This window comes from Anastrepha ludens, chromosome 2 (assembly GCF_028408465.1).
Source record: "Anastrepha ludens isolate Willacy chromosome 2, idAnaLude1.1, whole genome shotgun sequence".
In the NCBI taxonomy this organism is placed as follows: domain Eukaryota; kingdom Metazoa; phylum Arthropoda; class Insecta; order Diptera; family Tephritidae; genus Anastrepha; species Anastrepha ludens.
This window is the reverse complement of record NC_071498.1, coordinates 61,627,166-61,771,344: the sequence shown is the minus strand read 5'-3', so window position 1 is coordinate 61,771,344 and position 144,179 is coordinate 61,627,166. Positions and strand designations below refer to the sequence as shown.

General features: G+C 36.5%; 7 protein-coding genes across 22 annotated transcripts; 4 read left to right on the top strand and 3 right to left on the bottom strand.

Annotated features, from left to right (window-relative positions):
- Positions 1-64,453: 64,453 nt before the first annotated feature.
- On the top strand, positions 64,454-75,859 carry LOC128871617 (uncharacterized). Of its 4 annotated transcripts, none has more exons than XM_054113503.1 (4): positions 64,454-64,937; positions 65,129-65,338; positions 71,908-72,723; positions 73,898-75,859. In XM_054113503.1, exons 3-4 carry the CDS (start codon positions 71,958-71,960, stop codon positions 75,601-75,603), a joined length of 2,472 nt encoding a protein of 823 aa, XP_053969478.1. In that variant the 5' UTR covers positions 64,454-64,937; positions 65,129-65,338; positions 71,908-71,957; the 3' UTR covers positions 75,604-75,859. The 4 variants fall into 4 exon arrangements, with proteins under 4 accessions (XP_053969478.1, XP_053969477.1, XP_053969479.1 ...); XM_054113502.1 differs by having other exon boundaries at positions 64,454-65,022; XM_054113504.1 differs by lacking the exon at positions 65,129-65,338.
- Positions 75,860-84,810: 8,951 nt separating this feature from the next.
- On the bottom strand, positions 84,811-107,892 carry LOC128871616 (cysteine-rich hydrophobic domain-containing protein 2). 5 transcript variants are annotated; one of them, XM_054113498.1, is made up of 4 exons: positions 107,643-107,892; positions 105,490-106,318; positions 85,242-85,452; positions 84,811-85,065 (listed from the first exon to the last, which is right to left on the bottom strand). In XM_054113498.1, the coding sequence occupies exons 2-4, from the start codon at positions 105,603-105,605 to the stop codon at positions 84,898-84,900; spliced, it is 495 nt and encodes a 164-aa protein (XP_053969473.1). In that variant the 5' UTR covers positions 105,606-106,318; positions 107,643-107,892; the 3' UTR covers positions 84,811-84,897. The 5 variants fall into 5 exon arrangements, with proteins under 5 accessions (XP_053969473.1, XP_053969475.1, XP_053969472.1 ...); XM_054113500.1 differs by having other exon boundaries at positions 105,490-105,841; XM_054113497.1 differs by having other exon boundaries at positions 107,654-107,892.
- Positions 107,893-109,606: 1,714 nt separating this feature from the next.
- On the top strand, positions 109,607-112,573 carry LOC128871614 (5'-3' exoribonuclease 2 homolog). The gene has a single exon (XM_054113494.1). The coding sequence runs from the start codon at positions 109,709-109,711 to the stop codon at positions 112,367-112,369; it is 2,661 nt and encodes an 886-aa protein (XP_053969469.1). The 5' UTR covers positions 109,607-109,708; the 3' UTR covers positions 112,370-112,573.
- A 366-nt stretch (positions 112,574-112,939) lies between these two features.
- Positions 112,940-113,982, bottom strand: LOC128871615 (short coiled-coil protein A). The gene is made up of 2 exons (XM_054113495.1): positions 113,712-113,982; positions 112,940-113,645 (listed from the first exon to the last, which is right to left on the bottom strand). Exons 1-2 carry the CDS (start codon positions 113,776-113,778, stop codon positions 113,302-113,304), a joined length of 411 nt encoding a protein of 136 aa, XP_053969470.1. The 5' UTR covers positions 113,779-113,982; the 3' UTR covers positions 112,940-113,301.
- A 2,805-nt stretch (positions 113,983-116,787) lies between these two features.
- On the top strand, positions 116,788-127,405 carry LOC128871612 (lethal(3)malignant brain tumor-like protein 3). 2 transcript variants are annotated; one of them, XM_054113490.1, is made up of 6 exons: positions 116,788-116,903; positions 116,967-117,062; positions 118,975-120,486; positions 122,692-124,743; positions 124,808-125,352; positions 125,506-127,405. In XM_054113490.1, exons 3-6 carry the CDS (start codon positions 119,868-119,870, stop codon positions 126,907-126,909), a joined length of 4,620 nt encoding a protein of 1,539 aa, XP_053969465.1. In that variant the 5' UTR covers positions 116,788-116,903; positions 116,967-117,062; positions 118,975-119,867; the 3' UTR covers positions 126,910-127,405. The 2 variants fall into 2 exon arrangements, with proteins under 2 accessions (XP_053969465.1, XP_053969466.1); XM_054113491.1 differs by lacking the exons at positions 116,788-116,903; positions 116,967-117,062; positions 118,975-120,486 and adding an exon at positions 122,001-122,100.
- A 1,082-nt stretch (positions 127,406-128,487) lies between these two features.
- Positions 128,488-129,666, bottom strand: LOC128871613 (BTB/POZ domain-containing protein 6). Of its 2 annotated transcripts, XM_054113493.1 has the most exons (4): positions 129,496-129,666; positions 128,957-129,410; positions 128,799-128,876; positions 128,488-128,747 (listed from the first exon to the last, which is right to left on the bottom strand). In XM_054113493.1, the coding sequence occupies exons 1-4, from the start codon at positions 129,507-129,509 to the stop codon at positions 128,589-128,591; spliced, it is 705 nt and encodes a 234-aa protein (XP_053969468.1). In that variant the 5' UTR covers positions 129,510-129,666; the 3' UTR covers positions 128,488-128,588. The 2 variants fall into 2 exon arrangements, with proteins under 2 accessions (XP_053969468.1, XP_053969467.1); XM_054113492.1 differs by having other exon boundaries at positions 128,488-128,876; positions 129,496-129,664.
- A 2,876-nt stretch (positions 129,667-132,542) lies between these two features.
- On the top strand, positions 132,543-143,972 carry LOC128871611 (zinc finger MYM-type protein 4). 7 transcript variants are annotated; one of them, XM_054113484.1, is made up of 12 exons: positions 132,543-132,638; positions 133,663-134,688; positions 134,753-135,016; positions 135,310-135,372; positions 135,626-137,415; positions 138,400-139,439; positions 139,495-139,868; positions 141,317-141,442; positions 141,583-141,704; positions 141,782-141,911; positions 142,009-142,108; positions 142,185-143,972. In XM_054113484.1, the coding sequence occupies exons 2-12, from the start codon at positions 133,710-133,712 to the stop codon at positions 142,357-142,359; spliced, it is 5,163 nt and encodes a 1,720-aa protein (XP_053969459.1). In that variant the 5' UTR covers positions 132,543-132,638; positions 133,663-133,709; the 3' UTR covers positions 142,360-143,972. The 7 variants fall into 7 exon arrangements, with proteins under 7 accessions (XP_053969459.1, XP_053969457.1, XP_053969464.1 ...); XM_054113482.1 differs by lacking the exon at positions 132,543-132,638 and adding an exon at positions 132,645-132,819; XM_054113485.1 differs by lacking the exon at positions 132,543-132,638 and adding an exon at positions 132,847-132,949.
- Positions 143,973-144,179: the final 207 nt, after the last annotated feature.

Sequence of the window (144,179 nt, the reverse complement as noted above, 5' to 3'; positions counted from 1 at the left end):
TTTTTAATTTTATTTTAACTGAAACGATACCGGCGAAAAAATAGTAATTATTTATGACTCCTTTGAAAAAAAAGAGCAGCAATTGCAGCCCCTGATTTGCACTAAGAACCGACACAAATTCTCGCTCACAATACAAGCTCATCTCTTAGAGTCACAACGGCAAAAGCACTAAAAATCCTAAAATCCTTAAAGGTCATGAAAACGCTTTGAAAGTTTTCTATACACTAATTACAACTGAATGTATTATAAATCGTGGCCAAGTTACAAATGTAGGAATATTACGTGGCAACACTGCCACTATCACATAACTTAGAGAGTTATGGTACTTCTAGTACCTACATTGCTTGTATTAAATAAACCTCTGCTGGATGTACTGCTATCGAGTCTCGACAATGTTAGAGCAAACGCTGGAGCTTCCTTCTGAGATGACACGTGAAAGGACTCACATGTGTTCGCTCAAAAAAAGGCCATCGAAAAAGTCCTCAAATCAACCGGACACAACCGAAATTCAACTAGCATTTATTTTATTTATTTTGCTAAATTTTATTTCTTTATTGTTTTTTTAGAATCTCTTTTAATTTATTTAGAATTTACTTCTAGTGTAAGTTTGAACCAGTTTTATAATTTTTAACTCAATACTTACTATACCTGAAAAAAGTTTCATTGCTGTGTACATTTTTAATGAAATCGAGTATGTTAAAAAGTCTGTTTGGTTTTTTTTTTTGGTATTATTTTAGAAATTTGTTGGGCTAGAATTTGTTTTACTAATATGAACTGGTATTTTGCTGATGCAAGGCAAGACAAGCATGGCCGGACAATCGACATTTCGTAGGACTTTAGGAATTTGCCGTGTTGAAAATACTGCCTGCTAACATGGAAAAGAAATAGCACACGAATTGGTTGCGCCGAAAAGTGAACTGGTAGTATTCTAGTTCACAACTACTATTTTTTTCTGCAGGGTATATATTCACTTCCGCATACGTGCATGTATGAACTTATGTGTACAAGCTTACACCATACAAATAGCCTAGCTGGTCATGGCTCAACATCTATGCGTTGGCATATTAATTTTCATAAGCATTCATAAATATTTATAAGAACAATATTTTTCTTCATTTTGCTTCTGTATGAACAAATTTTCCATTTTAAATTAAAAAAAATTTGAATAATGTTGTTTTTAAATATACTATAACATATACTTTTAAATTGTGGACATATGTGCCCAGTTGAAGTATATGTATCATATATTGAAATGATGATTAAAGCAGTCTGGCATAATTGAGCAATCCTCCTCATGCCGGTACAATTCGATTGCAGGTGAAACAGTTTTGTGAATTAGCTTTTTGTCAGCAGCGCCATCGTGATTTCAGTTGCGGTGCTATTTACATAATATTGTATAAAGACCCAATAGAGCCTTAGATGCACAGCTGAGATAGACCCAAAACTAAAATAGAGACAAAGTAAGAGCGATCTAAACTGAAACGGCTTCTCCAAGGCCAAGGAGAAGATTGTATCAGAAAGATGAGGAACGTAGTCTCTTCGCTTGATCCCATAACCACAATTTACAAAGATTCCACTACCATGCAATAACGATGGCATAACATATGTTTTAATAATTAGGATGCGAATGCGTAGAGGATTAAATGCTGAGTAGTCCAGAGCGCGCGAAGCATTTGGTACAACTTACCTACAACTAAATTTACGTGACTATCCTAAGTTAATCTTTGGGTGAAAATGATTCCGAGACACTTCGCCGTATGCACAAAATTGATGGCAATGCCGTCAAGTAAGATTTTCGGAAAAGTTGAAGTGTCTATTAGCTTTCTGGAAATAACAAGCGCCTGAGACTTCTTGGGGTTAAGACTTAGTGCATCGTCTGATGCCCATCTGTTAATGCAATACAAATTTTGGTTGATTTTAAGGACACAGATAATTGTTTCATAGAGTTTGCAGGATCATGAAATCTGGATATCATTTGCACACAAGTGAGAATTCATTTTAGTAAAGCTTACTGGTAGATCGTTGATGCATAAAGAAAAGAGAAGAGGACCAAGAATAAATCTTTACAGAACTCAGCTGTTCAAATCTAAAACAGATGATGTCAGTGCCCTACTAGAGACAGCTGGTGACTTATTTTTCAGAAAAGAGGCAATTAACTGTATAGAAGTATGGGAAATTCCAAACAATGTGTCGATTTTTGCCAATAAGATGCTGTGGTTAACTGAGTCGAAAGCCTTTGTGTGGTCAAGAGGGGGAAGAAAAGTGGGGGGAAATAATTTGACAATATCTTTTTTTTTACATTCAATATATTTTTATCGGTTTTCTTTTTCCATAATCATAGGAATCACTTACCATACTCTATATAAACAAACAAAAAATTACGGATAAATTTTCTCACTTGGATGCCCTCAATATGCAAAAAATTCTTGCATTAATTAAAGAAGAAAATCAAGTTTTCGGGATTTTTTCGATAACTCATCTATGACTTCATCAGCTGAATAGCTAGAGCAGTCAATCCGTTCAAGCGATCCTACAATAAAAAAAGAGGCAAAAATAAATGCCTAATTTTGTAATAAAATTTATAGATCTTAGAGAAAAGATTAAGATCTTAAAGAAACTTACTTCTTTTGTCGTGTTTCTCAAAATCTTCTTTATCCGTTTCAAACTAGAGAAAGTGCGTTCCGCAGTAGATGTTGATACTAGTTGTAGCTAATATCCTTAGCAACACATTGATATTCGGAAAATTTTCTTCTGGACAATGATCAAGTGCATCCAATGAGTTTCCAGGTTTGATTTCGCCTTTACGAATTAAATATCTCTTCCACACTTTTAATTCGACAAGAACAGCATGTGGCCCCGCAGTGAGAAATTTCTGGATACTTTGTCGATTTCGTTCAAATCATGCTTGAATAGGGCCGAAAATTCTTCTAATATATTTTCATGTTTGGTAAATCTTTCTCCAAGATCCATGATGTAAAAATTTAGAAAAGGATTGAACGGTGTCACACGAAAATAATCTTCCGTGCTTTGAACTTCAGGATTTGCTCGATTTTTTTGTCAGCGCGCTATTCTTTTGTGTTTGATCTCAATGTCAAGATTTTCAGCAATTTTTTTCGAAGCTTCGTAAATTGAAGAAAAAGCGTCTTCTTTTGCGCGAATTTTTTTACTTCCTCGCGCAAGTCTTTGGCTAGATCCATGGCTTGGACCAAATCTAAATTAACCTTTTGCAATTCACGACTCAAAGGCAACGAAAGTTGAAAAATTACATTGATAATATGTAAACATATTAAAAACTCGAAATCCATGGCGTTTTTCAGATTTTTGGCGTCTTTTTCCGAGGTTCTCATTGCATCATCGTAAACAAACGGGAATAACTCAAAAAAGTCATTGACGGCCTCATATTTCGAAACCCATCGAGTCAGATTCAATCTTTTCAAAGATTTCGTTCGTGGAGTTTCATCAGATTCTTCAATCGTGTTTTCCAAAATGGATTTTCTTTTAGGGAGAGAATTTTTTTCGACTGTATTTTCACTGCCTGACGCTTCACAACGAAGTTTCTTCGCAGTCGTTTCAGCAGATAATTCTGCATTTTCGTCATTTTCGCTATTCTTAGCAAAGGGTGTTCTTCCCACTAAAAATCTTTTCATCATGAGATGATAAACAAATAACAATGCAAACGTGATTATGGAATGGGTTATAAATCCGCAATACTGACTCTATGTTCGATTATCGAACTTCAATACGTCCTTATCGATGACAGCGCCATTTCATGCCTTTCAATTGGTAAGCCCATTTAGGCGCGCGAATTCCATTGTGTTCAATTTCAAAACTATTATAAAAAGATTTTTTCTTTCTCATTTTAAAGTGGTTTAAAATTTAAATGATGTCATACTGCAAAAAGGTTGAAGGCATTTCGAGAAATGGACGCATACACATGTATAAGTACAATTTTTCAAAAAATTTAGTTTGAATTTCTCATGGGGGGGGATTGATCCCCTTGATCCCCTCCCCCCATATCTACGCCACTGCCTCAGGGAGAAGATTACAGACACAACGATTTCACCATCTCACCATGCCTACCTCAAAGGAAAATCCACAGAGACAGCTCTTCATTAGGTTGTAAGTGCGATTGAGAGGAGCATAGAATACAAACAATACTCACTAGTCGCTCTCAATATGTTAGGCATAGACATAGGTCTCAACGAATTGATAGAGAACATGCTTAAAACTAGAATAATCATCGGTGAGGTAGGCAGCAGCACGGTAAAACGCTCTGTCAACAGGGGAACCCCCCAGGGAGTAGTCTTATCCCCTCTACTAAATTCAACCGAAGGGGAATTAAAGTAGTGGCGTACGCGGATGACATAGTGCTTATGGTTTCAGTAATGTTTCCAACCACAATCAGTGAGATTATGGAAGGAGCTCTGGTATTACTCAGCAATTGGGCCACGGACTTTGGTTTAAGTGTAAGCCCGCGAAAAACTGAACTGATGCTATTCACCAGGAAAACCAAGGTACCAAACTTTAATCTCCCAAAACTAAATGGCGTCAGTCTCACGCTAACCCAACAGGCAAAATACTTAGATATTATTCTAGACCCCAAACTCAGCTGGAAGTCCAAAGTAGAGTACAGGTTAAAGAAAGCGAATATAGCACTTTACACGTGTAAGAGAATGTTGGGTAAAAAATGGGGTCTCCAACCAAAACTATCCAATTGTTCCTATACAGCCATTGTAAGGTCAATACTAATATATGCGGCACTAATTTGGGGGCCTACAACAGAAAAGAAATACAACAAAACTAAGCTGAACAAAATCCAAAGAACAGCGTCTGTCTTAACTACAGGAGCACTTAGAACCAGTCCTATGGAAGCGCTCAATGTACTAACTCATCTGCTACCATTAGATTTACACATTAAAACAATAGCTACTTGCAGCGCTGTGAGACTCAGAGACATAGGAAGCTGGACAACAGGGTCGTACGGTCACAGTAAGATCCTCCTACAGGGACCCTCGCTGCTCAAATACAGGTCAGACTACACAGTCCCTGACCTTAACTTCAAGAAAGGCTTTACGGCACGTTTTCCACCGAGAGCCGAATGGAGCAAAGGGAAGGTGATTGGAAGATACGATATCGAAATCTATACCGATGGTTCTAGGATGAACTGTGTGGTGGGAGCTGGCTTCCATTCGGAGCCGCTCAACCTATCTCAGTCAATCCACCTTCCTGACTATGCAGAACTGTTAGCGATCAGAGAAGCATGAAAATCACTAAAACTCTACAAGGAAGTTGGTGCAAGAGTAGCCATCTTCTCAGACAGTCAAGCAGCTATAAAGGCCTTGAACTCCAACTCCATTTCATCCAAACTAGTCTTACAATGGAGAAAGGAGTTGGAAATGATTAGTTATTGGCTTGAAATCACTCTGATATGGGTTCCCGGTCACAGGAATAGGGGTAATGAGATAGCAAGGAAAGGTTCGGCACTAGAAATAGCAGAGGCGGTGGCAGTCTCCACCCCACTCAACACATTAAAAGCATCCATTGCTTCACACTATCATGCTTTAGCCGAAAGAAGATGGAAGCAACTAACTACATGTATTACAACAAAAAACACATGGCCGTCATTCAAAATCCCAAGGACGAATGATCTGTTAAGATGTTCTCGGCCAAATATCTCACGCATCACCGCAACCCTTACAGGCCATTGGAAAGTAGGGGATCATGCAGCTAGACTCGATCTACCCTTCAATCCTATCTGCAGAAGCTGTTAAGCGGAAGGAGCGAAGGAAAGTCTTTTCCACTACTTATGTGAATGTACAGGGCCAGCTAGGGCACGACTCCGCTCCTTTGGAAAGCCTTTCTCGCAGCAAATTAATGAGATCTCAAACATCGAGACAAAAAATTTGCTGCTATACCTGGACCTCACTAAATGGATTTGACTTAGAACAAAAAAAAAGAACAAAACAAACATCATTCTACGAGGACGGTGGTAGTAAAACGGTGTTGGACACTAATTAGGATTATTTCAGTGGAAATACTCAACCACTTTAACAACAACAACAGCCTCAATAAGCACAGTTTACAATTATTTCCGTTTCAAAAACCAGATTGCCGTTTGTGTAAAAGGGAGTTCTTACAAAGAAAAGCGCGCAACTGTCTATAGATGACTAACAGCTGATATTTTTCATTAACTCATTTAACTGCCGCAATGTCACCTCTTTTGCGTAATAATGGTAGATAAACTCCACATACCAACATATATGAAAAAATATCTAGCTTTAGCAGATAAGTATGAAGCAGATATGTGGGTATGGCTTTAAATAATCTTAACAAATACCAAAAGATATATACATGCATATATAATATATTTATATGAAATGTACACATTACATGCCACTTTGTTCAAAAAGTTCCCAGACTATATTCAGAAAATTCAAAATACAAGTTTATTTCTCAAAAGTGCTATTATCGTCTTCAAAGTACTCCCCATCAACTGAAACGTACTCAAAAAATTTCTGGAACCCTATAATTAACTATACCCATCAGAGCCTTCTTCGTCTTTTCCATTATTTCTTTTAGTCATTCACAACGCTTTCCTCGCAGTGGCATTTTGACCCGACCAAACAGAATAAAATCGTAGGGCGTCATATCAGATGAAATTGCTGACTGTTGCATAGTATTCGTTTCATGCTTGATCAAAAATTCGCGGATAATGGGAGCCCCGTGCGACGGTGCGTAATAATGGTGCAAAATCTACGAATAGTTTTCCCACAAATCCTTTATGTTTTGGCAAATTACTTCACATAAAAATTTCATAACGCCTAAATAATATTTCTTATTAACTGTCTGACCTTCTGGCAAACATTCGTGGTGTACAATACCGTGGTAATCCATAAAAACCGTGAACATCACTTTCCTTTTTGACTGATAAGCGACGTGGTTTTTTTGCTCTTGGTTCATTTGGAGCTCTCCAAATTTTGATAGGGATGTTCGTCACAGATGTGGCAACCGAACAAAAAAACCCAGTACTCAAATCAGTTATCTTAGAACATCACCTGGCAGTTGTTCTAGGAACTTTTTGATCAAGGTGGTAGTTCATTTCCGTTTTGCATAGCTCACCTTTGCTTTGTTGCACTGATTGAGATATTTTCGTTTGTTGGCGCGTTTACCTGTCACATGTTGCAGTTGCTTGCACAACTCTGGCACGTGTGATTGAGATAGGCAAATGCCGCTTATAGGTAAATGCAAATGAACTTGAATATTATAATATATATGTAAACAGCAGGGCTGTAAAAGCAATAAACCGTAAATGCCTTTAAACAAATTTCTTAACACGAATTGAGTCATACCGCACGTGTTTCGAGATAAAAGGAGTTCTCTATTTAAAGTAATACGCAGGCTTACCTGTATTTTTCTTTTTGTTTTTTGCTTATGTCATATACTTTATGTGCACCAACCCCACCTTCTTGGCCAGCGCTTGGCCTATTCTTCCGGATTTCAGGAAGCTTTTGGTGGCAGTAATGCAATCAGATAATTTTCTTTACCTTCTAATTGGCTTGCCTTACTGCTTATTTAATATAAAATGTTTATAATTCAGATGTTTTTTTTCGGCAGTAGGCTTTGATCAAAAGAAATACTGCTATCTGTCCCGTCTAGCACACTCGGACCACTCTTAATTAGCACCCCTAAGATTTGTGCCCATATACACTCCGTTGCAAAATTATAAGCACACCACTATTTTTTTATAAAACTACAGTTCATACTACAACAAAAGTCATATAAGACAAAATTTCAAAGTTTGTAAAAAAAATTCAAAATTTCATTGAAACTTTCAACTTTTTATTTGGAATTTTTAGAAAAATTTAGAGAATGTAATTTCATAGCGCATTGAATTTTAGTCTAACAAAGTGCAAGTTTCAAGTGACTACAAAATACCGCTAATTTTTAACAATTTTTTTCGAGTCACGAGTGTCACGCCTTTTCTTCCATACAAAGTACTCGAAGTTTTTATATGGAAGGAAAAGTCTTACTAAATTTAAACAATAAATTTAGAGGTGTGGATTAATACTGGTAAAGGTAGGTATAGGGGTCGGGTGTTTTTAGCTGCATGAGAATAATCGATGTGTTGACATTTCTGTTCAGTAATGTTTGGCAAGTCATCATGAATCGTTTAATGCCCAAAAAAAGCTTCCAAATTGTGGAAATTTACTTTGAAAAAAGAAACAAATCTGTTCGCGAAATTCATACAGCGAAGTGTTGAAGAAGACTCCGAAATGTCGATGCGTCATCATTCTCAACTTGTTGGTCTTTGTCCTTAGAGTACGTGGAAAATTTTACGAAAGTATCTCAACTTACGTGCCTATAAAATACAGCTCACGATCAGCGTTTGTATCGCGCGTTTTTGCTTATTGGGCTCATTTAGATTTATTATTGAGATTCATGGAAAAAATTAGCTGACATATGCCGGATATTTTATTGAAAGAATAAATGCCATGAAATTATCTACCAGATTATAATAAAAAAAATTCATTGGAAATTGGATGGTGAGGAACCCTAGGAGTTCTGCGTCCATTGTAGTGGGTTGCCAAAGCGAAGTACATGAAGAAACGGTACTCCATCTGTTCTGCGCCTTTCTGGAAAATAAATTGTGCAATTCTCCTTCAACAACAGACAAGAGAATAGGAGACCCCTGAAACCAATTGAGTCGACCCCTGCGCCAGTGCCTTGATCGTGTTCTCTAATGATTCTGCATGCCTGCAGGACCACAAAGACGTCTGCTTGAAAAACAGTAGCAGTATTCGGTAGTTTTAAGGAAATAGATAAATTGGCTGATTTAGAACCATCTGGGAACCGTCAGTAAAGACAGAGGTACCAGCATCGCTACAGATTTTCTCTTCGTTCCAATCCTACCTAATTGAAAAGATTGCTCTGGGGCGACCCTTAAACTCTAATTTACGCATAGAGAGATCTGTACAAAGTTCAGTGAAATGCGGTGTTAACTGCTTGAAAATGCTTCCAGAGGCCAACCTCCTTGTACTCCTGATTGCACTTTGAGTAGCAATGAAAATAATAAGAGCATTCTACCGAACAAGACATCCATAAGTTAAAATTGGCAGAACCACTGCGTTGTACATCCAAAGCACAACCTGTGGCTTAAGTCCCCATTTTTTGCCGAACATGGAACTTTAGAATTAGAAAGCTAAGTTGGCCTACTTGATCCGATATTCAATGCGTAGCTTCCAATGGAGTTTGGAGTCAAGTATCGCTCCAAAATATTTAACTTCCGATGAAAGCGGGAGAACGTGGCTATTTAATCTGGGAAGTATGCCAGCTTGATGACTGAGTACTTGTTCAACTTGTGTGTGAAAGCTTTCATGCCCAGCGTGGCGTATGAGTAACAAAAAATTAGCACTGTGCAGCAGCCAAAAAGCGACAAAAACGCGTTATGCAATTATGAGAGAGGAAGAGCTTTGTCTTTAAATGTTTTTTTTTTCACAGTGCGTGGAAATTTTCCCAATCTAATCTCAATGTGACCAAATTAATTGAAAAAACTCGTATAAAACTGCATTTACCAATAAAATTGCCTTTAAGAGTACGTAATAAAATTTATTGGCGCATATTTTTGTCGAAAATTTCAACTCAATATTTCTTACCCATGTAGGTCATTTTGACCCTTAAACTTAGAAAATTTTTTTTTTCAAATATACTGACTTCTATTATGTTACTGGTCACGGGTCTTAAAGGGTTTAGTTGACTTCATTTCACCGTTATTTTCTGGCCAATACATTTCCAATCGAAAATAAAATTTCAAAACTTCAAAAATTTATTTATTTTTCGGCCAAATAAAAAAGTTATAATTTAGTTATATTTTTGCGGTCCAAGCTAGTAGTTAAAAATTTATTTTTATTTCTTCGATCAAAAATGTTTTGATTAAAAAAGCCGTTAAAAACTACTTTGAGCCAATTATGACCGATTTTACGCATTCTCGCTTTAACTTTTATTTTTAACTGAAGAAATACTAATGACATTTTAACTTTTTTAACATTTGGGTTTTAGAATTTATATTTCACCGAAAGTAACAACTTTCTTTTACTGAAAACATAACGGTAAAAACATAATAATTATTTATGGACTCTTTTGAAAAAATATGAACAGTTACGATCTGCAGTTTTTCACGTCTTTGAATTGTAGTCTCTAAATTTTTAAATAGGTTGGGGACCACTAATTAATATAATTTTTTTGAATTTTTTATAATTTCTTTGCTTTTATTAGCCAAAAATCGTCGAATAACTATGAAGGTTAGGTTAGGTAGTGCTGACTGATCTTTACAAATATATCACTTAGACCTCCGAATCACTATGAACTATTACCACCCTGTAAGACATAGTGGTTGAGTTGAATAGTGGGATTACATTTCTAAAGCAATTGATCAACAAAGTTACGGATAAGAGAGCTTTCCCGATAATTGATGACATGTCGCACAGAAGATATGATTTTCAAAAATATTTTAAATCAAAAACATATCACAGAGCTTCTGTGAGTAGTTAAAAAATAAAAACTACGGTAAAGATCAAAAAAATTAATGTAAAACTGAGATATGACTTCTTTGGATGTCCAAAAAAAGCTCTGATCTCAAGTCCATCGAAAATCTGCTATAAATTACGAAATGAAATATTCTTCCAATGGAGTCAGAAAATATATGCGAAATTAAAAAGAATGTAGAATACGTGAAATTGACGAGATTACCTCAAAACACCAATAAAGTTGACAAGTAGGGTACCACTGAAATGAAAGGCGGTAAGTCGTGCTAGCAGAAAAACTCTCTTCTTAATAATTCTTAGTGCTATTGATTGTTTCCATTTTCCAAATAAATATAGAGATTTTAATTCAAATTGCTTTTAATGTTAACTTACTTCACCTACTTCAACTAACATCTCACATTAAAACTCTCTGTGTTACGCCGATAAACACTTTCTCTTTCTCCCAACAACTGGTTCAGCTCTCAGGCCTATATGCATACATACTTATACGAGTATGTATTTAAAGGTTAGTGTGTGCGCCGTTTAGAGCTTATAGTTAGACTTAAAGTGAGGTGAAATTAATTGAGGTGATATAAACTAGAAAGAGCTGGTTTTGATCACCACCACTGCCAGTCTTGAAAGTAGTGGATTTTTACTTCAGTTTTGTCGTAGCATCTGCATGGGGAAATTTGTATTCGTTAAGTGGTTGAGAAAACGAAAGGAGTGTAAGGACGTTTTGGAGTTAAGAACAGCTTATCAGTGACTAGTGAAGCTCACGTTAAAGGTTAATCTTTAATCTGCAGAAGGCGCAAAGCTCGAATTGTTCGATATGAAATTTAACAATGCGAATTATTAACTACTTACCTATTTGCGGGTACACTGATAATCCAGCCAATCGAATTACTTTCTTTGGCCCATAATTATAGCGAAATATTACTATGTTTTGAGATTTTTGGTAAACATTTAGCGAGGAAAATCCATTAGATTCTATTTTACTTTTGTATTAGATATTTCTTGTATTTTTATTTTTTAGATTTTGAATTTATTTAAATCCTTCATTTAAAATTGACTTTTTCCTTATCCTTTGCGAATCACATTTTTTATTGAACTACTTTACACGAAGCAAGTAGGAAATCTATGCCCCACGCACATGCATATATGTACACTTTTTGCGCACATTTCACAAGTTTAAAAAAACTCCAAAAAAAATATTTCAATTGTGCGTCAATTCACGTATTTCAATTTTAATGAAATATTTTTTGTGCAAGCGACAACTTACAAATAGGTACATAGAATTATTTATTAATATATTTTATGCCTTTCCTTGTATGAGGATCAGTTAATCACACTGAGCTACCAGCACGCCAATGGAAAATTTATTTCAACAAAAATATGTAGTTTTCAAAAAAGTTTTTACCTCTATTTTTTCGCTTGTTTTAGTTGCTTGAACTACGCAATCAGCATTCAAATATCTTCAACAATCAAATAGCTAAATGAATAAAAATATATAGAAAAATTTTTGTTACTTTAAATTCCACAGCATTTTCTAAGTTGCTTTTAATTAATGAACAAACTGATAAAAATTATGTAATGGACTATGAATAAGTTCGTGCGGTTTTTTTTCGAAATTTGAAACTTTATTGACGTAAAATGGTTACAAATTTAATATTCAAAATATTGTCCATCGCTTACTACTACTTTTTCCCATCTTTCTGGCAATTCACGGATTCCCTTTGTGAAAAATTCGGTCGGTTTTGCCGCAATCCACGAATCGATCCATTTTTTGACTTCATCGTAATTACGGAAGTGCTGGTCAGCCAGGCCATGTTGCATCGATCGGAAGAGATAGTAATCGGATGGCGCAAGGTCTGGACTATACAGCGGGTGGGGTAGGACATCCCATTTGAGCGTTTCTAAGTATGTTTTGACCACTTGTGCAACATGTGGCCGAGCATTGTCATGTTGCAAAATAACTTTGTCGTGTCTATCGGCGTATTGCGGCCGTTTTTCTCGCAGTGCTCGGCTCAAACGCATCAATTGTCGTCGGTAGACATCCCCCGTAATCGTTTCATTCGGTTTCAGTAGCTCATAATACACAACACCCAGCTGGTCCCACCAGATACACAGCATAACCTTCAGGCCATGAATATTCTGCGCCGACGTCGATGTTGAAGCATGGCCAGGGTATCCATACGTTGCCCGACGTTTTGGATTGTCGTAATGGACCCACTTTTCATCGCCAGTCACAATTCGATGCAAAAAACCCTTTCTTTTGTGCCGTTGAAGCAGTTGTTCGCATGCCATAAAACGGCGTTCAACGTCTCTTGGCTTCAATTCATACGGCACCCAATGGCCTACCTTTCGGATCATTCCCATGGCTTTTAAACGTTTGGAAATGGTTGATTGATCAACTCCCAAAGTTTTTGCAACCTCTTCTTGCGTTTGAGCCGGATCTTGATCGAGCAATTCCTCCAATTCGGTATCCATGAACTTTGGCGGCGCACCCTCGCGTTCTTCGTCTTCCAAGCCAAAATCCCCACTTTTAAAGCGTGCAAACCACTTCTGGCACGTTCGCTCAGATAGAGCATGCTCACCATAAACTTCCACCAAGATACGATGACTTTCGGCTGCTTTTTTCTTCATATTAAAATAATGAAGAAGAATTCCCCGCAAAAACACATTATTTGGCACGAAATTCGACATTTTCAAGTGTGGTAAAAATATTGTTGTTTACGCTTCAAATAAAAAACTTATACTGACGTTTGTGCCTTACGACAGTAGCTCTCCAATGAATGTTTGGAAATGTGGATCGATGGAATAATAATCAAGTTACGCCATCTGTTGTAAAACCGCACGAACTTATAAATAGACCTATTAATTTAAAAAAATATTAACACAATATTTTTGGTAGTTTAAAAAATAAACTGTTTTTTCAGTTGCTTTTAATTAATAAAACAACTTATAAAAAGAATTGTATGTTTTTTTTTTAATTTAGCAAAATATATTTTGACCTTAGGCTCCGCAAAATTTTTTTAATGGCTTTTAAATAACTATTTTTTTATATTATATTATATATATATACATATTATATTTATATCAAAATTATTGAAAGAAAGTTAATAATTGATAATAGAAATTTAAATTTAAAAAAATAGTTATCAACTTCTAATCGACCTCACTTCCCAGATTGTAAAAGTCATGACCCATCAATCGACAATAGTCTAGACATGGTAACTCACCATCAACGGAGATCTACGGTCTCATTTGTCAATAAAATCATAAACTTCGAAAGGGTAGAGTGGGCAATTAACTCCTTTAAACCCTTTAAATCACCAGGGCCGGATGGAATATTCCCAGCACTTCTATCCAAAGGCACTGTGGAACTGATCCGAGTCATGGTGAAAATCTTCAGAGCTAGCCTAATATTGGAATACATTCCAAAGATATGGAGGAAAGTGAAGGTAATATTTATTCCTAAGGGAGGTAACAAACCCCCTGATTCTCCAAAATCTTACAGACCAATCAGTCTATCGTCGTTCATGCCAAAGACAATGGAAAAACTACTCGAATACCATCTAAGAGAAGAAGTAATCTTCAAAAAACCCCTTCATAAGCTGCAATTTGCTTACCAAAAAGGGAAATCCACAGTCACAGCACTGCACACACTCGTTGTCAACATAGAAAAGGCCCTAAATCAAAAAGAAATAGCCCTATGTTCCTTTATGGACATAGAGGGAGCCTTCGACAACGCAAATTACAAATCCATGGAAACAGCACTCGAAAAAAGAGGTGCAAACCCAATATTAACTCACTGGATAAGCCAAATGCTTAATCAGAGGATTATTAAAGCCTCGATAGGCCAAGCTGAACTTAATGTCACAACAGTTAAGGGATGTCCGCAAGGAGGAGTTCTTTCTCCACTGCTATGGTCCCTACTAGTTGATGACTTGGTGCAGCACCTAAACAACAAGGGATTCATAACCATTGGTTATGCAGATGACATATCTGTTATAATAAAAGGCAACCATGAAAGGACACTAACGGACTTAATGCAAAATGCCTTGAATGCAACATGGGAATGGGTAAAAAGGAGGGGCTGTCGATCAACCCTAACAAAACCACAATAATCCCCTTCACAAGAAAAAGAAAGCTAAAGTTTCCTACATTGAAACTAAATGAAACAGTGATAGAACTAAAGGAAGAGGTCAAATATCTAGGTTTAACCTTAGATAAAAAACTCACTTGGGAATCACATATAAATAATATAACAAAAAAAGCCACGAAATCCTTGTGGACAACCAAACAATTACTAGGGAGATCCTGGGGCCTCAGCCCTAGTATGGCCCTCTGGATATACACCCAAATGGTTAGACCAATCATACTGTATGGGGCACTAGTATGGTGGAGCAAATCTATCCAACAAACAGCGATAACCAAACTGGGAAAAGTACAAAGGCTTGCTTGCCTATGCATCACAGGGGCTATGAGAACTACCCCAACAGCTGGCATGGAAGCACTCCTTAATCTCCCACCACTTCATATAGCAATCCAAGAGGAAGCAGCTACGCAAGCACTCATGCTACACATGAAAGTAAATTTCAAAGTGGGCAACCTCACCGGTCACCTAAATATCCTAAACAAAATCAAAAACACCATAAGCAAGGCTCAAGTTTCAGACCACATTGACGCAACCCTCTGTTTCACAAAAGGACACTCAGTTACCTTTCCAGAGAGGATAGAGTGGAAAACAAACCCGAAATGGATGAATGATGATTCACAAAAATGGTACACTGATGGATCAAAAACACCTTACGGTGTAGGAGCAGGAGTAGTGGGGCCCAGAATCCACAAATCATACACTCTCACCAGGGACACCACTATCTTCCAAGCGGAACTATACGCAATAATGGAAGCAGTAAACATCATGCAACGCAGAAACCACAAGAGAGTAAGGATTAAAATACTCTCGGACAGCCAATCAGTCCTAAAAGTTTTAGATAGCTATACATACAACTCAAAAACCCTCTTAGAATGCCACAAGGCACTCAATAATCTGGCATCCAAAAACAATGTGTCATTAATTTGGGTACCGGGACATGAGGGATATGACGGCAACGAAAAGGCAGACGTTCAAGCCAAAAAAGGGGCAGATGAAAACTTCATCGGACCTAGTCCTATGTTCGGATTCAACAAAAACAACCTAAAACAAAAAATAAAATACTGGGCCAAAACTCTATTAAATCAGCATTGGAACAATGTAGAGGGTCTTAGACACTCCAAAAAGTTCCTAAGTTTCAACGCTAAAAGAGCCAACATGGCCCTCACGTTAAACAAAAAGAGCATTCGCACTCTCACAGGCGCCCTCACGGGTCACTTCACCTGCAACAAACACTTACATAAATTAGGCATAACTAACACCAGCACCTGCAGATTCTGCTGCGAAGATGAGGAGTCTATGGAACATCTCATTATCGAATGTCCGGGGTTGACGCATAGAAGGAAAAGGTTTTTAAACAAGTTCATGCTTACAGATGAAGACCTTCAATCACTCCCTCAGAAGGAGCGGGTACAATTCATAAGCATACTTAACAGTCAATAGACAGCATAGGGTGCATAATAGATCAATATGGTCGCAGTGCTAAAGGGCTACTCCTTAACCCTTTACAACCATTAACCATTAATCGACTAAAATCCACACTATTTTCTAAGTTGCTTCTAATTCATAAATAAGAATTCTATAATTTCTAAAAAAAAAATTTCACAATATTTTTTCTCAGTTAAAAACCTGACTGTTTTTGTAGTTGCTTTTAGTTAATGAAACATTTGAAAAAACAAACAATTTTTTTTTTTTTTTTTTTTTTAATTTAACACAATATTTTTCCACTTTGAAATCCGCACAATTCTTTTAGTTGGATTTAATTGGAAAACCAATTGATAAGAGTTTTGTAATTTTTTAATACATTTTTACACAATATTTTTACTAACTTAAAAACCACAATATTTCCTTAGATGCATTTAGTTGAAAAAAAAATGTATACAAAAATTTTAAAATAAAATTATCGCAACATTTATCCACTTTAAAACCCGCACAATTCTTTTACTTACTTTTAATTGATAAAACAATTGATAAGCATTTTTTATTTCCTTAAACAAATTTTACACATTATTTTTACTAACTTAAAAAACGCACAATTTTTTAGTTACTTTTAGTTAATGAAACATTTAACGAAAAACATTCAGTTTTTTTTTATTTAACACAATATTTTTCGACCTTAAACCGCGCACAATTTTTTGTTTTTTTTTTTTTTGTTGCTTTTAATTCATAAACCAATTAATAAAATATTTCAATGAAAAAAACAAAATTCACAAATCAACATTTATTTGTGTGCTTTTTAACACCACGCCACACATTTTCTAGCGCACGAGTAAGTGCAACAATTTGTTGCTCATTCACATTTCCACACACGTGAGTTGATGCCGCCGCACGTTATAGGACTCGCAATGCGTCCTCCGCTCGAGCAATGCGATGCGTTTATCGAGGTTGCTTCGCGTAAAGGAAAAGCACGCTAGCACTTGGGATGCATGCAAACGACTGCGGGCAACAAATATTGCCATGAAACCAAAAGCAAATTTTCCAAACATTTCATTTTTCCCGCAGCATCAACGGAACACTTTTCATCTTAGCATTTAAGTATTTTCCATCTTTGTTTTTGGTCAGCATTTTCATATGAATGAGAGCAATGATTTGACTTTTATACTTGTTGATGCGCGCGCATCCCCCGCACACACACGCGCATACACCAAACGAATGAGAAGTAAATATAAGAGGCAACAAAAACAAAAGATAATTTTCCAGAAACAGCGGATTTCCCGCAAATTTAGCGAAATATAACAAACAAAAAATATCATACACACACACATACGTGCACTTATGCATTCACCACAGACGGTGTGGGCGGATGTTTGAGCTGACGGTTTGATGGATTGCTGAATGAAATTTTGCGGGCAGAGCGCAATTGAGTTGACTGATGTGCTTTTAGAAGTCTGCAAGTCGGTCATGGACGAGGACGAATCTAAAGTGTCCGAGTTAGTCATATACGAGACGCTATTATGAGAGAAAATGCTTTTCAGTCACCAAGCATAAGATTTGCCCAACAATTAAAAGCCATTTATTTAAGACAATCAAAGCACTTGGCAACTTTATCCAGAGAAACCAATTGTTGCTTCGTTTCAAGGCCTTAGCTAGACATGTCAATACAACATCAGTTATGTTTGGAAGGAATTGTTAGCGTGCGACATTTAATTCAGGAAAATTTGCGTAAATACTTCTTTTAAGGACTTACATACGTCCAGAATTTTCAATAAATCTATTTTTTTTTTACATTTAGATTATTATTCTTTATAGCTTTAGGCGCATTTCTGTGGAAGTCGATTGTAAAAATTCACCACAGATACAAAGTTGTGGTAGAAATGTAACTGCCAGACGAGAGTTTCAGACAGCTGGCCGATATGAAATGCACTTAAAAGTTTAAACTCGTTTTTCTCGAAACTACTTTTTCCGGCACGGTTTGCATGATAACTCATACAGTTTTTAATATTTTTTGATGGGGTTTTTTTTTTTTTGAATATTTGAAAGTATTTTCTCTATAGTCTGTCAAGCCGGATTTTTGATATTTTTATTAAAAAAATTTATAAACGTAATTAAAATGTCACATTGACGTAATGACGTAAACCGCATACTTTTTTTAAATTGCAAAATTTTACGAAATTCAAAAATTCGGTTCGACAGACTACAACTTTATTTTAAAAGATTTTTTTTACTTTTTACAGATCCATCAACATTTCAAAGAGGGATGATGCAGACCGTGGAGCAACTTCTTTTTCATTGCACTTTGAGTCACGTGATTTTTATATACTAATTTTCGTAAAGAAAAATTAAAATATTGTACATTTTTTTATAAAGTTTAAGTACTAATAAACATTTATTTCTATTGTTATATTTATTTCTGTTGTTTTCTTTTATCGCATTTTTGGCGCTGCTGGACGTATGTAACCCCTTAAGGTTTCTACCAGGGTATTCTCTCACTGCTTCGATGCTCAGTTGCCTTCGCTTCACTGAATCATTTTACTGGCCCTGGAAGTCGTCAACTGGAGACTCTTTTATTAATATCGCCGAAACTGCTTTCACCGCCTCCAGCATCCTATTCTGAGTTCTTTACAGTGTTCTTTAGATCTAGATCGGGGTTGTACGGAGACTGGGACAGCATTGTCACACCCATTTCGTCCAGCCACTCAGAAATAATGAGTGCGGTGTGCAGCAGATACCTCTGTGGAGAGCATTTCCCTCTCCGTGATGACTGATACCGATCTCGTTTTAGAGCTTAAATCACCCATCAACTTCTTCGACTAACTTAAAAAAATCATTTCGCGAACTTTACTACAGGCCTCTTTTGGGGCAAATCTAAAAACCATTTGCTTCCTTAAGTACTCTTACAATTAGTAAGTCATTCAGGGATGGCTTAAAACTGTAGGTGGAATTACACACAGTTCCTTTATTGAGTTAAAATCCAGATTGTTCGGTGCCAGCCTTGATGCAGTTATGTTTCTTTGTGAATAAAACAGCTTTGTGGTGAAGTGAGGCGTAGTCTTGGTCAACGAAACAGAATCAACGCCCATTTTTGGGTTAATGCCTACGTTAATAAGAAAAACTGCCATATTTGGGCTGAAGAGCAACCCGAAGCTATTCAAGAACAGTCATTGTATCCATTAAAAACAACCGATTGGTGCGACCTATGGGCTGGAGGAATCATCGTCCCATATTTCTTAACAGGTGATATCTTGGAGTCAGGAGGCTATTGGGAAGTAGATCCCTCTCCCGAAAAAACAAAACAATACTGTACAAAAGCCTAATCTCAATGATTAGTATACGGCGCAGAAGCTTACATGATGTCGACAACTGATGAGAGAGCATTGGCCATGTCTCGAGAATGAACGAAAATGATCCAGCACGGTTATCCTTCGGGAACCCAGTGGTGGACCACGATGAAAAGGAAGGCCTAATCTACGTTGTAGAGACCAAGTGAGGCATAACCAGGCAGCACTCGGTGTCACTAACTGGCGTCTGCAAGCAATGAACCGAACTATATGACGCAATGGCTTAGATTCGGCCAAAACCGGCCTTGTACGGTTGCAGTTCCAGCTAAGTAAGTACAATAAGTAAGTAAATTATATATTAACTGAATATAATATTTTAATATTTTAATTTTAATTAAAAAAACGCAAGCAACTAACCTTTAACACGAAAGAGAATAAAGAAACTTCTAAGTTTATATGAAAAGAAAAAATAGTTTATTCCATAAAAACAAAGCAATTGCTCCATATTAGATTAAACTAAATTAACAAAAAGTAATCAATTACAATTCTCAAACATGGCAAGCACCTGGGAACATTCCAGATTTTCAATACAATCACCCGTGATGCACTAGCAGCCAACGTGTTAAAGCTGCCCAGCCGACTTTTTGAGGCGGTCTTTTGACAAATCATATCATTATCATAATATGATCTTAGATCGGGGTGGACCAATTCTTCCGTTACAATTTGATTCCACATCACTAGGTTATCAGCTTTTCGTTTGATATCCGATTTGCCCATAGCTGTAAAGTCGCCTTCAATGTGAACTCTCCATCGTTTTTTCGGCCGGATTCTTCTTCCGTCCCCTTGTGGATTTGTTTCGAAGATATTTTTTATAGCTCTATCATTGCGCATTCGTAGAATGTATCCCTACCATCGAATCCTTTGTACTTTGATGTACCTGATTATATTTCCACTCTTCGTGGCACCGAATGCGGTAAGTACCGTCTTCAAGTCGTTCACGTACACATATTTTTTTAGAATCTTTCTTTTAAAACAATTTAAGTAATCGGTTTCATTGGATTTCAGTGTGAGTGTAGGTCTCATGACAGTTTTGTTTATTCGTAGTTTCTGGTTTCTCGAAAGTAATCTCGACTTCATCAGTTTTGTTTGTGCGAAGTAAGACTCATTTTCAGCTTGCATCCTGTCTTGTACGGCCATAGATGTATCTTTCTGTGCGCTCAGCACAATTCCAAGGTACCTTAATTCATTAACTATTCCAAAGCTATAGCTGTCGAATTGTAAGTTATGTGTTGCGTTGCGCGCTGCTCCTTCCATATATTTGGTTTTTTCTTCGTTGGTGATACGTCCGACCATCCTAGCAGATGATTCTAGACGCATAATTGTTTCTTGCAGATGCTGTGAATTTCTGTGACTATAGTCACGATGTTATCCGCATAGGCACCGATTTGTGTAGATTTGCAAAAAATTGTGCCACCGGGATCTATATCAGATTAGGATCTATATCAGTGTGTAGTACCAGGTTCCGATGAAATCGCATCTCCCTGTTTTACACCAGACATCACTTCAAAACGATCGGTGACATTTTCTTGAATTCTCACTTCTCACCAGTCAGGCGTACTAGTTTACTTTTGTAGCTGTCCCTCTGACGCATGCATCTGTAAAGAGATAAGAAAAATAAGACATTTGCTTTCCATTTATTGGAAAAGTTTTTAAGCGCCGTCAAATATATTCATTTAGAAGACTTTATTGTATGGAACTTTGATTTCATTTTATTCTGTCTAATTTTTTATGAAAAACAACTACCTAAAAAATATTTATACATAAAACAAGGTTTCAGACTATGTACACAATTTGCAAGAATTCGGCAAATTTCCATCAAAATTTCAAACCTTTTAATCAAAATTTCTGAAGAAAAATTAAAAGTGTGCAATTGTATAGCTCTTACACTGCTTTTTGGAAATTTTTTTTTGCTCGCGCTCTTGTTAATTTTCTCCATTTAACGTCTACTCCACATTTTTTTTATATGGAAGAAAACACCCAATACCGTCATCAAAAAAATTGTTGAAAATTAACAAGATTTTTCAACTACTTGAAAACTTTAAACTTCCGCTTTATTATGCCGAAATTCAAGGACCTATAAAACTGCATACATAAAGAGGACCAAGTAGAGTATTGATAGGAAAGTCCGGTGGTATCACAAGGCGCCTCTAACTGGCCTAAGTACTTCGAAGAACAACCAGTTCACCTTACCTAACCTAAAACTGCATGCCCGAAATTTTGTTTAAAATTTTGAATAAAAGCTTTGAAATTTTAATGAAAATTTGCCGAATTTTTACAAATTTTTGAAAAAGTTTGAAACTTTGCTTTATATGGCTTTTGTTGTAATATGAACTATGTTCTTTTAAAGGAATAATTTAAATTGCAAAATAAATAATTAAATTGTCAAAACTTATCAATATTTGGTGTACACATTCATTTAACGCTGACAGTAAATGCAATCTTGAAAACCCCATAGACGACAAATGTAGTACCTTTCTTATGAGCTACGTACTTCTATTAGAAAACTTGATATAAGAAATTTTCGCAAGCGTTTCTTAAAGGCTTTTTCCGCTCTGGCTCTTTCGCGCAACTTTAGAGACAACCTTCTTCCAATTACGACAAGAATATCACAACGGGCCTAAACTTCAGCTATAGTTAAATTTGCAATTTTTATAGCAAATAACTAATGATTTTCAGTGTAAATGTGCTATTAGTCAACCCACCGTTGGACACTATTTTAAAACCTTTGGTTTTGACCCCACCCTGTCCTGTTCCTTTCTTTTAGGAACCTACCTGGACGCTCAAGTCGTTAGCTATAATAGAACTATGTTAAACTCACGTCCAAAATCGAAAAATCCAACCTGGCCAGACCCGGAGGGTCTAAGTAAAACAAAAAAAGGGTTCCGTATTTTCCAAAACCACAATTATATGCAAATATAAACTCAAAAATTCCTCAATTCATTTCAATCTAAAAATTTCCTACCCACCCTTTTAGTTCGATCAGCTGTTTGCAACATGTTTTGTTTACTTCGAGCACTCAGCTGTCCATGTCACACTAGTCGTCTCATTCGCACATACACAAGTGTTATTTTGCCGATTGCATAGAAGAGAAGAATCAAAACAAAAGGCCAAATAAGCACTGCAAGAAAGCGCAGACAGCATCAAATGTTCTCTGCGGCGTTAATTTTGATTGAGAAGCGAATAAGCTAAAGCAAGTGCGATAATAATTTATGAACCCGAATACATATATATATATATATATATGTGTGTGTGTACGTATAAACAATTCCATTGAAGACGGTTATTTTATCGTCTACATTACATTTCATGCCTTTAGGTGTGTTCAGACATTGGACCTGTTATTGTTATTATATTTATGACTCAAACAGCAAAGGCAAATGAAAATTTCCAAAACTGTTGCAAGTAAATGAAGAAAATCGATGTTGTTGTCCAACATTTCTATTCTTGTTAACCGCTGACTTTTTAACACCATTTGATTATTTCTCTAGCTTCAAAAAGAAGAGAATGCAATTGGAAGTATGTAGAGTCTGGCTCAAAATTAATTATAAAATTTTCTTTTTGAATAATTTTTTTACTAAATAAAAAATTATTTTAAGTATTGGAAACCTTAATTTTGATCTTTTTGCTTCATTTTAGCTGCCTAATTCACAAGTGCCAAATGACGAACGACGCTATTTGCAAAAATTATACATCATCCGATAGGGTGATTAATTTTGTGCCATCTTGTATATTTTGTATCTCTTACCACTCAATTTCAAACTTCAATTCAAATGCAAATTTATATTAAATCTTGTATATACAGTACAAATGCTCACATGCAACAAAACAAGATTAAAAAAAAGTAAATATGTATAAAAAAAATGTATTTATTTAGCGCGATTTATGAGCGACTTGAAACTTGAACTTTATTATATTAAAATTCAATGGGCCATAAGCGGCATACTCAGACCAAGAATCTGTTTAAAACGTTTACAATTTTTATGACAATTCTTTTTTAGTTTAGTAAATTTTTTTTGTAATTTTGCTAAATTTTTTTTAATGTTCATTTTAGTTAAATTTATTTTTTTTTTTAACTTTAATTTTTAAGATTTTTGTTATGTTTTTTATTAAAACTTAACGATCTTATGAGAAAATATGAAATGATTTATTTACAATAAAATTATTTTTTTTTGGAGATTTGCTCTATTCAATATAATTTCATTAAAAGTATATTTTTGAAAAAAATACAATTTTTGTTAAAACATACGAAAAAGTTTATTTAAGAAATCTTTTTCTGAAAATTTCTTCTATTAACACAATGTAAATATAATTCCATAAAAGATTATATTTGTGAGAAATAAAAATTTTTATAAAACATTTTTTTTTTTAATTTGCTCTATTAACGCAATTTAGATATAGTTTTATTAAAAAGTATATTTTTAAGAAAATAAATTCTTATGTAAAAATACGAAAATATTTGAAAAAATTACTTTTTTTGTTGAAAATTTGCTCTATTCTTCTTTTTCTTCGTCCTCGCAATGGTCCCTACTCATACGCAATCTCCAGGTTACGCGGTCCAGGGTTGTCCCTTTGTTGTTGTTGTTATGCCTTCGTTGACTTCGCTTCGCTGCATACCGTTTTTAATAGTAAATACTTAGCCATGACTTAAAGGGTCGGCCACGTCCCAGTGATGGTAACAGCTGTGCTACCAATTTCTTTGTTGCATGCTGTTCCGGTCTTCTCATAATGTCACCATACCAGCGCAAGCGATTTTCTCGCAATTTCTCAGTTATTGCAGGTACATGACAGCTACCTCTGATGTGTTTATTGCTTACCTTCCCCAGTTTTGTCACGCCCACACTAGACTCCTGACACTGCGCGGAAGAGAAAATAAAATTTGTGTAAAAAATACGAAAAAATGTTTATAAAAAGATTTTTTTTCGAAAATTTCCGCTATTAACACAATTTAAACATGGTTTCATTGAAAAGTCATATAATTAAAAAAAGGAAAAAAGAAGTTTTTTCGAAAAATTTTAATGTATCTTCTTCTTGATTGACGCAATAACCGCATACGCGGTCAACGAAGCCGCTGGATGTTCTCCCTAACATGATTTCCACTTTCTTAAGGGGTAACACCACTGTACACGCGTAAAATAAACACGATTTTTAAAGAATTTTTTTGTATAGAAGGAAAGGGAAAACAATCACTCTGATTTGGGAAGTTATTACTTATATACTAAAATACAAAACTACAAAGTTTGATCGAAAAATTTTACAAAATGGCGGCATTGGAGACATTTTTGTGATGTGGTTTCTCTTGAAGGAGCTCCGCGGCACGCAGCACAGAGGGTGCAAATTTTAATCTGGAACAAAGAAACATTTTTTTTCTTAATCTAGATAAGAATAGCTAGAGAAACACGTAGGGGATTTAAAAAATATTTATTTTTGTGGAATTGGCAAGCATTTGAAGGAAAAAACTCTATTTTGGACTAAAAAAACGGCACTTAAATAATTATAACAATCGTTTAAATTAATCTATCGAAAATCCCCTACGCTCTTCTCTTAAGAAGGTTATTATACAGACGTAGTGAAAAACCTGATTAAAAATATTTAAAATTGTTTGAGTTATGCTGCGTGCCAATTTCAGAAAACGTGTTTTGAGAAAAACGCGTTTAAAGTTTGGAAATTTGGAGAAGTCGTTAGGTAGCAGTCACTAACGCTTGGTTAAAAGCTTAAAATATTTATGAAATAAACTTCGGTAACGTATAAAACTTTTTGTTCTGTATTTTAAAAGGTTCAAAGAATTTTTTAAGCTTATAAAAAAAAAATCAATTTTTTGAAATTTCTACAGTGGTGTTACCCCTTAAGCCGAATAGTTAAAATTATAGGTAGTGTTGCCAACTACTGATTGCTTTTCAAAATAACTGCATTTCGAAAGTTTCCCACTTCACATTTCAACACAGTCATATTTATTTTTAGCATCTAATCAGTGCTTAAAATGGTCGCTTGATTTTCTAAATAACTATTTTTAGCAGCTGGTTTCGATATTTTTGGCCTATCATTGCATGGCGGCATACACACATACACATATGCACGTATTTACAAGTGTGCATGTGTACAGTGGTATTTATATGCGCATATTCGGCTTAAAGTTTATTCAACTGAAACATACTCACACATACTTACATACCAGTATTTAGTCATACTTACATCTTTACGTTAGTTGGCGCATATCTCCAGAGTTTTTATAGGAGCGCGTTATTCGAACAATGACTCGTTTACTATATACTGTATACATACATATGTACACACACACACACATGTATATATGAGCTCATTAAACTGTTTTTTTATTCTTAGCTTTTTTTTCTTTTTAATCTGCCGGTATCTTCAGCGAAGATGTGTTCTAAGCTCTTATTCTCTGCAGCGCTCTGTTCTTCTTCTTTGGCAGCTGTTGTTGTAGTGTCTGTTTGCTCTTTTCTCAGGGTTCAATACAATTCAACTTGGCTTGAAATCGCTTCGCCGAACCATTTGTTCGTTGTTTTCGTATTTTTCTTCCGTTTTAGGTTAGTTTGGTTACAGTTTTTAGCAGTTTTCGAACCGGTTTTTGGCAAGTCAGTACTATTTTTGAATTCTTGTTTCACCATTCTCTATGTACGAGCATAGGTACATATTAGTGGTGACTAGCTAGTTTTGAAGTATGTATTCACATACATGCCATACGACTATTCACTTGCCTATGTATGCATGCACATCTCCCCATTCGCTGTTCTCTGTTCTTATTCTGCAACTGCCGCAGCTCAAGTTGAGGCAACAACTGAAAATTTCTTTTTCTTTTGAATTTGTTTTCTTGGCTTTGATTTCATATCATTTATAGTTCCCATGATTTCTTGTTTTTACTGCGCTGTTTGTTTCCTTTTTTAATTTCTAAGTTAGTGCATTCTCTCACAAGCCGAACACCTTTCTGACCGACACATTTTTGTTTTGGCTGAACATTTTTTGCTGCAAAATAAGAGAGAAGAGTATGCATTTGAGAATTTTTTGTTGCAAAATGGAATGGATCACAATTTGATCCTTTACGTGACTTTTAATGAGGAGACTTTTTTCCAAAAATGTATAACTCCGATTCTATTGAAGCTAGAAAACTCATTTTTCCTTTAATTTTAAAGATTAAAGTATTAATTTAAAAACAGAATTATTTTAATAAAATTCTTGAAACACTTTAAATACTTCAATCATTTTTTAGCAATTTTCCTCACCTCCTAGAGAATTTTTAGTGATCAATGGGATCCCAAAACACTTGAAATTTAAAGCACTGATTTTTTTTACAGCTAAAATAACAGCTGGTGCGCTGGCTAGATAGGGAACCTTGGAGGCGGTTTCATTGCCACCCTCCTAAACTACGGACTTCTGAATCCAACCACTATCTATTGCAGATAAAGAGCTTCAGATACCCCGAGAGACCCGCGTAACTTTGGCCCAATTGCGTTCTGGATACTGTAGCAGACTAGCACTATACTAACCCCCTTTTCACATACCCCATCAAACCTACTCACCTAACACCCCTTTCCTCTAGGCCCAACCCGTCGAAACAGCACTCCTTGAAAGATGGATCTCGCGTCAATTCATCGAGCGATAGACTAGTGCAGAAACGAGCAAAGTCGCGAGATCCTTCTGACCACGAAAAGATCGGGGGCTCTCGAGAAAACTTCTAAGGCTAACAAAGCCGTAACTCTCGTATTTGGTAGGTATCCTTACCAAGCATTGTCCCTTAGATGTACATGCGGTGAGATTTGGGATTGCTTCAAGCACTTTCTGCAGAAGCTGTCTAAAGTATGAGGTCAAATCATCTCTGCACCTTCTTGTCAGCTGCCCTGCTCTCGTCATCTTAGACATCTGAGCTCTCACTTTTTTACTACACCTGCGGATATTGCGGATTTAAATATCACACACCAGGTCAAACTCATCAGTAGCTTCAAGCAGCTAATACGAACGTAGTTAGCCACTGTTGCTCGTCATCCTCAAAGTACCTTTTTCTTTTTTCCACCTGTTTGGTTCTTTTCACTCAAAATTCCATTAAAACTTCAAATTTTTTAGGAAGAAATGATTTTTTGCAAATTTTTTGTGTGGTGATTTTGGCTTTTTCTTCCATATAAAAAAATGTGGCTATGTAGTTCGATAGAAATGCGTGACACCTCAGCAAAAAAAATTGCCAAAAGTCAACGGTAGTTTGTAGTCACTTGCTAAAATTTGGTGGGTTCTAAAACTGCATACCCAAGATGTAAGACATTTCAACTAAAATTTTAATGTTTTTTTAATAACAATTTCTCAATAATTTTAAGAAAAAATTATTTTATTTTCGTTAATTATTTAACAGATTTGGGCGAGTCAAAGTGGCATTATAAAACACAGCGTTTGCAATTTTTCTTGGAAAAAAAAAGAGGTTGTCTGTAAAGTCGGTTTACTGACGATAGTTTAACGTGACAACGTCATAAGAAAATATTGATGGAATGGTTGCAATTTTCAAAACAAAATTTTAATTTTATTTGTTTGATAGATATTTTGTATGGATATAGAGGAGGAGGTAAATGGAATTGCAATGGAATAGGCCAAGTTACATTTACACAAGCTTGAAAAATTACGAAACATTTATCAAATTCATGAAAGATATGTTCAATTTCGATTGTGCATCAGACGTTAATAAGTCAACCACACTAAGAGGCAACATCATCGATTTGCCTTTTTCAAGACACATTACACTCGAAACAATCCCTTTCATTTCCTACTTTTCTATCATCGTCCTATTCTCAACAGAGAATTGGTTCATGACCATGCACACAGGAAGAAGGCATATGCAAATACAAATATGTGAATTTATATACCTACATATGCGCATATACATACTCACTCAAGTAGGACAGAGCCAGATGTCGAACGTTGCCGAACGCGGGGGCCGATTGTGCTCTTTGTCATTCGTTCCGCGCTCTCGCTTGCAGTTCAAGCACATTAGCTTACATTTGCTTGCGTACGGAATAGATTCGTATATTTGATATGTCCATATAACTTGTATGCATCTTTACATATAGATTTGTTCTTTTTGAAAATTGCGCGAAATTGTATATGTATAAGCATGTTTATATACATATATTAGTATACAACATATCTTATAAGGTATATGGTAAATATTACCATACATTTTTTCCTTCATATATAATAAAAAAATTAATAATAATAACATTAAAACAACAGGTATTATTAACAAACTTGGTTTTATTTTAAATTCTTCAAGTAAATCAAATTAATAATAATCAATAGGAAAGCATATGCAAATACAAATACGTGAATTTATATATGTATATACATACATATATACGCTCACTTAAGTAGGAGAGAGCAAGATGTCGAACGTTGCCGTTCGTTTGCTTTGTTTGCTTTGTCATTCGTTCCACGCTTTCGCTTGCAGTTCATTCAAGGTAACGGCAATGAGCAAGGTAACGACACATTTTTTCGTGCATGCAGCCGGCTAAATCGAATTATAAGACGTTATCACGTCAAAAGTAACTTGGCTCGGTTAATAGATTCTTTATGATGTTTGCACTTCGACCTCATGGACTTTTCGTCTACAAATAAATGAAAACTGAGAGTCTATTCTTTCGATTTGCTTGTAGAAATTCGCCGTCTGTCACAGATCGTTGAACAAACTCAAGAATGATCGTCACGTTTGCCAATTGGTGCAGTGTCACCAACTATTTGCTCTTTACAATAAATTTGGTGCTTTTTTATACCCAAAATGCGAAAATTTTTAAGTTTGGTGTTTGTTTCTTTTTGTTTTTAATTTAAAACTACCGAAACTGTAAGTTAAAAAATGCTGTATTATTAAACAAAAGAAGGTTAAAAAAGGTCACTCTAAGAAGATTTTAGTGCTAATGCAAAGAACGATGCTTGTAAAAGATCATCATTTTCTGACAGCTTTGACCTCGCTGAATCGAAAAATGGCACTTAGAATGTTGTAAACTCTGGGGAAAGTGTTGAAAAACCACCCTCATCCCTTAATCTCAAAATATGAATATAAACTGTAAAACATTTTAATACAAAAATAGCACGAGTTTTATTCTCATATATTATTTAATTTTATAAGCAATTATAAGTAAAAAGATGTAAAATCAGATACACCCTTATCAGTTTTAAAAAACCACCCCTTTGCACCCTTACATTAAGTGAAGTAATTATCTATTGTTTTAATCATTTTTTTCATCCCAAGATTATTGTCATTAATAATATTTTTTCTCTCAAGCGAGCTGATAATTACCCCATAGAATTTTAATACCCCCTGGTATTTTTGAAACCACCCCTATTATATCCTTCTTACAAAATACAATCAAAAGTGTTCAAAAAGCCGAAAGTTGTTTCTTTTTCTAATTCATATAATCTTTGTCCTATATGAATGTTAAAAAGACTCTAGTAAACTTCAAAATCCCCACACTAAAAAAACTCACCCCCTTTACACCCCTTATATAAAAATAAATCATTAAAATTCCCAAAAAAGCGTAAGAAATCTATTCTTTTTTGCTTTCGTTACTTGCTTCTTGACCTTATTTCAAAAACATTCTAATCAATTTAAGGAGCACCTGATGGCTTAAAAAACAACCTTTTTTACATCCCTTAAAAAATAAGTAATAGTCAAAACTTATATACTGATAAAAAAATAGTGTTAATATTGTCAATTTTTTTAGCAAAACCACTTGGTAAAAATAAACAAGAATCTGTTAGCCCCTTGTCATATTACAAAACTACCCCTATCATTTGCTTAAAAACAATAATAAGGTTCAATCCTTTTTCTATAGTACCCATCCCTTTTGCAATAAGAATAATAATTAAATTATTAAAGTTCACCAAAAGCAAGAGGATCCTATCACATCAGAGAACGAATTTTCTTTTCACCCCTTATAATAAAAAAATTAGTTTTTTACAAAAAATATATTTTCAAATAACTCGATGAATTTATCAAAAAACTATATTTGCCGGTAACTACCCTCGCAGAATAAATTAAATAAATGTTGCTTTATGTCCCTAAAAACCGAGTATTTAAAACCCTTTAACGCTTGACTTTTTTAAAATTAAATTAGGTTAATTAAATCATTCCTTGCAGTTGTTAAGGTTGATAATTATATATCCGACGTCAATTTTTCAAAATTCAAAATGTCGAACAGGAATTAAGAAACTTGAACTAATTTTACGAAAATAACTACTTAGGAGTTTTAGGAAAGTGGATTACGAATCTGACGTCAGATTTTCGAAATTCAAACTGATGCATCTTATCCCTTTCGTGCCTCTGGTACATACATATATGTTCAATAGGAAATTGTTTCAAGTATTACTAACAGCATTAGGCGTTTCTTTGTGAATTCAGTATTGCGATTTTGTCTTCGCAGGCTGGATATTCCTGGTTTAATATTCACTGAATAAAGAAAACCTTCTTGCCTTCGCTGGCTGGATATCCCTAGTTTAACCTTCACTGAATATACATCAGTTTCTTGCCTTGTCTGGCTGAATATCCCTGGTTTTATCACTGGTTTCACTGGCTGGATATCCCTAATCTAACGATAACCTGTTGGACACACTTATCTTGCCCTCATTTGCAATTTGAATCTTGATTGATTGGACATCATCATCTTTCCTTCATTGGCTAGTTATCTCTTAAATTATAGAGTATTTCTTTTCTTACCAGTTTATTTTTACTGTTTGGTCCTTAACTGGTTGGATATTTGCTGTCCAATATTCACTTATATAATAGGGGTTGTTTCGTAATATGACAAGGGGCTAACAGATTCTTGTTTATTTTTACCAAGTGGTTTTGCTAAAAAAATTGACAATATTAACACTATTTTTTTATCAGTATATAAGTTTTGACTATTACTTATTTTTTAAGGGATGTAAAAAAGGTTGTTTTTTAAGCCATCAGGTGCTCCTTAAATTGATTAGAATGTTTTTGAAATAAGGTCAAGAAGCAAGTAACGAAAGCAAAAAAGAATAGATTTCTTACGCTTTTTTGGGAATTTTAATGATTTATTTTTATATAAGGGGTGTAAAGGGGGTGAGTTTTTTTAGTGTGGGGATTTTGAAGTTTACTAGAGTCTTTTTAACATTCATATAGGACAAAGATTATATGAATTAGAAAAAGAAACAACTTTCGGCTTTTTGAAAACTTTTGATTGTATTTTGTAAGAAGGATATAATAGGGGTGGTTTCAAAAATACCAGGGGGTATTAAAATTCTATGGGGTAATTATCAGCTCGCTTGAGAGAAAAAATATTATTAATGACAATAATCTTGGGATGAAGAAAATGATTAAAACAATAGATAATTACTTCACTCAATGTAAGGGTGCAAAGGGGTGGTTTTTTAAAACTGATAAGGGTGTATCTGATTTTACATCTTTTTACTTATAATTGCTTATAAAATTAAATAATATATGAGAATAAAACTCGTGCTATTTTTGTATTAAAATGTTTTACAGTTTATATTCATATTTTGAGATTAAGGGATGAGGGTGGTTTTTCAACACTTTCCCCAGAGTTTACAACATTCTAAGTGTCATTTTTCGATTCAGCGAGGTCAAAGCTGTCAGAAAATGATGATCTTTTACAATCCCCAGTTAGGCCAATTTTGACCGATTTTGTGCATCGTTCTTTGTTGATTCTTATAAAATTTGATATTTTGAAGGCGTAAATTTAAGTTTTTGCTCCTTTTAAGTTAATGCAAGAATATTAAATGTCTCTCTCTCAACTCTTCTTAACATTAAAAACCTTTTTACACATTTTAAAAAGCTTTAGAATTTACTGAATGCGAATTAAAACCATAGAGGTGTAATCGTTTCATTCGGTCCTCAATACTTAGTGGGACATAGGGCATCAAGAGGTGTATTCATAGTTAAAATAAGCAACAAAATACCAGAAAATACTGAAGAAACCATAACAAAATTTTTACAAAAAGAGTACCTTATTTTGTTACATAACCTGAAATACAGCAAATAAGTCATTCCCTTAACAAAAGAGTTTCTTTTAACAAAAAAACTTATAAATTAATTTGTACATATCCATAACACATTTATTTTAAAAAAAAACGCACATTTTAAAGACAATTTGTCACGCATAAAAAGTTTTTTAAGTAGTTCAATTAAAATTTGATATTTTATTTTCTTTAAATCGGCATTTTAGTGCGATGGTATATCCAAAGCTAGGCAACACTGCAGTAGCGAGAGAGAAATTTGACTGCTGAAGGCAGAAGAACACCAACAACAACTGCAATCGCGGGCAATGTGAGAAGATGTTAAAAAAAAGTTAAGCTAAAAAAACTGAGTGAATTTTTTAACTAATTTTTAAAAAATTTATATTTTATAAAATTATAAACATGACTTTTAATTAGAACAGGCTAGAAAAATGTCATGAAAAAAGAACTAAAACTCCGAGACTAAATAACAAAAAAAAAATGATAAATCAAGTTATGATAAATCAAGTTACGAAAATGGTAATCTGGCCATACGACGCCACTCATTGTCAAATTTGCTAAGAGCAAAGTAACGGTACCACGATAGGCGCCATCTCATTTTTCTTTCCATCATGGAACAAAATTATACATTTTCTAAGAAGAAGAAGAAAATGTTAATGCAAATTTGTATTAAAATATGTTGCATACTTTGAGGCATACATTTTTTATTACAGATGATACGAGTAAACCAACAACAATTTATTAAAAATTTATTTACAGCAAGGTTTTCGATTAAGTGCAATAGAGCTTCAACAAATTCGAATGTATCAAATCATCTGCTCCCATCATCTCATCCTTTCATAAGAAGTAGAGAGTGGCGCAAAATTAATCATTCAATTTTGTTTCTGAATAACTTTTTTACTCAATAAAAAAATGTTATTGAGTTATGGAAATCTTTATTTTAACCCTTACGAACTCCATTGCTTAGTTTGCCTTTCTCATCTGTCAAACCATAGTTATCGACATCGATAGTTCCAATGCAGCTTAAAAAACACACGGCATATAAAGTAGAGTCAATTGTTTTTAATGAATACCTTAGATTAAATATTTAATAGCTTCGGCTAGAATAGGTTTCCATTTTTCTATTTTTCTTCAATAATATTTCGCATAAAAATCATCAATAAAATTTGAACCGAGCCCTGACAGTTAAAATATGGCAGCTTGATAAGATTTTGAATTAACGATTCGTCGCTAATTTTCCCCTACTTTACATCATTAAAACAAAAAAAGTTTGCATGGAGACTATTCAACAATTTTTTGTTTTCAAAAGCTGCTGCGTTTCTTTAGCTATTCAAAAAAGTATCATACTCGTATTTAAGAATAGTGTAATTGAATAGACTCAGCCTAAGTAAAAACGTGTTGCAGTATCTAAAACGGCATTCAGGGTTATCGGGTTTTTTGTGACAAGGAAATAAAATAACCCAGTAATTAAACACTCATATCTAACTACTAGGAATACCTCAATTAATTGCGACTTTGAAGCTTCCCAAACGTTCACCCTTTTTCGAACAATACTTATATTTATATATGCAGTACAAAATATTTTTGCGCAGCGCAATAATTTTCAATAACTTCCTTATTTACGATCCTCTATTCAGCGACTGATTTATATATGCATCAAATATGAAGCTTTTTCGAATTCTGCTTAGGTAACCAAGAGTGCAAAATCACATCTACCTTCATCATCTTTAGCAACCCTTATTTCAAGGGTGAATTGGAAATAGAAGTTCATGGCAGGGCAAGCCGATCTTCTTTCATTCATTTTTTTATAAACTGAAAGACTCTTGCCTACATTCAGAAAATGTTGTATACATACATATATGCGTAGCTATGTAAGTGCAATATATTTTTGAATCACAAGTTTATTGGCCTTATTTGACGCGTTCAAATTTCACCTTTGCCTTTATTATCTTCGGAAAGTTAATGCGTAAAACATAACTGGCAAAACATGAGTTGAATTTGTAAAACTTCTTCCTGTAGAATTTATGAAAGTATCATACATATATATGACCAATACTTACACATACATATATAGTAAATGTACACACATATGTTGCAATGTTCTTCAACGAAAAACAACAGGGGCGATTGCCGAAAAAAGCAGAGCGACAATATCTGAGGTGAAGAAATGACTGCAGAAAGTAGAGCTACAACTAGCAGAACACAAACCCGAGGTAGTGCAATTGAGTAGCAGGAACAAAATTGAGCGGGTTTCCATCAGTCGAAGTTCTAGCAGGAAGGCTCCCTATAGATCTTGAATCCGAAGCGTCCAAGAGCGAAGTAGAGAGTAGAGCAACAGTATCCCCATGGGAGTACGCAGGTTACAACGTAACGAAATCGCTGACGAGTACAACCAAGACTTGCAACAACGGGGGAGGCGTTAGGACAAAGCGTTAGATGGACAAAACATCTGATCTCTGACTTACACGACTGGATCAATAGGCCAACGATTAGCTTCAGTTTCTACCTGATTCAGTTTTTGACTGGTCACAACTCCTTTAGAGAATACTTTCATAAATAGATTCGAGCATGTAAATGAAACATTCTGTCACTGCTGTGAAGACAAAATAGAGAACCCTGAACATGTAATCTCAAAGTGTGTTAGATTTTCAGGCTTTAGAAATACAGTTCAGCAGCTTCTTAATTGCATAATGAGCACCAAAACGAAGCAGTTCGAAATTTGATTTTCTCGTATACTAAGTAATAACGACAATTTGGTGAAGCTGAGTAATAATAGTGAGACACCGACAAGATAAGCAACATCTAAGAAACAACTGAGGGGACGAAACGTCCAGATAGCCTGCCTTACGAAGGAGTATCTTAACTGACGGTCCCGGAAGAAACAGCAGGATTAAGGGGGTGATTTTAATCCGACTGAAATCGTGTTAATTCCATCTTTTGCATGTTTATAGTACGGACTATAAGTATCTTTAGAAGATTTTACTTCCTGAGCCGCTCACCACAACAAAAAATCACGCATGTGTTGTAAACAAAATATAATTTTCTAAACAATTTAAGGTACAAGTTCTATGATGTTATACTATAGAAAAAATAGCATGAAATATAAGGCTTTGGAAAAAAGAAAAAAATTCGAGCTATTTCTTATACTAATGAATTCCTTAGCAAAAGACAATCTTGGTTTTTACGTCCAGATTTCTGCACATCGATTTAAAAGAACAGCCCATAGCCATTTCTGGAGCAACCTTGGGCTAGAGTTAAGTGAGTGCTAGTAGTGTTCGCGTAAACGGATCACCAAAAATTCCAACTCGGTCAAAAAGGATATGCGTCTGCAAGCATGAATCAAGCAATTCTCTTCAGAGTAGGGTCTTTAGTGCAATGCCGGCATCATAAGCTTCAACTTCCGTGTTTCGGCACTCTTCGTGCCATCTATGTAAAAGGAAATCATTAGATTCCAAGGAATAATAAAACGACAAATCTTATAATAGGAAATGGCACGTGCTTACACTCAAGAATGATATAATAGAAGGTCTCGCAGATTGCAGAAATATTTGCAGAAGACAAAGTAAAAAGTTAGGTTAGGTTGACCTAAGCAATAAAGATGATAGAGGAGAGAGTAAAAAGAAGAAATAAGGTGTTTATAAACAAGAAAGTATGTAAACGAAACTTTGCAATAACGTCAACTAAACATCTGATTTTGTCAAACTCACTGAGCGCCGAGTAGTGATAGCACGCGATATGCGCAAGCATCTTTAATCTACAAAAGAGTTGTTTGTGAGTCGGCACATTTAACAAGATAGAAGTGGTATCCTCTTGCCAACTCGTCGGCGATCTTGTTTCCTGCAACCTTATAGGAAATCAATACTAAAAGATACACTGCTACTCTCTACTAATGAGTATTAGAAAAAAATTTGATACAAAAGGCCTTTATATTTTGCACCCAGTAGAATAATAATGAAATTCACTTGCACCAATTTCAAAGCACTTTTGGCACTCAACAAACCCACTTGGATACCTCCAAAAGTAGCTGTTGAAAAGCTTCAACAGCATCTTCAGTTGTTGAAAAACATTGCCCTCGCATTTTATTTTGGATATTCGGAAACAAAAAGGAATCATTGGTCGCCAAATCAGTACTGTATGGCGGATTACCCATTCATTCCCTCATTTGAGTGCTCATAAAGTCTCTTGTATGAGCCGACACGTGAGAGCTCGCATAGCTTGGTAAGGGATGAATCGATGGTTGGTTGTCCTTAGTTCTATCAAAACTTGTGGCGAACAAATGGTTGTATGCAACTCAAAACTGACTGTTTTAAGTGTCTCTGGTGGCAGATTTTCTGAAAAAACAGGCGACCATTTGTCAACGTTTTTGTATGGGCTAAATCATCGAAAATTCTCACGAGTTAATTCCATCTTTTGGACTAGGAAATATTTTTAAGATTTTCGAGAAAAAAACCGACAGTTAATTGTTTAAAAAAATCGAAATTAAAAAACAAAAATCCTTTGATCAGGCACGAGTTTTTTTTTTTTTTTTTTGTTTTTCAAAAGCAGTATAAATTTTATTGAAATCTACCAAACGGTTTTTAAGTTACAGTGATCACCAGTTCAAAAAACATAAAGTTTTGCTAGCGCTCCGGAGCGCCCGAGCGCCCTTTGTTATTTATTGAATAACTCGAAAAGTATTTGTCGGGTTCACTTCAAATTTTCACACATAATTTTTAAGATATTACTCTTTAAGAAAATGTAAATCCAATTTTTTGAAAATTCTGACTACCCCTAAGCCCTTAAACATTAGGGAAGTTCATAAGCTGCTTGCAGAAGTTCTAATTTCTACTTCCCGAATTTCTAGCAAGTAAAACGAAAAAAATTCAAAAAACCAGAAAACCAAAAATTAACAGAAGTTCTATTATATAATATGATATACAAATTTCTCCTAAAAATTATCTTCCATTCTTCTCTTCGTAGGAAGCATTTAAAAATTGTAATACGAGTAGCTGCCCTATCAGGGCACTGTATAATAGGAAGGCATGCCAGTAGATTAGGAACCAGCAGCCTTTATTCAAAGAGCTACGTTTCTATTATATTCCCAACATAAGAGAGAGTTATATCCAATAAATCTGTTGGCGTGGAACTCTACAAGTTGGGATATCTACATACCTGCTCTATTAATTATTTATTTGAAAAGGGGTTCATCTCTTTTGCTTCATTCGTCATATAGGAAGAGGCAAGGAACAAATCGGATTGTCGGTTCTACGAAAGCGGAACGATCCAGGTTTATGTGTATAAGTACAAATATCCGGTCAAACACTGTCCCCATATTTGTATGGGAAATATTTGCGCTGCTACAACAACAATAGCAGACCAGAACGAAGACTAGCAAGGCATTAATTTAAGCTCTTTAATCCCATGCGTTTTATAAAAAAATATTATTTTAAATTTATTTTACTTTTCCATAATCCTTTCAACTTCATAACTATAATCCATACTGATTCTTCTGTATAAATTACCGTAAAAAATATTGGAACATACACACGTACGTATACACAAGTACTTTTAAGTAAACAATGTAACAAAGTGTACGAATTTAAAATTTTAATTTACAACCACTCTTCCCATACTTACATATCCATACATACACACATACAAATGTTTTCAATAGCAGTTTTTTAGGAAATACTCAACTTTGTTTATTGCTTTTAATAAAATATTATACAATATGTGTATGTACTTGTATGTATTCAGGCAACTTATATACGTTTACTTTAATGTATCCACATGAGCACACTAACACTTGGATATAATGCACTTACATATATATTTAGATACTACCCAGTAGGGAAAAACTGGCACCCATATCTGCTGCGGAACTATCTCGATCTCGCCAATTGCGAAACAATTCGCTACTCATATTTCGATAGGCAACTCATAGCAGGATTGGGAAAGGAAATTCTGGAAATTGTATCTAGCCCCCCTAAGAATTGTACTTTATTTAATAAAACCGTGCTAAATTTTGTTTTTGTGAATATTTAATAATTTCATTTGAAGGCTATTTTTCTTTTTTATTTAACAGTAAACAATAATAATAAACAGTAAATAATAAAAAAATAACAAAGTTTGTTAATTGAAAACCTTTTCGTATTCGGTTGTGTACGGTACAGTGGTTGCCACTTTTCATGAGAATATAGTGAAATCGACCTAACCACTTGATTCGCTGACTTAGTATTGGGTATGGGATTAAGCTTCCGCCCTCGTAAAAGAGGTGTCGCTGCTGATACTATTTTTGTGTTCGCTCTAGTAATTTACTGGTGATTTGAAGTTGTACATATGACGTCTTGATAGGAGTTGTTGACATTCATTTGAAGAGTAAAGATCCTTTTTTATCTGGCATCAAAAATGTCTACTTGTAACGAAAAGTGCAGCTGAAACTTGTTGTATATTGATCAATATTTCCACCAAATACAACTTGTAAAGAGTGGTTTCGACGCTTCCAAAGAGGCAACTTCGAAGTGTGTGATAAAGATCGCGAAGGGGCACCGAAAAAATTCGAAGATACTTAACTACAACAATTATTGGATGAAGACGTATGTCGAACCCTTGATGATATATGTAAAAAGTTGGATGTTGACAGATTAATCGTTGGTAAACGTTTGCACGCGTTGGAAATGTCCCAGAAAGCAGGTAACTGGGTTCCACATCAATTAAAGAAGAGGGATATCGAGAGACGTTTGGTGACGCGTGAGATGCTTCTTGAACGGCAGAAAAGAAAAGATTTTCTGCATCGCATCGTCACTGGCGATGAAAAATGGATCTATTATGATAACCCTAAGTATCGAACATCCCATTGGAGCCTGCCAGGTGAACCAGGTCCATCGACAGCGAAAAAAAAATATTCATGCTTCACAGGTTATGTTGTGCCTCTGGTGGGATCAGAAGGGTGTCATCTATTATGAACTTCTAAAACCATCTGAAACCATCACTGGCGATCGTTACCGACTGCAGCTAATACGTTTTAATCGCGCTCTCAAAGAAAAGCGACCGGAATGGGACGTTAGACATGACCAACTGATTTGCTTAATCGGTCCAGAAATATTTAGACAGATTGAATTCGGAGATCTTTACCCAGCCGCCGCATTCCCCAGACATTGCACCTTCTGGTTACCATTTGTTCCGATCAATGCAGTCAGCCCTTATTGGAGAGCGTTTCACTTCTTACGAGAGCATCGCAAACAAATCGAATGAATCAAGTCAAAAGAGCTTGAATTTTTCGTCAGAGGAATCCGTATGCTGCCTGAAAGATGAAGTAAAGTTGTAGCTGTTGTATTATTTAATTGTTTAAATAATTCGTAACTTTGGTTAAGAAAGGACGGAAACTTATTCCCATACCCAAAAATATTTATATTGATTGTTGCATTATTTTTTATTGTTATTCGCGAGTGAATTCTCCCTACAATGCCATTCTCTTTCTAGTTTATTTATTTTTGCGTCACAGACAGAATTAGCCTTCAATTATTGCGATCTTGTAATCTATCATTCTTGCGCCCACTTAAGCATGGAAACCCATTTGAATACCATTTGTGTGGCCCAAATTTTCCCACTAACTCACAATGCAGTGAAATTACTTCATCTCTTTGATAAACCATGGAATATTGTGGATGGCTACAGATACTAAGTCCTGCGAAGAAGGAAGTGTATAAATTCTAAACGCGGTACCCAATGCCTTATATGAAGAAAAGATGACATCCGCGCTATTCATGGTTCTAAATTCACTAGAAATGCAGTAATTCGACATTAGCGGATTTTCCTGCAGGGTGCATTTATACTTCTACTTGCACATACGTACGTACATATGTACTCGTCTTACTTAAATATCCACAAAGTATTTGTATCGTATAATGAACATTATCGATTTTCGCGAAACTTTTGAGATAAGATCGTAGAATGGGTATATTTTTTTTAAGTAATAAAATACGTGCTAAAAATATTTCCAATAGATGCTTGCACACATAGCCTCATGTAGTGATGTATACCTGTGAATATTTAAGTCGATTATCAGTAATGGGGTGAAATTAAAGCAATCCTCGGAATGACAGTTTCTATGTTCTATGTAATAAATAACTGTGAGAATTGTGTCGAATACTTTCGAAAATAAGTGGCGCGCAGTTTTTTTTTTTTTTAATAAAGCGATCGGTGGTACTCTCGAAAGGAAAATAGGTGGTTAGGTTAGGTGAAGCGGCTGTCCTTCGACGCAACTAGGCCCGATAGAGATCACTTATGATACGGCCGGAACTCTGCTATCCTTACTCTACTTGGCCCTCTATTAGCAATTGTGTGGCCTTTAAAAAGTTGCCATTGGGTGTTAGATGAGTAGGTTTTAAAGGGCGTGTGAAAAGGTGGTTAGTGTCGTACGGAGGGCCCTCACATGCCGGGCATATGTATGTTTAGTATATCGGGATCAATTAGGATTTTAACCTGCTACAATATCCAGAACGTAATTGTGCCAAGGTTACGCGGGTCTCTCATAGTAGCTGGAGCTCTTCGTCTGCTATGGGTGGTGATTAGACTCCGATAACGGGATATTAAGAAGGTGGTAAGTATCTTCCGATAAATGACGTTAATAGTCAGTCTGAACAGTGTTCGCTCCAGTAATTGTCGATCTGTTTTGGAATGGATCTCGTCGGCATATTTAAAGAGGTGCCTCCTGACGTGCCTGGGAAGCGGCTGAGGCCCAAACAGGTGTCTGTATGGGTGGCAAACTGTCGAAGGTAACTCCCAAGATTTTGAGGTTTTATCAGTTGGTATTGATATGTCGTCTATTTTTAACTTAAGTTATGCTTCTTTGGCGGCCGCCGTAGCCGAATGGGTTGGTGCGTGATTACCATTCGGAATTCACAGAGAGAACGTCTGTTTAGAAAACCGTGCCTCAACCAAAATTCGTCGTTGTTGTTGTATCAGCATAAGCATTCTGTAAGTTATGCCGAACCTTACCCAATCAATAATAGAATCTGCAAGGCCTCGTTTGCTTCTAAAATACTGCCGCAAACTTCTCCGCCAATTTCTGATGTGCGTACTGATGCGACCTCCGAGCCGCAGATAATTTTAATGTGAACCTTTTTTCGTGGCAAAAATAACTCAGGTTTATCCTTGGCTGCTGAATGGCGATCACTCTTAGAAAAACATTTTTAATGTTTAATGTGCAAAGTGCTGACTGAACTCAAGATTTTTTTCGGATGTGTTACAAACCAGCAAATTCGGAATGGCGATCAACTGCTACGATAACCACGCACAAATCTATCAGGATGAAGAAAAAATTAATCAATCAACATCTTTGTAAAATACTTTTTCTGGATGGCGCATCTCACCGAGCCATGTAGTTGAGGAGCATAAAACTGCGTTTCGTGACGAAATAGGACACGGAAGGTACTTAATTTTTTAAGCACCCTGTATAGCAAATAGATGAAATCTCATTACTTATATTATATTTTAATTATTGCATAGTACAGAAATACATTTTTTATACATAGAAACAATTTTGTTTATATAGAAGCCAAGTACAAAAATGAAATATTTATCAGGTTTGATATCTGCCTTGGAAAGCTCTAAGGGACATAATTTGTTTAGCTGTTGTGAAGAAAATAATGCCACTCGTTTCCATGTTACAAATCTACTCTCTTTTTTTATTTTTTTATGGCAATTTTACTTTAAAGTAAGACTCAATTGTCTTGGCAAAGTTTAAACAAAACTCGTAGAGAAGAAAATAGAAAAAAATAAAAATTTACTTTTTAATTTAAATGATTAGGAATCGATATCCGAGTCTCCAAATTCATAGTAACGGATGCAAAACTAAATAATTTACCAACCAACTGAAATAAAAATAGATACCCATTTTGCTAAAATTAATAATTTTTTTCCAAATTTGTCAGCCGCATTCAATTCCCTCTTTTAAACTATCAAATATTAGAGCGAATCCGATAATCTTATTCCTTAAAATTCGACCGCAACATTGGATTTACCTCACTGGATTTTCGAAAGCAACCCCAAAAGCCCTTGAGTACCAAGTTTTGAGTAAATTCGATGCTTTTTTTATTTTACTACCATATTGAGCTCGCCATTTTGATTTTTCGAAAACTGATATCAGATTCGTAATCAGCGGAGAGCGAGTTTTGAGCAAATTCCCTTTGTTTCTTTGTTATTTCTATTGTAGCAGTACCTTTGCCCTGTCAGTGTAGCGTAATCACCGGTCGTCTTCGTCTAGCTCATCTAACGGCAGGCCCAGGAAACTAGCTGTTTCGACGGGTTGGGTTCAGAGGGAGAGGGGTGTTAGATGAGTGGATTTAATGAGGCATGTGAAAAGGTGTTTAGCGTCGTGCGGGGTCCCTTCACATGCCGGACATATGTTTGGGATGTCGGGGTCGATTCTGGATAAGTAGGAGTTTAACCTGCTACAATATCCAGAACATAATTGTGTCATTCCCATGGCAGCCGGTTCTACGTTACCGGAATGACTCGGGTTTTTCCCGACCAAGGGCTGCCGCCTCAGTAAACTAGTGTTTTTTCTTTGTAATTGCGGCCGCTTTATTTAAATTTTCAAAAACTAATATCAGATTCATAGTCAGAGACCCGAAAAACCCTTGAATACTGTGTTCCCCCGACAGTTCGGTTCTACGTTACCGGAATTATTCGGATTTATGTATATGCGGCTAAGGGACGTCACTCCAGCAGTATTATCCGTATACGTACAACAACAACCCCTGAATACTGAAGTTTTTAGAGAATCCCATATTTTTTTTAAACTCCGATCATCTCATTTTCAATTTTCGAAAACTAACATAAAATTTATAATCACCACAAAAACTTCTGAATACCGATTTTTGAGCAAATCCTACCATATTTTTTTGACCGCCATATTAACTTCCCGTTTTTGAATTTGAATTTCTGACGTTGTGCTTGCTAAATTTAGCACCCGTTTCTATGACATTTCATTTTCAGTCGATAGGTCCCTTTTTACTCTGAAAGGCTCATATAGATTTCTTACTGGGATATTCAAAGCCTTGCATACTTTCATACATATATTTGTTCATATATAAAGAAGCAAAAGCGTTTATTCAGTTTATTCTATTATTACGAATTTTTATTTTCTCTTATTTTCTACTTTTTCGAACATGTTTTCGAAAACTACCTCGTTTGTATGATACATTTAAGTGCAAGTTGAAGAGAGTCGGTGAGCTGCTTGTTGTGAACTAAAAAGTGGCTAAATGCTGAAAAAATAAAATGAGAACTTTTATGTTTATGCTACTGTTCATATGAATACTTCGCTATCCAATATTGAATTCATAAATTCAGTTTTATTTATTTCGTTTTTTTTTTTTTTGAATATCGCATTTCCTTTCATACGTAAACAGACAAGTAATATAATTCTCATAAGTATATTTTATTAAATACATGTATTTCATATGTAACACACAAAAAAATATTTATACATATCTACATCATTTTTACGGTTTTCGAAATTGGTCACTTTGTTATCGAGTTGACTTTGCAATTCGAAATCTAGAAATTAATTGAATTATATAGAATGTGATAACACAGAAAAATTTCGTGCACATTTACTTACATACATGCATACTTGATACACATACATAAACATATACATATACATACATATACGTAGTATCATAATTTGTTCGAAAAAGTAACAACTGTTTGCTAATTTCACACATTTCGTTTGAAAAACCTGATAAGTAAACAAACAGCTGTATTATGAAGTGAGCACTAAATAAAAAACTTAAGGAACACATCAACTTTATATTCGAACCAGCTTATTTTTATCCTAAAGTGATTAGATAACGAATATTGGAAGTAAAATATGAAAAGTTTCATCAAGATCAGAATGGAAATGTAAATATGAGTCGCTACTTTCACGTCCATTGGAGAAGGCAAGTCTTAAAAATTCTATTAATTTTATGATCGAAATAAACATTTTTCTTTGAAAACTACTTTCTCTTATCTTAGTCGCTTTGCTCATAGTCGATTTATTTAAATTTCAACCTTTCAGTTCATCGATACCCAGAATAACACAGTCGCACTCATCTCTTACCGCTATTCTGCTCTCAGTGAGTTTGACAAAATCGCTGTGTGCGTGACGTCACACTTGTGCTTGTGCAATTTATTACTATGTTGTTTGTGCAATTATTTTTCTTCTTGCATTCTTGTTCGCATTCCCACACTTCTCTCACGCAGCTGCACTCGTATTCTATTATTGTTGTTGCAGATCTTACGTTGCCTGTTACGTCCGCTCTGTAGCATGCCGTTTAATTCCCCAGATTCTTTACCAAAGGCTGAGAGAGCAAAATGGTTTTTACGTTTGAGGGGAAGATATATAAATATATTTTTATTCGAGTTATTTAGTTAGCCAAATTAATTTGTATTCATATACATACATGAGAGAGAAATAAGAGAGAATTCTCGGAAATTAAGTTACTGGCAAGTTACGGGATAATTTTTACATGAGCAAATCTAATTTCTCTTAGCAATTTTAGGTACTCTCTCTCTAAGAGAGAAAATTTTAAATTTTTACTTCGAAGCAAAATCTGCGAAACGCGCAAGTTTCTTGGCAATTTTAAATTTAAAAATTTACAGTTGAATTAAAAGTTTATTTTTAACTTGCGAGTAAAAATTTTTCAATAAAATTAACCTTTTCCCAACACCGTGTTTTCCTATTTCCACAGTGGGATCCATGAAACACTTAAAATTTAAAGGAGAAATTAAATTTGACCATGAAAAAATTATCCCGTAACTTGCCAGTAACTAAATTTCAAATTATTCGCCCTCAAAGAGAAGAATATCAAAAAGAGCACATCAACGTAAAACCAATAAAAATTTGCAGGTTTTATGAACAGCTGATTAAAAGTGTTGACGGGACACATCACAAAAAGTAAACATTTTTTCAGTTCAATACAAAAAAAAACCAAAAAAATGCAAAATAACGAGCTTAATAATAGTGGCTAGGGGTTGTGGTTCAGAAGTACATACCTCTTTATCATTGGCCGATTTCAATTTAATATATGACTTCAAATAAACTTTATAAATTTTATCTAAAATATATTTACTTATTAGGTGTGCAACTAAGTTCCCGCTGTTTGTCAAAAGATGCCGCCAGCAGTGTGTACTAGTCGATTCTAACATTACCTCAACGTCATTAACCAAGCTTAGACAAATGTTTGATTTTGTGCCGAATAATCGTCATTTGCGGGAAGTGTTGATTTTCCTCTTTCATTCGAAAAAAAACGGCGGCTGAAGCGCATGGAGAGCTACAAAAAGTTTATGGAGATGCTGCTTTGTGTGAAACAACGTGCCGAGATTGGTTCCGTCACTTGAAAGACAGTGATTTTAGTGTTGACGGCCGTCCGTGTGAAGGAAGGCCAAAAACCTTCGAAGACGCTGAATTGGAGGCATTGCTCAATAAAGATCCGTGTCAAACGCAAGAAGAGCTTGCTTCAGTATTGGGAATTACCCGCCAATCCATTTCCAAGCGATTGCATGCTTTGGGAATGATTCAGAAGCAGGGGACTTGGGTTCCTTATGAGTTAAAACCAAGGTGTGTTGAACGTCGTTTTTTGGCCTGTGAACAACAACTCCAGCGGCGAAAATCGGAAGGGTTTTCTTCATCGCATCGTGACGGATAGTGAAAAATCCAAAGAAAGTCATGTGGACTGCCCGGTCATGCTTCTACGTCGTCGACTCGGCCGAATATTCACGCTGCGAAAATTATGCTATGTATTTGGTGGACCAAGCGAAACCATCACTGGGGATCGGTATCGGCTTCAATTTATGCGATTGAGCCGAGCACTGCGCGAGAAGCGGCCGCAATACGCCGAGAGGCATGACAAAGTGATTCTGCAGCATGACAACGCTCGGCCTCACGTTGCCAAACCCGTTAAAAGCTACTTGGAAACACTGTAATGGGAAATCCTACCCCACCCGCTATATTCTACAGATATTGCGCAGTCCGATTATCACCTGTTCCCATCGATGGCACATGGTCTAGCTGACCAACAGTTCCATTCATATGAAGACATCAAAAAATGGCTTGATCCGTGGATAGCCTCAAAAGATGAACAGTTTTACCGCGACGGTATACGATATCTACCAGAAAGATGGGAAAAAATAGTAGCCATCGACGGGCAATACTTTCAATGATTCACTTGTAACCATTTTTTTAGAATAAAGTTGTATTTTCATCAAAAAAACAGCGAGAACTTAGTTGCGCACCTAATACATTCTCCTTTTTATTTTTATTTTCATTTTATACTATTTTTATTCAAATTTAGAGCTTTGACTCAATTCGCAAATTTTAATGCGTTGTTGTTGTTGGAGCAGCATAAACATTCTCAATACTTACATACGGGGAGTGCTGCTGTAGTGACAGTCCTTGGCCGGATATAAACCCGGGTCATTTCGGTATTGTAGAACCGACTGTCGTGGAAACGCAAATTTAAATAAATTTTTAATGCGTGTTTACTTTTACTTTGCGATCAGCTGTTTTTGTCACTTGCAAATTCTTACAAGTAAAACTGTATCCAGTAAAAACTTGCAACTTTCCCACAAAATTAAATGTAATTTTGCTCTCTCACTTTCCCCTACTTTGCAAGTTTTTTGGATACATGAACCCTGAGCTCGTTGAAATGATCGCTAAGTAAGTTGAAATGATCAATCTAATAAACGAACTTATAAAATAAGTTGAATTAATGAAAATTTGAAAACTTGCTTGAGACCTGGCTGCGTCCAGAATTGTAACTTTATACCTTTGCAAATATTTCTAGTACCAGGAGTATGAAGTCAACAATTTAAACGACAAAATCAGGGTTTAAAAGTCAAATAATCAAAACTTTTCCAAACTTAGATCAAATATTTACATGTCATGAGCTAAGAAACTTTGATGATATTGGAATTATAGTGTTCCAAGAAGCAAACGACAAAATACATTTATCTATTTAAAAGGCATCAACCCAAATTTTCTCAACACTTTTGCAAATGGTGATTACATTTTTTTGTTTACGACTTTTTTTTATATTACTAACGTACTGATATTTGAAAATTTAACTTTATCAGTAAATTTGATAAGGTTGTAAAGATATGCCCAGTTAATATGTTTCTAACACTTATAATAAATAATAATGATTTAACCCGTACCCAATAGTATTGTTTTCCCAAAATAAATGTTTTCGTAAAGTAGAATACTTTCGTAAAGAAAATACTACAGAAGTATAAGAAATTCCACAAGCTTTTTAAGTGCGGAAATTGTGTGATTTAAAGCAGCTATCGACCATTCATTGTACCATATCATTTGTAATGGCATCTATCTTCGAAGGGTGCCAGTGTCAAACGTGCGAATGCAAAAAATCTGACCATCTTGTAAATTAGACCACCCTATGGAGAATGCATTCCTTCCAAGGATTATATTATACATAGATTAGAATGTTTAGTCATCCGAAGGAAAATTTGGAGCACAACTTTGACTCTTACGTCATAGGTGATTTAACAGAGAGAGAAGGGGAACCAAATGTGAACAAAATATATAAAGTAAAGTTAGTTGAATACAATCAGCTTTCCAATCAGTTGTCTTTTAGATGGCAATGAAGCAAGATGAACACCAACACAATCTCAAGTTTTTTCCGATCTCCGTCGTAAATCAATCGCTGTCACATGCTCTGTTACGTCAGCAAATCGCCCTTCGGCAGGCATTGGCAAACCTCCGAGTATATTTCTGGCTTGTGGAAAACTTCCAGATGCACACCACAAATAGGAGGAGGAGCTCGACCAAACACCCAATAAATAGTGTTAGCGCCAATTATATGTTGGACACATTAAGAAACCTTAGAAACATGAAGCCGGATCAAAAAAATTCGGGACAGAATACCAGACGAATTTGTCTATGTCGCCTGTTCTGGGTAAAGAGTGAGAGGTCTGAACTCAATGGTAAATAATGTTAGAGAATTTTCTAAAACGCAAATAAATAAAGTTTTCAATCTAAACTACTTTGAAGTTTTTCTTTAATTCAAAGGGCATTCGCGGCAGTAACAGCCCAGGTGCTCTGCACCAAGATAGTACTTCGATATACTTATAAAACTTCAAACAGCTTAAAGCCTACTCATAAAATTTGGAATATTCACTATTTTCTTAATAAAATAAAACAATAAAATCACTGGATGAAAAATATTATGCCAAGGCCCAGTTTTTGATGGAATATGGCAATGTGCCAAAATTTTATCAGGAAAAGGCCAAGACCAATCATTCCCATGGCAGCCAGTTCTACGTAACGGAATGACTCGGGGTTTTCCCGATCAAGGGCTGCCGACCTAGTAAACTTGCCCTGTCTAGTGAACCGTTTATCACCAAGATCAATGCCAGTTGGAATGGTGAGGAAGTATCAATAATATTTCTTAAGTTAATTTATTTTAGCATCCGTAGAAGATGAACACGAGCACATATGCGTTCCCACGAAAGTCGGTTCTACGTTACCGGAACGACTTGGATTTACTATATATATATCCGGCAAAGAACTGTCACTCCAGCAGCACTCCCGGACACAACTTCATGAGACAGAACTACCCATTCGAGATTTTCCACCGGTTAAGAAGCATGCAATCATTGCTATCGGCAGGGAAATATTATGCGAATCGTATTTCCGGGAGGAGATTCCCAACTACTCTCCATCACTTGCTTAGCTATGCTAATATGGGAGAAAATTGCATACTAATTCGCTCTACCCAATCTACTTATAGGTAATCACAGTAGATTGGTAAGCAACCCACTGCGCGTAGTCATCGTCGTCGTCCACAGCAACTTCGAGCCATATACAATTTCCCAGCCGTTGCTTCGTATTTTCGTATCGTTTTCGTATCGGCCTTTGGTGCTTACTTACCACTTACGAGTATTCGTATGACATTTTCGACAACGACGAGGCCGCTAGCAACGTGTGGCAGCTCCATACAATACTAAAATAAAATTACAACAACAATGTATGTATGTAGATATATATATGGAATATAAAAAATTAATAAATAAAAAAAAGTTGCTATTCGAGGAGAAGCGATGTCGGCGTGGCGCGTATCAAGTATTGTCGGTCGCTAACGCTTCTTTTGAGCGAATTTTCGTAATTTCGCTGTGAGACTGGCAAGTTTTCCATTCCAAAATCAGTTTCGATTCGCGGTTCTATCTCGAAAGATGTGTTTCGTGTACAAATCTTGGTTTTCAATGTGTTGAAGGCGCCTTAACAGTTGGCTGATTCTCCATTGTTTCCCGGTATTTTCCCGCACTCACACACACAAATGAACATTTGAAGCATTTGGCATGAGTTGTTACATATTTTGTTTTTGTCCTGTGTAAGTTTGAGCGCCGACTGGTTTCATAAAATATGCATAGTTATGCTTAAATTGAATTATTTACGGTTCATGTGGATTTTATAAATGGCACGCGACCGGAATTCGATAGCTGAAAATAGCTATTGTTATATATGTACATATTTATGTGTGTATGTGAATCACTTTTTTCCGTTCCCATTATCAGCGTGTCCAATGTGATAAGAAAACTATTAAGCGCTACAAAAGATTATAAAAATAAAATAAAATATGGTTTGGTGGAAAAAAATCATTAACTTAAGGTAAATAAATGTGATAGTATCATATCAAATTTACACACACATACATATATACTTGCCTTTATAAAAAAGCAAAAGAAAAACAAGTAAAACAAATTCAGTAAATCGTCTAGGAAATTTATTTGTATTTTATTTGCATTGCATTCCATAAAAAAATATTTCCCAAGATTTAACAAATAAAAATTAACATTTTCGAAACAAATTCGAAGTAGCTGCTTCTTCGTACATTCAACATTTATGTGTGCGTGTGTGTGCAGCATCTTTGCCAGGCCAATTGCCAACGGATATTCCTAACCTACCTCACTCAACTCAGCTGCAGCGACAGTATCATCACCAACAACAATACCTAGAACAGCAACTGCAAGAGCAATAATAAAAAAAAATTGCGCTACGGAGTATTTCATCATTTTGGGAATTTATTCCTTTTTTTGTTACCTTCAAGCATCGACCGAGCGACCGGTAAGTTTACTTTTCCACTTCCACATTCTATATGCGCACAAGCACATATTTACATGCAAATATACGTACATTTGTATGCTCATATTCTTCTATTCTGTGTTATGTTCTTTCTAGTAACACAATTCTTTTTGTCTTTGCCCACACTTTGCACCATCTAATGTAATTCTACCTGTGTGCATATGTATTGTCAAAGTCTAGCGTAGCCACATGCTTTGCTTTTATTTATTTATTTATTTTTTTTTAATTTTCAATGTTTTTTCCGCCACCTTGCGCCTTTCTTCGCATCTAACAAATATTTACCTGAATTTCATCTTAGTTGAAATCTGATGCTCTCTCACGTGCATGGCTCTCTCTGGCCACCTTCTTGAAGTCGTGCGTCTACTACTTTGCAAGCAGGGATGCCAAATCTAGGAAATTAGGAAAAATCTGCAAAACTAATTATTTTAAATTTATTCCACATAGTTAAATAGTTAAATTTCATTAAAGTACCATTTCAAGCGGAAAATATTAATTCATTATTTGAATTAATAACACCGCACAGTGCGGCCGATTCCCATAAAGCTGGCCAAAAGTCGAAAAAAAAAGTTTCTAGATAGAGTTTTTTTTGTCTTTGGGTTGGCTACAGTAATGCCTTGAGTAGTGAAAACCGTTCATAGCAACGTCCTGTACCCTAAGTATCCTCTGTATTTTCAGTCGCAACGTGGCCTTCGTTTGAGCATCGTATTACTGTCGATGAATAGTGAAAGTTGTACACATTTGAAAGATTTTGTAATGGAGTAAATTGAACAAAACCAAATGGAATCATCTTCGGCGCGGATTTTCAAAATTGTAAGATCAAATTCGTAATCAGCGACCCCGAAAACATATAAATTAACATGCATCTTGATTATGTTCTAGAATATACGCTATTTCACGTGAGGGGGTGGCCAATAGGGGTGGAAGGGGGTGGATTTTCAAAATTTTAAGATCAAATTCATAATCAGCGACCCCGACAACCCCCGAGTAAGAAATTTTGAATCAATTACTTAATTTTTTGAGTTTTGGCCAGCTTTTCGGGAATCGGCCGCACTGTGCACCGTGGAGCAGTCAAAAAACGAGGAAGAGAAAAGAGAAAATGCTGTATTAAAATAAATATTCATTCCCATGGCAGCCAGTTCTACGTTACCGGAATGACTCGGGTTTTTCCCGACCAAGGGCTGCCGCTCCAGTAAACAAGCCCTATCTAGTGCACCGTATCTCAGGAATGTTGTAGAGTATTGGACTTCTTCTATTATTTGATGTTCATGCACGGAGTTTCGAACCCACGCACTCCCGAATGGTAGTCATACACCAACCTATTCAGCTACGGCGGCCGCTCATTTTCTTAAAAAATTTTCTTGCAATGCATTAAAGTTTCCCTAATTAGTTCTCAAGCTGATCTAAACTCATTGAAAAAACTCGTATAAAACTTCGCTTACCATTAATATTGCTTTTGAGGCTATATAATAGAATTTAATGACGCATGTGAAGCATTGTGAAGCATTTTAACTCAACATTTCGTATGGATCACTTATCCTTATGTTTAAAAAAAAATACTAAATTTATAAGATCGATAGCGGGCTAAAATGTTCCACAAGAATACTTCCTGGAAATTTTCAGTAGGTGTTTACTCAGACGAAAATAGTAGTGGGAATTAACAGTATACCTATAATAAATACTTTCAAATTCAAAATACTAAAAATATTTAATTTAAGTTAGAAGGCTTGTGATTAGCAGTTTGTGCCTCAAAAAAATCTACAAAGGTTTTTTTACAATAGTTTAGCTTTGAAAGTAGTTATTCGTATTGTAATTACAAAGTACCCAAGGTATATTTCTGAAAGGGGTCCCATGCTGGCCATTTTTGCTTATTAAATTTATAGTCCAGGACTGCAAAACTTCTTTTTATTTGCATTTAAAATTTGAAACGGTCTTAATGTGTTTTTGTACAGCAGGTACGAAATTTTGATATGTTGGAACTTTGGTGACTGCGGGGAACTTGTTTCTTATAAAAAGTGAACTACTTCGTGCCTCTGTTTTCACGATATTTTTCTCCAAAATCTTGGAACAGCTTTAAGGGGGAACGCCACTGTGAAAATTAAAAAAAAATCGATTTTTTTTTTGCATAAATTGTTAGTATAACTACTCAAGAAAATGTGGTAAATTTTAAAGCAAAATTCGCTTTTTTCCCGATTCTATGTGCACTTAAGTGAGCGCCCGTCGGTTCGGCCCCGTAGCGCTTATGATACGATGCTTTATTTCAAACGCGTTTTTCTCCAAAATACTTTTGATACGGTGGCAACGATTTCTCGAAGACTAATGAACCGATTTTAATTTTCTTTTTTCAAAATGTGTGTAGATTAATACAATGTTTGGTCTTTTGACTCAGATGATTATTCATTGCTGTATTGCTGCCACTCGATGACGTAATTTTTTTTAACTCGTTACGTTTATTTACATAAATTTATCAATTTTCAATATTTTTTAATAAAAATTTACATCAACATAGTTTAATACATATAATATATAATAAATTGCATTTTGTCCGATCCTCGAATAATCATTCCTACTTACAAAACAAAATTCCCAAAAATCGACTAGTTTTTGACCCCCCACAGTGGCGTTCCCCCTTAAGAAGCATTCAAAAAACAAAACTCTGAGGGTATCCAAATATCAAAACATGTGTAGAGGTGAAGTTTTGTCAAAAATTAAATAAAAAAGCACTAAAACCTAGAACTAAAGACATCTCAGACTAAGAATAAAAATGTTCGCTAGAAGATGTCCTCTTTCAGAAATTTGTAGTGACTATTCTGTTACAAAAATGCTTTGGGATAGTGTAATTACCCTATTCCTGGTATGTTGATCTTTCACTGAGGTAGTGCCAAAATCTAAAAGCCTATTTGCATAAAAGCCTAAAATGCACAAACTTCTTGTTAAATTAATTAAAATTCGATACATTTGCAAAAAGGCTAATTGTGCAATCACCTCCTTGTTCGAACTGTCGTGATTGTCAATAAAAATGCCTATATTGTTGAAAAAGCTCCTCATAAAAAATCATTTGCCGTGCGGAGTTGGCTTAACCCCCTGTTGAACACCTTTTTTAAAACCTTCAGTTGGGCGTCCGGGTCTGGCCTTTTTTCATCTTGTTCGAGGAGCTTTTTTAAAAGGTGTTATATCCATTAAATCAAAAGAAAATTAGATTTTAGGAAGCTCAAAGTCGAAAAAGCCTGGTGCCCAATGGAAGGTGAAAACTGTAGGTACGTCCATTTGTGGAAAAATTCATCAAAACGCATACCACAAATAGGAGAAGAAGGAACACGCAAAACAGGGTGTAAGTGGAAATTACAATAATTATTATTATATTGGTTTTGTTGTAATAGCGTAGAACTGGCTGTCGTGGTTATTGTTGTTGTAGCATCATACTTAACCCTGTCAGTGTAATGTAGATCACCGGTCATCTTCATTTAACTCATCTAACGCCCCTCTCCCTCTGGATCCAACCTATCGAAACATCAAGTTTATTTCAAGCTAGACGAAGATGACCGGTGCCTTTCGTGGTAAAATTCCTATGTTGCTGTTGTTGTTATAGCAGCACAAACATTTCTCATACATGTATGGGGAATACTACTGGAGTGACAGTCCTTGACCGATTATAAATCCGGTTCGTCTTGATAGGTAGGAAACGGTAAAAAAAATCGCAACAAAAATTTGTAAACAAAAAACGTTTTAAAAAAAATGTTTGTAAAAAACCTATAGTTTTATTTGGCTTTCAAGCAGCCTGTCCAGACAATTCCACCATTACCAAAAAAGAATTCCAAAAATGCATTGCTAAAATGCGAAATGGATGAATGCAATAACAAAAAACAAACACATTTTTCATTATTTTATTTTATCTGCATTTTTTTTTTAATTTTTTATCTAAAGTCAAATAAAATTTGTTGCAAGTCCGTTAAATTGGAAACCCTTTTACACTTGTGGAAAACTTCGTTTGTTTGCTCCTCCATAGACGTAGACATATCTATTCTCTTCAAATTTTCATCTTACTCGCTCTCTCTCTCTTTCGTTGAGAACGCGTAAAACATTTCTCAAGCGATTTTTATTGGTATGTTTAAATGTGTATATTAGCTTTTCTTGCAATTAAGTTAATGTCATCCGGTTTTACTTCATTACGTATTTACTAGGTATATTCGCAAAACAACTGCGAATATTCTGCGAGACTTTTTTCAACTTTTGCTTCTTTCGCAATTTCTTTCGCCTTTCCAACGCCATGTAACCAAGAGGTCAATTAAATAATTATGTTATACGTGAATGTCTTATTGCGCATATGTATGTGTGTATATTAAACAAAATTAGCTTTTAAATTTCCAAAAATATTATATAATATTTAAATACCAATACATCTTCGAAAACATGATTTTTATTTATTTTTTATTTAATTATTTTTATTTAATCCATTTATTTAATTATTTTTTTTTTTATTTATTTACTTTTTTTATTATCGTAATCTAAGCACAAATTATCTTAAAGACTAGACAAAAATTTAAAGAAAAACAAGCGAAATTTGGCAACTGAAATATTAGCAACCAATATAAATACAATACAATATTAAGCCACTAAATTTAAATTTTTCACAAAATTGAATTATAGTCTCGAAGTGCAAAAACATTTTTTTTTTTTTTCTAAATTTGTAAAACCCAAATTGGATTTTATTTTTTTTTTGTACAAAAAAATTTTATATAATATATTTTTCAAAAAAATTGTTTATATTTTTTCTAAAATAATAATAATTAATAAAATATCAAAAAAAAAATTATTAAAATGTTAAAAAGAACCTAAAGTAAAAGCACAACATTAAGAACCTCTACATACACCAGAATTTTCAACATTGAAGAAATAGCAAAATTATAAAATTTTTTTGAAAAACTTCTCAGTTCTCTTTTTTTATATTCAAACCTACAAATAAACCCATTTTTAGAAGAATTGACTGCAATTTCGAAAATAGTTGCATCACGTGACCCTCTTTACCACCTGGACGAAGAAGGTTAAATTAAGCAACATCAAAATTTCTCGGAATTACCTTCGACAGTTTGCCCCCCTTCTCACCGCATACAACCGCAATTGTTACTAAGGTCCAAAACCCCATCGAAGTCGTCAAATCGCTAGCAGGTAGCACTTGGGGTGAAGACAAGGAAACGTTGCTGGCGACATTTAAAGCAATTGGCAGGTCGGTTCGGAATTACACTGCACCGTCGGGTCATCTGACACTAATGATTCGCAGTGGACAAAGTTTCAGACCTGTCAGTATACTGACATCAGGACAGCCACGAGATGCCTCTTATTGTCTCCGCTATGACGTCTGCACAACAAGACGACTATGCTTCTGATGCTGAGCTATCTCCCAAGCGTTAGGAGACATCTCTTCGACTATCATGATGAGATCCAGGATCGAGCACAGCTACAACTACTGAATCAGACAGTTCACAGACAGACATTAATCGGGAATCTATTACCACCTTCCTATACTCACGAGCCCCGCATGTCGTCATCGGAGTCCAAACACCACCCATCGCAGACGAAGAGCTTCATTCCCATGGCAGCCGGTTCTACGTTACCGGAATGACTCGGGTTTTTCCCGACCAAGGGCTGCCGCCCCAGTACACTAGCCCTGTCTAGTGTATCGTATATCACCCCACCCCTTACGTCACAGGAGCAAACTCTCGCAGCAAACCTGCTCCAAATGCTTCTCCTCAGGGCTGGAGTCGAATCCAACCCTGGGCCAGAAGTATTCTACTGCTGCGTCTGCCATCAACGGCTCTACCCGAACTCCACCTCTGTTAGGTGCAATAAGTGCAACGGGTGGAGCCACCTTAAGACCTGCTCAGGCCTTAAGTCGCACAGGGAGTGGTCCACACGGTATGTGACCACGTGTTGCTCCCGCCAACAGGCGTCTGACGCCTCCACGGCTACCACACCCCCTGATAGGCCGGCACTACCAACCGCCACCACAACCCACACCTCCGATAGGCTCGGAGCAACACAACTCCCCTTTAACCCCTCCCATCCCTTCCTGCTCCAACCCCAGTGCGGGGACAAACCAGCAGCTCCTGGTCCCCCGTACAGTCTGTTCCGTGTGTCCCCTGCTGCAGAGCTCTGCACCCACTACCTCCCCCGGAGGCGCGGCCGCCCACCACCATCAGGCCGCAACAACCACAGTGGATTGCACAGCAGGTCCAACGTAGACAACCCCACGCGTCCCTCACCCCCCGGATTACACTGACCTCACCGAGAAGCTTCAAGCTTCTCCAGTTTAACTGCAACGGACTTACGAGTAAGGTCGACGAGATAGTCGACTTTATGAGCCGGCACAGTATCAAAATAGCTGCGGTCCAAGAAACAAAGTTGCACGCTAGCTCATCTCTGATCACCAGGGATGGCTATAACGTGCACAGACACGATCGCGAGCGAGACAATGGTGGTGGCCTAGCGTTTATAGTCCACCACACAGTGCAGTATCGTCTCATCGATGAAGGAATCGACCGCAGGGACAGCACCTTAGAATGTCAAGGCATAGCTGTCCGGTCAGGCGATTCCGAGCTCGAAATATTTAACGTATACATACCCCCTGTCACCTGCTGCCCGGCAGGATATCACCCTGATATAGGTGCGCTCATCAGAGGTGAAAACCGATTGGTTGTAGGTGACTTTAATGCGCATCACGATCTTTGGCATTCAAGCCTGCCAAATGATCGTAGGGGACAGCAATTGGCAAAGCAGATAGACGACTCGACATTCAGCACAGTGAACGACGACGCCCCCACCAGGGTAGTGGGCAATTGTAGCAGCTCGCCTGACCTAACAATAGCTAGCGCGGGTCTGATAAATAGCATAACGTGGCGACCTATGCTATCGCTTGCATCAGACCACTTGCCCATTATCGTCTCGATTGAGAGACCTGCCGACTTCGTTTCCGCGAACCACCGATCCTATTTTAACTTTAAAAAAGCTAATTGGGCCGGCTTCACGGAATTCACCGAGGACACCTTCGCCGCTCTTCCCATCCCCTCTGATGTGCGCGTTGGCGAACGCGCATTCCGCAAGGTGCTCACAGCTGCTGCGGCTCGCTTCATCCCAGCTGGATGCTATAAGGACATCCGTCCTCATTTCCCAGCAGAAGCAGCCAGTTTAGCAAACGAGCGTGACCACCTACGCCAGGCCGATCCCGGGGATCCCCGCATAAGGGATCTCAATTTGGAGATCCGGCAACTGGTAAACCAACACAAGCGGACTAAATGGGTCGAGCAACTGAAGACTTGTAACCTCACCTCCGGGGTGAGTAAGCTCTGGTCCACCGTTAGGTCCCTGTCGAACCCGACGAAGCACAACCACAAGGTGGCTATCACCTTCAACGGTTGTACTTCGTCGGACCCGAAGAGATGCGCGAGCTATTTTAGCCGGCTGTTCATACTGCATCCTCCGGGCGACAGAACCAAACGTCGTGTTACCAGAAGGCTGCACAAACTGACGAACGACAGTGCGCCACTTACTTTCTCCGGTGATGAGGTTCAGGGGGCCATCAACAAGTCGAAATCATCGAAAGCCATTGGCCCTGACGGATTAAACGCGCTGATGCTGAAGCATCTGGGACCCCTGGGAGTAGGATACCTCACAAGGGTCTTCAATTTGTCCCTGGCCACTCTCATCATCCCTGACAAGTGGAAAGCAGGGAGAGTGGTCCCACTACTGAAACCTGGGAAACCCGCCAACCAAGGGGAGTCTTATCGGCCGATAACTCTCCTTTCCCCAGTAGTGAAGACACTTGAAGCCCTCCTACTCCCACTCTACACGCCACACCTGGCCCCAGCCCCACATCAGCACGGATTCCGACGAGTGCACAGCACCACCACGGCACTCACCGCCATAAACGCCCAGATAAATCGCGGGCTTAACCAAAACCGCCCCTGCGAGAGGACTGTCCTAGTAGCGTTGGACCTAAAGAAGGCTTTCGATACAGTCAGCCATTCCACGCTACTAGATGATATTTATCAGTCGACACTCCCGCCAGGGCTGAAGAGGTGGTCCGCGAACTACCTGAGCGGTCGGCACTCGTCAGTGATTTTTCGAGATCAAATGTCAAAGCAGAGGAAGATTAAGCAAGGCGTACCACAGCGTGGTGTCCTTTCACCCTTGCTTTTTAACTTCTACATCTCGAAATTCCCCCAACCACCAGCGGGAGTTTCCCTGATCTCATACGCTGACGATTGCACGATAATGGCGTCGGGCAATGACATCGATGGCCTGTGTTCCAAAGTGAACAACTACCTCACCGACCTTTCTCGCTTTTTCACTGCGAGGAATCTCCAACTTTCCCCCACCAAGTCCACGGCGACCCTTTTCACCACCTGGACAAAGGAGGTCAAGCTGTCCCTTAAGGTAAAAGTCGACGACACACCAATTCCGACTGTGAACAACCCCAAAATTTTGGGTGTAACCTTTGACAGCTTCCTCTCCTTCTCTGCGCATACAACCGCAATTTCCACAAAAGTCCAAAATCGCAACAAGGTCCTCAAATCGCTGGCCGGCAGCACTTGGGACAAAGACAAAGAACTGTTGCTTTCGACATTTAAGGCAATTAGCCGGCCGGTTCTAAACTATGCTGCGCCTGTCTGGTCGACTGGCACTAGTGATTCGCAGTGGACAAAGCTTCAGACATGTCAGAATACCGGCATTCGGACAGCGACCGGGTGCCTCCTGATGTCACCCATACAACACCTGCACAACGAGGCACAAATGCTCCCAGTCGCGGAGCACAACAAATTGCTCAGCAAGCAGTTCCTGCTGGGGTGTTACCGCAGGTTTCACCCCTGCAGACACCTGCTTGAGCCTGAGCCGCCTCCCAGGCACGTCAGGAGACACCTCCTCGACTACGCTGACGAACTCCAGGACAAAACTGACCGAAACCTACTGGACCGGACAGTATTCAGACAGTCAATAAACGACATTCACCGGGAGACCGTCACCACCTTCATGAACTCCCGTACTGTGAATGCCGTAATCGGAGTCCAACCACCACCTATTGCAGCTGAAGAGCTCCAGCTTCCCCGTGAGACTCGTGTAACATTGGCACAATTACGTTCTGGATATTGTAGCAGGTTAAACTCCTACTTATCCAGAATTGACCCCGACATACCAAACACATGTCCGGCATGTGAAGGTACCCCGCACGACACTAACCACCTCTTCACATGCCCCCTTAATCAGACTCATCTAACCCCCCTCTCCCTCTGGACCCAACCTGTCGAAACAGCATGTTTCCTGGGCCTACCCCTAGATGAGCTAGACGAAGACGACCGATGATATACCTACACTGACAGGGCAAACTATGCTGTTAAAACAACAACAACAAGCTTCAGTTGCCAGGAGAGACCCGCGTAATTTTGGCTCAATCACGTTCTGCATATTGAAGCATATTAAACTAAACCGAATCGATCCCGATATACCCAATATTTGGCCGGCAAGTGAAGATACCCCGCTCGGTATTATCAACCTATTCGGCCCCCAGTAAACCCACTTAACCAACCCCCCTCTCCCTTTGGACGCAAGCCATCGAATCAGCATGCTTCCTGGACCTACCGTTAGGCGAGATTGGCGATGATGATCGGTGACGATATCGCACAGGCAGCATTTGATGAACTTTTTGAACAACAACAACAATGATGTTGATGTTTAATGACTTGGAACGCAATAAAGATTTTTACGTAAATTGATTTTTATGATAATTAGATGTTTAGTATGATAATTGGATGTTTCGCAGGTGCAAGTATTCTGGACTGAGAACTTTTCTGCCACCCCTAGTATGTAAATTTTTAGAATATGCATACCTAGAATTATTTACTAATAGTTTCTTTAGTGATCGTTATACTTTTCGCGGCCTTAAACCTAGCTTGCGTCACATCGTTACGGCCTATTAGTGTGGACTTTGCATAAAATGTACGAGTTTTTAATTGGAAAGTAATAGCAATTACATACTTATGCATACGCATACATGCATATATAGATGTGAATGTATATATATCTACTTCATTATTCAATTAAACATTTCTACAAATTTTCCACTGATGCTCACATTCCCTTTTTACTTCCATTCCAAATAATCGAATCACATCTCTCCCTTCCTTTCGAAGAGCCTCGTTTTTTGCAGCTTATCAACTTTGCTTTTGCTATTATGCATCCGAATTCAATACCGATATATACGCCACATACACGAGTACAAGTATCATATTTCGTCATATTCGAAATTAGAAAAACAGTTCGAAAATTCGAACTTCAATTGATTTTTATATAGGGGTTTTTATGTGTTTAATATTTATTGTTTTTTACTTGTGTACAAGTATATGTATGCATGTGTGTACACACCTTATATAAATTATGGTTGAGGGTTTATGTCGGTTGTTACAATATTTATTGTGAAAATTATTAATTTTTTATGGAAAAATTATTGCTTTATTCGATAAAGACATACGAGTATATACATATGTACATATACATGTGTATGTTAGCGGCTGCATGGAAAAAATTAAAGAATTGTCTACTACTTCAAACCTGCACTTTGTTATATTGAAATTTAATAGACTATAAGACTGTGAACCAAAATGTTTTTCCTAATTTTCATTAAAACGTTTGCAATATTGGTGAAAATTTGTTGATTTTTCTTAAATCTTGTACAAAATTCTAAGCTTTGATGAAATTTTCTCTAGAATAAACTATATTTTATAAAAATTTAATAAATTAAAAAAAAATTAAAAAAAATAAAAATAAAATGTAGTCAGAACTGGTCAAAATATTGTGGACAGTACAACCGGTGTTAAATGAATCTCGGCTTAACTGAGCTCCACGGTCGAATGAAAACAGATTCTCAATGTGGAGTGAACACATAATTTAGATTTTATTCATTTAGTATTAATAATAAAAGATGTTAGACCGCCGCGGCGTCAGAATCTATCACAGCCTTTGTCAAAACTATCACATGAGCCAAAGAAAACACGAATTCTCTTCATAAAATATTTGCCATTTGAAATTTTAGAGATAAAGCTGTAAAAGAGTATCTTAGATGAAAGAAGAAACAAACAAATATTAAAGATGTTTTTTACGTTCCCACGACAGCCAGTAACCGGATTTATATCAGTCATATATGGGGAGTATTTATGCTGCAACAACAACAAAAAGTTATTTTTATTTATAATTTTCCCCAATTCTTTATGCCAAGTTTGTTGATGTTTCCTCTGCTTCGTCGTCTCATCTTGAGCTCGGTCTTCCTCGTGCTTTAGCATTGAACGTTACAATTTCTTCTGCGCCCTCGTGCCGTCCTTTCTTGTTATATGACCCAGCCATCTTAGGCGCTGCTATTTTATGAAACGCATAACATTTTCGGCATTTATAAGCTGGGTTAGCTCGACGTTCCACTTTATACGCCACTAGCCGTGATCTTTGATTGCTTCAACATTTTTTTCCGAGTATTTTTCGTTCGAAGGCTTGCAGTTTTGCTTTATCTGTCATAATTCAGCTCCTTAACATAATACTGGTCTAATGATACTTTTGTGAATAGCCAATTTGCATTGCCTGTTTAATAGCTTCGATTTGAAAAGCTTCGTTAGTGACGCGTATGACCTGTTAGCTGCTTGAATTCTCTCATCGATGATGAGGCTTGGTTCGAAGCCGAAGTAGGTAACAGATTAAACGATTTCAAAAGAATATAGATCAATTTTCAGTTTATCTGATGTCGGCTTATTGGGGTATTTTAGAAACTCTGTAAATAACCTTAATTGAACCACCTCCTAGGGACGTGAGGAGGCATCTACATCGCATACAATGTACCCATGACTACATTCCGGTATATAGACTCACAGGGAGTCTGTTACTCTTTTTATGAACTCTCGCTCTCCGAACGTCGGGTGCCCCGTGAGACCATCGTTCCTCCGACAGTCGGTTATACGTAACCGGAACGACCCAAGGACTGTCACTTCAACAGCATTCACAGTATAGGCATGGGAAATGTTTATGCTCCACCAGCAACAACAACCAGCGTTATTTTGGCACAGTCATCTTCTTTATTTGCCAATCCGGTTTCGAATGTAGGCGATATCACAGTTGTACAGATACAAAAAATAAATAATAAAAATAAAATATTGCATTTATAACACAGTCAGTAATAACATTTAAAAAATTATAGCACTTGTAAATAATGACTAATATAAATAGTCATAACATTCAATTATATTTTTAACCACTTCATCATACTTATCCAGAATTGACCCAAGCTTACCCAATGGCCCGCATGTGAAAGTACCACACACGACACTAACCACCCTTCACATGCCCCCTCAAACCCACTCATCTAACACTCCTGCTCTCTTGCTCTCTGGGTTTCCCCCTCGAAACTGCATATTTCCTGGGCCTACCGTTAGGTGAGATAGACTAAGACGACCCATGAATTCAAGCTCAGTCAGAGTTTTGTGAACTGCTACAACAACAACAATAACAACAACATTCGAATCATGGATCTTTTGGACGTTATACATATATACATACATATATGGTAATCGTGCTATCAACTCTCTTGGCGATGTCAGTTGAGAAATAGTCCCATCATAATTGTTGGTTGCGTTCATACGATAGTAAATCTAGCAAAAAATGATTACTCAATTTTGATTTTTATAGGATTTTATAAAAGAAAGCAGCTGATGACCATCTCTTTGCTATGAATGATTTCGTCAGCTCATGACTTTGTGTAAAAAATTACCCTTCCTAAAAAAGCGCACTGTTCATTTAAAGCATATTATTGCTGCTTCCAACAAATAAATCGTTCACTGGGAAACATTTTGAACTGAAATCTATCACCATCACGTGGTAGCGATGAAATGGTTTGAGAATCAAATCAAAAGGTGGTTGGAATGAGTACTTCACTGTGTGTGCGCTTGTAATCAAACAAGGCTGAAGGTATGTGTGCGTGTTGAGATTCTCTGTGTGTCTGTGGCTGTGTGTGAGGTTATGTGAGAATGTGATAGCAACAAGCGTGACAGCCGAGTTTTCGAAATGTTTTTCTACAATGCTGGTACATTGTATGCTGAAATGTCAATGAAGAAACAAAAACACTTTGTTGGATATCTACTCGCCAAAGTGGCGATTATTCGTATCTACGCTCATTCGTTTCGAACGCGACGAGCACACACCCGAAAACCGAACTGAAAAACAAGCCAAGGCATAATGAGAAACGATAAAGAAAAAACATTAATAAAAAACAAAAAAATTCAAATAAAAAACTGAACTGAAAGCAAAACATAGCAAAGAAAAATAGTATCGAAATGCTGGGAACGGTATGTTAGGTACTCATATGTGCACATGTATATATGTATGTATGAACATGCATAAGCTAAGCTGTATGAGCAGACAAATGTAATGTTTTATTTATTCACACGCACAAGCATGGAAAAACGTTTCGAAAACATGTGGAAATTTAGCAAATTGGATGAACCAAAATACAGAGCCAATACAACAAAAAATTTAAATTAAAATAACGTTAACTTTCGAAAAGGTGTTAATGAGAAAAACGCACCATTTTTAGTGGAAATCAATAACTCAAACCCAATTTGAAAGCGAACTGGAAACGAAAGGAAAACGTGTTGAAAAAGCGCATTTTTTTTTTTTTGTTTTTTATAGAAATATGTACAAATATGAATACGAAAACGAATAGTGGCGAATCTCTGGCACTCGCTGACGCATTTTATGGCAGCCGTATTGAAATTTTGCCGTTGACGAGGTTCACAGACGAACAGCCCGCCACCGCCAGCATTCAGCGGCCAAAGCCAAAGTGGCGAGTTGATTATTCGAGTTCGTAAATTCAGTTTTTCAGTCAGTCTTGTCGGTTCGCTTGGTGCGGTTGGATTTCGAAAATTTTATTACGGCAGTAGCGACAGTGGCGCAGCAAAAACAAAAACAAAAAATATACGGACACACAAATACAAACAAATAAAAATATTGAAAAATACTTTGCATACTACCAACGTCAATGAAGTGAAATTTATTTGCATACAAATTAAGGAAAATCGATACCGAAAAAGAAAAGTTAAATTTAAATACGTACATACCTGTTAAAGCCACATAGTGATACGTTTGAAAAAAAACAAAAAAAATTTCGAAAACGCCCAAAAATGGAGTGACGCAGATTTAGCAAATCCGTTGCTGCAGAATTTACTTTTTGACATTTCAATAGTTGCTAACGTCGCCGTCGTCGTCGCCCCCCTTTTCGCTTTTGTCGCTGTTGCTAGTCATACAGCTGTAATTTGGAGTGTCCCTTAAATCGGTTCAGCGGTATGTCGGTATGTAGGTGCGCCGGACGTCAATAGTTTTATTTTCTGCTATTATAAAACTCGAGCACAGCGTTTTTCTAGTAACTACTTTGCTGTAAGAAATATTTGAGCTTGTTGTTGCTGCTACTTCCATTGTTGCCTTTGTCACAGTGTTATTTCAGTATTGGTGTCGGTTATTTCAGTATTGAAATTTTTTTTAGAAGCCGCAAAGTTAAATTGAGAGCGCGCGTTTACCGCTGCCCGCTGTCCGTGGACCCCGAACCCAACAGCGGCCAATACATTTATAATCGGTTTGCTCTCTCTCGCCAGCTGGATGTTTGTTCTCATTGCCCTATTTCGCAGTGGCAGCGCAGTCGAGACGTAAAAGCATAGGGAAGCAGACATTGGCAGATTTTGGGATGATGTTGCTGGTATGTTTGATTGCAAGCCGTTGACGTTGCTATATACTTTATTTTTTCTATGTATGAGTAGATGTGTGTTCTTCATTATCTTTTTAATGCCGTTCATTAAATTTTTATTGTACAAAACGATAGAGTAGTTGAAACGGTTTTGACTGTCAGATTTTTTTTTAATTGTTTTTTGTTTTCCGGCATCATAATATTTTTTATTCATTCATTGATTTCGGTTAATTCTTTTTGTTTAACTTTAAACAATTCTTGATGGATGAGTGGATGATGTACATTTCGTATGAAAGATGTATGGTATATACATATGTATTATATTTGTGGCATAAAAGGGATAATATACTTAAAGCAGCAGGTATGAGTGCCAGCCACGGGTAAAAAGGTATTTTCGACTCTAGAATTTGGCCAATAGCAAATTTTTAATGATAAACCTGACGAGTGTGACATATCAACTTACATTTTAAGGTTTACTTCTAAAATTTTAATTGGAAATGGTCTAAATAAAGAATACGCACGGTTTCGCTGGAAGAAAACTAAAAGTGAAGTTGGAAAGAATTTTGTATGCTGGTTACAGTGTTTAGCTTAGGAAGAGTGTGGCAACCGAGGACTAAGGGAATAGCTACCTGAGTTGCTGGGTGAACTCATTTGCGGGTTTATTTATTCGACCTTTTAATAGCCCGTAGTGGTGTGCAACTAGTTTGGTGCAACTAAACGCGTTTTGATAAATTTATTGAGCCTTGCAGTTCGGGCACTGTTTGAAGGGTTGCGTCCAATTTTGTATAGTAAAATATTCGGTATTATTTACAGAATTTCTTAGAACGAATCTTTCTTATTGAGAAGAACTCAGTGATGCGATATGTTGGTAAATTGCATCATTTCCAACTTGTTGCATACTTACAGGCGGGAAGGAAATTATGCGGAATTTGTTTAAATACAATGGTAATAAAAATTTTACGTCCGGAAGTTAAAAGTGAAGGAGATATCGAAGGTCAAAGATCAGTTTAACGTATTTTAAAAGTCTTAATATCTCCAAAGCTACTTGAACGTGTACATCATTTAATAACACTGTGCGACACACAGTGCGGCCGATTCCCGAAAAGCTGGCCAAAACTCAAAAAATTAAGTAATTGATTCAAAATTTCTTACTCGGGGGTTGTCGGGGTCGCTGATTACGAATTTGATCTTAAAATTTTGAAAATCCACCCCCTTCCACCCCTATTGGCCACCCCCTCACGTGAAATAGCGTATATTCTAGAACATAATCAAGATGCATATTAATTTATATGTTTTCGGGGTCGCTGATTACGAATTTGATCTTAAAATTTTGAAAAGCCACCCCTCACGTGAAATAGCGTATATTCTAGAACATAATCAAGATGCATGTTAATTTATGTTTTCAGGGTCGCTGATTACGAATTTGATCTTAAAATTTTGAAAATCCACCCCCTTCCACCCCTATTGGCCACCCCCTCACGTGAAATAGCGTATATTCAAGAACATAATCAAGATGCATGTAAATTTATGTTTTCCGGGTCGCAAGGTAGCAAGTGGTAGCAGCTGAATCTTGTTTTATTCAGTAACCATTACTTTTTTGAGTAACCTTTAATAGGTTTCAAAGCAGCATATGACGGCATTGTATTACTATACAGTTTGAAAACTCAAATTTTATAAAAAAATTGCAAAAAATGTATCTACGTATTGCTGCAGCTAAAAATTTTGTGTCGAGGTATTGATATGTACTAAAGATTTCTCGTATTTTACTAACCTTCCGAAGATGATTCCATTTGGTTTTGTTCAATTTACTCCATTACAAAATCTTTCAAATGTGTACAACTTTCACTATTCATCGACAGTAATACGATGCTCAAACGAAGGCCACGTTGCGACTGAAAATACAGAGGATACTTAGGGTACAGGACGTTGCTATGAACGTGTTTCACTACTCAAGGCATTACTGTAGCCAACCCAAAGACAAAAAAACTCTATCTAGAAACTTTTTTTTTCGACTTTTGGCCAGCTTTTTGGGAATCGGCCGCACTGTGCGACAGTGATTTTATACTTTTATGGAGACCTAGTACAACTTGTAGGTCTGGTAAAACTAAGAAAAATGGTATAGGAGAAATTTCCAATACACCCCCAAAATCTCATTTTATGGCCATAAAACCGTTTTTCAGTAGGTTGATGTGAACAATCACTCCTAACTTCGCCAATTTCCATCCGATTTCGAATTTGTTTTTATAGTTCGAAAGAACAAAAACAAGCCTTTTTGACAGTGTGTTGACAATTTTTCTGAAATGACAACTGACGAGACTGTAGGCGGAAGTATTTGGAATTTTTTTTATTTTTTCTCTATTTTTTCAACTTTGACATAATTTTTACGATATTATCCGATATTGAGGATTTTTTTTAGTTCACTACTGTTATATATTAGTAAATTTAATTTTGCGTCGAATGAGCTATATTTGACTGTAATTGAATTAAAATTAATAGAGTTGTGTGGGTTTTAAGATTTTATGTTTTTTTTTACTAATTTGGTATGTAGGTATAACTTACGCTAAATGGGAATAAGGACTTGTTTTGATGCGTTATTATAGATACATAATATTTATTGGAGTATATATGTATACATAAGAGTACACTGTACTGCATACAACAGAACTGGTTAAAACTTATGAAAATATCTGACATATTATAACACTTTTTTTCAATAGAAATATGAAAAAGCTCCCAAGTGTACCAAAGTTCACACTGTACATTGATTAACAAAAGAAGTTTGTTATTATAATTTAACCTTATTAAAACTTCAAAGTTTTATTGTTTGCTTCATTGAATTTCAAGAGATATAAATCAAAACGTTGCCAGAAAAGTCGAATTTCTCAATATTCTCCGCTGATGTGGCATCATCAGCCTTATCATAAACCAGATGATTGTTATTTTTGCAAAACGGACGTAAACGGTCATCATTATAAAACTCGAAAGCACATAAAGTATGCTGATGTTGCAACTGTTAAGAACCCCGTAGTCTTGGACGATATGATTGACTCAACTGCAGGTCATGAACTGAAGGAAGTTCAACTCATTGCTGATGATGATCAAACTGATAACCATAAGCCTGATGATGAAGAGTACTTTCCGTCTGGTGCTAAGTCTTCAGAACGACACATTGTATCAAATTCAGATTTTCAGGATCTTTCTCGTGATTTACTTCTACCGGGAAGACAATCTGAAACGCTCGCTTCTCGATTTAAACAATGGAATTTAGTTGATGACGACTTAAGATGAATGATGATGATCGAATTTCTTACAGAGAAGTATTCAAGACTGATGAAGAGAATGACGAGTGTACCGTACCATACTAAACTCCAAAGGGCCGTTTCCAATGCATTTTTAAGTTTGGAACCGTACAGTGCTGCACTGCACAATACTCCAATAAATATTATGTGTTTATAATGACACTTATTATCATGTTCATGCTTCGAAACGCGTCCTTATTCCCATTTAGCGTAAGTTATACCTACATACCAAAAAAATAAAATCTTAAAACTCACACAACTCTATTAATTTTAATTCAATTACAGTCAAATATAGCTCATTCGACGCAAAATTAAATTTACTATAACAGTAGTGTACTAAAAAAAATCCTCAATATCGGATAATATCGTAAAAATTATGTCAAAGTTGAAAAAATAGAGAAAAAATAAAAAAAATCCAAATACTTCCGCCTACAGTCTCGTCAGTTGTCATTTCAGAAAAATTGTCAAAACTCTGTCAAAAAGGCTTGTTTTTGTTCTTTCGAACTAAAAAAACAAATTCGAAATCGGATGGAAATTGGCGAAGTTAGGAGTGATTTTTCACATCAACCTACTGAAAAACGGTTTTATGGCCATAAAATGAGATTTTGGGGGTGTATTGGAAATTTCTCCTATACCATTTTTCTTAGTTTTACTATAGCCAAAAGTTGTGCTAGGTCTCCATAAAAGTATATTTAATTTTTTTTGTTTTTAATTCTTCGAATTGTCGATGAGATAGCGTCCATTTTACAACAACCCGAAGGTGCATATGTGCAGAAGGTTGCGCTAGCCGTGTGGCGCTTATCGGCCGTCAGTGAATTTGATGGTATCAAATGTTGAGCTGACGTAATTATAGTTTTTTTTTACTTTTTTGTTTATAAGCAACTTTTTTTTCTTCTAAGATCTTCTTTGTTTACATTAATCTAGCCTAACTTTTTTTGTTTGTTTACAAATCCTCGCTATTTTGACATACTCTACTTAATTGTCTCACGCATCACATCTATAATTACGTCACGACAAAGTTACTCTCATTTTTCCACTTCAATCTGCACAATTTTTCATTAAATCATTCTTGGGGATATACAGGGATGGAAAAGTGAAGAAAACTCTTAATATTTTTTTATTTTTATTTTTTAACTTAAATAACAATAGAATTGTTAATTAAATCAAAAGATAACGCAGCGCTAGCAACAGAGTAACACTAATATAATTATCGAAACATATTGTCATTTTCATCTTATGAGATATTTTAATGATTCAAAAAGGGAAATTATTTAAATTCGTAAAATGTGTCGAAGTTTTGAAAAAGGGGTTTGGCACCGTACCTTGGCTTCATAAATTTTGAAATTTTGAATGGCTAGTTTAACCCTCCGTTGGACACCGTTTTTAAAACCTTCGGTAGGGCACCCGAGCCTGGCCTTTTTGCGTCCTGTTTGAGGAACCTTTTTAAAAAGTTAAAGCCAGAAAAATCTAGCCAGATCCAGACCCGGTTCAACGGGGGGTTAAAGTAGATAAGAATCGCAAATTTCGTTTGTTTTTGTAGTAAAGATTTATAAATATTTTAATTTTCGAATAAATAAACGGAGTCCGAAAGATTGAAAAATTGTATTCATCCACTATAGTTTCTTTAACATCATCCAGTTATATACAGCCCACGACAAACGATAGCAGATACAAATTTTGACTAATTTTCTGGTTTATTTTTGAATGTTCTTTATTTTGGTGTGAAAGTATGATTAATTGTCTAAGCAAACCCACATACAGTATGATTAATTGTCTAACAAAACCCATTAAGTTTCAAACTTAAAACAAAATTAAAAAAAAGTACAATAACTTTCCGAAAAAACTAGAAAAATTCTACAAACCTTCCATCAAACTTTTGAAATTTAAATTTGAAAAAGTCGAGCCAAGAAGCACCGAGAGTTTTGTAACTCCTAAAACACTCAGGCTAAAAAGCCCATTGTATTTAAAGCTCTGGAAAGTGAAATAGTAGATAGTCAAGGAGTAGTAGTATGCTGCTACAAACACAACAACATAGTCCAGGAAGAAAGGAGAGAAGTAACAGAGTGAAAAAGATAGGATAGAATTGATACATAGAGGTAGTTAGACTTGTGAGTATTTTCCAGACTCTTTGGTAAATCTAAAAATATCCTCCAGTTTGAGAGAACGAATTATACTCGGAACCCAAAATTCGCAGCCTTGCTCTAGCAGGAAACTCATAGAAAATGCTCACTGCTATCCGGCTCCTCTAAGCAAGACAGGCAAACCGAGTCGTCAATGCTTCCAATGGTCGTCATCTGCTGCCCCTTTGGATTGTGTTCTGTAAAAATACCAACCATCAACTTTTCTTCCAAGTTTTATTGTAGAAGAAAGCTCGCCAATTTTCTGTTCGGGCTTGCCACAAAACACTCCAATCTGTGGTGCATCAGACGTTTAGAAGCATTTCCGGTATGCAGTTGTATGGCTTATTAAATTTTAGTGCAATGAAGTACAAGTTTAAGCCGCTGAAAAAATTCAGTTGATTTTTTATAATTTTTCCCCCTACCGGTGTGTCGCTTTTTCTCAATATAACAAATGTACGACATTTTTTATGCAAATGGTTCCAAAGAGTTTTCTAATTAATCTTCAATTTCTGGGTAATGGAAAAAGTGCCATATGCGGGTTATTCTCGATGATTTCTATGATTACAGATAGACAGGGCCTCATTTTCGATATTCATATTATCAGAATGGAATCATTGAAATCCCCACATTTACTCCTCAACAGGCTTTTGAGACGTATTGTTGGCTTAGTGTGTGCCTTTAATCATATTGACGGGTCTCTCGAGTTCCAGTAAGCTAAGCGATTGCGTTTCCATGACAATCGGTTCTACGTAACCGGAACAACCCGGATTTATATCAGGTTTCACTTCCGCAGCATTCCCCGTAATTTCAAGAGGAGTGTTATGCTACTGCAACAACAACCACAATTACCACTGATTCCTAAGTGGTAAACCTTTTGAAGTCTCGACACTGAATAAATAAATTATAACTAATTGTAAATTAATTCTTAGCGATCCGTTCTTTTTTGTTTGTTTCTTTTTTTTTTTGTTTGATTTTAGTTCTGAGAATTGTTATAAATAAGAATTTCTCGCAAATATTTTCAGTAGAGATTCATTTCTGAAAACGAATCGATAGCTAATTTTCACTTCTGTTATAGACTCTACTCTACTTTCTAAGTACAAATATTTTCTATAAAATAGTAGCTTCATTACCTTAATAACTCCGTTGTTTCCCCCATTTCCAGGTCGCACATCCCATTCGCCACTCCTCCAGTAAATCCAAAGCGGCTCATAAATGTTGATGCCGCGGCTCCAATATCACCTTAATGGTTATAGTCCAGAAATGAGCATAGCATTAAGCATGCAACATCAGCAACAACACATCAATCAATTACTGAATACAGCAGCGGCCGCTACTGGCATTGTCGGCGACGTGGACGCCTTACTTACGCCCATACCAAACAACAATCATCCGCCAGCACGCATGGAGACTGGACGCGAACGTAACCTATGGCGCACCAACGAGATTATGGAGGTGTTGACCATTATGCAGGAGATAAACGCTCTCGATATGCTCAACCATAAGGCAATGAAGAGCGAATTGGTGTTCCGTAAAGTGGAAAGAATAATGCATACACGCGGCTTTCGAAAAAAATCACACATACAAATTTCAACCAAGTGGAAATTTCTTAAATCGACTTATAGAACATCGCGACGCAATGGCATAATACCGAAAATGATACCGCAAGCGATTTACGAGGAGTTGCATAAAATGTTGCAGAATGCCAATAACAGTTGCTCGGGCCGTTCGATCAGTGATTGTGGTAATTCGGCTACATCGGTAGACGGTGACAATTCCAATGGTGCCACTGTGAATGGCAGTGATGGTGTCAACGAGGGCCAATTGATAATATCGGGGGTAGAAGGTGGCTATGGAAGCGGAAGCAAAAATTCGTTAGATGGTGCGGTTGAGGGTCACCAATCGGACGAAGAGAATGGCTTGGCTCATCCCATATTTGGATTTCGTTTGGGATTAGTAAAGCAGGAACCAGCTGATACAGGTTGGTAAAAATTATTCGGTAGATTTTGGTCTTATATTGACCACGGGATCCGCCGTTTCTTAATTTTTTTATTCAGTATATAATTTTTTGATGGTCTCTATCAATCAATAGCATTTTTTATTCAGTCACAGCTCCCTAATCAGGGCAAGCTGCATTATTGAGCAGAACATGCAAGTGATATAACTTTATAATGAACGGCTTGAGGGTAATGACTATCTCCGACGTAGATGACGTAAATTGGCCGAGGTGGAGATGCTTCCAGTAAAGGAGCACAATAAACTACTCAGCAAACAGTTTCTGCTTGGGTGCACCGTTGTAGACACCTGCTTGAGCCAGAGCCGCCTCCCAAGCACATCAGGAGACACCTCCTCAACGCCGACGAGATCTAGGACAAAACGAACAGACATCTACTGGACCAGATAGTGTTTAGACAGACGATAAACGGCATTCATCGGGAGACACTTACCACATTCTTAAGCTCCCAAGATGTAGAGCTCCAGCTTCCCCGAGAGGCCCGCGTAACACGGGCAAAATTACGTTCCGGATATTGTAGCAGGTTAAACTCCTACTTATCCAGAATTGACCCCGACATACCAAACATATGTCCGGTATGTGAAGGCACCCCGCACGACACTAACCTCCTTTTCACATGCCCTTTAAAACCTACTCATCTAACAGCCCTCTCCCACGAAACAGTATGTTTCCTGGGCCTACCTTTAGATGAGTTAGACGAAGACCAACGTAAATTGTTCGACTTGATAGCGCTAGACTTTATTGTACGGTTTTCTGAAGCCGTAGATTCATGCCAATAAACGCAGTCGACTTATGTCCACAAAGGCAACATAACCTAGGCCAGTGTTGAAATTCAGTCGAAGCTACGCGGCGAAGCCATTAAAAATCCGACTTCGTGGATCCGTGATACCGGGCGAAGCTAGATTCGCAAACCTCAACGGTGCATTTGTCTCGTATTTCGAAAATCCAATACAATTTTCGAGGAAGACACCTCCATAAAATCACAACAAGGAACGGTGGTTTCCCGTGGAATCGTTTACATTTTCTACACTTCAAATTTATATTAAAAACGTCTTTCTTCGACGGAAGTTGAAATGTGCAATGATTTTCTATTCAGAATCAAATGATTTATAACTAATCTTCTTTCACCTTTTCTTCACAGGTTACGAGAGCTCTATGGTTAAGGAAAAAAACTCAACAGCTAACATACAATTCCAAACCGAAATCAAGCAAGAAGCAAACGAGGACTCTGATTCCCCAGTGGCATCTACCACATCGACACCGCAGCCGCCAGTCGAAGAACAGCTAGAACATCCACAGCCACAACAACGGCAAAGTATTCCAGAGATAATGATATTGAGTCGACGCACAGTACGCCACTCACCCGCCGCCACTACCACCACCGCCACAAGCAAACCCAATGTCACCACTACACCCAAAACCACCGCAACAATCACAACCCAACCAAAGCCAAACAGCACAAGCACTCCGAGTCCAACACCACTACCGCCACTGCGTATAGCACCCTTCGCCAAGGTGCCGCCAAGTGAAATCACAACGCCTATATCAACTGCAAATTTACCACCCCCACCACCGCTGGCCATGAATCCTACATCACGGGCATTGCGGCTGAGTAGCGCCTACAGCAGTGGAGTATATGCCAATGCAGCCAAAGGCAATGCCGCAGCCGCCGCCGCCAGTACCAACACAAACACTAACGCCGCTAGTACTGCAACATATCAACGCAAATTTACTACCAATAATCCGCGTGGGCTCACCATTGCCGCTTCGGAACGACCGCCTACGGTACAGCCATATTTGCGACGTCATGAAATTGTGGTGCCCGACTTAGATATAGCGGCAGCACCACACGAATATCGGGCGACGCAACCATTTTACGGGTTTCCCGATGGTCCATCTACCAGTCAACAAGCCCAGCAACATCAATCGCAACAGATGGAAGCGCGAAAGCACCGCTTAAAACCATCACTCATGATTAACAACACAATGCCGGCAAAACGTCTGATGCGGATGCCCGAAATACACACAAAACCAGCACCACGACAAGCAAAATTAGAATTCGTTGGTGCTGGTGGTGGTGGTGCTGCTGCTGATATTGGAGACGATGGACTGAATTCCAGTTCCGACGAGGAAAGCAACGCCACTTATCAACCGCCGCCACAACAGCAGAGGCAAGAGCAACGGCAAGAGCAACAGGCGCCGTTGGACAACGTTGAGCGCGAACAGAGCTATGCCAGAGTGTTGCAAGACATAGCGATTTCCTTGCGGCAAATGCAACGTGAAGTGATCAACGAATTCTTCAAGCGACAAATGAAGTTAGCACGCGAAGAGCACGAATACCAGATGCGACAAGATGATTTGCTGATGAAAGCATTCAAGGAACAATCGCTACAATTCCAACAGTTGGGCAAGCAAATGTTGGGTAGCGCCGTAAAGCTGGAAAAGCGTAAAAAGCGATTGGAAAAACAAGAACGGAAGCAGATTATAAATCACAGAAAGATGGAGACACGCCAAATGCAGAAAAATGAGTGCAAGAAAGGAAAATTTTTGCTTAATGGCAGTGGCAAGCCGAAGGCGCAGAATAAAGAAGTAGTGGAGAAAAATGAAAAAGGCGTGAAGATACTAATGAAGAATTTGCACGCACAACTGGGTCTGACGGAAGATGAGGATTGTGACGATGAACAGAATCAATACGACTATGATGTTAGTGAATATTTGCAAGCTAATAGTAATGATATGGAGCAAACATCATTCGATATGATGAACCGGCACGAAGAGCACAACGAGGAGACCCAAGACGATGCCGAGGGGAATTTTATATCCGAACCCATGATAGTCGGGCATTAGAATTTAAGAGAAGAGTTCAAATAATTTAAAAGTATAGCAAAGGAAGACATGAAGCAAAAGTTAGGTGAAAGAAGTAAAAGTGGTGAAGTCGGCAATTAATTTACCGATTAAAAACAAATTAAACAAACCAACGCACATTCCGGCGTGAAAGCGTATTCCTTATAAAATTAGTAAAGGCTTAGACCTCTAAATAATATTTTTCAGATATAAATATGTGATTAAATATAGAAACTAATGCTAGTTATTTTTTAAGTTATTGATTGTTTTTTTTTTTTTTTGTTTTTAATTTTCATCATAAGCAAAACAAAGTAAGCATTCCCATAGCGCAATATTTATAAGCCGCAGCAAGACTTGATAACTTATAAGCATAAATTTAATTTGAATTTTAATGGATTTAATATTTAAAATCTATTTTTCTTTACCTGTTTGGAACAATATATTGTATAATGAACTATTTTTGAAGCTAAGTTTAATACTACGTTACTCCTAAAGCATTACTAAAAGTATTTGAAAAAGACATATGTTTTGAAGAAACAAAACTTTAATATAAAAATAAAAATGTATGTAAATAATTAAAACAGTGAAATTCATTAATGCAATGTTAAACCAAAAAAAAGGAAGACATAGGAATATACAAGGTGAAGTCCAAGATAGACAAGACTGGCATCATAAAAATTTGTTTGATGGCGCCATCTTTTTAATGAGTTAGTGCGTTGGAAGTTACATCCCGAGCAGACTTTCAGTGAAAGCTTGGTGACCTTCGGTTCAGTGGAAGCGAAGTTATTGTGTCTACAGTGTAAGTATGTTTGTGTCGTCGATACAAAAATGAGTTTCGAACAAAGAGCTAATATCAAATTTTGCTTTAAAATCGGTAAAACGTTTACGGAAACATTTGAATTGATGAAAAAGTTTATAGCGATGCTTGTCTATCTCGTGCCAGAGTTCATGAGTGGTTTACACGTTTCAGAGATGATTGTGACGACATAAATAACAATGAACATACGGGCCGCCCAAAATCAGTAATGACCGAAAACTCCAACGAAAATGTTCGTAAATTTATAAAAAATGAACTGAAATCATCGTTGAAATTCGTGGAATCGATTTTGAATATCTCCAAAACATCGATTTATCGCATTTTAACTGATCAGTTGGGCTTACGAAAGGTCTGTGCACGTTTCATTCCACACAAGTTAACTGAGGACCAAAAATTGCTCCGAATTCAACATTCGAAAGACCTCATTAAAGATACGAGAAAAGACGGAAACTTCCTTTACAACATTGTAACTGATGATGAAACGTGGTATTTCCAACATGAACCTGAAAGTAAGCGTCAAAGGGCCGAATGGAAGGCCACAAATGAGCCACCACCCAAAAAATCACGTTTGGAGAAGTCAAAAATCAAGTCGATGCTCAATTGTTTTTACGATTCCAAGGAGTTGGTGTCAACAGGCCAAACCATCAATGCAATTTTCTATCTTGGCGTTTTGAGGCGTTTATTGCACCGAATTTGTCGAATTCGCCCTGAATACCGCGAAGGAGGAAGCTGGCGCTTATTGTATGATAATGCACCATCTCATCGATCTACTCTTTTGACTGATTTTTTGACTAAAAATCGCATTTTAACCATCAATCGCTCACCGTATTCGCCTGATATGGTTCTCTGTGTCTTCTACCTATTCGGAAAATTGCATTTGGCCATGAAAGGAAAACGTTTTGCTTCCGTAGAGGTCATCCAAAAGACTTGTACCGACATCCTGAAGGACATTCCGGTCAATGGCCTGAAACACTCTTTAAAAAAGCTTTTAGATCGCGCAAAATAATGTATCGAGGCCAGAGGAGACTATTTGGAATAAATAAACTCGAAGTTATCAGAACAAAGCTCCTGTCGTTTCTATTTTAGCTCAATCTTGTTTATTTTGGACTTCACCTTGTAAACTTAGAGCATAATGCAGCCGAATGCGCATAATGTGACTGCTGTCTTCAGGTATTGAGGTGAGTAGGTACTATAACTAAAGGGATTTAGGGTAAGAGCCCAGGTGTAATTTGTTCTATTACTTGAAGTTTACTGTAGCCACCCTAGTCAAAGCTCAATCCCATGCTTTCAAAGATTTTCAACGTTTCACACTCCTATACATATACAGGTATCCCTTGTATAACGCGGTCTTATACAACGCGGTTTCGATATAACGCGATTTGGAAAAATTAGGTTTCAGTACAACGCGAAATTTAGGCTTATATAATATAACGCGAAGGGGAAAATACATAATTATAAAATCTGGTAACACTAATTTGCGTACCACATATTTATAATATGTAATGTATTTTTAATGTAAACCGGGAATTACCCTTTTTTCCTTAGATAGATAGAATAGATATTTATCTAGCACCTTATTACGAAATTGAAAAGGAGCTTAAAAAAACCACCCACCAAAAACGGATAACAGATTTTGCAGTTATAAAACCAGTAGAAGAACCACAAGGTCCCACAACTAGTTTCTTATCCAATAGCGAAAACTAATATATGTTAAAGAAATATCTTCTGATGAAGCTATTGCTAAAGTTTTTAATAAACCTTTAATTTGTTTTAGTTTGTTTTTAAATTTTTTAATGTGCACATAATTATTTAAATTTTGTTTTTTGAATTTTGAAATATGTATGTACATATGTATTATTATTGATATCTTGTGTTTTTAATTGTATAAGAAAGTCTGAACTTTAGTATTGAGTTGAAATATATGTGCATCTGTTATTTTGTATGTATTTTATTTAAAAAAAAACCTATTGGAACATAACCCCCAAATTTATATGAAAACTATGTTTTAGATAACGCGGAATTACATAACGCGCAATTCTTCTGGAACGTAACTATCGCGTTATACGAGGGAAACCTGTAATTTGAATAAAGTATGAAGATTGCTGTAGTTAAGGCGATTGTGATTGAGGAACACTATTTTACTCAACAGCTATGGTATGCTAGGGATATAAGATTTATATATATATAGAAGGAATGCTTTTTAACAATGTTGCATAATAGTAATGCGACTCAACAAAAAATAAACCCTGAGGCATAACCGATAGAAGCGGCTGAGCTGTTCAATGTTGGTGGCGAGAAGTTGGTAGAAAAGAAAAAGGAAAGAAAGGAAGGTTCGAAAGTGTTTGTATTTTTATTAGAAAAAATGTATACATATAATTAAAGTGTGACATTAATGACGTAAAACGCATACTTCTTTTTAAAATGCCGCAAATTGCAAAATTTTTCGAAATTCAAAAATCCGGCTCGAGAGACTATAACTACAACTTTATTTTAAAAGATTTTTTTTACTTTTTACATATCCATCAACATTTCGAGGAGAAATGATGCAGACCGTGGAGCAACTTTTTTTCATTGTGCTTTGGGTCACGTGATTTTTATATACTAATTTTTATAAAGCAAATTTAAAATAAATTTCTTTATAAAGTTCAAGTACTAATAAACAATGTATCAATTTTTTTATATTTATTTCTATTCTATCCCTTCTAAAAACCGATTTGCTTTCAACGTATTTTTGGCGCTGCTGGACGTATGTAAGGCTATATTTTCAAAAAATCTCGACCATCCGCGCCCCGCGATCAATAAGAATATGTTTTTTTTGCTTTATTTTCTATATTTAATTTACTACATTTCATTGATTTGCTTTATTTCATCGTAATATTGTACAATTTGAAAATAAAAATGTGTGTGAAGCATAATTTGGAACACATGCATATTGCACACACTGTAGGTATACTTGATACTTGTAAATAAAAGATATTTCAAAAGACGCGGCCAGGTGTTGTTTTAAAATAAAACATGTAAAAATTTAAATTCTTTCAAGTGTCACTATTTTTATTCAAAATACGGCTCATAGCAATTATTTGTTAAAAATTGCAACATTTAAATGTCCACCAAGAACACATCCACAGGTAAAATTCTTCAAACGGTGAATTAATGAATTCCTATCTGTTGCGAACGTCGAGATATCGTTGCTGAAGGTTGTACAGCAACACTTTGGGCTACAGCAGCTACATATTCTCAACAGACCCCCAGTTCTTGGTCTGTCAGCCCTTTTTCTATCCTCGACAGAACCAATTTCTTGACATTTTTTCACCAATCTTTGAATTGTCGATTCATTCGGGCGATTATTTCCACCAGAAAAATTACGAATTTCGCGACATGTTGTTCATAAAGATCGAGAATTTCCATAATAAATTCCAATAATTTTAACGAGTGGTTCTATCATGTAAAATTGTAGATTTTTCTACCTGACAAATGTCAAAGGTGACATAAAAGGTACCGTCTAGGAATTATTTACTACTCACATCTAGGCGTTGCTTTGGAAAGCTCCTTTACAACTGTTGCATGCATGTGTACATGAGGTCTGTTCATGTAAAAATAATCCGGTAATTTGCCAGTAACTTAAGGGGTAACTTATGCAGTTAGAATTTTTAAAAATCGTTTATTTTGTTTAATTTTTTTTTCTTAATGTACATATATTTAAGAATACACACAGAAAATTTAATATCGTTAATACCAATAAATACATATATATTTTTTATAAACAGTATAAGGCCGAAATTTTCCACAAAAATCTATTTTTTTTTTTGAGAAACCGCCATTTTGTCAAAAAAATTTATTTTGCTTAATCCTTCGATTACTTACTAGATTTAACATTAGTTTAACGAAATCTGTTTGGTTTTTTAATTTCAGAGGATCCAGTTCAGAGATATAGTGGTCACCGCAAAACGTCTTTTTTGAGAGGAGCTCCCGGAGATCAACTGTAGACCCCTTCCAAATAAATATTTTTACTAATACTAAGTCTTGAAATACAGTTTAAAGATTACATAATATGTGTACACATTTTTAGATCAATAAATTTAAAATTTTTTCTCAGAAAAAATTCTGGAAAACTTGCTTTTCTCGGCCTTCTAACTGCATATAACCCCTTAAGTTTTGCTAAATATTTTTTTTAGTGATTTATAAAATTTTTAAAATTGCAGCGCTATTTCGCAAAATAATTTATTAACATTTTAATATTTCTACTAAAATTTGTGTCGTTTCGGAGTGTCGATTTTAACTCCGATTGAAGACTGCAAAAACTGTTTTGTGAGAGGGCCAAAAAGCATGAATTATTTATGGAAAAAATACGCAACACCTGTCAACTAGTTTTTTTGGCAACTCTAATTTTGTATTTTATTAACTTAAATTTAAAAAGTCGTAAAGCTTTACAGAAAAAGTATTTCTAAAAACTCAAATTAAAAACCGTGGAATGGTGATGAAAAGTTTGAAGATTTCTTTTAATATTTACTATATATAAAATTTGAAAATTGTATTTATATGACTTTTGTTCGATTGGTCCAAATTTTGATGTGCTGGCTGTATATAAGTAAATAATTTAAGTCGATTTAGTCATTTGTTGCTTGTAATATGGTTATTTACTTATTTCTAAAAAATATCAGCGGTCTGGTTGTTGATATTGTTGTTGACGGTAACTCAATTGAAGCGCAAAAATTATGCACAGAATACCAAAAGGGTGGGTAGTAGGATTTTTGTTTGTCTCTACTGAGGCAAAATATAGCTGTTTATCTCAGCTGAGTCAGTGGATTTACGAAGTTTGATTTTTTGAATATTGCACTGAAATCTACAGCTTTAATAGAAAACTGCTTTGAGAAAACTTTTAAATTTATCGATCTAAAAATGTGTACACATATTATGTAATCTTTAAACTGTATTTCAAGACTTAGTATTAATAAAAATATTTATTTGGAAGCGATCTACAGTTGATCTCCGGGAGCTCCTCTCAAAAAAGACGTTTTGCGGTAACCACTATATTTCTGAACTGGATCCTGTGAAATTAAAAAAACCAAACAGATTTCGATAAACTAATGTTAAATCTAGTAAGTAATCGAAGGAATAAGCAAAACAAACTTTTTTTTGACAAAATGGCGGTTTCTCAAAAAAAAAATCGATTTTTGTCGAAAATTTCGGCCTTAAATAGTTTCTAAAAAAAAATATTTATCGGTGAGAGAAATTTTTCGATTAATTGCTAAAGAATATATTTAAGACGCTCGTGTCAAAATTTGAGACTAATCGGTTTAGCCGTTTTCGAGTAATGTTGGCCACCGACTTTGAAAACACCATTTTGAGGAAAACGCGCTGCCGCTCCGGCCTTGTAATACTTTCAAGCACTCTGAAACGCCTTTTCGAATTTGCATGTAACTTCGAAAATATTCACCGGAACGATATTAAATTTTCTGTGTGTATTCTTAAATATATGTACAGTATAGGGTTGTTCAATAGGTGCGCTTCAACTTTTTTCCGATAGGGAGGGCGAACGACGCAATATTTTTTAATTTTCGCTTGTCATTTGTAAACTTCATTAGTATACATTTCATCATGGAACGCTACACACTTGAGCAACGATTGCAAATCGTGCAAATTTTTTATGAAAATAATAGTTCTGTTGCTGCTACTTTAAGAGCATTACGGCCATTTTACGGTCCATTTAACAAGCCGTCCCGTTTTGGGGTTATGTGAAGTCATTGGTCTACAGTAACAAGCCGGCGACGATTTGTGAGCTCAGAGCCAATATTGAACGCGAAATTGCTGGAATTTCGGCCGATTTATGCAAAAGAGTGGTCGAAAATCGGGTTCAACGATTGGACTTCGTAAAACGTGCACGCGGTGGTCATGCAAAAGAAATCGAATTTCATACTTAAATCTATATGTTCAAACTCGATAATAAAAAAAAAATTAGTTTAAAAAGCAAACCGTTTGTGTTTTATTCAAAAAAGTTCAAAAGTTGAAGCGCTCTTACTGAAAAACCCTATACATTAAAAAAAATTAAAAAAGATCGTTTTTTTGAAAATTCTAACTGTATATAACCCCTTACTAAAAATGCTTGATATTCTATTTTCGCGCACTCCGATGTTCGTCGCTTGATTCACATTTACTTAATGCCGTACTATCACTTGAATTCCATTCAAAAGACCGCTGTCAGCTCTTACGAGAAGCAGGATTGTTGTTGATATTGGTAGATGCAGGTTTTGGCAGCAATTTAATGTAGCGGGAATTTAATATACTGTGTTGTGCGTGTTGTTGTTCTTAGAATTGTATTAATAACTGCAATTCTGGGCGTCAAAAGGCAGCTGTTGCTAAATAGATATGTTGTTGCTTCGAGAAAAAGTATACGATAGCTCATCGTAAAGGATTGAGTTTGAGTGCAATATTGAATGCAAAAGCAAACTCTCAGTGCAAAGACAAACTCTTAGTTCAGCTTTTCTGTAATAATAGAAAGCAGCTTTAACATATCATATTTACGCCTCTGTTATCTTAACTTATGCATTCCCCATACATGTACGGGGAGTATTGCTGGAGTGACAGTCCTTGGCCGGATATAAATCCGGGACGTTCCAGGAGCGTTCCGTGGAAACGACTATTCGTATTGCATTTTCAAACGTTAAATTTGCTAAAACAAGAATAAAGTCTAAATAACCATTGGCCCCTCGTATTCTCACGATGTTACCCGAATTTAATCTCGATGTTACCCCGTTGTTCAAACGACTCACATCCAAATTTTTAGGTTATAATCTAATCGTTTGTAGATTTTGTAAGTTAATTGTTTGTAGCAGCATAAACATTCCCCATACATATATATGGGGAATGCTGGTGAAGTGACAGTCCTTATATAGGTATATGTATATAATTGGCGCGTACACCCTTTTTGGGTGTTTGGCCGAGCTCGTCCTATTTGTGGTGTGCGTCTTGATGTTGTTCCACAAATGGACGGGCCTACAGTTTCAAGCCGACTCCGAACGGCAGATATTTTAATGAGGAGCTTTATCATGCCAGAAATACACTCGGAGGCTTGCCATTGCCTGCCGAAGGGCGACCTCTATTAGAAAAATGTTTTTCTTAATTTTGGTGTTTCACCGAGATTCGAACCGACGTTCTCTCTGTGAATTCCGAATGGTAGTCACGCACCAACCCATTCGGCTACGGCGGTCGCCCTACGTTCTGTCTGTGAATTCCGAATGGTAGTGACAGTCCTTAGCCAAATATATATCCGGGTCGTTCCGGTTACCTTGAACCGACTGTCGTGGAAACGAATTCCAGCCAGATCTTTTGGAACCACTTACCCTGCGTCGTCACGCGTATTGAAAATTATACTCGCTCAAGGTTTACACTTTCCGAAAGGCTGTGCCGTTGCTATTCATTTAGAATGGAACGCGGGTAGCGTGATGTGGCAGCTCTAGAAAGCCAGCTACCTATTATTTCATGAATAAATTTTTATTTTTGCGTCATTATATTGACGGTGCTGAATTGGATGGGCCTTCAGCATTTTTTTACATCATTCGTATTTTAAGATATTGTGCCACCGAGCATTCGTATCTCTAAATGAGTTCATCGTTTATTTTCTTTGTAAGTTATTTATTAGTGATTTCATTTAAATAAATTTCATTGACTTAATTCTAAGCGAATACAATCTTCTCACTTCAGCATGCGCTTTCAGTGTATTATTTATTTTTAAATTACTTGTAATTATGTATATCTATGTAATACTAACTAAATTAGTTAAAATTAAATAAATTTTCATTTTTTTTATTTTTAGTTTTCATCACATTTACATAAATCATTTAGGAGATGTTTAAAACAAATTATTTCGCTATTATTTCTCATTGTGAATCTAGCAACATACAAAAAATAACACAATTGCAACTACGTGTGTACATAAGAAAGCAAGAAAAAAAGGCAAATCAAAAGAGACATCACTCGCTGGTAATTGCCACAAACTCATATTATGTCACCTTCCCAAAGCCATATTTATTGCTATGCTATAAAACCCCTTAAACATTTTATATTTAAAACCTTCGAATGCTTTCAACCAGCTGCTTGTGCTTTACATTTTCATTTCCATCACATTTCCATGCATAATGCCGTTTCATTCACCTCCGATACGCTTCTTTCTCTGAGGTTCAATATTTCCGCTGCCAACAAATGGCAAATCAATGTCAGTCCGTTGGCAGTTCTTTGTTTCTCGTCGATCTACATACTTGCCGATGTACATATACGTGTGCGTGTATATGTATGTATGTAAATACAAACTTATATACGCACTTTGTTTCATATAATTATAGTTGTTGTAATGTTGCCTACCAATGTTATTCTAACAAAAGTCCTACCCTATACACTATCAAAGCTTATGGTAGACTCCCCCCTCCCCACCCAGCGAACTTGTGTTTTTTTTTTTTAAATATATTTTTGTATTCTTTTTGCTTTTAGTCCGGACGATATATCGGCGTTTTCGGTATAAACTCAATTCGTAACACATACTCCATCATCGAATTGGAATCACATTGTTGCTTATGAAGTCGCCAATGTAGGCCGAGTTTATGATATAAATGACTATTCTCCCATTCGAGCAGCTTGTCAAGAGTTATTTGTGTCTAAGCGTATTCGTCAAATCACATATTGGAGTCGAATATAAGAGATAGAAATATTAAAAAAAAAATAGTTAGTGTAAGTATTTGTAGTTTGTATTTATTTCTTTAAATATGTATTTATAGGCTCGATCGATTGATTAGTGAGCGCGATTAGTGTTTGTATTGGCATTAGCACTTACCCGCTTACTCAGACAGATGACCGGCCACAGAGAGCAACCCAGCGTGCAGCAACAGCAGACGCAGCCGCAAAATAGCCATTTCACGTTCACCGGCAGCGTCTTCTTTAAAATGCCGTTAATACGTCCAATCGTTGCTTTGAATTCTTCAGGGGCTACACGCGAAACCAGACCCGTGGGAAATTCTGTGCTAAAACGATTGGTCAGGCCAAATCTGCAAGTTTGAAAATATTTAAAATAATTAAAGTGATCGGTTGGAAATCAGGAAACAAAATATATATGTACATATTATATATTATATATTTACTAGCAACCCGCCCAGCTTCGCACGGGTATAAAATATATACCCTATGTCACTCACTGAAAAAATGATTAAAATCGATCCAGTAGTTTTGGCTTATTCATTATTGCCCGTGGCCCGCACGCGTTAAATTTGGAGTAAAACAATTCCCCTTTCTTTATAGCATGAAGATTTCCTGCTATCTTTGGGATATCTAAATTCATACCCTACATTTTTGTATATTCACTTTTTGCATTTTTACATATGTATTTATTTTATTTTTACAACAATTACTATATTACAGAATGTCTTTATATACAACGTTCATAGCCTTCTTGTCATTAGACAATACAAACATGTTTTCTCTAGAGGTTACTCTTGAAAGAGCGACATACAGGTGGCCATGTGAAAAACAGTCAACACTCAAATCTAAGCCTGCAACGTTGAAGGTTTGACCCTGGGATTTATTAATGGTCATTGCAAAAGATGTCTTTACCGGAAATTGTAAGCGTTTAAATTGGAATGGTAGATCCGATGGTATCAGAGGAATTCGGGGAATCAATACATCTTCTCCGGTACCACATCCTGTGAGTATTGTGCACTCTATTATGAAAGTTTTCAGTGATTTTACCAGCAAACGCGTGCCATTGCAAAGTTGAGGTGGACTTAGGTTTCTTAATAAAATAACAGGACAACCTATTTTCAGCTCCATTTTGTGAGGAGGGAGTCCAGACGGTTTCAAAGAATTTAGAAATTCTGTAGGAAATTGAACAGCTTCTTCCAAATCGAGAACAGTATCGACCGAGTAGTATATTTTCGTCGGCGCATCAATCTTTGAAATAATCAAGTTATTTACTTTATCTACTTGTTCGTTAGTTGGTGACAGAATAGCTCTTTCTTTAAACCAAGATATTGTCTTATAACTTATGTTATTAATGTCTGGATAGACATTGTTGACTAACTCTTGGATGTTGTATATCAAAACACAAAGGTTTTCTAGGTTAATCCTTCCCTCACTTTGTGTTAATTCTCCATTGCCAACTTTTAGCAGCATCTCTGGAAATAGCCTGTTCTCACGTGAAGATGACGAAATCCTCATATTAGTTTTAAGCTCTAATTTATTGACATACGACTAAAGGTTGGATCTTTTTAGCGAAGCATTTATTTCGTCAGCACGTGTTCCTCGAGTCACAACTGGTAGGATTTGACGGAAATCTCCTGAGAACAGAATTGTACATCCACCCATAGGTGCATTTTTGTTGCGCAAATCGCGCATTGTCCTATCCAGTGCTTCCACAGACGTCTTGTTTGACATGGTAGCTTCGTCCCAGACTATTAATGAGCAGTCACGCATCAATTTTCCTGTATTGCTCTGTCTAGAAACACTACAGACGCTGTTATCATCATCGGTGGCGATTTTTAGCGGGTGCTTCATTGTAGAGTGTGTGGTTCGGTCTCTTTCCAAAAGAGTAGCGGCAATGCCGGATGACGCAACAGCTAACGCAATTTTTCCGGTAGATCTCAATTACTAATTACTGTTGTAATATCTTGAAAAATATTGTTTTTAATTATATGCTGTAAAGAGCCATATACATACACATAGTAGAAAAAGTCTGAGTTCACCTATGCAAATATTCTTTGCATTAGAAAAAGTTCAAAACAATAAATATTTCAGAAATTTTTTTTAATGAGTTTTATTAAGTTCACTTAAACGTAACTATCACACATATTTCGCTACCAATAACAAAATCAAATTTAAAATGAGATCACATAAAATTAAAAAGGCCATTCAAACTAAACGGAAAAAGTTTGCGTTCACTTCAATAATAATAAAATAAAAGGCTTAAGATCATAGAAATGTTTTAAAATTAATAGCTAGTTGGATATCCCCGGCTTTTTATGACTTCTAGGAGGCGTCTTTTCATTGATCCAACTAGGTTGGCTGTTATTTCTGGACTTATGGGTACCCATTCCTCTTTAAGCGCGTTCTTAAGCATTTCCTTGCTAGTTATTGTACGCTCTCGTATTTTTTTTTTCTAGAACGTCCCATAAGTGCTCAATGGGGTTAAGGTCAGGTGATTGTGGGGGTGTGCGAAGTTGTTTTGGAACATTATACAACAACCACAACCTAACAATCTCTGCTGTGTGATTCGGGTCGTTGTCCTGTTGGAAAACAAATCTTTCACCGAGTCCCAGTTTGATTGCACTTTCTCACAAATTCGTTTTTAAAATATCGAGATAATCATGTCTGTTCATTATCGACTCAAAAAACTGCATATTTCCAACGCCCGAACTAGCCATACACCCCCATATCATGGCACCTCCTCCCCCATGCTTTACCGTAGGTACCAGATTTTGCTTTCCAAGTGCCGTTCCGTTTTTCCTCCAAATAATTTTACGACTTTTTATCCCGAAAACGCAAAACTTGCCCTCATCTGAAAAAATCACACTATTCCAAAACTCAGGTGGCTTGTTTACGTATTCCTTGGCGAAAGCCATCCGCTTAAGTCGATTTACTCGCGATATGAAGGGTTTTTTTCGGGCCACTCTGCCGTGAAATCCGATTCTTTTTCGAATTTTTCTTACTGTATCTGGATGTACTTTCTTTTGGTATTTTACTTCTATGTCTTTTGAAATTCGGCTTGCTGTTAGTCGTGGATTAGAATTCACAAGAATAGTTATGTTGCGTTCTTCTCTTTCCGTCAGTTTTTTTGGACGCCCAGAACGAGGCTTAGACTCCAAACAATTCGTTTGCTTGAAGTTGTTTATCACTCTTTGGACCGAGGAGTATTGCCTCCCAGCAATTTTCGCGATTTCCATATAGCTCATACTATTTTGCCACAAGCTTACAATGATTTTCCTTTCACCAATATCTATTTCTTTTCGCCTTTGGTCCATAGTAACAAAAAATGTATTTCTAATATCAATTTTTCCCTCTTTAGATTTGTTCTTAACCGCGTCAACTACATGAATGATTTAAAATTTAATTTAACGTAATTGCCATTCAAATAATCGTCACTATTCGAAATGAACGCACACTTTTTCTGCTTAGCCTTTTTAAGTAACTGTACTACAATCCCGTTATCTGAACACGACGCAGCTCAAACTCCAAAAAATTTTGTTCATAACCTCTATGAATAATTTTCTTTGAAATAAGTGAAAAGAAATAACTGAGAGTTTTAAGATAAACACGTTAATACTTTATAACAGTGGGTGAACGCAGACTTTTTCTACCATGTGTAGATCTATATGAAAACAACAATGTATTTAAGGTATTTAATTGGATAAGGATTAATGTTGTACCCATTTGTTGAAATCGCTTCGAAAATAAGCTATTAGTTGTCGTAAAAAGTAAATGACAAAAAATGTTATTGTATGGAATTGATAGCAAACTAAACGCGCTCCGAATCAATAAAAACTATTCAAAAACTGTATTTTAATTAAGTGCGATTTACTAATATAGAAGCGTTTTATTTCGCTGTAAAATTGTATGTACATATAATTACATGGAATTCAGTACATACATAGATACATATGTACATATGTCCGAAATGAAATAATGCGAGCGATTCGTAAATACATACATACATACGTCACCATACGATGTAATTCAACATTAATGAGGTGTGGTGAGATTATCGCTTAACGCCTATTGGACCCCATTTACACGATGTCTCCACTGGAAGGGAAACATTTTGTTCGGGGGTGAAGGACGGCCGCGGAAGAGAGAAGGGAATTTGTCTCCTGTACTGGCGACACGCTTTGTGCTTCTTATTCGTATTTCCAATCTTAAAGCAATTTTTGACAGTTGCTTCATTCGTGTTCTTATTTCGTGGAAGAAAGTTCTAAGTTATGTGTTGGTTTTCAAGCAAACGGAAGATAACAACGATGACAAACATACGAACGCTGCTTGGGAAATGCACAATTATTTTTGCTAGTAAAGTAGTATAATTTAAAATAGTTATGGGACATGTTTATGTTGATTTCTAATTTTTCCCTGCATTTCTAGATACTCAGTTTAATTTTAAGTTAATTATTTACATATGAAGTATTTTTAATTTAATGTTTTTTATTCAAGTATAAGAATTTATAAATATATTTCAATAAAAAAAAACAACAAATTATTTATTATTTAACCAGTTTGCATTTTTCATTCATATATTTAAGAAACTGTTGTCGAACGCTCTCTGCTTTACATGTAAGCGCGTGCTAGAATACATCCGAATCAGACGATGCTAAAGTATTAAATGTCAAAATGTCGCCGAAAACATTTCTGCCCGTGTGCCCGCGAATGAGACATGAAAAGAGAATTTCCAGTGTTTCCCTTCCAGTGGAGACATCGTGTAAATGGGGTGTTGCTTCATTCGGTTGACAGCGAACACACACACAAACAGCTTTTTTTGGAAAAGAGCTGCTTTTGTTTAAACAATTTTGGTTAAATAACAAATAAATCAATTATTTTTTTTGATGCAGAACGATAGTAAATATTTCAAAGTTAAACTTCAAGAAAGTTTCATTTTAATTGGTTGATTAGTTTATGATTTATGGCCGTGAAAACAAAAAAATTATGTTTTTTGCCACATTTTGACCGATTGCCACGCCCCCTTTATATATTTCTTCACATTATATAGATATAAACCTTCCTCTTCAATCAATCTATCTTTAAAAAAAAACCGCATCAAAATCCGTTGCGTAGTTTTAAAGATTTAAGCGTATAAGGGGACATAGGGACAGAAAAAGCGACTTTGTTTTATAATATGTAGTGATTATATACGCAGAAAATCAAATATTGGGCGTTTTTTTAGCTGCATGAGAACTTACGGTATCGTTCCCACGACAGTCGGCTCTACGTATCCGGATTCGGTTCTACGAACAAGGACTACCACTTCAACAGCATTCGCCGCATATGTATGGGGAATGTTTATGCTGCTATAACAACAACAACATAACTATGTTTTGACAGCTAAGAATGGCAAACTGTGCGGTCATTTCTGTTCAGTACGGTTTGGCAAGTCATCATGAATAGCTTAACGCTACTAAGTTGTGGAAATTTACTTTGAAAAAAAAATTTTAATCTCTTCGTTAAGTTCAATGAGCACTGGCGGCAACATCGGTTCTTGTTATTTCCAAAAATTAATCAGCTAAACATCGACGACATTTTCGTACAGCGCGCTTAACAATTGATTTATTGGACTGATCGAATGGACGATCGAATAACTCGTAACCGGGGCGCACAGACTAAAGGGAGATCCGATTGGAGCTACTCTTTCCAATAGGGTATTTTTTAAACATCACTTGTGACTACGGTCCTGTCAAACTAAATACATCAATTTTTTCTGAATTTAATGAAATTTCATCATGGGAAGACTTACGGCTCAACAACGTTTACAATTCGTACTATTTGTATTACGGAAATCGACACTCTGTGAAAAATGTTTATCGCGCACTCAGGACCCGAGTCTTGTTCAGCGATGAGGTCTATTTGTGGCTTAATGGCTACGTCAATAAGCAAAATTGCCATATTTGGGCTGAAGAGCAACCCGAAGCCATTCAAGAACAGCCATCACATCCATTGAAAACAGCCGTTTGGTGCAGCCTATGGGCCGGAGAAATCATCGGCTCATATTTCTTCAAAGACCGGGCTTGCGCCAATGTAACAGTGAAAGGCGAACGCTATCGCGCCATGATAAACAACTTTTTGATGCCGGAAATTGAAGCCCGTGATCAACACAACATTTGGTTCAAGACGGATTCACTTGCTATACAACCCGTGAAACAATGGATCTACTGCGTCGTCGTTTCGATGCGCAATTTATCTCTCATCTCCGTGATATCATACACTTGGACTTTTATTTGTTGGGGTATGTAAAGTCTAAAGGCTTTGTGGATAAACCAGCTTCGATCGAGGTATTGAAATCCAACATTACTAAAGTTTTTCAGCCCTCTAGCGAACCATTCCAAATTGGTGTTTACGGATGGCCGAATTACGGCGCAGTTGAGACCAACATTTGAAAGTGGATTACCCTTACCATGATTGGTTCTACACAAAAATAATAAAGATTGCCCAATCAATTTGAATTTTCGTTGTTTTATTTCAATTTAAAATCCGATGCCTCTAAATTGATCACACTTACTATGTCGAATCTCATAGTCAAAAATAAGTGCCATGAAATTATCTACCAGACTATAATAAAAAAACAATATTTCTGTTTTGTACTATCATTTTTAGTTATCAGTCTTTAAAGAACACCCTATAGTACTTAAGTCAGATTTATTATCGTTTTGCAGGAGGGAACTTTTGAAGTCAAAACTTATTTTTTTGTGATTTCCTGTTGAGCAGAGCTGGGTCGTAATGGTTCCCTTTGGAATGAAATCACAATAAATTGTAAACAGTAATCGATACCTTCAGCTTACAGCAAAAGTAATCAATTCCTTAGAAGTAATTTCAAGAGTAACTTTGTTTGTTTTTCAATTCCATTGCAAGGAAATATTTCTTATAGGTGGGATAAATTATGTGGCCTGGTTCAGCCAAAAATCGACTCTTTCCACGAGTTTAGCGCTGATCAAAATAGGCTTGGTAGCAAGAAAAAATAATACATTTTTCCATCTGCTCCTAACTTTAGTACATTACATATTATATATAGCCACAAAATGGTTCCACGAAGACAAATAAATGAGTGACGGACCGGTAAGGTCTAAGTGAGTTGGTCGTACAGACCGACTACCACTGGTTGCGGCGGTTTTTTCTGCTTTGAAAGCACTTAAATTCACAATTAAATCCGTTGAAAAAAAACTAAAATTTATTTAATGCAATCATTTATTTAGATAAAGAGTTAACATCCGAGTTGACTGACGAACAATGCGTAAGAGAGATAAAAAGAATAATGATAATGCAAATATGTATAGCGATGAAAAAGGTATATCGATGTTGTTGAAGTGAACTCAACAAGAGGTATATCGATGTTGTCGAAATGAACCCAACATACCGCCACCCTTGAACTATCATGATATGTTCAATATGTACATTACAAAGGAAATAAATTCGAATACAAACTTAAGCAAAATAGGAATTTCAGACTTTAAATAAGTTAAATAACTACATTTTAGTTTTCTTCGGAAAATACGTCCCCTTGAGTTGGTAGAAGACACAGCTTAGGTATTGGGCGAGTGAATTCTCCGTTTGCGGTTTTTATCGTTACGACACGTACGTGACCATCTCTACCAGGATGACAATGAATTACTCTTGCGAGTGTCCACTTTGTTGGAGGAGAAGATTCATTAAACACAGCGACGACGTCTCCTTCTTGAAAATTTCGTGATGGACGAAACCACTTAGCACGTCGTTGCAAGCTAACGAGGTATTCGTCTCTCCAACGGCGCCAAAAGTGTTGGCGAATAGCAGAGACCAACTGCCACCTTTGTTGCAGGGTTCCAGAAAACCCTTGACCCTCAGGTTCTGGAATTGCCCGCAATGGTTCGCCTACCAGAAAATGGCCAGGCGTTAAAATCGATAAGTCGCTTGCATCCGTCGAAATGTTGCATAATGGGCGGGAATTGACACAAGCTTCCACCTCCGTTAAGAGCGTACTAAACTCCTCATAGCTTAAAAGAATTTCTCCGAGGGAGCGTTTTAGATGATATTTTATGCGTTTGATTCCAGTTTCCCAATATCCTCCCATGTGAGGTGCGGACGGTGGATTGAATCGCCACTCAATAGCAGAGTCTGCAAAAAACGATTGAAGTTGGGAGTCTTGCATGCACTCTTGATATTTCTCACGGAGTTCCCTTTCTGCACCAACGAAATTCGTCCCGTTATCCGAAAACATTTCTTTACAATAGCCTCTGCGGTTGATGAATCGTTTAAAAGCGTTTAGAAACGAAGAACTTGAGAGATCTCCAACAAACTCGAGGTGCATTGCACCTGTGCACATGCAGACAAATGAAGATATATAACCTTTTACGGATTTAGCTCCTCTTCCATGCGTAAATTTGAACATATAAGGACCAGCAAAGTCTACTGCTGTACGAACGAAGCAGCGAGCGTATGTTATGCGGGACGAAGGAAGATCACCCATTGATTGTGTTGCGAGCTTGCGATTTAAAGCGGTACATTTTACACATTTGCGATAGATATTACGAATTAAGTTGCGGGCACCAACGACTCAATACCGGCGTATGCATGTACGTACTGCATGTAGCGTATAGTGATGTATGTCCAAAACAACGAGTTTTGAAAGCGGAGAGTTTTTTGGCAGTATAACGGGGTGTCTGACATCATTTGCAACATCTGCGGATTTCAGCCGACCTCCAACACGAAGGATACCAAACGAATCGAGAAACGGTTGTAATCGCAGCAAACTAATATGCAGTTTAATTGGCCTTTTTTCCCTGAACAACGTATTTCATTAGAAAAATAGAAATTTTGTGTATACCTGATTAATCTTCGCTCGGATTCCAGCAACTCCTGACAATTAGGAAACCACGTTTTTTTGTTATTGATTCCAAGCGAGCTAGAGCGGGTATTGTGTATAAATCTCAATACATAAGCGATAATTCTTCTTAATTTCGAATAAGATGAATATTTTGTGATGACCGACCAGTGAACGTCAGTAGCTGCGATACAAGCCTTAACCTTTCGTAAGCCTATTTCGGTTTTATGCATTATTTGCGCGGGTTGCTTCCAGAACTGTTCCTCTTCGCGTAAGAAGTCAGGTCCGAACCACCATAACTCATGATGCATAAGTTGAAGCGGAGATATACCTCTGGACGCGCAGTCCGCAGGATTGCTTTCAGAGCGTATATGGTTCCAGCACTCGGGAGGCAGGACCTCGTGAATATAGGCGACACGGTTTGCGACGAATGTTTCCCATTTATTAGGATGTGCTTGCAGCCACGCCAACGTAATGGTGGAATCTGTCCATGCTACCAGTGGACAGCAAAAATCCTTCCAACTTTGCATGACGGCCTTGACCAATTTTGCGGCGAGATGTGCAGCACACAACTCGAGGCGAGGTAGCGTTGTTGTTTTTAGCGGGGCAACTTTAGTCTTTGATGAAATTAAGCCGATTGTAATGTGACCATCCCTATGTACAGTGCGCGCATATATGACTGCGGCATAGGCGCGCTCGGAAGCGTCGGCAAAAACGTGCAACTCAGTAAATGAGCCTATCGTCCCGACTCCAACCCAACGGTTGACCTTAAGTTCAGATAAAAGTTGTAATTGCGAGCGATGATCAAGCCACACCTTGCCTATCGTATCTGGTACTGGGTCGTCCCATCCAGTGTTGGAACGCCAGATGTCCTGAAACAACATTTTCGACGTAATCGTTGCGGGTGAAAGTAAGCTCAATGGATCAAAAAGTTTGCTGGCATCGACCAGAAATGCTCTCTTAGTTAAGACGTGGGGCGGTTCTCCTAGAGAAATGGAAAATGTAAAATAGTCCTCTTCCATATACCAAATTAGTCCCAGAGCATGTACATTGTTGCCATCTACGGTGTAGTGTGATATGTTCTTGGATTCTCTAGCGATAGTCTCATTTAGCTCTGTACAATTTGACGCCCATTTTCTTAACTCGAACCCACCTTCCCGTAGAATATCGGACACATTTCGCTGCAATGCTTTAAGTTCCGACTTGCTAGACGCACCAGTGAGAAGATCGTCCATGTAAAAGTCTTTAAGAATTACGTCGACTGCTTTCTGAAAAGTATTGGAAGATTGTTTCGCGGTTTGTTGCATCGATTTGACAGCCAAATGAGAGGCGGACGCAACTCCATAAGTTACGCGTAGCATGCGGTAATCTGTAACAGGTAGAGATGTGTTAGAGCGCCAAACAATTCGATGTAAGTCGACATGTTTAGCTGAAACACAGATTTGTCGATACATTTTTGCAACGTCTGCAGTTACTGCGTATTTGTGTATTCTAAAGCGCAAAAGTATGGAGTACAAGTCTTCTTGTAGTTGAGGACCAACATAAAGCGCATCGTTGAGGGAATTCCCCGTTGTGGTTTTAGCAGACGCGTTAAACACAACTCGCAATTTTGTCGTGACGCTGGACTCCTTTACAACAGCATGGTGTGGCATATAATATTTCGCATATTTCGTTTCAGGCACGACCTCCATATGACCCATTTCAATTAATTCCTGCATGAATTCGTTATAGCGTGTCCACAGATCCTGATCACCGGCAAATCTGCGCTCCATGCGTAATAAGTTTCGTACGGCGAGACTCCTTGATTCACCTAATGGCACGTCGACCTTGAGTGGCAACTCCACTACAAAGCGTCCGTCCGGCTTCCTAATATGAGTTGATTCAAAATGTTCTTCGCAGTACCGCTCCTCGTGAGTAAGATATCGTGTTTGCGACGCTTCTTCAAGTTCCCACAATCTAGCCAATGCTCTATCTAAATGTACATCACAGTGTAATGATTGTATATGGTTTGCGGGTGGAACGGATGTATCTACGTTTCCACACAACGTCCAGCCAAAGACTGTTTTCTGTATTATTGGCGTGCCAGGTGGGCCTTTATGCAGCTCAGTTAAAATGAGTCGATCCATATAGTCCATGCCCACTAAGATGTCTACACGGCCGGGTTCCATGAAGTGGGGGTCAGCTAAGAACAGTCCCTTGATGTGAGACCATTCAGGAACGCTTAAACTCTGCGACGGCAAATCGCCCGTAATCTTTTGTAAAATTAATGCGTTGATGGGGTAGCATTCACTTGAATGTCGCGAAGAGAGGAATAACGTCGTTTCGCCTCTGCAACGGCCACCCTGAGAAGCGCCAATTCCCGTTACAAATATGGACGAAGATTTGCGAGCTAGACCTAAACGTTGTACGCATGCCTCAGTTATGAATGTGGCGTGAGAACCTGAATCGAATAATAAGCGAGCATTCTGCCATCGATCAGCAGAATCACGTACCTTTACTAGGGCGGTTGATAGCAACACAGCGTTTTGTGTTTTATGCATTGGGTTAACCTTGGAATTAAGGCAAGCGGAGGCGGATGTGACAGCGGTTTGCGGGAGCGAGCTAGCGGTGGGTAACGTACCTGCAGCGGTGCGGGGTGAGTCGACGACGTGGGAAGAGGTAGATGCCTCTGGCGAACTATGAAGCAATGTATGGTGGCGCTGCCGACATATTCGGCAGGAAGACGCGCTATTGCAGCGTTCCTTAAAATGTCCGGTACTTAGACAGTTTAAGCACGCCTTGAAATCTTTCACAAAATTGAGTCTAGCGTTTGCATCTATACTACGGAATTTTTCACAAGAATAGATTCTGTGACCTGCGTTACAATATGTACAACGCGATTGATCTGCGGTGGCATGAAAAACCTTTGCCGATTTTCCGACTAATTTTTGATTGTTCGGTTTTCCTGGCCATGACTGGGTTGCCGGCGTTGATATCATCGATAATGAGCGACACCTTATTTCCAAAAAGGACGAAAGATCTTCGAAGGTAGGAGGATCGTCGCTAGTGAGTGACAACTCCCACTGTTTGCGAGTTTCAAAGGAGAGTCTGGTTACAGTTTCATGTACTAACCAATCGTCCCAAAAATCCACTGGTCGCCCTAAAGCCTTAAGTTCCCTTATGTGTTGTTGGAATGCATTCAACACGTTCTTAATGGAGTCAGCAGTGTCGCTCGTCGATTTACGTATCTCTGCAATTGCCCGAAAGTGCGCTTCGACAATAACTCGCATAACTTTATATCGCGACTTTAGAAGATTCCATGCCTCCGTATAGTTGGCATCGCAAATTTGGAAACCGCTGATAATGCTAAGCGCATCACCCTTTAAGCAGCTACGTAAGTAGTGTAGCTTTTGACCACCTGACAATGAAGAGTTAGAATCTACGAGGGTAACAAAAGCGTCGTAGAAGGCGACCCACTCAGTGGAATTGCCCGCGAAGGATGGAAGTTCCATTTTAGGTAGTTTAATTGCTGCTGACACAGTGGGATGCGGATTTGTAGAATTCGCAACTGATTCGGCTCTACACTTCTGTACACGCCTAAATTGTGATAGCGCTGTAACGTACCAGGTCTCGGCCTGGATGCGCGCGCTCTGTTCGACATCGATGTTATCTGCACCACAAGAAAGCTCGACTTCATCTTGGGCTGTCTTAAATCGTACCCACTGTTCATTTAATAACTGCAGATAACTTTCGACATTTTCTAAATCTAACACAAATGCTTCGTCGTTGCTCTTGGTCATGTACCTTTTTATAGCATTTAGCGCGGAATCACGTGTTTTTACGAATGCGGACATTTTGCGGGTGCGGTAAAATAGGTGATGTTAATATAACGCGGTGTAGACTATATGGAATTAAATTATCGCGGTAATCCGGCTCGAAGGACCAGAAATGGTTGCGGCGGTTTTTTCTGCTTTGAAAGCACTTAAATTCACAATTAAATCCGTTGAAAAAAAACTAAAATTTATTTAATGCAATCATTTATTTAGATAAAGAGTTAACATCCGAGTTGACTGACGAACAATGCGTAAGAGAGATAAAAAGAATAATGATAATGCAAATATGTATAGCGATGAAAAAGGTATATCGATGTTGTTGAAGTGAACTCAACAAGAGGTATATCGATGTTGTCGAAATGAACCCAACAACCACCATAATCTCACCTAACCTATTTTTTGGAGCCAACTACGGATGTTCTATTCATTGAACGAGAGGTCAAATCGTTGTAAAGCTGAAATTACCATATTTCAAATAAGGTGCGTTTCATAATCATAAGACACCCCTAATTTTTCAAAGTATTTTATTTTATAGATTTCAAAGGAAAATAAAAATTTTACACATCGATTAAAGTAGCAAAAGTTATCTGTTGCATTACCGTTCTAAATTCTGTTTTAATACATAAAAAACTGTTTAGCAAACGTAAGAGGTTACGTGGATTCGGACGTTGTCTTGCTGAAAAACGAAGGGCACTTGCCGATTATCCTGAATAAAAGGAAGGAGACTATATTTCAAAACGTTTTTGTAGTCCCCTCTATTCACTCGCGATGATGTAAACTGCATATCAAGAGTTGCTTTCGATATAAATGCACCCCAAACCATAACAGAACCTCCATTGAAGTTGCGCTTGGAAAATAAGAGGAGGCTCTTCGAAAATCTCTCCAATAATTTAAAAAACCATCCGGCCCATCAAGTTTCCTTTTTTTTCATCCGAAAATATAACCTTTTTAAAAAATAATATGAAATTAGGCACCATTAAAAGGTGTTTTTTAGGTGTTTTTCTGCAAACTGAAGACGCGCCAGCTTGTGCCGTGGCAAAAGTAGATGGGGTCCTTTTCATATTTTTGATAATTTTAAATCATTGCACTTCTGTAATGTGCGCCAAACTGTTGTTTATAAAACCTTATTTGAACTATAGCGGCCAAGTTGGCGCAGGACTTAGTCGAGTTAGAAGCCTTTCTTGTGATTGCTCGCTGTTCTCGACTTGATAGTGAGAATTTTCTTCCAACGGGCTTCAAAATGTTGTAATTCTTAGGACTCCATAAAAAATTTCGGATAACACAACGAGTTCTGCCTTTTTTTTTTCTGCAATTAATTTGATTGCCAAGCCTGAACCCTTTTAGGCCAAAATTTTTCCACGCTCCTTTTGTGATAGTATTGAAACCCACGGCATTTTAGGTTAAATTGAATAAAATTATAATTAAAGTCATCCACAACAGCAACAAGCACCTTCTATCTCTTCAGCAGTGTATTTTCGACTAGTGTCTTATCATTATGAAACACCGAAAAGACTAGCAAAAGTGCAGGATCTTGGAAAAAGATAACGTTTCTACAAAATTGAGTGAGCTTTCGCACCAGAAACAATTGATGGAATTCTTAAGTCTATAACTGTTAAAATGACGCCAAATAAAACCTACTCCGCAAAGTATAAGAGAATTATGGTAGTTCAAAAATTGTATACCAAAGGTGTCTTATGTTTATGAAGCGCACCTTATGAACCAAATCGAATTTTGAACACAATTTTTAGTAATAATTCGACTCTGGCATACATGGCGGGTATTTTTTTTTTTTTCATAAAAACCTTTCCCTTATAACTGTAAATACATCAAAGGAAGACTAAACCAAATCGGTCACTCCGTTCTAAAGTTTTAAGGGCTTATATACAGTTAGAATTTTCAAAAAATCGGTTTTGATTTTATTTTATTTTCTTAATGTGTTAATTTAATATCCGGTAATTTGCCAGTAACTTAAGGGGTTATATACAGTTAGAATTTTCGATTTTTTTTTTTTTCTTAATGTACATATATTTAAGAATACACACAGAAAATTTAATATCGTTCCGATGAATATTTCCGAAGTTACACGCAAATTTGAAAAGGCGTTTCAGAGAATTTTTACCCTATGTAAAGTGCTTTTCAAACTTCAAACGCATTTTTCTCAAAACCGTGTTTTCGAAGGCGGTGGACACGATTTCTGAAATATGGCTGAACCGATGGTCTTGAAATTTTAACACAACCTTCTATTATATTTATATTCTCCAGGTCTTATATTTATATTCTCCAGGTATTAATCGAAGGATCTTTTTATTTTTTTAGGCAATTTTTCACGAAAATTTTTGTAGAAAATTCGATTTTTTTTAAATAGCCGCCTTTTTATCAAAAATTAAACTTTTGACTATTCCTTCGATTAATACCAAGCTTTATCTATCCACAAAAAAATCTAATTGGTTTTTCGATTTCAGATAATGGAGATCATCTGCAGGAAGCTGTGCACTTCAATATTTTCACTAACTTTACGTGCTTTAATTAACTTTAAAGTAGACATTATTTGAAAAATTAAAAATTGTATTTGTTTAATAAAATCATTCTTTGCAAAAAATTCTCAAAAAAACGTGATTTGTCAGCCTTACAAGTGTATATAACCCCTTAAGGTTACTTACATCCAGGAACCAAATGACTTTTACTTATAAGATTAGCAGTGCGTTCTTTTTTATTATTTTTATTTTTTATTTTTTGTGTTTTTGTCATTCTACTTATGTATTTCTCTTATGTTATTATATTGAAACTCCTAATATGTGTTTTAACTGCGTTGCAGTGTTTTTTTTTTTTACTGAGTTAAACATTATAAAACACATTTTATTTGGTTAAACAAGGTGATCTAAATCACGAAATAAAACAAAAATGAATAATAATTGAAAATTGTCAAATAATTTAGTGACCATGTAATTAAAAAAATTAGTGAACTAAAATTTTTTTGTTTGTGTTTCTTTGAAGTTAATTAATTATTAATCATTAAAAAGTTGCAAATAGTAGCATTTAATCATTAAAGGGTTACCCAAAAAAGCTCACCTTAATTTATAATCATTATAATTATGAATCATTATTTAACAGGTATGCCCTAAGCTAATCGGGTAATTTGGTGTGTCAGCCAGACGCTACGGTAGTAGAAAAGTTTTATGCAATATAGTCACGTGGGGCAGACGTCAAAGTACTTCTTGTGGGTCTCTATTGATTTCAAGAGATTTTTTCAGATATGGAACAAATTAATCTGAAGATCAAAAATCAAGTCTATAAGGAGAACCCCCCAAACTTCCAAGCCATGCACTCTCAATTGCCACCGGTTCTCAATTAATTTATGAATACTGGTGGTTTTTGTTCAGCACACGAGCAACCGCCATTTTTTGCAAATATTGAAGCATTGAGTAAGCAATTATTACTTATTTCTAATACTAATTATTACTTACTCAATGAGTGAAGCCATTTTAAAGCCGAGTATTTCAGTTTGGCGGCCGCCGTAGCCGAATGGGTTGGTGTGTGACTACCATTCGGAGTTCAGAGAGAACGTAGGTTCGAATCTCGGTGAAAGACCAAAATGAAGAAAAAGTTTTTTTCTAATAGCGGTCGCCCCTCAACAGGCAATGGCAAACCTGCGAGTGTATTTCTGCCATGAAAAAGCTCTTCATAAAAAATATCTGCCGTTCGGAGTCGGCTTGAAACTGTAAGTCCCTCCATTTGTGGAACAACATCAAGACGCACACCACAAATAAGAGGAGAAGCTCGGCCAAACACCCAAAAAGGATGTACACGCCAATTATGTATATATATATATACATATATATATTTTAATTTCAGTCTAACCTCATCTTAGAATTGTAGCAAAATTATAATCTAAGGCACACAGCGGATGTTTCTAAAGAATAGATATTTCGTATAGCTCTAAATACTTACCAGAAACCTGTTTGACATTTTTGGGGCTCAAAATTATTTGTTGGAGATTTTTAGAGAGACTTTTGGATAAAGCCATACTTTTATCATTGAAAATGATTTAGCGCTCGAAAATATGCAAAAACGACACGACACGACTAGACATAAAAAACGTCACGCAAGTAAAATATGTAAATGTATCAAACACTAAAACGTGGTAAATGTATAAATTTTATTTTTTATTGGGCCATAAGAATTTTAGAACGCGACGTTTTCAAAATGTGGAGAATTTGCCTGTTAGAAGGCGGAATTTTCGAATGTGGAGAATTTGTATGTTAGAACGCGCAGAGTAGAAATGGAGCTTTAGAACACAGGGTGTATTGTTGAACATACGCATAATTATCAGAGGTGCAGATTTTACAATTATTTATTAGTATGATATTTTACAAGTGTCAGAAAATTGAGAAAATTCTATCGCAGTATTATATGATTTTAGTATGGAAATCCATACCAGGAAATCTGGAAAATCTGCATGTGCCTTATCGGCCGCTGAGCGCGCCAGAAAATATAGAGAAAGAAAGAACGCAATTAAAAACAATAAAAGAGTAAAATTATCAAATGCCGAGCGATGTACAAAATATCGTGAAACTGTAAAAAGGAATAATATGCATAGCACGAACGCAATGGCTAAGTGAAGCATCAGCGATAGTTTTGATAAAGCCGTAGATAGTTCTTAGGTAAGTAAAAATGGAGAACCCAATTAATAACAATAAAAAATACGTAATAAAGTCAGAAAGTGAAGATTTTGATATTGTAAATACATTTTTGGCAGATGTCAAAAACAAAATGATCCAAATATTGTTATTGATAAAGCGGATTTTCTATAATGCATTAAAAGCAGCAAATTTAACAAGAATATAATCAAAATATTCAATTTTATTCAATACTAGCTTTAACCCGCGGCCCCGCTCGCGTAGGAATAGTTTTGAGGGATTTAGGATATGTATATAAAAGAATTACAAACAATAATTTCATAGCATAACATAGCATGGCAGCCGGTTCTACGTTACCGGAATGACTCGGGTTTTTCCCGACCAAGGGCTGCCGCCCCAGTATATTAGCCCTGTCTAGTGTACCGTATTTTACCCCCAATCTTACGTCACAGGAGCAACTCATTGCAGCTAGTTTGCTCCAAATACTTCTCTTCCGGGCTGGCGTCGAACCCAACCCCGGACCAGAAGTATTCTACTGCTGCATTTGCCACAAACGGCTCCACCCGAACTCCCCCTCGGTTAGGTGTAATAAGTGCAACGGGTGGTGCCATCTCAAGACCTCCTGATAAGTGGAAATTAGGGAGAGTGGTCCCACTACTGAAGCCTGGGAAACCCGCCAACCAAGGGGAGTCTTATCGTCCGATAACTCTCCTTTCCCCAGTAGTGAAGACGCTTGAAGCCCTTCTACTCCCACTCCTCACAGAACACCTGACTACAGCCCCACACCAGCATGGTTTCCGAAGAGTGCACAGCACCACCGCGGCACTCACCGTCATAAACACCCAGGTAAACCGTGGACTAAACCAAAACCGCCCCTGCGAGAGGACTGCCCCAGTAGCGTTGGACCTACAAAAGGCTTTCGATACAGTCAGACACGGCACGCTACTAGATGACATTTTACAGTCGACACTCCCGCCAGGGCTGAAGAGGTGGACCGCGAACTACCTGAGTGGTCGTCACTCGTCGGTGATATTTCGAGACCAAACTTCAAAACAGAGAAAAATAAAGCAGGAGTACCAACTTTCTCCCACTAGTGGCCATCTACGGCGACCCTTTTTACCACCTGGACAAAGGAGGTCAAGCTGCAACTTCAGGTGCACGTCGATGATACCCCAATACCGACGGTAAATAACCCAAGAATATTGGGAGTCACCTTTGACAGCTTGCTCTCCTTCTCAGCGCACACAACCGCTATTGCAACGAGAGTACAGAATCGCAACAAGGTCCTCAAGTCGCTTGCCGCCAGCACTTGGGGCAAAGACAAAGAAATGTTGCTGTCGACTTTCAAAGCAATAGGCCGACCGGTTCTTAACTATGCTGCGCCTGTCTGGCCGCCTGGAACCAGTGATACGCAGTAGACGAAGCTCCAGACCTGCCAAAATACTGCTATCAGGACCGCGACAGGATGTCTCCAATTCAACACCTGCACGACGAGGCTCACATGCTCCCTGTAAAGGAATACAATAAAATGCTCGGCAAGCAGTTTCTGCTAGGGTGTTACCGCAGGTCTCACCCATGCAGACACCTGCTTGTGCCTGAGCCACCTCCCAGACACATTAGGAGACACCTCCTCAACTACGTGGACGAGATCCAGGACAAAACTGACAGACCACTCCAGGATCAGACAGAGTACAGACAGGCCATAAACGACATTCATCGGGAGACCCTTACCACATGCTTAAGCTCGCGACCTCCGAATGCCGTTATCGGTGTCCAACCACCACCTATTGCAGACGAAGAGCTCCAGCTTCCCCGAGAGTCCCGCGTAACCTTGGCACAATTACGTTCTGGATACTGTAGCAGGTTAAACTCCTACCTATCCAGAATCGACCCCGACATACCAAACATATGTCCGGCATGTGAAGGCACCCCGCACGACACTAACCACCTTTTCAGATGCCCTATAAAACCCACTCACCAACACCTCTCTCCCTCTGGACCCAACCCGTCGAAACAGCTAGTTTCCTGGGCCTACCGTTAGATGAGCTAGACGAAGACGACCGGTAACTACACTACACTGACAGAGCGAAAATACTGCTACAACAACAACAACCCTAACCACCGCATTCCCACGGCAACTGGTTCTACGTTACCGGAATGACTCGCGTTTTTCCCAACCAAGGGCTGCCGCCTCAATAAGCTGGCCCTGTCTAGTGAACCGTTTATCACGCTTTATCATACTACCTAACACCCCTCTCCCTCTGGACCTAAGCTGTCGAAACAGCACGTTTTCTGGGTCTACCTTTAGATGAGTTAGACGAATCAGATGAAGACGAATCAGATGAAGACGACCGGTAACTCAACTCAATACTCAACAGCATTTCAACAAGCGGATTATAGTTTTCTCAACTTAAAAGATGCTTTTTTACATAGAGATTTTCTTACTTATCAACTTAAGAAATTAGTAATATAATTTTCCACTTAACTTCAAAGGATTTTCTCCAATTAATATAAAATGAAAGAATCTTTTTTATTTTATAACTACAATATATTTCTTATTTTATTCAATAAATTATTTAGATTAAAAATTAATTATATAAACAATTACAAGTTGTGTACGTACCGAATCAATATATCAGCCCCTTTTTCAATTAATTATATAGGTAAAATATTTTCAATAAAAATGTTGTATACTTGTATAAAATAAAATTGCAAAGAATATATAAGTGTTGTGGGAAAGTATTAAGTTTCAAATACTCTCGAATTTTAGTGCAAGTTAAGGAATAAAGTTTGGGAAAACGGTTTGTATCAAATAAAACTGAACTTAAGAACGTTAGCGAATATTTTTTCTTTCGCTTGCTGGGTAGTTATGGGTTAATAATAGCATATTTTGAAGTGCCGTTGGTAAATTTAATTTATATTTCAAACTACTGACCCGAAAGCACCTCGAACAGAATTCATTATTTGCTCAAGATGGTAAACGCCAAACAAATGCATATGTAAAAAACCTATCATTAATATTGCACCTGTATGCAATATACATATGTGCATGCGGATGTATATATATGTACGTAATAGCGAGTGATAACTTACACTGTCATGTTGCCAGAACCCCGTAAGATGATCGGTTCGGGCACGGGTGCGACATTTTGATCTTCATAGTGCTCCTCCAACTGTTCATCCTCATAAATTGCATCGAAGTCTGCCATTGGCAACGGAAGAGGTCAGAAGAGACGTAATCAACGAAACGAAGGATGTCAGAAAATACTAAGCAAACTATGCCCTTGCGAAGAAAATGTTGTTATTGCAACGTGTATTTAAATGGTCGTAGATATTTTTTTTTTATTGCTATGCACCTTCAAGCTGCATCCGCTAACAATCAGTACATTTTCAGTGTTATGAAAACTTTACATTTTCATTTAATTAACATAATTACATTACACTTCTAAAACCACAAAATATGTTAAAAAATGTGTTAGAGCAAAATACACAAAATTGCTTTCTGTCCCTGATTGGGTACGTCAGAGACCCCTGTTCTCTATGATTACTTTCACAATTGCCTAGCTTTGCTAAATTTGACTTTTTATAACCAGCTTTAGAAATCTTGTATACCGTTCCACTTTACGCGTTAAATGGACTCTGAGATCGTTGCCATGCATTTATTGTTATTATACATTACTTATTCGTAATATTATTCCTCGATTTTATTGTGCACTGTTGGTCACTGTTTATAACTTTTGGCTGCTGCAACCGTACTTAAAAGTCCTAAAAGTCACAGGGTCAGAACATCCGTTTCGTTTTCTACTTCTTTGATAACATTATATCCATATATTATACACGGCTCTGCTTACGACTTGATTTCGATATAAATTCAGAATTTCAATATCTTTATATGAGCATATTTACAATAAAGCAGTGAAGGCTAAAAAAGGAAAAACAACAAATCGTCAGTCAGCAACAAATCACAGCAATAACCGAGCCGTGCGAGTTCATACAAGTTAGCGAACAGCTGTCAGAAGTTGGCACCAAAAACATACACAGAGCATGAAAAAATGAACAAAACTTGAAAGCAGACACTGCAAGTCATAGTTGCCAACTTTGTACTTTAAGCAAAAATTTAGTGCTTTTTTAAAAGGAAAACGCCAAAGAAAATGGCGTTTAGTGTTTTTTGAGCTCAATTGCATAGTTGAACGCGTTTTCAGAGCAAGGAATACTTTTAAATTAAAATTCGTAATTAATTGTCCCCTTCTTCATTAAATGGAGTGCTCAACACAAAAGTCGTATTAAAAAGAGGAAATTATTGATGAAGTAATTGATACCATATATTACCCAAGGCAGATTAAACACCAAGTAACAGTAGAGCAAAAAGAAGAGCAATGCATTTTGTTTTTGCTCTTCGCCGCTAGAATGTCAAAGTGTATAAACAAAGATTAACAGCTTAGAGTAATTTATAAAAAGATTTGAAAATTTAGAGACTAAAAAAATTTATAAACAAAGATTGACAGCCAGAGTAATTTATAAAAATATTTGAAAATTTAGAGGACAATTAAATAGAAAATATTTGATCAGCTACTTTACTACTACTACCTGTTCAATGTGCCTTAAATTTACCCGATGATGTAAATTATCACATTAATAGTAAACACGATTATCAAAATTCAAAATATTATTTCATGGCCACAAGTTCAAAATAATGAGGGTATAGACTTTGAAACTAATCTACTACAATTTTTTTTACAGTATCGTTATGAGTACATTTTGTGTTATTGAATTATATGATACATTATATGTTTATTTTTACTTTTGTTATATATAAACTGCTATGAAAACAAAATGGTTTGTTTAAAAAATATGTAGTACATTTAGTACTAAACACTTTCTACAAGTTTTGGTGCTTTTTGAAATTTCAAAGCTGGCTACACTGCTTCGAATCGAAGGAAGAGGCAAAAGTGCGCTGCACTACCGTGAATGAATTGCACTTGATTGAAAATGCTTTTTGTTCGGTGCCATATGCGCTTTGCTTGAACATGTATGTTTGTGTAAATGTGTGTACACATTTACTTATATTGCATCAAAAACACAAAGCAGAGGGCACAGGAAAATTAACAAAGCACTAATATATGTATGTAATTTTTGATTTTAACAAAATACACTAATTGTTTTTGTTTTTATTGAAGTCGCTTCTAAAAGCATTCGCCAGTATATCAAACTAATTTATTTAAAATCCACTTCATTTTGCCATATACTCGTGTACGACCTTTCGCAATAGCCAAGAAAATTTTCATTCACGTTTTCTGGTATCCTTTGCTATTTTATTTTTATCACATAGCATGCTAATATGTAGTATGCTTCATTTTGTCCACAATTGCACTTTTTCGTCGCTACTGAACTTTATTTGCTAATGTAGCATTTTTAGAGCTGTATTAACAACAAATTACTAGCAATAGCAAATCTTTAATTTTGATCCCTTTTGTTTTATAATCAACATCGGCGCTACCATACCGACGGGAATGAATCTAAATTTTTCAACCATTCCCAAATAAATGCATGTTTAGGGTATTCATACCGTGATCTACTACATTTCGAGTTGTTCTTCGTTTCAAAACTTAAATTTTGTTTTTGTGAACCCATTTATTTTTATTTTCTTGTGTTTTTTGATTCTCAACTATTCCATTTTAGAAAATTTAGGGCGTGACTCAATAATAGCTGCCGTTAAGTGGTCGATAATCCGAATATAGTAGTCAATAGAGTTAGTTAAATACATTTGAACCAGACATTGAAATAAAATTTTGACTTTTGCAAAATAATTATCGATGGCCGGGGAAGGTTATTAAAGTGACTTTCTTTCTCTGTATGTACTTCAAACCCATTATTTAAATATTTTTAGAAAAAAAGAATTTTCTTAAAACAATATAAAAAGTGTCTTAAAATTTTTTTTTTTTTATTAGAAATATAATAAATATAATATAAATATAAAAATCTTCAATTTAGAGTGCGGCTGTCAAATTCTAGTTCTCTCAAGTTCTAATTAGTTATGTATACACTAGGGATGTTATTATTAGCAGAAACCTTTGATCCCGTGATTTCAGTATATTTTTAAGTTGTCCCGATACTTACTTCTTTAATATGGATGAAAATTCAAAAACTTGAAGTATTTAAACATATCTTGAAAATAAACCATTTAAAATTTAACATGACTGATCACATACAAACAGTGTCTCACAAAAGTATTCGGAAATCTAATTTTCCTAGTCTCTTCTAACTGGCGCCAGTTGGACACACCAAATTAAGCCCTCTCCACCTGCTCTTTCCAACGCAGAGGAGGCCTTCCTCTTCCTCTGCTACCACCAGCTGGTACCGCATCGAATACTTTCAGCGCCGGAGCGTTTGTATCCATTCGTACAACATGACCCAGCAAACGCAGCCGCTGGATCTTTAATCGCTGCGCTATGTCTATGTCGTCGTAAAGGTCATACAACTCATCGTTCCATCGCCTGTGATATTCGCCGTCGCCAACGTGCAAGGGTCCGAAAATCTTTGACAGAATCTTTCTCCCGAACACTCCAAGTGACGCCTCATTAGGTATTGACACCGTTCAAGTTTGCGGGCTATATGTTAGGACGGGCATGTTGAGAGCTTTGTAAAGTGTTAGGTTTGTTCGTCGAGAGAGGATTTTACTACTCATTTGCCTACTTAGTCCAAAGTAGCACTTGTTGGAAAAACAAATTCTTCTGTTGCAGTCAAATACAATATTAAAAGACAAAATGCCGAAAGTAAGTGAAAACCCTAAACTACTTGGTAGTCATTAAGGAATTCTGAGCTTTTAGCATAGTGTTAGTGTTTACCCTTGAATTTCTATTTAACAGCTCTCTATGCAAAAGACTAACGTAAACTTGAGAAAGAAATTTGGGAAAATTAAATTTAAAATTTTATATTTCTAAGTTTATTTCACCATTTCATTTCCCTGCCCATTTTCCAGTCCAAATTAAAATTTCTGGTCTGATACATTATCCGAAAATTAAAGAAATTTCCACGCATAGCTTACACAGCAACATCTAAGCGTACACTTAACTGAATCGTACTCGTATAAATAGATTTTCATAAGCTTGTTAATACAGTGGTAAACTGAATGAATACCCTTATTATTTGGCTACTTGCGCGAAGTTGGATGCTTCTTGAACGTTAGTACTACCATTCACAGTGAAGTATCTATTGGTATTATTCTTGTCCATGTTTTCCGCTTGTTTGGTTAAGCATTAATTTCCTCGTTTTATTATTTGTAGAAAAATTTCGAAGTTAATTAAGTGCGAATATGGGTGTTCCAGCATTTTTTAGATGGCTAAGTAAGAAGTATGCTTGTGTTATCGTTGATTGCACGGAAAACAAAAGTGTTGATCCAAACACTGGAAGCACAATATACGAAGATGCCACACTCCCGAATCCCAATGGGATTGAGTTTGACAATCTGTATTTGGATATGAATGGTATAATACATCCTTGTACGCATCCTGAAGATAAGCCCGCCCCTAAAAATGAGGATGAAATGATGGTAGCAATATTTGAGTGCATTGATCGCTTGTTTGGTATTGTTCGGCCGCGAAAATTATTATATATGGCGATTGACGGGGTAGCTCCAAGAGCAAAAATGAATCAACAAAGATCACGGCGTTTCAGAGCTGCTAAGGAAGCAAACGAAAAACGAAATGAGATACAAAAGATAAGAGAAGAACTTTTAGTTAAAGGATGTATTCTTCCTCCTGAAAAGACTGACGAGGAACACTTCGATTCTAATTGTATAACACCAGGGACACCGTTTATGGATAGATTAAGTAAGTGCTTACATTATTACATTCACGACCGCATGAATACAAATCCAGCCTGGAAAGGAATAAAAGTGGTATTGTCAGATGCAAATGTTCCCGGTGAAGGTGAACACAAAATAATGGATTACATTCGAAAACAAAGAGCTCAACCAGATCATGATCCCAATACGCAACACGTTTTATGTGGTGCAGATGCCGATTTGATTATGTTGGGACTCGCTACACATGAACCGAATTTTACCATTATACGAGAAGAATTTTTACCCAATAAACCTCGTCCTTGTGAGATATGTAAACAATATGGTCATGAGATGCAAAAGTGTGGGGGCTTGGAGAATCCAGGTGGTTCGAAAGATGACAGTTTCAAACCAGATGTTCCCATCAATGCTGAAGTTAGATTTATATTTGTCCGGTTAAGCGTGCTGCGCGAATACCTCAAGAAGACTTTGGAAATGCCCAATCTGCCATTCAAATATGACTTTGAACGCGCTTTGGATGATTGGGTTTTTATGTGCTTCTTTGTCGGAAATGATTTCTTACCACATTTGCCAAGTCTTGAAATTAGAGAAGGCGCAGTAGACCGTTTGGTAGAGCTCTATAAAAAATGTGTGTATAAAACTGGTGGTTATTTAACAAATTCGGGCGAAGTGAATTTACAGCGCGTGCAGATGATACTAACAGATTTAGGGAACGTTGAAGATAATATTTTTAAGGAGAGACAACGCCGCGAGCAACAATTTAAGGCAAGGCAGAAGCGTATGCGCGATAACGAATATAAAGCTCAAAGTCTTGCTGTGTCCACTTTTTTTGAACCCACAGCAGTAAATCGTGGAGGCTCAGGAGCACAAGGTAATAAATTTAATTACAAGGAAGAAGCTATGAAATTAAGAACACAAAATAATAAGGGAGTAAAAAGGACAGCTTCCGAAGCCGGGCTCGACAACGATTCTGATGAAAATGATAATGACGAAGTCCGATTATACGAAGCAGGTTTTAAAAACCGTTATTATGAATCGAAATTTGATGTAGGTACAAATAATCAAGGCTTTCGTTACTCTGTTGCACTGCAATATGTACGTGGACTCTGCTGGGTTCTTAAATATTATTACCAAGGTTGCGCTTCGTGGGACTGGTATTTTCCCTACCATTATGCGCCTTTTGCTTCCGATTTTGTGAACATAACTGGATTGTCAACTAGTTTTGAGAAAGGTACAAAGCCATTTAACCCTTTAGAACAATTGATGGGTGTTTTTCCTGCTGCCAGCTCATCTCATGTCCCAAAGCCATGGGCAACATTAATGTCTGATCCCGATTCACCAATTATTGATTTCTATCCGGAAGATTTTAAAATTGATTTAAATGGCAAGAAATTTGCTTGGCAAGGAGTGGCCCTGCTTCCTTTTGTAGACGAACGAAGACTTTTCAAAGCTTTAGCGCCCTACTACAGTAAATTAACCGAAGAGGAAGTTCGCCGAAATAAGCGAGGAGATAATCGCCTATATATTGGAAATTTGCATCCTAAATTGGAATGGCTGAAACATCAGTTGAAAACGTTTACCTCTATGGAGAAAAAAGTGGCGATTGTCATGGAAGGAATGGGAGGAAGCATTTTGAAAGCCGAAGATAATATAAAAAATCTAGGCACATTAAAATCACCAATATATGGTTTACCCAATATAATGTCGAATGAGGTTGTTACCGTACGTTTCCGAGATCCTGAATATGACAGTGATTTTATATTCCCTGCCAAACGGCTACAAAACGCCATTGACCCTCCAAACGTTTTAAACTCCAAATCGGAAGGGCCTGCTGGTCACAACCGACCAGTTATAGGATTCAATAGAAACCTGCCTACCGGACATTTAAGTGCTGGTGGTCATAGAATGGTGCAAGCAAGTCTTGGTCGACCCTCTTATAATAGGGGTGGAAATAACCAGGGTCCATATCCACGAGGGCCAAATTCCCAACAAAATTTTCAAGCCAGGTCGGGTTATAATAATTACCAGAACAATTTTGGCAACAACTTTTCTAATGGAAATAATTATCAAAACAATTACCGCAATAATCAACAGCACCAGCCTAGAGGTGGGCAACATAACAACAGATTCCAAAGATATAATCCGTATGGGCAACATAACAATAGATATTAAATGTTTTAGTTTTTAATGCAAAATTTCATAATTGTGAAAAGATGTTTTTAGAAATTACTTCACACAAATATAATCAATGGACTTAAGTATAAAAATTACTTTACAGATATGTAATCAATAGACCTAAGTATGTACTGTATTACATATAAAACAAATAAATTTTTATAATGAGGTTGAAAAACATAGGTTTGAACCCATTAGAAAGCAATGTCTTTTTATTTAAATGAAAAGTTGATGGAAGAATTCAATCGAATAAATGAGAGTACCTACTGCGTTTGAGTGTGACAGTACCTACTACACTGATAAAAGGTATTTTGTTCAGAAGTAGAACATACGCATGCTCTTCAAGTAACGAAATAATTAAAACTGCAACCAATTTTCTAGTTGCAATTTTGTTGTAGCAGCATAAACATTCCGCATATATTAACGAGAATGCTGAAGTGACAGTCCTTGGCCGGATATAAATCCGGGTCGTTCCGGTTACGTAGAATCGACTGTCGTGGGAACATTCTTACGTACTTCTAGTTGCAATATTCTCTTTCGGTGATTACTCCTTAATTCAAATACAAATTTCAGAACAAGGCATTTTATTTGGTATCGTGTAGCAAGTTATGCGTATGTGTATGTGGTTGTTGTGTACTTTAAAAATATATATATATAAAACTATAGCGATACATATCCTAGTTAATAATAAAAACGTTTTTGCCAAAAATTCTTCAATGCGTAACTGAATATGAATTGATTAGATGCATAAATTCGACAACGTACAAAAAGTTCAGAAATGCGTTTAAGCATTTATGTTACAATAAAAGATCATGAATTTCGCAATATTTAAACTTGAATACAGCAAAAGAAAAATTAATTTTACGTGCGTACGAATCCCCGTCATTTGCTGGTTCAAAGGAATCTTGACAGCTTATTTCCGACACTCTTCACTTCTTTTTCGCATTTGGGCTTGTCGACTGAAATACTGACGAAGCTGACATTAAATTTTCTATGTATTGTCCAAGGACCTGGTTTTCGGATCGTAACTTTAAATTTTCTTCTTTCACTGAGTCGACACGCTGTGAAAGATCATCGAGTGTGTTTTGCAGTTCCAACACTTGTGTAATCAGGCGAGCCTTCTCCTCTTTCTCATCGGGGCTAACATCAGCTTCCAATGAGTTGTGGGATGAGTCAGGGGTGGTGCTGCGATTAGTGAAGGATGAACGCAGCGAATCCATTGAACGTCCATTGGGTATATTATTTCCATGAGGATCTTCGTCATTGATGATTACTAAAGTAAAATAAGGAAAAGGATTTTCATGCTTTATTGAATCCCACAATTTCCTGATCTCAATACCTTGTGTGTCCTCATCAGCCAATGGTATGTTGTCATCGGGTTCTTGTAATTTATCGATTAGTGACATACTTTCTGTAAATGGGCTAGCGAATGTAAAATGTTAATCTGTATTAACACTGCGGTAATTTTCTATTAAAACTCCGATTTAGTAATACTGCAAGCAACCAAACTGTTACTATAGTTTATATGTATATATTCCAGTCGATTAAAGAATAAATAAACGAAATTCACAGGTTTTAACTTTTCAACGACCATTAACTAACTCAATCGACTGCTTTTTGTTGTTTGGCAGTTGCAGTGTTGCTTAGCGAACGTACGTAAAAATGACGACATTCAAAAACACACACTACTTTAAATACTATTGGAACGTCAAGATGAAAATAAAAATATCATGACAAAACCACAACGGTAAGGCACATTCAATTAATGTAAATTTATCATGGCTTTAATGCTCGACAAACATTTTATACATTTCAGAAAATTGTGAAACGGATATACATATGTGTTCCGCTAAGGTGCGGAAGTTGTTCAATAACCGATGTTTTACATAATTCTTAACACGAAAAGCTCACATGTGTGAATAATATTATCATTATTTCTGGTAAAGATATGTACATACTATTGTAATTGTTATATAGAGAGTAAGAAGTGATAATCATGTTTCATATTAATTATCATTTTCCATCTTGCTATTATCTTAGTTTGAATTATCTTTCAACTGCCTTTTTCCGGATTTTTATAACTTTGATTTTATTAATATTTTCACATGCGTTATATTGTTAGTGCAAACAATATTAATTTTTAATATTAATTAATGAACGCTCTCTGTATTGCGATGGCCGAGTTAAATAAACTTGTACGAGCAGAAAACAAATATATATACATTTTTGTTTTGTACAACTTTACAATCTATTAACAGCCTTACAAAAATATGAATAAAAGTACTTGTGTTTTAAATAGCAAAATTTCTCGTATTTTTTTTTTTTTTTTGAGAGCTAATAATATTATTTATTTATTTAATATATGGAAAATAACAATAAATTATTATTTTACAATAAATAAAAAAGGAGCACTAGCTGCCAGGGCTTACGGCTCACTACTCTAATAAGATTATTTTTTTTAAAGTTAAGCTATTAGAGAGTTAATTTTCTGGAAACGATTATTAGGCACTATCAACACATGAATTAAAGAAATTAAGTTATGTGAAAGGTAAATTCATAGGATATACGGAAGAATATTTACATAGATGTTTAAGTAAAGAGACTTATGGTTTAAATCAATTTTCTCAGATCCGCTCTAATTAAGTAATCTGTCATTTTCTCAATGTTTTCCTGAGAAGGAGTCTTAAGTAATTCCGATGGAAGATGGTTGTTGAAACTTGTGTTCCTGAGATTCATAAAATGCGTGCAGTCGTCCAACAGGTGTTTAACTGTTAATGTTGACAGGGTGTAGTAGGGGCAGGGAGGTGGCATCTCACTAATTAAAATGTGGGAGTGTGTACCGATTGTGTGTCCAATACGGAGTCGGATGAAGGCAGTGATGTCCTTGGTACGGCATATGGCTTGATAGTTGGGTTTAGCGCCAGTTGTATTTAAGCTTGCATAATGGTGTTGCACTGTTCTCCATGCCTCAGTTCTTTTTGTTTCCAAATATTTATTAATTAGTCCGCAGATGTCCTTCTTAAGCATACAGTCAAATGTGTGCAACGGTTCCATTGCTGCAGCCTTAGCTTTTTGGTATTTTTTTTTTTTTTGTTTTTTTTTTTTGAGAGCTAATAATATTATTATTATTATTATTAAAGTCAAACATACAACCATAGGTTATTTTTACAATGATTGACCTTATGAATAGTTTACATAAAAGGATTAACAGTAAAATCAAAATTAAAATTAAAATTACAGATAGTAGTAAAGAATTATAAGTTGGAGAAAGTATTAAAAGGAAAGTACGGTAAAAATAGTAGTAGTAGGAGTAGGGATTAATAGGAAGAGATTTAAATAATGTAGATCCATTTGAGTACATTCAGCAATTTTCGGGAAGATAGCGAAGCAATTTATTTTTGAAACACGAGCTTTCTTTTATACGTTTAACTTTGTAAGGTAAGGTATTCCAAAGACGGACAGAGAACACAAAGTGTTGACGCCTTCCAAGAACCGCTAGTTTATTTTTGGCGAGCTTGACAAGTGAGTGTCGTAAGCAGAGAAAAACTTTTCTGTGGAAACGTCTGAACGTTTAGATGCAAGGTGGCAAAAAAATATGCTTTGAAATAAATTTTGCCAAAATAAAAAAACTTATTTTGAGAGATGGAAATATTTATTTTGACCTTTACACGTTCTATTGCTTGTCCGTTTGTATACTACAACTGCCTCATTAACAAGAGTCAAATATTATTAACGTACGACGCCATTTGCTAAAATTATAAATCTTCCGATAGGGTGATTACGATTTATTATGATTGGCTCAAGGCGAATCTATTAAAGGTGGTATTGATAAATCAGCTAATTTGTTTTTTTCGCTGTGCCCATGTGGCTGTCAGAACAGAATAAAACAAGGCGAATATGCCGTGACAATCAAGCGTACAAAACATTGTTGTTGGTCTAGTGCCATCACCTTTAATAAATGCGCCTTGGATTGGCTTTTCACTAACGCCCGCCTACTCTTCCTTTCCTTTTTGTTTGCTTATTCTCTGTGTTGGCATCACAGCTTCTATTGTTCTTGCCTTTTTAGAGTGCTGCAAATTTTCGGGTTGCTGCGCTGCGCTACAACGTCAACGTGCTCTGCTTGGCTGACCGTTCACGTCTTCGCTGTTTGTCAATGTCGCCGATTCCTCTGCCGCTGCTGATTTTCGTTGTTATTCTTCTTATCAAATGAAATAGGTAACAAAGTTTTACAACGGCGTTGATGTTTTTGATTACATTTAACATTTGTTCCAGCCGAAAAATCATCCGAAAATATTAGGCAAGTTATTTAAAAGGAATTTTATTATTGCAACCGCAAAATCATTAAGAAAAGATAAATTATAGTGTGTTACAGAAAATATCCAAATATATTTCAAACCTTTTCATTTTTGTAGGTGTGTGTATGTAAGTGTGATTGGTTCCGAGAAAATAAGCGTACTTGCTGTCTAAAAGGTCCCGCCATTGCATTTTACATTGTACTGCATCCTTTGGTCATTATTCAATCATCAGCAAAGTAAGTACATATATATATTTTACAAACTTTTCCTCAATTTTAATGTATTACTTGGTTTTACAGATTTTAAAGCTTGGTGGCGAGTATGTGATAAATGTTTAACAATAGAATGCATCAAAACATTCATTCACTGCATACATGCAAATAGTAGAAAGAAAAGTAAGTACCAAATAATGTAATAGATATAAAAACGTGAATAAAACCTTGAATTCTTTTCTCATTAATTTTAATTAATTCCAATAATATTGCACGAAAATATATGCATTGATAATATTATAGTATCAAGCATTGTGAGAGGAATATTTTTATGAAAGGTTAAAAGGATCAGGAAATGTTCATGTTAATTAATATATAAGTTTATACTTAGTATCACAGTTATAGTAATTATAGGTACATATATAATTCGTTTAATGTAAATAATAATTGGCGCTTCTACTCTTTGTTGGGTATTTAGTCGAGCTCCTCTCCTCCTGCTTGAGGTGGCGAGTTGATATTTTCCCACATTGGAAAGTTGAATCTGAAGTTTGTCCATTGCCTGTCGAGGGGCGATCGCTATTAGAACAGCAATTTTTTATTACGCACCAACTCGTATAAGGCTGCCGTATATGTTTCATATAAATAAAATAAATCACGTAGCCCTAAGTATTGTGAAAGAAAAGTATGTTTGTAAAATGCTACCAATGAAATAATTTACATAAGCAACGTACTCATTTTCACGGTGGGAAAATCGCGCATATACTTTAAAATGAAATTTTTGTAGAATATTTTTATATCTAAGGCGTTTATTGAAGGACATTGTTACATTTTAAGTTACACGTAAAATGTATTTATTCACAACTTTGCTTTTTTCGTTTCGATCTCTTGTAATTATACGTATTTGTATTCAGAAATTCGTTGGTGGCAGTATAAAGTTTTTGTGAAACCAGTTTATGGATTTTGCGTGCCATAATTTACATTGCTTTTGGTCGCCAAATTCGTGTCACCAATGGGAAATAAGGAATGTGCGTTATGCACATATATGCACAGGTATTATATTATTTGGATGGAAAATATAGGAGATGCATTTAAATACATGAAAGTGAAATTATAGATGTTTAAGGTTAAAAACTAGAAATATATTTCAAAGTCTTTTAGTTTTTGTTGAAATATTTTCAATATAATATTGCAAGTAGCAATGAAACATTTTCAATGGCGACACGTAAAGTTGACTTGTGAGTTTTTTACTCACTAAAAACGTTTTGAAAACAATAACAATAAATATCTAATGCAAAAATAATGTTGAGAAAATGGAGTTCATGGTGGCATTGGCTTGTAAATAAATAATTTACATATGCTTATACTTATATCCAAAAGCATATGCAGGTACATAACGCTTAGAAAATTCAACTTGGCACTCTAATTAACTGAAGTTTGTGTTGTATTTCCAAAAATAATCGTACGCTTTGTATTTAGCCGTTTCAACAGTGGGAAATATTAAAAATGTGTATCTCTTCATTCTACGTACATTTATTTTTGGTTAAGTATGTATATTTATAAACGTCTTCGTTCATACATATATTACCGCAAATGTGGGTTTAAAACTAGATTAATCTGTCTAATAAAAATGTGGAAGAAAGAAATATATTTATCATGTCGAACATTTTGAAGATTTCAGAGAAAAACTGCTGTGCTAGAATAAAAGGAAAAATAAACTACACGTGCACGCTAAGTTCGTTCATATGTATGTATACATAAGTGTACATATTCTAGATTTATTTCATCATTGCGTTTATATTTTTTCCTATGCAATTATATAAATATTACATATATATTTATTGACATTTGAAAACATAACATGTTTGTCCGTTGAGTGCATAAAAAATAGCAAAAAAGTTAGGTTTTCACCATATGGACTTGAAGAGTGACTAAAGGTTGGCAACACTTATTTATATCAGTTTATCAGCGAGCATAAATTAGCTCGCTATATATTTCTCTAAATTTTAATAAAATAAAAGAAATATTTTGTAGAGTTTGATAAATAACATAAAAAATAAAAACATTTAAGACATTGAACGTTATAATTAACTTTCAGTAAAAGCTGGCGACTCAACGACTTCCTCTGCTACAGAGTTACAAATTTCAACAAACGCTGCGACGGCGATTGTGAAAGAAAGAACAAAAACAAAATACTTCTAAAAGCGGAGTATGCGGGTGTGTGTATCGAGCAACACTGGCAATCACACCTACTACAACGAAACAACAACATTGCAAAAAACTGAGTCTTCCTCTGACTATCAAATTAAAGGCATTTTAATTAGTAACAGTCAGCGTGAAGTGAACGGTCTGTTTTGAAAAGCGTGTACCAAATAGGTGTTCATTGTAATAATTGTGAATATTATCAGATGTAAGTGGTTTTATTAGGCGCGAATTTAACATTCACCGCAGAACGGTATGATTTTTAAAAATTGCAACGCTGTGCATCAACCTGATCAACGCGTCGCAGTTAACGTCGCAGCAGCGTTTCTATCGCTGCAGCCGTAATTTTTTGTTCGTTTCAACCCGTCCGCGGTTCAGAGGAGTGGAGCGAGACTTTTTCAAATGCACGCAGAATCCTTCCGGATGTAAAACGTGAAATCTTAAAGAAGTTGGTGAAAGAAAATTATTTAACACATTTTAGTGGGACCATTAATCGGAAAAGTTTATTAACAATTACGTCAACGAGTGCCAATAGACTTTCAACCATCCGAAATAAAATACTTGTTGAAAGTGGTAAAGAATAAAATAATAAATTTTGTATCAAAATAAACAAGGAATTGGTTCAGACATTGCCAGATTTTATAACTTCAACGCGAAAGTACTGTCAATAGATACATCAACTCCATCCTTATAGGCAACCACACGAATAACAATTGGTAGTGCCTTTGTTACGCCAACAACTAATTCGAAATTATTAAAAGTAGGGAATTACGTTACATTTCCCTTGTTATGAATAAGAATATCGTTACAGCTCCGGCGCCAAGTGGTCCGGCCACTTTATCAACTCCACTTCTTGAACCGCATCAAACGCACCAACCGTATACATCACATTTTAGTGGAAACTCACTGATTCAGCGTTTGCCATTGCAAATCAACGGGGTTGGAACAGCTGGCAGTATGAACATGGGCGGTGGAGCTAATGGCGGTACAATACTAGTAAGCCCTGCCACCAACAATGTTATAACAACTGGCGTAAACAATAACACCACTTTAGCACTTGTGCCCCAAATGGCATTAATTACGTCAGGTGTTAGCCCCACATCGCTTCAAACCAGCATTAGCGATTTAGAAACAATGCAAATCTCATCTGCTTCGCCATTGATTAGTGTAATAACCAGTGCCAACAACACCACCAACACTCAACCTCACAACGCCAACTTTCTAATGTCAACTGGGGTTCAGAATAGTTCTATTTTGTCGGGATCTACAGCTTCCGTGCCGATTAATTTCATTCGGACTGTTGCAAATAGTAGTGGAGGCATATCCGCTACAAACAATACGGGAATCACTGCAGGTGACACATATAACACTGCCCGAGGAGCAGTGGGGGAAGTGCAATCTAACTCTGGTGAGTTTTGTAAAATTTTTAGCTCATCATTTTTTTATTATCAAGGGAAACTAAATTATATGTAGTGCGAGCGAAAAAACTGTAATCTAATTTGATTAAAATTACTTTTCTTCGCTTGACAATGGTCAACCTATATGTGGTAGCTGCCATTTTGTGTTTTCCATTAATTATGTAATGCATGCATGTGCATCGTACTACTGCTACAACGGAGCACGTATCGTCCAAAGCAGTGCGAATACTTGTTTTTTGGTGCTGTTTATTTTCACATCAACAAATTAGTTCAATATTACGCGATCCTTGAGATTTTAGCTAGCCTATTTCCTGCATATGTGTGTTTGCATAACGATACTTAACTTAATTTTTTTAGCTTGACATTTTTATGTTGTCGAATCTCGTGTAGTTATTTATTTTTGATATGAATAAGATTATAGCGTTAAATACATAATGAAATTCTCCACGTATTAAGCTTATTATGTGAGAAAACAAATCAAAACCGTGAAAGCAACCTCCGAGAGGAGAACTTATTTAATTTTCCAAGAGATGAGTTTTAATTAAGCCAATATTAAAGTTGTAAATTTTAACAAATATCTTAAGCAATATCATGAATCATTCTGCGATAACTTTTTGACGTTGTAATTAAATGAATACATATGTAATAATATTTTGATATGTCAATTATAAACAACTCAAAATTAGGAAATTTAGTTCAAATTTCTGTCTAAAGATCACCTGAAACATTAGTTTTGTAATTGTTGTAGTAAAGTTCAGTATGTATGTACATGCATACATATATGGGTAAATTTTTCAAGATATAATATTCCTGCTGATTTGCTTATTTCCAAAACAGATGCATATATATGGTAAATGGTTGTACCATACGTAGTATGTACATGGACATCAAATTTTTCATTTAATTTTGCACTTAGTTTCGTTCTTTATCATTTTGTAATGTTATTACTTTAAATATGTTATTACTTAAATATGGAGATTCTAACTTTCACATCCTTTAAAAATTACTACAATCTCGTTTAGTAACTGCATTAAATTTGTAATGTTTTCATATACTTAGTGTGCGACTGAAATCATTTTCCAACAATTGCTTAAAAACCTCTTTAGCAGCAGACGTACGTGCATATATGTATGTATACATATGCGCGTGTTAATATCTATGTACATTAAGGTTGTCGGTGCGGCTTTTAACACAAATTTTTGAACCCGTAACTCCACATTTGTAGTGTGTTTTGTTTTTTTCTTTCTTTTCATTTCTTTTCTTCTTTCGTTAACAGCAACAATGGTTAATGGTAATTGATTTACTTCCGTTAAGTTGATTATCTTACCTATTTATATTACAGTATTGAAATCTCACTTTTATTTTTGACTTTTGTTTGTTTCCAAATTCCTTTTTAAATAATTTTAAGCCTGGTTTTGAAATCAGGCAAATAATCGACTACCCTAATGTGTATAGATACTCCAACCTCAAAATGCAACCCTGTGTATTAGGTAGTGCGAAACTACCACATTATTATTTGATAATTTATGCTGTTTATTTCAATTCATAACTTCAACCAAAGTGTAACTGTTGTGATTTAGAAATGGAGTATTGTGTGGATAAAGGTATTTGTAAATACAATATTTTTTTTATTTTCGTGATTGTGTGCATATAATGAACAAGAAAATATTATTTTCAATGTGTTAAGCTTTCTTCAGTGTACATGCATATCTATATACATATATGTAGCTAAACATCGAAAACGTTAAATGCCTTTATTTGCAATAAAATTTAAGAGTTAAAAAGAAACATAATTATAGGGAAAATAATAAACGGATAATCATTGTTTCTACGACATACAGGTATTCAAATAGTGATCAATCTGATTGTTCAGTTAAATAAAAGCATGGCAATAAATACTTCTAAAAGTTATATGAAAACTTTCTAAAATTAATTTAAAAATCCATTTGCGAAAAAATATTATTAGGTTACTTCTATACAATTAGTGGTTTGAAGATTCTATCATACACATTTAATTTCATTCAACTTTAATTCTAAGAGTTAACTGTACATATAAATTTTTTAAGCCATGACCTTTTCAACAGTAATAATCGTACAACGTTTATAACCTTGGAATTAAGCTTGATGGAATATTAAAGCAAATTTTTATAAAACAATACATATTTATGCCTCAAATATTTATATTTTCATTTTAGTGATCCCCGCTTCCATACTCATACGCAACAGTCAGCAGTATCAGCCGCAAGCAAGCGCCAAAACGACTAGTGTTAGCCATCATTCCACATCGCTAACGGCCTCAAATCAGGAGCTTGTTAAACAAATCGTAGTTGGTAGTGCGGCAATAAATAGCGTAATAACGCGTGCCCCATCGACAAATACAAGTATAACCATTAATTCTTCGCAAACTTTGTTAAAATCGCCATCAGCCGTAAGTAACGTTGGCGTAATGAAGCAACAAAATGCCGCCAAAAAGCCCGCAACAGTACTTACTCAAGCTCAAGTAGTACCAACGGTGGCAGCTACAACAAACTCAACTGGCGCAACACAAACTATGAAAAAGCAATTGCAGCAAACAACAAATATTTTTCAAATTCCGAATACTGCTAAACTCCCTTTATCCGAACCATACAGATCCGCAGATATTGCTTCAAGTGGATCAGCTCTAAATAAAATGCGAAGTGAGTCTGGTGCATTTAACTTAGACTTGTCCAAAGAGTCTCGTCAAGGTTTACATGCTCCAGCGTCTACCTCAACAATTGAAGCGTCTAATCAAACGAGTAGCTCAGTTATCAAAACGGTTTCTATTATTGCATCAAGTAATAATGCGCCGAAAATAAAGATTGAAACTGGAAATTTCAAACAGAACAAGGCATCATGCTCATTCGGAAACTCTTCTGCGGGCAGTGGCGGCTCTTTTAAAATGGAAATCGATTTGACTAAACCCATTCTGGTACAGGCGAAGCTTGTTGAAAAGCAGGAATCTCTACTTAAAGCACGCCCTATACAACGTGTTATCGAATGCAGTACAAGTCCGCGTTCGAAGAGATCTAAGTCACTTAGCTGTGGCTTCAAAGAAGCACAACAAACTAATGCTCCCACTTTGGTGAAACCGAAACCAAAATCTGAAATATCATCTCAACATTCATTGTTAGAGCGGCGTCACTCAACTGCATCTGAGGGTAAGATGGCAAAGCAGAAAGGCAGCTCACCTCGGCATAAATCAACTTTGGAGTCAAAGGGTAATGTCACTGTAAACAACTACGAGATCATCGATCTCATCGAATATAATGATGAAGAGCACGAACTTAAGGTCGAATTACCACAGAAAATAAATAAAGAGGAACAACACAAAAACAAAGAGCTGCGTGTAGACACTGAGATCGTTCGGAAACAACATGAGTTTAAAAAGGAAATAAAGTCTTCGCCAACATCAGTTGAGAAAGATGTGAAATCTTCGGAAGTTATTGATGCAAAATACATCCCCAAAGACGTTGCTAATATAGGAGCATTAAACAAATCTACATTGGCATCCACAATTACAAAATGTGCCGAAAAGAAATCTGAACTGCTACCGATTAACAAATATATGAGTAACGAGCAGAATGAGGAATCATCAACAAAAATTGAAGTGGTTATGAATGAAGATGGTACTCAAGCAGAAGGACCACAGGCAGTATTTACTAAGAAAGAAGACGTTGTTTCTCAGGATGCTGTGGAGCACACTCAAGATTCATTAGAAAAATCTCTTTATTGTGACGAAAAAATCTCCCTCAGCTCAACATCGTCTGCATCTACCTCTTCCAGTCGACAAAGTCTACCTGATGATATTGTAATGCTTTCGTCATCACTCTTCCCTACCAAAAGTACAACGTCCAAAACAAACCAACCTAGCACATCTGCAGCGGCTGGCATTACAGCAACGGCGCCGCCCGCTACTACGCCCACTACAACTTCTGCGGAGGACTCTTTATCATGCGGAATAAGCATGTTGTCGAACTTCAATATGCTAACCTGGAATCAGCGTATAGGCAGGGCACGTGGCACTAATATGCGCTTTCAGTTGAACGAATTTAATCTTATCGAAATAAACGAACGTTGCTTTCCACGCTCACGCATTCACACCGCTTACGAAAAGCCGATTTTTGAACGAGAATCTGTGCCGTACTTAAGTGAAAAACACGATGGTTTACTGTATTTGTGCAGACGCTGTAATTGTCATGGGCCCGCATTAGACTTTTTGGCACCTGGTAAATAAATACAAATTAATTCTAGTATTTTATATTTAACTAAATAGATTTTTCTTACTTGCAGAATTTTGTTCTTTAGACTGCTTAAAACGTGAGTCGCGTAAGCGTCGACACGAAGAGTTTTCAACTGTTACCCGCAAGCGCAAAACCCAAGAAACATCCGCTCCAGTTGTTTCCAAAAAATCTTTCCGTTGGTCAACTTACCTGCCAGAAAAGTTCAATGCTATCGCTGCACCTGTGAATCTTTTCATAAATCCATTCCCCACTGGCCCTAATCGTTTTCAGATTGGCATGAAATTGGAAGCTATTGACCCAGAGAATTGTTCACTTTTTTGTGTATGCACTATTGTTGATATACAAGGCTATCGCCTGAAGTTAACATTTGACGGATTCGAATATATGTATGACTTTTGGGTAAATGCGGATTCAATGGACATTTTCCCCCCTGGCTGGTGCGCAAAAACAAAGCGTGTGCTGCAACCACCTAAGGGAAAAACTGTAGAGGAATTTAACTGGCCAGCGTATTTGCAGGAATGTAAAGCTGTAGCAGCCCAACGTATGCTATTTACTCACTTGAATGTCTCATTCGGTACACATAATCCTTTCAAGGTAAATCTGTTATATTACAATAATTTTTTGGTAATTATGCGAAATTTATTTTTCTTTAACAATAAGATTTCGGGTTAAGATCCATAATTACATACGTATATATTTTATGCTTCATATTTTAATATTTATTTTGTATATATTAAATATTTTTAGATTGGCATGCACTTGGAGGCGGAAGATCTGAACGACACTGGGAAACTATGCGTTGCATCGGTCTCAGATGTTTTGGATAACCGCATACGGGTGCATTTTGATGGTTGGGATGACTGTTACGACTATTGGGTGGACATAAGCTCGCCTTACATCCATCCCTGTGGCTGGCATGTGGGTCGGCAGCAATTAATAGTGCCACCCGAATTTGAAAATGCCACCTTCACCTGGACAGATTACATACAAAACCATGGCAGTGGTATGGCCGCCACAGAGGAGATGTTTTCCACTCGCGATCCAATCGATTTCAAGTCGAATATGAAACTGGAGGTGGTCGACCCACGGAATCCTTCACTCATACGCCCTGCAACAGTGGTCGGTCGTAAAGGGCATCGCGTTAAATTACATCTTGATTGCTGGGCCGCTAATTATTGTTTCTGGTTAGAAGACGATAGTGCCGATTTACATCCTATTGGTTGGTGTGAAGCAACTAGTCATGACCTAGAACCTCCACCGGGCTATAAAATGCGATCAAGCAAATTGGTATGCTCCACATTCGGGTGTCGTGGCATTGGGAATGCCAAACGTCTCTACCTAAATAGACATACTACGCAAGATTGTTGCCCATATGCACCTGAAAATTGGCGTCAGAAAGGTGAAAAACCACCGCGTTTGGAGCATGACGAAATTGTACGTGCGACAACTGGTACTAAACGTGATATAAAACAACAACAGCAACAACTATATTGGAAGCAACCGCAGGCACCAAAGCAGCAGCAGTTGAATGAAGCTGAAATACTGCAGCAAATTCAGCTGCTAGATACAATTAAAACACGCCACGTTATTCAGCAAGAAAAGCAACAACATAAACAAACCGTACAGCAACGCGTACATAGAAACAGCGCCGCCCCTATGGCATCTCAGCAGCAGTCACTAATTAAAACAGAATCTGCTAGTAGACCCGCTGCATCAATAATAAAAGCCTATGAACCGTCCGATACCACAAATGCTATTGAAGAATCTACGTCGTTGTTATTGCCGCAAATAAAAATAGCTAAAGAATTTCTTTGCGATTACGGACCACGTCTGGAGCAAAACTACAATCTTTGGCAGCGTAATGTCGCATTCGACATGCAGCGTATCAAGCGCAATCCTCTGCTGTGGTCCACCAAGGACACATGTGCGTTTGTCCAATGTGTTTTGCGGGATTCCGTTGCAACAGAAAGCTTTTTACGTGAAGATATAGATGGCAGCGCGCTCCTGTTACTACAGCAATCCGACTTGTCAGATATACTCGAATTGAAATTGGGTCCCGCGGTGAAGTTGTACTCATGCATTCTTCAACTACGTACACTGGCCGTTCTTAAATTTGACGTAAAGTTATCAAACACGTCAAGCAGCAATTAACTAATAATTGTATACAAAGCATATTATACGTCATATGTATTCAAATTCTATTTTCGTATCTAGCTAACAGATATGTATGTAGTTGTAATTATTACATTTTATGTAGTAAACTAAGAAAGACATTCATTAATTTCGCCCTCAACGTTGTTGGTAAAGCAATTACGTTTAAAGGAAATGAAATACACTTTGTTGGTATACTTTAAGATTTCGCTAAAATTGTCTTATTAGTCGTGTTAAGTTATTTTTTAATAATTAATTTGCCATATTAATAGAGATGCGTGATTGATTACACATGGATTAGAAAGTTCATTTCGCACGCGCCCTCTACAAAATGTTGCCTATTCTTAAATGTTCTATATCGGCATGCTACTTGAGGTGTATGTGCCCACCTGGTGCATAAAACTCATCTGTAAATACAAGTTTACCTTGTGTAGATTTTCTACTGTAAAAAATGAACTATCATGGGAATAAATATATTATTAAATATTATTTTGTAGTTGTGAAGATTTTTTTTCTGTCATCCGTGGATTAAAGCATTAAAGAAGGTGAAAAATAAAAAAATTGATGAATACACATTTTTTTTGTTTTTAGATGTCTGCGTATGTATGTATGTACGACGTTGCGCATGTAATTATAAGGCCTCTTCTTTTCGCCAAGCGTAAGCAAGTGAACATATGTTGGCAACGCAGGAAGAGAGCTGCCTTAAATTACATGTATTGGTAAGGCAGTGCGTTATACCAGTCTAATGAGCTATAAGGCATTTTCTATTCCTCTCGGCACTTCCTCTTAGATGCACTGCCTTAACAACACATGTAATTTAAGACAGCTCTCTTCCTGCATGCCGACATATGTTCATTTGTACCATTTGCTTCATCTATTCGCCACTTGCTAAGTCTTAGCGAAAAGAAGAGGCCCATAGCCATATAATACGTTCACATATATGTAAGTAGAAGATCTACTTTTTCGAGCTTAACGCAAAATCCGTAATTAAAAAGCGGCAAATTAAATGGTATATAGAATTTCCCATGCGTATTGCTGCCATAATTTTTTGCAATATCAGTAAACGTCGCATACGGATTTCCTCCAACTACTTATTATTAGCAGCCAATTGCGCAATTAAATTAGCTATTCCTTCTTCTTGTATTTTCTTCATATCGTTAGTAATAATTAAAGAAAGCAGAAACACCGAAATATTCCACCAAAACAATTTCTCGTTTCCACGATAGTCGGTTCTACGTTACCGAAACGACCCGGATTTATATCCGGCCAAGGCCTGTCACTCCAGCAGCATTCCCCGTATATAAGTATGGGGAATGTTTATGCTGCTACAACAACAACAACCAATTCAATTTCTATGAAGAAAAACCTCTCAAAGCAGTATTGTCAGCTGATTGTAATCTGCCATATGTGAACGGGTAGATTAATTTGGTGCATTTATAGGTGATTAATGCATATGTGCTCGCTAGCGACCAATTTTTCTCGATAACTTTGTTGTTGCTTTCACACCCAATTGTTTCATCAAGTTAGTCGAGCAGAGGAGCGGCGAATAGAAGAGGACTACAATTCAGTCCCACAAACTATTTTTACTATGCATAACATATTTATTTCTATATACATGATCATATACGTATTTCGTATATATAATATGATTAAATTAAATTCAGTTAATTTGCATTTAATTACTTGTTAAACAAATACGATTTAGCAGGACCCGATTCGAAGTCCGCTATTGATAATTTGTTGAAATCTAGTTGATTAGCAGCCTCCACTAATTTTAAAAATTTTTCGGGCTCGTTTGTTTTATTTAGATTATTACGCCGACCATATTCCTCTAATTGCTGGAAAATCAATTTCGTTGAAATATGTGGTTGTTGTGAAAGTAATATTACCAGTCGTTTCAGATGGTTGACGTTAAGGCGATAGAAGGAGCCAACACTGAATAAATTATTGGCGTATTTGGTAATCTCCTATAAAAAATTATAATAACACATTTAAATACTACAACAATATTTATAAGCAAAGGAATAACCGAATACGTTACACTTACCTCATAACATAGAAGCAACAATGGCAAGTTTTCGTGAAGGCACGCCAAATCATACATCGGCCACACGTCTCCCAATGTCCAATTGTGCTTGCGTTTTAAGTGTCCCACTATTTCGTCGGTTAAATCTTGCATCATATACTTATCTGCTAAATAAAATAATTCACCCAGCTCTTTCAGTGGCAAAAACCGTTCTGCATCGATTTCATACACGTAAATGTAACGCAGGAAACGTTCGAAGCTGGCGGCGCTAACTTCTGTTACTCTTACTGGGCCTACAACAACAAAGTCACTATAAAACATTCGTTCGAACACTTCAGACGCAGTGGCCAAAATCATTTTATGACAACGAAAAAGACGTGGTTCCTCAGAAGCTAGATCACCAACAAGGAACTCACAGTCAGCAAGATCATCATCCCGCAGTAAACGTATACGCCGTTCCTTACTGCTGGGCATTCTGTTGTTCAAACAAAACCATATTCCTCACATTAATGAACTATTCTAAAAATTTTTAGTGCGAAGTTCGTGTCGCTTTTGCTTACCGTTTAGTAAACATATTAATATTTGTTTAATCGTTTAGCGAACAGTCCTATCTGCAAAAGTTATCGCATCAATTTACTTCTGTTAAATTAACTGAATCAAAAATAATTAGGGGAAATACTATCAAAACAAATAAATAGATAAAGAAACTTCTTCTTTTATTCTGTTAAGAATTCACGGTCATCACTTTGTAATTAGGGTTGCCAACTTTTGAATTTCAAAATCACTATGTATACTTTTTTAAATGAAAGTATCCCTTCTCTCATAATAGTTTGTTATTAACAAAAGCAAAAAATAAACATATTATGTGTCGTTTAATAAATAGCACAAAAAAGTTACCTCATTATTTGTAAAAACAAAGCATTTCCCTCGGTTTTTCCAATGTATTGATAGCCTGTGTTTTCAATTTCAATCCTTTGTTGTTGTCGCATTACCAGTCGCCTACCTGCTAAAATTCCTGAAAATACAAATGTTTTGAACCATTGAATCATCGGCGAGGGAAACCATAAAAGTAAAAATTTAGATTTCTGTGCTTGATTTGTACTTTTTTCTTTCATAAGAGTCAAAATTTATAACGAATCTATAAAAATTTCCATGCACCGCCGTTTTCATTTTTATATATATGGGACAAGTAACAGCTGCACTAATTACCTAATTACCTGTTGTCGCTTTATCACTCGCCTACCTGCTAAAATTCCTGAGAATGAAAAAGGTTCAAAACCATTGAATCATCGGCAAGGGAAACCATAAAAGTAAAAATTGAGATTTCTGTGCTTTGTCTGTACTTTTTGTTTTAAAACAGTACCTTTGTAGTAAATAAATATTAATCACTTGATGTCCTGAAAATATTCAACTTGTGTGCATCAACACACTGTTGCTGCTTGCTCAATATTTAATTTTAAAAATATTCAAATAAAATTCTGAGGTAGAACATTTTTTTGTTAGTTTGTGTATAAACATGCATACATACATATATGCACATGTACATATATTTACATATGATATATGGTATATGATTTGATAATATATAAGTAGCCGGCCGCCGTAGCCGAAAGAGTTGGTGCGTGACTACCATTCGGAAGACGTAGGTTCGAAACACCGTGAAACATTGTTTAGATACGAAAAAGAGCATACCTTCTTTTCGATTGGTTCCTCTATCACACATGTGATTCTATGTACTAACTCAATTGGTGAGTGTTTTCCGAACTGATGAATTAGAATACAACAAGAGCAACTTTCTTAATTAGCTGCAATGTCATGCCCCGATAATATGCAAACTAAAGGAAAAGAAATTACTTGTTTCAGGTAAAATTTTGCAAAAGTGTTTGGAGCCACTACCATTTTTTGGTAAATGCATGTATCTCGACGGCGGCCGCCGTAGCCGAATGGGTTGGTGCGCGACTAGCATTTGGAATTCACAGAGAGAACGTCGGTTCGAATCTCGGTGAAAACACCAAAATTATGGAAAACATTTTTCTAATAGCGGTCGCCCCTCGGCAGGCAATGGCAAACCTCCGAGTGTATTTCTGCCATGAAAAAGCTCCTCATAAAAATATCGGCCGTTCGGAGTCGGCTTGAAACTGTATGTCCCTCCATTTGTGGAACTACATCAAAACGCACACCACAAATAGAAGAAAGAGCTCGGCCAAACACCCAAAAAGGGTGTATGCGCCAATTATATATATATATATATATATATGTATCTCGATAACGACTTAATAGATCTCGCCAAATATCGTACCCGTTTTTTTCTCCACCTCATTTAAGCCTGGTATAAATATTATTGAGGTTGGATAAAATTCTCGCCCACTTTTTATATGTTAACTAAATTTGCTCCCTCCGTCTGATGATACAAGTTATAATTCTTAAATCAAAAAACAAAACCTAAACGTTTAAAGGCCCAGTAAGACATTCATTACACCAAATTATCAGTGAATGAATTAAATGATAAAACTGCTGCAACTCACACAACACATTTTGTTGTTCAATAACAAATATACAAAACGAAATTTATCTTTGAAAATATGTTAATGAAAGATATTAAACGCAAGGACAAAAGGTGTAAACATGGAATTAAAGAAAGTACCGGACGTTAGTTTTTGAAACAGAGAATTAGTTAGTTATTTAGATTTTAGTTTATATATATATTTCGTTACATATTTTTAAATTAGTTATATATTTAGATTTTTTAACGTGTTGTATTCATATATATATATTTCGGATTAACGCCATATACACATATGTTATAACAAGAGATTTATATTAATTGCATAAAAATGCATCCTAACGATAGTCAAAACTTATTCTTATATATGTAAGCATGCTGCAAAACGGAAATATTTTTATTCTACAACACAAATTTTGCTTGGGGCAATTATCGTAATAGATTTGTGAATCTATTACTTATTATCAGGGTTGTTTAATTGCATTGCAATAAAAAATGAGACGTAAATGCATATCCGTACGGGCAATTGCGCTATGTTTATGAAAAATTTCACATATTTAGCATAACCATTTGTTTGCACAGCTTCTATACGCACACACGTGCGACAAATATGGCATATGGTTTCATAACCACATGAACTAGGCAAAAATGTGTATAACATAACGGAACGGACGAAAAGGGAACGCAAATTTTCTATAGTCCGCCATTTTGTTATTGTCTCATTTACATACGATGTCATAAAATTTCTATTAGTGGGCTAATAATGCATACGCAAATGCATTATTTAATGATACATTACAATTATTCGACAAAATATCGCTTTGCTTTCTTTTTTTAATACTTTACATAACTTGATACCACAGCATTACTTTAGTTGGGACCTTTTTTCAATCTTTTACTGAGGTAATCTATTACAATAATTTAAATGATGGCAGTTGAATCTTGTGAATTAAAATTAAAAGTTGAATTTAACGAAACCTATTGTGAAATGGAATATTTTAGCTAATTTCATTATAATTGATGTAATTAAAGAAGTAATATTGATAAGCATCATAATTTGTGTTATGGAAGTAGTTTGTATTTGTGTCATTTCCGAACACTTCCAACATTGACAATTTTGCTTGCGCCATTTTCCACCGCACAATACAGCCACACTGTTGGAAATTGATAGAGTTATGTTTCTGGCGAAGCCGATTGGAGGTAAACTACGATTTTTCGTGCTATTTTTACGTTTTTGTGCAAATATTTTGGGCGCGTACGCTATAAAATATAAGTCAAAATAAAGTTTAGTTTGAATCAAATTGATTTAATTGTAGTTATTTATGTGATTTTACGAGAAAAGTGTAGAAAACAGTCTGAAAAGCTAAAATTGACAACAAAAGTGAGTTGTGTTCTCGAGATCGACAAATCGTTCCGTTCCTATGTCATTATTTTTCCGCCTCATTCCGTATCTTGGCTGTCTCTGTTGAGTCTTATATCGGCCAATCAGTCAAATTTTGTTTAAAGAAAAAGTGGGTACTATTCATATGCGTTGGCAAACCTTTTGATATATATTTTTACAATTAAGTGGGTGTGTGTATATAAGCAGATAATAAAGCGGTCGCCGGCAATAAAGAAGTGTTTTTTAACCGTGAGGGGGACGGTTGGCAATCGATGTGGTATTCATACAAGTATTTGCTCCCACTGTGCGTGCTGTACTTTCAGGGTAGCCACACTGTGCACACACCTCATTGCCATGGGGTTACTGACAAGACGAAATTATTTTCTTTTGTGCCAATATATTCTTCATAGGAAACTATCTTGTTGAAACAGAATATAAATATTTAAACGATAACATATAAGCAAGTATTTGCGACGCGGGCATTTAAAAAAAAGAACATTTATGCGCACAGTGTTTCAGCTAAGCAATAATCGTTTGTCGTGTGTAGTGGGCTCTGTATCTCAACGGCGGGAAAATACTGGCACAAAGTGCCCATATGTGCAAAACAAGCCAACCAAAACCTTACTTCTAATTTACAATTATGAGAAAGAGTTAATATATATACAGATTTTCCTAAGTTGTTAAAAATGATAGCATCAAAACGAAATAATGTAGTTGGCAAACCCTTAGAAGTTTATGAATGAGGCACTTTGTTTTACTTTTTTTTACCCATATCAATATATTCAAAATAATTTTTTTTTCAATATTTTTCATCGTTTCTTATTTTTTATTCTTATTTTTTAGTTAATGTTTAAGGCTAGCATACTGCTTAAAAATTCACCTGTAATCCAATGGAGGAAATCTCAAGTTTAGATTCATTTCACACCGACGCTGAGTCAAGTGCAAGGCCTGAATCAGAGCCGCCCAAGTTAGACGAAGACACATCGCGAACATCAATGGGAAAAGCTGTCGATGGCGATACCACTAAGGACGCCGAAGATGGTAATAATGATGAAGATTTTGAGCAAATTTCCGACGGATCTTTTGAAGTAGATGAAAATTCGAATGGCACTTCCTCGGGACCACCTAAAGATGAGGGAAGTAGCACACAAGATAAAGTGGCAAGTGGAGAAGGTGATAAGGGAGAGGATGAGGATAAAGAGCCTGATACAGCTGAAACCAAAACACAAGAATCTACAGATTTCGAGGAAGTGGATGCAAATGTGTCGGGCGGTGGACATAATGCAGCCACTGAAGAATCTGATATGTTAGGCGAGTCAGATATGACTTTGCCAACACCTGCTAATGAATTAGAAGCCGAGCCAATCAATAAATCAGTTGAAGCCATGGAAGTGGACAAACCAATAGTCGCTGAGGGCGGGACTGAAACAGAAGCGGGTGCAGATACCCAGTTGCACACACCACCTGGCGATGTAGATATGCCATCAGTAAGCAATTCGCCTGCTGCTAATGAAGCAGCACTTGTTGCCTCTGAAGATAATAATGCTGACAAGATTAATGAAAAATCGATGGAAGAAGAAAACGCTGATGTTAGTGCCGAACAGCTTGACATCAGTATGGAAGCGCTGGAAGATGTTGAAACTGGTAATGATGATGCTAAAACACCAGGTGAAGATAATGAGTATAGAACTGAACCTGATGGTGAAGCTATTGAGGAGGGCAAAGATAGCAAAGACGAAGTTGATGATACCACCAACGTAGGAGGTGAGGACGGTAAACAACCTAGTATGGCTGATAACGAATCTGGTATTGTGGAAAAAGTCTCTCAAAAAGCAGGGGGTGAAGAGGTCGAAGTTGAGCGAGAAGATGGTGTGTTTTTGTATAATGAATATATAATTCCACTCTTTTATAATCTGACACTTATTTTGTACAGAACCAGTGGAGAATGTTCAAGAACCTGAGGATTCGGATATATGTCTCATACCAGACGATACCGAAAGCGAGGTTACTGAAGCGGAGAAAGAACAAGCCATATTGGCACGCGAAAATGCTGAAAAAGAAGATGCGGAGGCAGAAGCGGAGAAAGAAAAAGAACGGGAAACGGAGGCGATAGCAGCAGCCGAAGTTGTGGATGCACCTACCGAAAAAGAGGCATCAGCTGCCGAGGGCGGTGATGCCGAAATAGGCGAGACTATTGGTGAGTTTCTGACTGATAGTGCAATAATTTTTATGCATAATCTTTTACAAATGTTTTTACAATTTTATCCATTTAGTTTTTTGAATATCTTTCTTTGAATTAGCTATTTAGTTTTCGCTGATTCTTTTACGCTTTGATCTCTATAAATTAAACTTGCTAATATTTTCGGTACATTTCATCTGTTCTGTTCATCATCTGTAACGTTACAGGACCATTCTAATAATATTTTACAATAATCATATAAAGATGTTCATTAGTAAAAATGTTGAAATATTTTCGTTTATTTGCGACAGCCGAAGCTCAAGCTGATCCAGCTGGAGCTGAAGTCGCTGACGCTGGTAGTGGGAGCAACGAAGGTGAGCGTCTCACAATCCTTACTAAATAAATACTTGATTAAATATAAAGTAAAACTTTACTTGTACTCTGCCCTGTAAAATTTCAGATTTTTGTACAAGAGAATTTAAGAAATAGCTAAAGGTGTTAGGTAAAGTTTTACCACATACATTCTCTATTGTACCAGCAATAATACTGTAGGGTTTTTTATTTTTTTTTTATTATTTACCTTTAATTTTTTTTTAATATAAAAATAATTATAATTTATTTATATAGAACCACGACAAAATACAGCGGAAGAAGCAGTAGATGCACCCGACGCCGACGAACCCCTGCTGGAAGAAATGCAGACCAGCACAACTGAAACGGGATCAACACCGAAGATTATTATTGCTTGGATACTTTCATCCATGCAGAAGTGCATACAGTGTGGCACCGAAAAAGCATGTGGCTTTCGATATAAGAGCCCCGAAAATGACAGTCTTGTATATGTGTGCGACCAAAATTGTTGTGATGCTCTTTTGTCTGCTAATCCCGGCAAGTATTTCATACGTCGAAAAAAGTTTCTTATCGAGGAGTTAAGTAATGAACCAAAAGATCCCAGTTCAACCGAAACCTCTGGAGATGGCAATGTGCAAGGTGGTATAGGAGAGAAAGATGCAAATTCACATATGTGTTTACAATGCAAGGAAGTGAAGGTCTGTAAATATTTCTTTCGTCAGGATGATGAGCAACACTATATCTGTAGTGATATTTGCTATAACTTGCTAAACTCAGAAGAACCTGAAAAATTCAAATTGAAACGCCATTCTATACGTGTGCGTAATATTGGAGCTACTTTGACAACAGCCGTTGCATCTGTAGGAGTTTCGACCCCTTCAAGTACAACCACAACAACAGGTACCAAGACAAAAAGTCCGCGTGATACGGGCGTTGTAGCTCGTACGGCAGCAGAAGCAGAGGCTGCACGTTTAGAGCGAAATGCCAGTTTTATGCGCCGTTGTGCAGAATGTTTCAATGAAGTGACGCTAGGGGACAAAAATTTGCTCTGGGAAACGATGGACTTTTGTAATGAGATATGCTTGGGCAAATACCAACGCACAATCGGTGCCAATTGTCAAACGTGCCACGGCGAAGTACCACATCCAGCGCTTGGCAAATATTGTGTACGTTTCGGTTTCGACATACGTCAATTCTGCTGTGCTGCATGTCTCAACGAATTCAAAAAGGGCTTAAAAACTTGCTCCTGTTGTCAGAAGGACATTTCATCGGGTAGTGAGGGCTTTCTTGCGCCTGTGGGTGATAAGGAACAATTCAAAGATTTCTGTTCACAAGCCTGTATGCGTCGTTACGATAGCATGTGTAATCCCAAGAAGAAGCTTCGTAATGACACTTGTGCTGTGTGTAATAACGATAAGCCCGTGCGTGTCGAAATTATGTTGGATGGCAAGGAACATAATTTTTGTTCAAATCCCTGCTTCTCTGCTTTTAAATTCGTAAGCAATATTGTGGCCGATCAGTGCGCCATGTGTTCAAAGTATTTTGAACGTAAAGGCTCCGAATCGTTTACCATTTATACAGAAAGACGGACTAAAGTATTCTGTACACGCGTTTGTCTCAATGTATACATAATTGTGAATCGGCGTATTGTGTCATGTCAGTGGTGCAAGGTGAAAAAATACAATTTTGATATGATCTACAAACAGCAAGATGCTCAGGAAATACTAATGTGTTCCTTAAATTGCTTAACATTATATGGTGTATCTATTAATGCGTTTTCACGCACTGTTGCGAATTGTGACAATTGTAGTACTTCTGCTACACCGCAGTACCATCTCACCATGTCGGATGCTTCGATGCGTAATTTTTGCACATACCAGTGCGTTATGCAGTTTCAGAGTCAATTTGCACGAGCACCACTTACTTTGGAAAATGATTCACCGTCAACACAACAAACGACCACAGTGTCACAAACGGGATCAAATAATAGTAATGTACCATTTCCTACGGGGCTGCCGAAAAGGGTAAAACTGAAGATGCCGCAGCAGCCAAAGCAGCCAATACAGGTAAATATGACAATAATTGATATAAATGTAATATCGTAGTGGACATTATTAAGCATGCGAAGAGAAGAACTTGGCATAAAAGAAAATATTCGACTCACCTCACCCAACTGAAAGGAACAAATCAAAACTTTCATATCTTATACCTTAATTGTATTCGTGTATTCAAATAAGCACTTTCCAGTGTACTCGTCTACAAAAACACTGTTATACAACTCTAGAATAATTAGCACCGTCGGAACTCTATGAACTTCAAGTTTTTCAATTTAAACACATCGAACGTAATTCTTTGTCAAGTTCATTCCTTGTAATAAGAATAGAAAGCAATTTAAATGTATTTATGGTTATTCTGACATTTTTTAATTAATTAATTTTTTCAAATTCACAAAACTAATTCAGTATACATACATATACATATATATCAAATGTAAATATAAAAGACTGTTGACTGAAAAACCAAGGAAATTAATCGCATGTATGCTAGGCATTACGTGATCATCTAAATATACACGCAAATTTGTCCAGCGAATGTAATTTCCACCCTAGCTGAGTGCTTTATGCGGAATTGCGATTTGGTGAGCCCTTTGTGGACATGAAACTTCAAATTATATAAAAAGTTCTCAATAGCAGTCGTCGTTGGACAGGTAGAGTTCAGAAATCTCTATCATGTGGGGGCGGTATAAAACTATAGACCATTTACATGGCAAAGTCAAGACGCACACCAGAAATTGACGAATAATTTGGTCAGTTATGTAACAAAGAGGAAGAAATTTTTTATATTGGTAGTTGGCAACAACGATTTGCTGTTAATATATTGTAATAGATTTAGTATTATATATATACTGTTGTCATCCCTTTTTTGCAAATAAAGTTTTTTTAACGTTAATTTGTCTATTTGAAAAAAATATAACCTCTTAATTTTTTTTATTTTATGGTAAAAGCTTTGTACAATATTTAATTATATTTACTAACTTATTTATAATACAGATTAAACTTCCTTCAAAAACAACACCAGCCAATAAAAAGGGTCCTACAATGCCTGTTATATCGACGGTGTCATCTTTAGCGAGCGGCGAAACCGAAACAATGATCGGTAACGTAACGGTACGTCGTGGCAGAGGAAGAGGACGAAAGATGGATTCACCGCCACCTATCCCACAAATACCAGCCCCTCAAGTTACGGTACCCACTAGAGGGCGTCCAAGGAAACAAATAGACTATGCGGCTTCTCCGTCTCCACCTCCAATTCAACTACCACCACCAGTGGTGAAATCTGTTGGTAAGCGTGGGCAAAGTACTTCGGTTTCCACACATGTTGAAAAAGGTGTTGGCGAAACAAGAATTATTGCCGTTCCGCCATATCCACCAGCTGTTCGAAATGTTCAGACCAGTTGTAAGCCACAAACTGTGACGGTTGGATTCCAAACTACACCGAACACAACAAATACAGCATCGCAAACCGGCAAGGACTACTCTAACAAGGTTCTAATACCAGTCCCTGTGCCAATTTATGTGCCGCAACCAATGTATATGTATTCGGCACCATTTCCGGTGCCAATACCGATTCCATTGCCAATACCAGTACCCATATTTATACCAACTACGCGAAACTCGGCTCAGGGCATACTTAAGGAAATCAAGAAAATTCAAGATAAAATGCCTGCTGATCCATTTGAAGCGGAGTTGCTTATGATGGCAGAAATGGTTGCTGAGGAAAAACACGAGTCAGATTCAGATTCTGAAGATGAGGTGAAAACTGAACCCAGCTTGGTGCCCATACAGTACAATAATGATGTCCAACCAGTTGAAGTGGCGAATAATTCATATGGGGAAGAAGTATTGCAAATGGCATTAAAAATGGCAACTGGCGAATATGATCAACCTGCAGTTGATTTGGAATCAGCGATGACTGCAAGTGAAATCACAAATCCCCCACCAGGTATGGTGGGACACGACGACTCCATGAGCCATATGAGTGCTCATCATATGCAGCAACAACAGCCACACCATATAATGGAAGCGCAACGGTTAGTTAATCATAATATTTTTTTTGTATTATGTAAAAATGTTCCTTGCTTGTAGCGGTGGACGTGGCCGTAAACGTGGAGGTGTTACTTCGCCTGTATCACCACGCAGTAATAATCGTTCGCCGGTGAAACGTTCCCGACTGGATATAGAACCAGCTCAACCACCACCGCAACCCATTCAGCCCGTGGAGAAACCTGACGCTAATATGTGTTTAAAATACACTTTTGGCGTGAATGCCTGGAAACAATGGGTAATGACGAAGAATGCCGACATCGAGAAGAGTACAACAAGGAGGCGGCCTTTTAAAACAGAGCTCTTGCAAATGACTGCCGATGAATTGAACTATTCGTTGTGCTTGTTCGTGAAGGAGGTGCGAAAGCCGAACGGCACGGAGTATGCTCCAGATACTATATACTACTTGGTGTTAGGTAAGTGATATTTATGCCTTGCAGGCTGAGCCGCTAAAGCAAATTCGTCAGTTATAATCCACATAGACTTCACGTTCACAATGCTATCAATCAATGTTGTCATGATTTTGCTTTTCTAAATACCTCAATAACACATATCCTACTAATTCGTATATTTTCTACAAGATTTTTTTAATTCCCGACACTAGGACCACGTCACCAACAAACATGCATTACTTTGAGTTTTGCAAAAAAACCAAGCACAAGTGTTTTGTAAAAAAAAAAACATTCAAAATGATCTTTTTGCTGCCTAGTTTAATACAATTCCCACATCAGAATTCATTATATATACATATACATATATGATAATTGGCGCGTACACGTTTTCTGGGTGATTGGCCGAGCTCCTCCTCCTGTTTGTGGCGTGCATCCTGATGTTGTTTCACAAATGGAGTGACCTACAGTTTCAAGCCGACTCCGAACGGCAGATATTTTTTAAGAGGAGCTTTTTCATGGTAGAAATACACTCGGAGGTTTGCCATTGCCTGCCGAGGGGCGACCGCTATTAGAAAAGACTTTTTCTTCATTTTGGTTTTTCACCGAGATTCGAACCTACGTTCTCTCTGAATTCCGAATGGTAGTCACGCACCAACCCATTCGGCTACAGCGGTCGCCTTTCATGCAATTCATTACAAATAATTAAATTGTACCAGCAATTTGTTTATTCCCAACAAAGTTACATCAGATGACAGATAAAACAAAAATCGTTTTTTCGCAGTAATGATAAACCTTGGAATCTATTATCTATATTAAGTATCAAAAATAATGACTATTTGATTGTTCAGCCGAGTCAGTCATTGCACTCCAAAATTCGATTTTTTAAGAAAGCATGTTTAAAAATATTAACGATTTGCTTGTATGACAAGCCTGGACTTTAAATCATTAATGAAGAACCTAAACGATTTAACTGCCCGAAGATTGAAAACATGCTAGTACCAGAATTTCGAGAACTGTTGTTGTAGTAGCATAAAAATTCCTCATACATGTACGCGTAATGCTGCTGGAATGACAGTCCCTGGCCGGATACAAATCTGGGTCGTTCCGACTACCGTGGGAACGAATTTAGAGAATTCTTGCCATATGATTTTCCTCGGACTATCGAGAGTCAGTTTTACGGTGCAGAGAGGACTTCCTGCTATGAGCTTTTACGTCAGCAGCTTCCCACAAAATTTATAAGCTATCCTTTATTATGCTGTTACAACAATAACAGGTCGAACTACTCGGATTTCGAGTTCTAAAGAAAGTTTCAAACTTTTTGGTTACTTAGTAAAAAAGTGAGGTTAAGCACAAGCGACCAGGGCTATCGGTTTTTAATTTTTATTTAATAACATGAAGTTATTTTTACCTTTTTAACACATGCCAGGTTCAACAATTTTTTTTAAATAATATCTGATTGTATAACTTTTTAGGTATTCAACAATATCTGTATGAGAATGGGCGAATAGACAACATTTTTACAGATCCATACTACGAACGGTTTACGGACTGTCTAGATGAAGTGGCTCGCAAATTTTCTGTGCTCTATAACGATTCGCGTAAGTATCGTGTTAAATGTGTGTGCCTTAAGATTAAACAAACAAAAAACACCATTATGTGTATATTTAATGTTGGAGTATAAACCTCCCCCTTTTTCATATTCCATATATCATTTAATCGTTTTTGGTTTTTATTACAGAGTACATTGTTACTCGCGTCGAAGAAGAACATTTGTGGGAGTGCAAACAACTTGGTGCACATTCACCACATGTTCTGCTCAGTACGTTAATGTTCTTTAATACGAAACATTTCAATTTAACGGTGAGTGAAATGTAATTGACTATTTCTTGTATACAAAAGTGGCTTACATCGGTGTTGTTTTTATTTTTTTATTACAGACGGTAGAAGAGCATATGCAGCTATCATTCTCGCATATAATGAAACACTGGAAACGATCGGCACAAAATGCTAAAATGCCCGGTACAAGAAATGTGCTACTCCGTTTTTATCCGCCACAAGCTGGGCTTGGTAAGTGTATTTGTGCAAATACTTTTGTGTATATGTTTTTCTTCAATTTTATTGTACACAAGAAAAATTATATCCTTTTTTAATTGCAATGTTCCAGATGCTAATCCACGTAAGAAAAAGGTTTACGAACAGCAAGAGAACGAAGAGAATCCTTTGCGCTGTCCTGTCCGCCTTTACGAGTTTTATCTCTCTAAATGGTAAAGTGTATTATTTTCTAACTCATATTTCTAAATCTTAAATCTTAAAATCTAATTTCAAACGACATTATTGCAGTCCGGAAAGTGTGAAAACACGAAATGATGTTTTTTATCTACAACCCGAACGTTCTTGTGTACCCGATTCACCTGTGTGGTACTCTACGCAAGCGCTTAGCCAAGAATCTTTACAAAAGATGTTGCATCGTGTCAAAATGGTTAAGGAGATCAACATTGCACTGCTGACGAGTTAATACGATGTGATTTTGCCGAGCAGCAGCAGCAGCACAACCAACACTAACACCAACACCAACAATAATAGTCATAGCCGCAGCCATTCAAATCAGCATCAACATTCGGCATTGCAAACGGCCATAAATGCATTGCGCTGTTTGTTTCCGCCGTTAGGTTAGATAACGTGCAATTCGTTCGCGCCTCAACAGAATAAATGCAAATATTCTCTATCCCATACTTAACGTTCAAGTCTTCTTTTTATTTGCTACGAATAATAAGTTGAACTTCATTCTTTGGTATAGCCAAACAGTAATTGGGAGCAATTAAGTAAGAAAACAATTTGGGTAGAATTTTGCTGTAACGGATAAAAAAATTTCTGATTTTAATATACATTTTTTTCTACGTATCAATCTTAGAACACACATAGAGCGAAAGAATATACATATGTACATGGAGTTGATGAAAACATAACTAAAGATACATAATTACCATATAGAGTTTATACAAAAAAAAAAAAAAAAGAAATATAGTTTTATTTGTATGAAAATGAGTGATTGTACAGTACAGTGCAGTAGTTTAACCATTTACCCGCAACAAAAGCGAAATGCACTTTTGAAAATGGCTGCAAAGGAGATGCAATTAAGTTGGATTTTGTTTAGCAGAAACCCGAAAGAATTGACATCGATTATCTGTACATAAAGATCTACTTGTATGCATGGTATGTCAAGGAAACCGTTTTGTAGGGCAGCACATTATTTGCTAAAATGCTATTAGTGTATGTAGATGTCGTCAATCAAATAATATTTAAATAATTTTCAAATTTGAACGCAGAAAATATGAAAGTATGGGGAAAAATTAAGAAATTATGCGATGGTAAATCAAAGCATTCGTGAGTTGTTAACGAGTTGAAACGTAGTGTTTCCTGGGAGCTTCGAGCATAGGAAATATGGAAATATCGCAGCAACAAAGTTCATGTAAAAACATATGTATGTAAAAACCAGACCCGTTTTGGAGAAAATTCGAAAGTTTCAAACTGTGTTTGACTTAATTTTTTAATTTTGAACACCAATTATTATGGCTTCTTTTCTTATTATTTGCCTTTTCGATTTCGAAAGAATTAAAATTCTAAAACCTTTTGCTTACAAAAATATGTTGATTCAGGTTAACCCATGCCTTGTTTTCTAATTTTAAGAATGCAACAAAAATCTCGTCTTTACATTAAAAATTGGAACGAAAATATATGCTGAAAAGTGAAATTTAAAAATAAGTTTAATATTGAATGTGTATTAATTAATTTTTTTTAATGTTTAAGGGTGACTTGTCCAATTCAAAGTAACAAGAAGGTAATATAAAGGTAATCGTTGGCAAGTTATTAATATTTTAGTTAATCGTTTTTGTCATTTTTCCAAATTGATGATTACATAATAGTAGAGTTCTCGTGGAGAGTTTCTACTCATATTATCAAGTGAATAAAATTATTAAGTAACGAAACGCGCGTTTTCTATTTAATTGGCAAATGACAATTGAGAAAAGGTAATAGCGAGAGTTTATACAATCATTGAACTCACCATATAACGTTCTCGTTGTTGTTTATTTAAAATAAGAGCTGGCTTTTAGTGCTCAAATAAGTTTCTTTTTGAAACTTAGTGATAAACGGGAAACGATTGTTTTTATGATGTTGAAGGCACTATTGATATGTAAATCTACCACGAGCAAGTTTTCTACTACAAAACTAAATCTAAACTTAGTTCAGCCGGAAAGCCGGTTTAAGCTTGTACTGAAAACTTTTGCTGTCGCATTTTCTCTACGTTTTCGGTGAATAATATTGAAGTAATATTCC

Excerpts from the sequence above, each read along its gene's own strand:
- LOC128871616 (XM_054113498.1), bottom strand. The coding sequence starts at position 105,605 with ATGGCAGACTTCGATGCAATTTATGAGGATGAACAGTTGGAGGAGCAC. Across the intron at positions 85,453-105,489 it reads GGTTCTGGCAACATGACAGT|ATTTGGCCTGACCAATCGTT; the intron begins GTAAGTTATCAC and ends TCAAACTTGCAG. Across the intron at positions 85,066-85,241 it reads TCATCTGTCTGAGTAAGCGG|ACACAAATAACTCTTGACAA; the intron begins GTAAGTGCTAAT and ends GAATACGCTTAG.
- LOC128871617 (XM_054113504.1), top strand. The coding sequence starts at position 71,958 with ATGTTGATGCCGCGGCTCCAATATCACCTTAATGGTTATAGTCCAGAA. Across the intron at positions 72,724-73,897 it reads GCAGGAACCAGCTGATACAG|GTTACGAGAGCTCTATGGTT; the intron begins GTTGGTAAAAAT and ends TTTTCTTCACAG.
- LOC128871611 (XM_054113484.1), top strand. The coding sequence starts at position 133,710 with ATGGAGGAAATCTCAAGTTTAGATTCATTTCACACCGACGCTGAGTCA. Across the intron at positions 135,017-135,309 it reads CGAAATAGGCGAGACTATTG|CCGAAGCTCAAGCTGATCCA; the intron begins GTGAGTTTCTGA and ends TATTTGCGACAG. Across the intron at positions 137,416-138,399 it reads AGCCAAAGCAGCCAATACAG|ATTAAACTTCCTTCAAAAAC; the intron begins GTAAATATGACA and ends TTTATAATACAG.
- LOC128871612 (XM_054113490.1), top strand. The coding sequence starts at position 119,868 with ATGAATAAGAATATCGTTACAGCTCCGGCGCCAAGTGGTCCGGCCACT. Across the intron at positions 124,744-124,807 it reads ATTAGACTTTTTGGCACCTG|AATTTTGTTCTTTAGACTGC; the intron begins GTAAATAAATAC and ends TCTTACTTGCAG. Across the intron at positions 125,353-125,505 it reads GTACACATAATCCTTTCAAG|ATTGGCATGCACTTGGAGGC; the intron begins GTAAATCTGTTA and ends AAATATTTTTAG.
- LOC128871613 (XM_054113492.1), bottom strand. Across the intron at positions 128,877-128,956 it reads TGTTGCTTCTATGTTATGAG|GAGATTACCAAATACGCCAA; the intron begins GTAAGTGTAACG and ends AATTTTTTATAG.
- LOC128871615 (XM_054113495.1), bottom strand. The coding sequence starts at position 113,778 with ATGTCACTAATCGATAAATTACAAGAACCCGATGACAACATACCATTG. Across the intron at positions 113,646-113,711 it reads GGCTGATGAGGACACACAAG|TAATCATCAATGACGAAGAT; the intron begins GTATTGAGATCA and ends ATTTTACTTTAG.
- LOC128871614 (XM_054113494.1), top strand. The coding sequence starts at position 109,709 with ATGGGTGTTCCAGCATTTTTTAGATGGCTAAGTAAGAAGTATGCTTGT.